The sequence below is a fragment of the Sturnira hondurensis genome, unplaced genomic scaffold, assembly GCF_014824575.4.
Source record: "Sturnira hondurensis isolate 20B ecotype Veracruz unplaced genomic scaffold, ASM1482457v3 Scaffold0006496, whole genome shotgun sequence".
NCBI lineage: Eukaryota > Metazoa > Chordata > Mammalia > Chiroptera > Phyllostomidae > Sturnira > Sturnira hondurensis.
In genome coordinates this window covers 20,008,572-20,111,651 of record NW_028079127.1, presented here as the reverse complement: position 1 = coordinate 20,111,651, position 103,080 = coordinate 20,008,572, and the positions used below count along the sequence as shown (strand labels likewise).

The window sequence follows — 103,080 nt, the reverse complement described above, 5'->3', positions numbered from 1 at the left end:
CTGCTGGGAGTTGGCCTGCAGGGAACAGGCCTGCAACCTAGGCATGTGCCCTGACTGGGAATCGAACCGCGATCCTCTGGTTCGCAGGCCCGCGCTCAATCCACTGAGCTATGCCAGCCAGGGCCCTCCCAGTCTTAGCCAATATTCTTGAATGCTCAGAAGATGGGTCAGGGTCTGGGTCTGAGGTAGGTAGTCCTTTGTCACACCAACTTGCTCTTGGTTGACCCCAGGGGTGGCTGGAGGTAGGGCCAAGACCCTGAAGATGAGCAGTCACAAAATGATTTGGGTCTCAGAATAGCCCAGGTCTGAGGCCCTACAGAATAAGGCCAGAGTGGCCTGCCTAGAAGGTCCCTTGGCTTCTGACTCTTCAAGCTTATACCCTGCTCAGAGCTACACTGACCCTCACAACCCAAATGTTCTCCCCCACTCAGGCCTGTGGGCAGGCCTGCTGGTACTGAGGACAGCACTGTCTGCTGCCCCAACCCCTGCTAGCCTCTGTCTCTACTATATCACCTATTCTGTGCCCTGCTCTGTGCCTGAGGCTGGGCGATTCCAATGCCAACCCACCAGAGGCCTAGGCCACGCCCCAAGTGGCCTCCAGGGGGCGCCGCCTCGAATCTGTGCTTGGGCTCCTCCAAGTTCAGTGGCAGTGGGTGGGCACCGGCGCTCAAAGCCCGGGGATCTGTTGGTTCAACCCACCCGGCCCCGTCCTCGGATGCTCCCAAGCTGGGTCTGGCTCAGAACGGCCCCCCACCATACACGTGTGTGCTGCTCACTGCTGTTTCATTTCTCCCCCCTCCGGCACAGGGTCGGACCCTCAGTTCTGGGAAGGCCCAGTGTCCACGTGTCCATCTCTCTGTTCAGCCGTTGGTATGTGACCATGGGTAGGCGCACGGTGCTCCAGCCATGGCAGGTGCAGAGTTAAAGCGAGTGTTAGGGGGGAGGTTTTCCCAAGTCGGGAGGGGGAAAGAGGGGCGGACCCCGTCCAGCCCCGCCCCGCTCCAGAGCCAAGCCGGAGCCCCGCCAGCGCCTGGCCTCAGCCCCAACCGGACGGAGCCCGCACCAGCGGAGCCGTAACGGCAGCCCACGCGGCCCGGCGGCCCCGGAGCCCCAGCCGGTGAGTCCCGCGGGAACCGCGCTCAGGGGAAGTTTGGGGCGCCGGGAGTAGAACCAAGCTCACTTGTCTGGACCCGCCCCCTACCCCGGCCCTCCTGCGAGCTGGGTGGAAGTTCGAGGCTGGAAAGTCCTCACGCCAGGGGTCCCAGGAGTGTGGCCCCCACGGGAAAGAATGGGAAGAATGGGCTAGGGAACTTGGGGATTTGCATCGAGGGACGAGGACCAGCTGCCCATTCCTGCTGGAAAATCCCTGGACTCTGGGACCCTATAGTGCGGGGCTCATGGGATCCCCAAATAATCCTCCTCACTCATTAAAGACACCAAAGAGGCTGGCCTGTGTGGACCTGGCATGGACAAACCTCTCTGGGGGTAGACCTAAAGGAAAAATGTGGGACGCTGCCACCCAGCACCCCCCCCCCCCCCAGTCCCGAAGGCCCTGATCTTGGCCTTTTGCTGGTGGGATTAGATCAACCAGTGGCTCCCAAGGGAGTTGTAAATGTGCACTGGAGTCTGGTCCCTGGTAATTGGGTGGGAGACACTGGTGGCACAATGGAAGCCAGTCCCAGGAGGGAACAGTATGACTCCACTCGTGCAGAGCACCAGGGTGACAACAGCTGAGGGGAAGGAAAGCTGGGAGGGAGGTGGAAAGCCCTGTCCTAGTCACCTTACCTCCTATCTGGACCTAGATAGGACCAGGCAGCCCCTAAGTGAGGGCAGGACGTGGGAACGGGGAGTTGTCTGGGAGTCGGGGGGTCTCCCTCCTTCCCACTCAAGGAGGGCCTCCACAGAGGTGTGCTGGCCCCCCAGGGTGAGTCTTCCTCCTGCCTCTCCCACCAGTGACCTGGAGCCAGCCCTGCCCTCAGCTTCAGGCTGCTTATCTACCTGAGAGCCCAGGGGTCCTGAGCTCAGAGGTCCTGAGTCGGGGTCCTGACCCTCTGTTTTCCCTCTTTCCTTCAGGCAAAGGCAAGTTCCCTGGACTGACTGGTCAGATTCACTCTGTACCCCTGGTAGAGTCAGGATGAGGATTTCATCAGGGAGGCCTGCAGCCTGAGCAGATTGCATGGCCTGCCCCCGGAGGTGAACACCATGGCCACGGGAGGTAGCCGGGCCTTTGCTTGGCAGGTGCTCCCACCCATGCCCACCTGCCGGGTGTATGGCACAGTGGCATACCAGGATGGACACCTGCTAGTGTTGGGGGGCTGTGGCCAGGCTGGACTGCCCCTGGACACTGCCGAGACACTGGACATGTCCTCACATACCTGGTTGACACTGGCACCCCTGCCCACTGCCCGGGCCGGCGCCGCTGCTGTGGTGCTGGGCAAGCAGGTGCTAGTGGTGGGGGGTGTGGATGAGGGCCAGAGCCCTGTTGCTGCCGTGGAGGCCTTCCTGGCTGATGAGGGCCGCTGGGAGCGTCGTGCCACCCTCCCTCAGGCAGCCATGGGCGTTGCGACTATGGAGAGAGGTGAGTGGCCTCCGGTGGAAGGGCCTGCAGGTGTCCCAACACCCTTCATTCTTCTCTCACTTGGTCCCTTACCCTCAGAGATTGAACAAAAGCTGTAAATTTTGCCTGGATGCTTTGGACATGGCTTTGCCTCCTGTACCCTCCCCTCCCTAGCTCTGAGCTGGGCTAGCAGAAGCCTTCACTGCCTTGTCCAGCTGCAAGGTGGGAGGCAGAGCCTAGGCTGGCCCCTAGCACGAAGGGAGGATCCACCACTTCCCTGGCCTATCCATTCCTCTCGTCTCAGAGACAAGGAGGGGCAGCTCAGGAACTCTCTTGGTTGTTATAGTTTGGGGGAAGGGAGGGGAGGAGGACCTTGGCTTAGAGCCCAATAGGTAGGTGCTTAGATTGTTCCCCCCCGACACACATCAGAGAGCCTGAAGTGGACAAAGGCCAACATGGCTTGGGGACAGTTGCCATGGAAAGTCCCCAATGGGAAGCTCCCAGCTGACTGGCCTGTCTCTTAAGGTTTCCTGACATGCCCCCAGCTGACCCTGAAGGTATAATGGGGCAAGAACCTACTCTATGCAAAGGTGGGTTGCAGAGGTGCTGGCAGGGCTCAGGGACAGAAGGCTTGTGGCCAATGCCCATATCTTGCAGGCCCAAGCCCCTCTCACAGCCATGGCTGATCCCTAGAGCCCCTCCCCAGTCGGAGCTCCATGCTGAGTAGGTCCCGACATGCCCTTTACCCCTGGCTTAAACCATCCTTCAACCCCCTTCCTCCAGGGGAGCCCCCATCTAATAGCCTCCAGGTCTGACCAGGTCTGGTTCTGCTTGGATGCCAGACTTGGTTGCTATAGCGTCTCCAGGGAGACGGAGACAGATTATAATTAGATCTGCTGCCGCCTGCTCTTCACTTGGAGGGGTCCTGGCCAGAGGAGGAATCCTAGTTCTCCCTGCCCCCACTCCAGGCAGGCAGGAGGGTTTTTGTTACTTGTAGGGAGGGTACCAAAAACAGGTCGGTCCCCCACTACCCCCACACCTGGCAAGGGCAGCTATCCGGGTGCAGTGCCTGGAGAGGCCACGGTACTGTCTGAACCACTCCTTTCTATGCAGATGGTATGGTGTATGCTCTGGGGGGAATGGGCTCTGACACAGCCCCCCAGGCCCAGGTTCGAGTGTACGAGCCCCGACGGGACTGCTGGCTCTCGCTACCTTCTATGCCCACACCTTGCTACGGGGCCTCCACTTTCCTGCACGGGAACAAGATCTATGTCCTGGGTAAGGGCCTAGGGGATGTGGGAAAGGGACTCGAAGTCCAGAAGCACCTATCCCTGTGATAGGATCAGTCTTAGTTTGGGAGGGTGGGGCAAGAGGAGCTTTGTTGCAGGTGAGCCAGGCTTGGTCTGAGGCTCAGACCTTTGGTGTCACTGCGGGAACTGGAAAACAAAACCCCAGCGCCTGAGAATCTGAGGGGTGGGTGATCCAAGTTCTGGTGTTGTGCACACAGCTAGGTATGGGTGGCTGGAGTAGGCGGCAGTAGGCTGGTGCAGACTCAGCAACCTGGTGGAGGAGGAGGCTGCCAGGTGCCCCGGGCTTCCTCCCAGGTACCTCAATTCCATTGGCAGGGGGCCGCCAAGGCAAGCTCCCAGTGACCGCTTTTGAGGCCTTTGATCTGGAGGCTCATACTTGGACCCGGCACCCAAGCCTCCCCAGCCGCCGGGCATTTGCTGGCTGCGCCATGGCCGAAGGCAGCTTCTTTAGCTTGGGTGGTTTGCAGCAGCCTGGGCCTCACAATTTCTACTCCCGCCCACACTTTGTCAACACTGTGGAGATGTTCGACCTGGAGCATGGTGAGCAGTGGCTGTCCTGGGCTGTTCTTCAGCTCTCCATGGGATGGAGAGGCTCAATGTCAAGAGCCAGACCTGACCTTCCCTCTCCTGCAGGGTCCTGGACCAAGCTGCCCCGTGGCCTGCGCATGAGGGATAAGAGGGCTGACTTTGTGGTTGGCTCCCTTGGGGGCCACATCGTGGCTGTTGGGGGCCTTGGTGAGTCTTTAGGGCTAGGGGCGGGAGGGGAGCCCAAGACAGGAAGGACTGGCCTCCAGCATGAGCAGCACCTCCTACCCTGCTCTAGGTGCTCTGGGGCTTTGTGAACTTCCCTTTCCCATTCTGTGAAGCAAGCAGGGCGTGATCTACACAGGCCACATCTGGGGGTGTCCTTACCACCTGACTCAGGGATTTGTGCCAGCAGGGCCCTGGGAGACAGAAACAGGACAGATGATCACCGAATGAATGGACAAACAGAACTAGGAATGGATACATGAACAAATGAATGATGAATGGGGCAATGAGTAGCAAGGCCCTGATGGTCCATCCTGGCATGACGCCTGCTGGGCTACACTCTGGGCTCAGGAAGCAAAAGAGCTGGTGCCCCCGAAGCCTGTGTGCCACAACCTCTGTCTCCTTCCTGCAGGAAACCAGCCATGTCCTCTGGGCTCTGTGGAGGGCTTCAGCCTGGCCCGGCGGCGCTGGGAGGCACTCCCTGCCATGCCCACAGCCCGTTGCTCCTGTTCTAGTCTGCAGGCTGGGCCCCGGCTGTTTGTCATCGGGGGTGTGGCACAGGGTCCCAGCCAAGCTGTGGAGGCCCTGTGTCTGCGTGATGGAGTCTGAATGCCTGATGGGACCTTGTCCACTGAAGCAGCTCGGTACAGAGGCAGATGTCTGGCTTCTTGTGCTCCTGAGGAAGCGCACTGGGCCCTGTGGGGGAAGGGATGCACAGGCGTGGGCACTTGAGACACTGCCTCTGAGACTTGGTAACATGGAGAGATTTCACCTTTAGTGTAGGACACACACACATGTGTATACCAGCTTACTCTCATTCATTCATGGACCATGCCTAGCTCCACCCTGGCTCTGGAACCTCCTGAGCCCTCTGTCCAATGAGGAGATGGGTTGGGGGTAAGAGCTGGCCTCATGCCCTGCAGGATCAGTGCCTACCTGGAGTTGACCACGCACACCCCAATGACTGTTCTTGAAACATCCTAGCTGCCAGCGTGCTTTAAAGGCCCCTGTACACCCAGGAGAGTTCAGAGAGGGCAGGTGATGCAGAGGGAATGGAAAAGTGGATGTGGGAACCGCCAGAGGGCCAAAGGAGTGTTGGCTTTAGGCCCTTTACACTGCCGGCTGTGACCTTAGGCCAGTCATTTCACCTTTCTGTGCCTCAGCATCCTCAGCTGTAAATGGGGATCTCTGAAACCTTCCTGCCCTACCTACCTCACAGGGCTGTTGTGAGGACCCAGGCAGTTCAGACATGGAAGTAAAAATGCTGCTCAAATCTGGGGTATGTGTGGAATCCTGTGTCACCCCTGCTGCCCCTGGCCTTTCTTTGGGGGTCTCAGTTCTCCAAGGATAAGGATCCAGAAGAGCCTTTTAGATCTGGCCTCTGCCCCCAAAGTATCTGGTGTCTCAGACCCTCTTAAGCCTCAGATTCTTTTTTGGTGACATAGGATGACTGCTGCCCCCCACTGTCCTCATTAGAGGGCACTCACAGGACGACCAGAGAAATCAGAAAACTACAACAAATGCCACAGGATCAGGATGTCCTCTAGGTGTGTCACTCAGCATCTCTGTAAAGCCTCTGCTCGCCTCCATGTGGGGGGGTCTTGTGGGAGCCGTGGCTCAGGCAGTCTCCCTCTGTCCCAACTGTAGGGAAGGTGTCTCTTATACAGGACTGTGTGGCCATGCACTGGATGCCTAGAGGTGGCAGCCTCCCAGAGAAAGCAAAGCTGCAAGCCCCTGCCTCCTCTTCCAGACTTCGCTGCCCACTGTTAGGGGCCGCTGACTGCTCTCCCTGCAGTCACACTGAGTGCAAGGGGCTCACAGCTGGGTTTGTTGCAAGAATGGATTTGGGGTCCCAGAACCCATCTGCTGTGGCCATGGTAACCCATCTGGACCCTTAGACTCCTGCAGGCTGTACCCCTTTTCACCCGGTGGCAGGGCTCCCAGGGCTACACCTTGCCTGCCCAGCACACAGGTATCATGGGCACAGGCACGTGGGAGCCAGGCATCGGGCCTGGCAGTGCCTTACTGCTCTCAGCCTCCAGGCCATCTGGGGCTGCAAGCACATACAGGCCCTGGTGTCAGCCATTCTCATTTAATGCTCTGGACCAGTTCAGGCACTCGGAGACCCCAGCATGGAGGTAATGCTGCAGCAGTGTGGGTCTTGGGATCTCTGGGAGTTTAGGCAGTGTGTTGGTGATGGGGGCCTGGGGTCCCACATTGCTGCTGCCACAGGAGTCACCAGGGGATGGCTGGCAGAAGTTCTGCTGGTAGGTGGTGCTGGTATGAGGAGGCTTGAGCTGCACAAAGTGCACAAGGCGCTGGGGGAGGTCACCGAGTCCTGGGTCGGACCGGAAGTTGGCCTGGTAGGAGGATTCAAGGGGACGCTGCTGGCAGAACTCCAGCTCACAGGGTGCCCAGCGCAGGAAGGTGTGTTGCTGCCACAGGCGATTCAGGTCTTTCCGCCTTCCAATTCCCTGCAGCAGGCAGAAGGGGCCCTTTTCAACGGTATGGGCTCTTGGCCCACAGTCCAGGCTGCAGGCATTGCTTGAGTGCCCCCTAAACCCAAGCCTGCCTGATGATGCCTGGCCTGTGCCTGGCCTCCCTGGCCTGTACCCCAGCCTTTTTGGCCTGGCTCCATTTCAAAGTGGGGCCTTCAGAAAACCAGGGGCCCCTGGGATATTTGCATATTGTTAGGCAAGCTGGCAGAGGAAACCAAAGCAGAGGTACTTCTTTTGGGGAATGGGCTGTTTCCCAGAGGGGAGAGGTTGTCAGGGAGACAGACACTTATCTGTCTGTATAAGGAGCCCTCCCTCCCTGCACTGTCTCATCCCCACTCCCCACCCCTGCAACTTCAGCCTCGGCTGGGGGCCTGCCCACGGTCCTTCCTCTCTGCATACTTACTCTGTCAAAGGAAGTGCGGTTGTCATGCTTGGAGAAGAAGTGTTGCTGCGCTGGCTCCTTGAAAAGAGTGAGAGAGACTGTCATGGGAGAAAGTGATGCTCACCTCAGGGCCCATATGGATGAAAGATGCCAGGAGCCACCACCCCTAAATTGCTAAACTCCCAACACCCTGCAGGGGCAGATACTGACTAAAGCAACATCTCATTTCTGGGACACCTCATCCTGGCACTTACTCCCAAAGCAGAAGCCTCTGGGGCCACCGATTGAGGAAGGGGCGGAGGCATCTTTCAAAGGTGCCTGAAGGCATCTTCCAGGCATCTGGTGCCTGGCCATTGCCCTGGCCAGGTGGCTCATCTGGTTGGAGCATCATCCTGTTCACCAAAAGACTACAGGTATGATCCCTGGTGGTTAGGGCACACACCTAGGTTGCAGGTTCAATCCTTGCTCAGGGCACATATGGGAGCAACTGATAGTTTCTCTGTCTCTCCCCCCCTTCCTCTCTAAAAATCAATAAACATATATCCTCGGGCAATGATTAAAAAGTTAAAAAAAGAAAATATATCCTGACATCAGGAGGGGAGTGGTTCAAGATTTGCACCTTTCTCTCTACATCCCCCCAGGCAGGACTTCAATTCTCTCCTCCCCTCTGTCCACATCCACTCTCTCATCAGCAACCCAAGCTCTTGACCCTAAATACCACCTGGAAACTGGAAGTTTTCCCTCTAGCTCAAGTTCTCTCCTGAACTCCAGACTCAGTAGCCAAATGAAAATGTGTAACGGGCACTTCAAACACATGACTGAGCTCTGGATGGTTCTCCAAACCCACTCCACCTGCAACCTCCCCCAACTCAGGTCATGGCAGCTATTTCTGGCCCAACACCTCAGAGACCCCTTGATTTTTCCTCCTTTCACTCCTTACATCCAATGTGCCAGGAAATCCTGTTAGTACTTCCTTCGATATGAACCCAGGGCTGGACTGCTCCTGCTCCAAGCCACCAGCCTTCCTCTCTTGACTGAATTATTGCAAGAGCTTCCCACCTGATGTCCCTGCTTCTAAGCTTGCTCCTCCAAGTCTATTATTTTCTTAGCAGGCAGAATGATTATTTTAATATGTGAGTCAGTTCACATCCCTTTGTTTGCCAAAGATCCACAGCAGTTCCTCGTGTTTATAAAAGCCAAGGTCATCATTGTGGTCCATGAGACCCACATAGTGTGGACCTCTTCATCACCTCCAGCCTCACCAATACCTTGCTGCTTCTCAAGCAAACCTTACTTTCATCTCTGGCCTTTGCAGCTGTTCTTTCTGCAGAGATTTTTCTCCCACCTGGCTGTATGACTCCTCCTCACTTTCCTCTTGGGAGGCCTTCCCTCATCACTGCACCAATGGTCTCATCACCCCAACCCTGCATTTTCGCCTTCCAACAGCCTCTATGACTACATATGATGATGTTGCATGCTGTCTGATATTATCGTCTGTCTTGCTCACATCTGTCACTCCGTCTCTGAGAACAGTGCTTGGCTGAATGAAGTGCCTGATCTGGTGAGTTCAGTCTTGGCTGGGTCAGGGTATGTGCAATGGCTGACAGCAGGTTCCTAAGTAAAAGGCAGGGGCTAGCTTCACCCCAAATGCTGAACCAGAATCTTCAGGGTGGAGCCATTGGGCAAAACGGAGCAAAGTATAGGAGGAATCTCTATCATTTCTAACAACTGTTTATGAATCTTCAATCATCTCAGTATAAATTAAAAAAAAAACACAACACAAGCCTGAGGTATGTGTCTTTAACATGCTCCCCTATCGGGACCTCCTGCCTTAGACAGCCAGCGAAGGTCTTCAAATGGAAAGAAAGATCCATGAAGGAGCTTTACCTTTCATTCCTCATAAAGCGAGCTGCCACCACAGAGATTAGAAATAAAAACCCAGGGAGTCCTGGCTGGGTGGCTTGGTTGGTGGGAGCATTGTCCTGTACACCAAAAAGATTGTGGGTTTGACCCTCAGTCAGGACGCACACCTAGGTTGTGGACTCCATCTCCATTTGGGGAGCATGTGGGAAGCAGCTGATAGATGTTTCTCTCTCACATTGATGTTTCTCTCTCTCTTTCTCAAGTTAATAAATATGTTCTCAGGTGAGAATTAAAAAACAAAACAAAACAACCCAGGGCCCTTTTAGGGGAAAAAACTGGAAAATCTTCATAATCTAAAGCTAGGCAGAGTTCTTAGACTTGATACATAAAAAAGAGACCCATTTAAAAATTGATAGATTGGGCCTCATCAAAATTAAAAAGAAAAAAGAAACTTTTGCTTTGTGAAAGTCCATGTGAAGAAGTTGAAAAGACAAGTTACAAACTGAAAGAAAATATTTGCAAACCACATACTCAATGGAGACTAGTATCAAGAATGCATAAAGAGGTCTCACAACTTAACAGTAAAGTAACAAACTATCAGATTAGAAAACTGGCTAATGACATAGACATTTCACCAAAGAGGATGTGCAAATGGCAAATAACATAAAAAATGTTCACCATCATTAAACATTAGAGAAATGTTTAATCACTACAATATCACAACACGATGGCTAAAACAAAAAGTAGAGACAACAATAAATGTTGGTGAGGATGCAGAGGAACTGGATCCCTCAAACACTGCTGGTGGGAATGTGAAAGGCACAGCTACTCTGGAAAACAGTTTGGCAATTTGTTTTAAAAACTAAACATGCAACTACTCTATGACCCAGCGATAGCATTCCTGGGCACTTATTCCAAAGAAATGAAAACTTACATTCACCCCAAAGCCCTACAAAGGGTCATAGCAGGTTTATTTGGGAGACCCAAAAACTGGAATCAGCCCAGAGAGTTTTTAACAGGTGAATGGTTAAACAAACGGGAATATACCTACCATAGACTACTACTCAGTAATGAAAAGGAATGAAACACTGATACACACAATGATTTGGATACATCTCTAAGAAAATATACTGAGCAAGAAAAGCCAATCCCTGAAGGCTGCATGTCCTGTCACTCCATTTATACAACATTTTGAAGTGACAGCATTTTAGAAACAGAGGGAGTGATGGTTGCCAGGGGTTAGGTACAGGGCAGGGTCGAGGAGAGGAAGGCAGGTGGATGTGGTCATGAAAGAGCAGCACCAGGGATTCTTGGGAGATTGTAACTTGACTGCAGTGGCAGACACACAAGGCTACACCAGTGGTAAAAATTTATAGATCTTAATATACACACACAAATAAGTACAAGTCAAACTGGGACATTCGAGTGAAATAGGTGAATTGCATTAATGTCAATGTCTTGGTTGTGATATTATACTACAGCTTTGCACAGTATTACCATTGGGAAAAACGGAGCAAAGTATAGAAGGAATCTCTATCATTTATAACAACGGTTTATGAATCTTCAATCATCTCAGTATAAATTTAAAAAAAAAAACAAAAAACCCTGGGGACCTGGCTGGGTGGCTCAGTTGGTTGGAGATCATCCCATACACCAAAATGTTATGGGTTCGATTCCTGGTCAGGCACATATGTAGGTTGTGGTTTGATCCCTAGTGAGGCATGTACAGCAGGCAATCAGTTCAATGCTTCTCTCTCACATTGATGTTTCCTTCTCTCTCTCTCTGTGTCTCTCTCTCCCCATCCCGTCTTCTCTCTCTAAAATTAATAAACATGTCCTTGGGTGAGAATTAAAAATATATGTATAATAGAAAGAACCTGGGGGTCTGGGCCAAGTTCCAGTGGACTCCAAATTCTCCCCCAATCTCTATGCTCAGCTGCAGAATTACACACAACCCTAGGATGTGGACGTCTTCGTTGTGGGAGGCACCTTTGACTCTGGAACTCTCTGCCCTCACCGTGGCAGCATGCCCCACTGACTCCCACTCACTGGAGCTGTGTCCTCCCAGCTGCAGGGGCCTGGTAAGAAGTGCAGTCATTTCCTTTCCACCCAGGCAGCTCTGAGTGTTCTGAGTGTACTGAAATTCTCAGGAGAATTTCACCTACATCTTTGTTTCTAAGCTACCCAGGGCTCCTTTTCCTCTCCATGGTCTCTGAGCAGGCAGGGTTCAGGCGGGGGTTCCAGCTGAAGAGGCATTGGAGGAGGGGGAGGTTTTCTGAGAGGGGCCATGTTTGCATATAGGGGGCTAAAGGCCCCTGTGGAGTCATAGGGTACCAAGAGAGCAACCTCTGTGGCTGGCTGAGGCATGGTGGTGGCAGGGGCAGGGACACAGCCATCATGGCACCACCAATGAAGGACCTGCCTACAATCATGGTCCTCTTGTGTGACCTTAATAGGACTAGGACTAGGATTTCACTTCCTAAGAGTCACGCAGGTGAAGGCTAGAAATAAATCTGGTTTAGAAGAAAAACAGAATTTTTTTTTACACCTGAATGACAGATAAAATCTTTATGTGCCAAGTTGAAAAGAAAGAAGAGTGGATGCCACGACTTGGAAAGGTTTTTAAGCACTACGGCTGCAGTCAGCCTGTGGAACCCTGGTACATTTCAGCTAATTAGAAAATAAAATGTGCACCCCCCCCCCCGAGCAGTCCCACTAATTAAAACAGCTTCAGACCTAGGAGGAGCTAGGAGACTTGGCATTTACACCACCTGAGCCCAGTGCACACAGACCATGCCATTTGGGACTGCCGATAATGCTAGTAAAGGCTGTAGGTGGCAGGTCTTCACTTCAACCAAAACATGTCCCCTACTCTGTCCCTGGGGGACAGGTGGAGAGGACATTCTGGTTTGAGGAGAGAACAGCCCAAACTGAGGGCTACTACCAAAACCCAGTAGGAAGTCCCCGGGTTTCCTCTGTCCCTGCACTAGTAAAGCCCATCACTCTCACAGGGGAGGTGGCCCCCGCTCAGGACGCAGTGCTAGGCAGCCCTTTCAACTGGGAGCACTGAGGAAGTGCGGGCTCCACAGGATGGCAGCCTCCGGGGCCCTGCTCTTGGCCTGGGAAAGCAGTTGCTAGAGAATCAGATGGCGGATCAAATAGAACCCAGCTAAAAGCTGGGAAGCAACAAGCTGCAGTGGGCAGAGCACGTTCTGGGCTCCACTCTGCTTTTGCCTAGAAGGCCACACTTCTCCCAGGCTGCCTTCCTTCTGGCCACTGGCAAGTCCTGGGAGGAGAAGGAGGTAAGAGGAGTTTCTTTTCCTGGCTCGCTCCCAGGTCAGTTCCCCCCTGGCTGTGTCTCTCCACCCAAGATCACCACTGCTATCAGGGTGGCCCTCTCCACACCACTTTGTCCTTCTGGTTTCTAGAGGCCACACCTTCCCCTTGTCCCTTTGGGCCCAGTTGCATTGGCTACTTGGGGCTACCTTCCCCTGCAGCCCCCACACCTACCCTTTGCATGTCCACCCTCCTGAGTTCTCCTTTTTCGAGTGGGCTTTTCCTGTTGGGCCCCTGACTGATGCACAGTGCCTCCTTCTAGTCTCCAGGCCTGGAGGCAGTCAAGGGCCTGGGACGTGTATCCTCCCCTGTTCTGGGGAAGTCTTTTCCAGCACTCTAGGCCATTTCTGCCATCACCCTTCCCATTCCTCTTGGCTAGGCATGTGGGTGGGCACCCAGACACTTTCCATACTGCTTCCTCGACCAGAGGGGCCTCCTCCCCACTCACTCTAGTGCCCCTGGACTACAAGACTGACTGAGGGCTAGACCATGGGTTTTCACTGCATCAAGGAGTCTGAGCTTAAGGCCAGTTGTTGGCAACACTCAAGGCTTATTTCCTGGGTTCTGGAGGCTGTCTCCCCATGGCTGCTCACCCCACCTGCACCCTGACCCTTCCTCCATCTAGAAGGATGATTGTGCAAGACTGTCCAGCCTGGCATTGGTTCCTCTTCACCCGTCTGTAAGAGAAAGACCTGACATTGCAGGGGAAGAAGGGCCAGGCCTCCTGCCATCCTGGGGACAGGCTGGCTTCACGTGTCAGTCCAGCTGTGTGTGGTAGGGCGGAGGATGATGCTCTTGGGGCTGAGAGAAGCAGAGACTGGTCCAGCCACCCAGCTGCTCCCAGGGCTGCCTTGTACCTGACACCGCTTCAGGAACACTGCCGGAGGCTGGGGTTTGGCTGCAAGGCGGTATTCTTGAGCACTTTCATTCTTGAACTGGCCTCTGTAGTGCCCATAGAAGCCACTGTTGTGCTATAATAAGGCAGGCATGAGCATGAATCCTACCAAAACCCCATCCCCAAGTCATAGACCTCAGTGGCTAGACATCAGAGGCTAGAAGCCTCTCCTGGTAGTTTCTGATAAAATAGAAAGAATCTGACTTGGGGGGAGTCCCCTGGGGAGGGGACTGCAAAGAGGTGTCTCTCATTCATCATTAGAACAGTTGGCCATCTGTGCTGGCTCACCTGAGAGGGCTGTGTGTATATAGGCCCTTCCTTTCCTTTCCCCCTCGATCCCTCCTTCCCTCCCTTCCTTCCTTCCCTTTTTTCCTCCTCTTTCTTAAAATTCCAATATGGGGTGAGAAGACAACAGTGAAAGGGCAGAAGGGTCTTGGCCCCTGTGAACCTTCCTTCTGTGGGGGAGTCAAACACAGTGATTAGGGTCAGGAAAGAAATAGCCTGATGAACAGATCAAGAGTGACAAGGAACAGGAACAGCTCCTCATGACAATGGGGGTGGGAGCCTGAACATGAAAAGGAGTCATCTATGTGAGTAGTAGCGGAAGGACCTTCAATATGCTGGGAACTTCAAGTGCAAAATTTCAAAGGAGGGAGAAGGAAGGGAGGGAGGGAGGGAGGGAGGGAGGGGGAGGGGGGAAGGAAGGAAGGAAGGAAGGAAGGACAGATGAGCTTGGAAGAACAAAAGAAGGGACTTTGTTACTAAAGGGTTGTGAACAAGCTGAAGGGAAGTGGGGTGAGGTCAGGGAGGGACAGGGCCTAGATTCCCTGGGTTAGGGCTATGGATTCTCTTCTGAGGAAGGGAAGGGGCCAGACAGCTTCTGAGCAGGGGTGACCCCTAGAACTGAGCAGTTTTGAGAATAGGGCCGCTGTCTAGTGGCACAGTCCTTCCCTGGGAGATCTGAGAGAAAGTTCCCTTCATTGTCTACCCCCCTCCAAACATTAATAGATCAAAGGTCCCTAGAGAGCAAGGACTAAATGGATCCATCTTCTGCATTCATTGCCAAGTCAGGAATGAACACCTGTTTGACACACACTCTGCTATCCTGGGCCAAGAAGGGCATGAACTTTCTGAAAGAAGTACTTCAACAATGGGTAGCTTCTGGGGAGAATTTCAGAGATTGGGACTGGCAGACAACAGAAACTGGAGGGTCTAAGAAGGAGCTCTCCTGTACCGATGTCATTAGGCAGACACCCTGTGGATGACAATGTCTGGCCAAGGAACTACTATGGCTCATTTTCTTCAACCTGAGTGCTCCCTGGAGAGGATGGTCCTCCATGATCCCATCCCTGAGCAGCAAGAACCTGTCCCCAGCCAGCCTCTGGCTGTCACGGTGGGATCTTAAACACGACTGGGAAGCCCAACATGTTTTCATCCCACTGACCATCCTTCTACTGTCTGCTGAACACCCCTTACTTTCTATTCAGTTTAATTCAACAGTATTTAGGTGTTAGGAAGACTAATTAGGCTCCAGGGGTAACCCCAGGGTGGCAGATGGGAAGTGGGTAGTTCAGTGTCCTCCACTAGCCCGGATGCTGGATGAAACCCTCCTCAGTTCACTTTCATGATGCATTCAAATTTCAGGTACTACCCCAGGGCCAGGGACCAGGATTAACTATCAAATACGCTCTTACCCAGGAGCCTACTAAAGCACTCTTCATCTTTCCGGGGAAAGGAACCGAAGAGGTAAACTTTCCTCTTGTCTCTCTGAGGCTGTCTGAAAATTGCAGGAGGCCAACTTCTTGTTGCTTAGAGACAAAGGGATGTTGTGACTGCACAATGCCGCTAAGTGAAGAGGCAGCACCTGTTTTACTTCCCCCCAGAGAGAAATCTGCCCCTCCACATTAACAGCCCGAGAGCATCCTTATATATAGAAACACAGAAGGCTCCACTGTGGAGCTTTCACATAGTCAGTGAAATATTAAAGAACATTTAGAGGTGAATCCTGCATTTTTAAAACTGCCCAACCAAAATGCCAGAGATATAAATTTAGAAAGCACTCCATGGAGCCAGAAGAAACGTTAAAGGGGTTGGTGGCTCTTAGGATAAAATTAGTGCTTCAGAATAAGGCTCTGTCTGTCCACTTCTCAGGAGGTTGTGGTAACTGGGAACATCACTAATCATGGCAGGTGAATGTGACAAGGACCTGCAGGGAGGAGAGCATAACAGAAGAGAGAAGAAGGAACATGGAAATATTTATTTACATTGTGGTTCCATTCCAAGCTATCCTTGGACAAATGATTCTCATTCCCTCTCTCTCTCTCTCCCCCTCTCTCTCATTGGTAACACTGGGATGTGACCTGTTCATCCCTTTCACTAACCAAAAGAAGCCATCCCTCAGCAACTAAAGAAGAGCCAACAGCCAACAGCCCTGGCTGGTGTGGCTCAATGAACTGAGCAACGGCCTGCGAACCAGACGGTCGCTGGTTCGATTCCCAGTTGGGGCCCATGCCTGGGTTGTGGGCCAGGTCCCCAGTAGGGGGCGTGTGAGAGACACCCACACATTGATGTTTCTCTCCCTCTCTTTCTCCCTCCCTGCCCGGCTCTGTAAAAATAAAAAAAAATATTTTTTAAAAGTGCCAATGAAAAATTCAACCGCAGGAAACACGCAGACCCTGCTGGTGTCACTCGCACGAGCCCTGCTAGCCAGAAAGTGTGCCCCCCCCCTACAATATCATCACCCTGGAGGTCCCCTCACACGCCCAGGTACGAGAACGTTCCCTGCAGCAGCGGTATGGGGGGCAAACTGCGAGCAGCCTGGGTGTTTAGCGACAGGGCCGTGGGGACAAAAGTCGACAGTGACAGCGAAATACCGGAGACACTATGAATGGGCTACAGATAATTGAATCCACACAGATCAATCCTTAAAATGGTGGGTCAAAAAGTCAAGCTGTAGAAAGACGCACAGAGTATACCGGTTCCGCAACGATACAGACCCGCCGGCCCAGGCCCTGCGCGGTTTAGGGACGCAGAGAGAGGACCGAGACGGTTCCCGTCAGAACCGCGGGTGACTCTCACTCCTCCTTCCCCGCGTTCCTCCAGCAGCGCCCAAGGGGTCGTACCCTCCTCCTCCTCGCCCGCGCAGGCGGCTTTCGTGGCACCGCACTCGCGGGCTGTGTGCGCGCCCCGACCACACCGCCTCTGGCCCCTCTGCGGCTTTTCCCTCATCTAGGCCTCCAGCGCAGGATGTCCGGGGCCTCAGCACGATGTCCCTACTCGCGGAACCGTCGCTGCCGTTCCATCCCGTTTCGGGGCGTTGAAGGCCACCGCCCAGGCCCCAGCCACGCCCTGACCCCGGCGCCCTGTACACCCCACATTCAGCAAGGCGTGTGTCTGATGTCCCCAAAGGGGTGTGCGTGGGCAGCAGCGTGTGAGGGGACATCTCACGAGGTGTATGTGCACTGGGCGTGAGTGAGCGCGTGCGCCACGCTGGCCAGCACACCCGGCCAACACTCTGGGGCAAATCCGTTAGAACCGTTAAACCGGTTAGTCACGTGTCGCGGCGGGGGCGGGCCCAGGGGCGGGGCGTAATATCCATTGGTTAGAGCAGGCCCTGGGGGCGGGGCCGCGCATGCTCAGTAGGCTTTCTGAGCCAACTAACTTTTGAAGCCGAATCAGGGCTACCTCAGGTCCAGACCCGTGTGCGGCCCTCAGAGGTGGTGGCAGGAGAGTTTGGGCAGGCGCGCTGGGACGGGTGGGGGGCGCCCAGGGGTCTTTGCAAATAGATTCGGGATTCCAGGGGACCTTGAATTGTTTCCCAGGGCCACGCCTTGCAGCGCCTAGCGCCCTTTCTTTCCATGTGACGGTCGACGGCGCTGGTTCCCCGAGGAGCCGAGACTGGCGAGCTCACCCTCCAGGGCGGCTTCTGTCAGTTTCCAGGGGCCACGCCTCCCACTCGAGTCCGGAATCCGTGCGAGAGGAAAGGAAGAGAGCCAGCCAGCGAGTCCGGGTGCACAGGAAGCCGGGGAAACCGGCTGGGTTTTGTCGTTGGTTTCCTTTCCGGAAAATCTCTTGGAGGCCTCTGCAGAGGCCGGCAGGACGACTTGGTCTGGGGGCCCAGGGGGCTTCCCGCCTGGAGAGCCCAGAGACGAGAGAGGAGGCCGCGTGAGGGCGAGCGAGGCCCGGGGCGCCCCCAGATCTGAGGGGGAGACTTGCGACCCGGTGAGGGAGCGGAGCGGCACTTGGAGGGCACTCACCCCTTGACTTCAGGGGGTGCGGGCGAGGGAGAGGGAGCCCTGCCCCCGGAAACTGGTAATGTGTGCGCGCAGGTTCCCTGACCGCAGTGGGACTGGTGCTCCAGCTAAGTCCACTGCCTCGTCATTGCTCGTGCTGCGGAGGGGCCTTTCCAGGTGGGCCTTCTGCCGTCTGAGCACTTAAAACCTGCACGCGTCGCATGAAGACAGGGAAAGCGCAGAGGACAGATGCACACGGGGCCGAGCACATGAAGCTCTGTGGGGTCCTTGGACCCGGTCAAGGGTGGAACCGTGGGGGCGGGGGGGCAGTATTCCAAACCCCAAGCCACGCGCTGCAGGTGAACCACTGTTTTCCCGTCAGCGTGAACAGAGGTGGAAGACAACAGGGCTTGCCATCTAGATAGAGTAATAATGGCCTTAAATAATGGTCTTGCGGTGATGTGTATAAAACTGCCTGTATCTTAAATCTAGCCTCCAGAAGGATTTCTGCTAGTGGGTGGAAGAAGAAGGAAAAAAAATCTCGGGCTATCAAAGAAATAAGTAAACACGAGCCACTAATCATATATTCAATTCAGTTCACCTTTGTTAAAATGCGTACTAAGTCTTTAGGTACCTGAAAGGTAATAATTGAAAACAAATCATGTATTTTTGAATTCGTGGCTACCTGGAAAGTTTTTCTTCATTGTCTACATTGAATTCCCAAGTATTTTTTTCTCATTTAACAGTAAATATTTTCTGAGCACATACTATGTGCCAGACACAATTTCTAGATTCTGGGGATATAGCAGTGAACACAACATACAAAAATTCCTATTTTCGAAGAGTTCAACATTACATTCTAGGAGGCCTGGGTGTGCATGCTGAGACAGATAAGATAAATTATATATATAAATATGTAGTGTATTAGACTACACTGTGCAGAAAATAATGTACTGTGCAGAAAATGTGAGAGAGAGAGAAATTGTTGAGGTATGATGATTCTGAATAAATCGTTGAGAGAACACCGAAGGAGGGGGGTGGCTTACTATGCTGATACAGTATCTGAGGGGAGAAGAAGGGTTGTCAGATTTTGCAAATAAAAATATAGGACACCCAGTTAAATATGAATTTCAGGTAAACATTTTTGTACATGTGTCCCATGAAATATGTGGGAAATTCAGTTTAATTGGGCATACTGTATTTTATCTGGCAACCCTGCAATGGAAGGAATGAGTAGTGGCCAGATTCTGGACATGTTTTAAAGGAGTTGACATAATATTTACTGACAGATTGCATTTGAGAAAAGGAAGTCCAGGAGGACTCCTGCTTTTGGCCTGAGCAACTGTAAAGATGAAATTGCCATTAACTGGGACAGGAAGGCTATAGGTGGAGAATGTTTGGGGGGGAAGATGATTTTCTCGGACTTCATCATGTTAAGTTTGAGGTGCATGTTAGTCTTCCAAGAAGTAGCAGTGTCAGGTCAGCAGTAGAATATAGATAGGAGTGTGCAGTTCAGGAGAGGGGTCGGGCTGTAGGTAAGAACTTTGGGAGTTGTCAGATAACACAAAGTACTTATTTATTAAATTTTTATTGTGGGAAATTTCAAACATGTAAAAGAGATCATGGATAAATGAATTCCGATGTCCCTGTCACCTAGCTTCAACAATTATCAACCTAGGGCCAATCTGTACTCCTGCTCAGCAATCGCAGCTCATCTTATGTTGTTTTAAAGCAAAGCATGGATTATTTTATCCACTTAAAACTTATGTATGTATAAAAGATAAGACTATTTTTATTATAACTACAATATCATTAACACACTTAGCATTTTTTAAAATGCCATTATGTAGTGAGTCAGTGTTTAATTTCCCTGATTGTTTTCTTAAAATTCAGGGTTCAGACACATTCATTACATTTGGTTGATGTGCCTCATAAATCTCTTTTTTTCTATTTATTTTTAATTTATCGGGGTGACAAGAGTTAATAGAGGTTAACCCTTTATTAACCCTAGATAACCAAGGGTTATCTAGGTTTCAGGGGTACAATTCTTCATCATCATCATACATCTTTTAGTCTATAGCCTCCCACCCCTTTTTTTCTTGCCTTTAAAGCTTTTAAAGAATAGGTTTCAAAGGGGTTTATTGGTGTTTTCCTAAAAGATTATTGCTAGAGTGGCAAGAGAAAAGGACAGGAGAATAGAGGATGGGAGGCAGATATACCATTTCTCAGGTGACTGAGCTCTCCCTGGTGGTATTAAGGAGGAGAGAAATTTTTATGCAATTCAACAACAGAAAATAGCTGTTGCTGGCATTAGGTAATCGGAATTTTCACTGATTGGATGAAAATATAACTACTAAAATGTCCTCACATATAAAATAGTCACCAATAGTAAAGCAATCTTGGGGGAGGGAATTATATTAACCTTTTAAATTAATGTTCCTCTTTCTTTAAATAGAGATAATCATAAGAAATGAATTTTAATGTCTGGAACATCAAAGATATGCTCAGTATTCCCTCAGGCTCTGGGTAAGTTTTCTAGTTACATACTCTGGTACTTAAGAAGATTTATTAGTTATATTGATTTCATAGAAACAAGCTCCCCTTCTTATTGGTTTATAGTGATGGAGTTACCCCATGTGGTTTCTTCCCCTAGAGTGTTGCTGCTGCACCCTCCCATACTTGTCTTTTTCAAAAAATCAAAACAATGTTCAGATATACATTTATTTGTGTAGTATCATTTGTAGGTGCTGTGGAGTTAAGAGCCCCTCTAACTATTGAAAAAGTTCATTGAGATTTTGCCCCTCTATGACTACTCCACTGAGGTACTGCATTGGTGTCCACCAGCCATGCAGAAGGCCTGCCATTGCTAACTTGGTGGCTGTGTCCCAGAAGTAGTATAATCCCAGAGAGATTCCTAATTGCTTTTGGTACACTTTTGTCATTGGATAGTTTATTTTCTTCCTAACATCTTCATAAATACAGTTATTAATTCAGCAAAAATCTAAAGCATTTTTTCAGTTTCTCAAAAAGAAAAAACGTGCTTAAAGTTGGCACAGACTATGGAAAATCTTTGTTTAATCCAGATAATGACTTTAAAATGTAAATCCTACATGATTTCTGTAAGCTCAAAGGGCTGTGTTTTTAATGTAATGATTATGCAACCTTTATTAGATGTGTGCAGCTAATCACCTTAGTTAATCTTAGAAAACGATTCTCCAAGTCAAAATAATTACTCTTTGCTGTGGTGAACTATTAGTGTTTCTTTATGCCTTGTAATGGTTCCTTTAACTTAGAATATATATTTATTTGCTATTTTATCACTTTAAATTTAATGTTTGGAAAATGAATGGTTTGTGTGTATGTATTTTAACTAAAAACATGTTTTTGGGGTTACATAACAGCATTAAGTAACACAAATTGAGGTGTCTTTCAAGTAAAAACTTCAAGAACATTTTATTTGTCCTACTTATATATGCTCTTTCTGTAGTAGGCTTAGTACACTGTGTGCAATACGATTGTATTATTATCACTATCACTGCCTCCTTTGTATGTAAGGTTCAGAGACTGGCATAGATATCCATGAAAAGCAAGCTGGAAGTTTACAGATGCAAGTATTTAAAGCAAGCAAAGACAAGACACTAAAAGTGGGAAAAGGAACACTACCTGGCTTCAAAAACAACTGTTAATGGCTTCTCCTGTGCCCAGACCTGAGTTGATCATATTCTTCAGTCTGAAGGAGGCCTATGTTTTGGTAGCTTGAGCTACCAAAACAAAGTACCATAATCTGGATGGCTTAAACAACAGAAACTTATTTTCTCACAGTTCCAGACATTGAAAATCCTAGACCTTTATGCCAGTATAATTGGTCTCTGGTGAGAGGTCCCTTCCTGGCTTGCAGACAACCACGTTCTTGCTGTGTCCATGGTGGGTGGGGGGTTGGGGGGGTGAGCTCTCTGGTGTCTCTTCTTATAAGGACACTAATCCCATCATGAGGCCCCCACCCTCATGGTATATATGATGTAGGTCTAAGAGTTTACATAAATCATATGTATTGATGTTCATTCAGTTCTTTTTTTCTGCACTCAAAATTACATTTTTGAAACTTATTCATGTGGTTATATGTAAATCTAGCTTATTGCTTCTGACTACTGCATCAATTATGTGCATATACCATATTTTATTTTTTATAACCCCTTAGTGATGAAAAATTCAACTTTTTAAAAGATTTTATGAACTTTGATCTCCAAAATGGTGTTAAAGCCTACAGTGTTATTATACAAGAAATAGTGGTACTATTGTTTGAATTCCCATCTGATTGTTCCCAGGTTGTTGTAATCAAAATGTCTGGCATTCAGAATTTTCTTGTTCTTTGTAGGTAGTTCTGGCAGTGTTCAGGGGACTACAAGGACAGAGCAAGCTAGCACTCTGCCCAGAATATTCTGAAACGAATAGTTTTAAATTATAATTTTATTTGTTCAGGATGTTTTCCATTTGCTATAATTTTTTGTTGTTGCTTAATTTCAGGACCACCAAGTCATCGAATTGGACCAATAATCAGGCTGATTACTCTAGTCTCAGTGATTCTCAATTTCTCTTTGGGTCCCAGTTCTGTCCAGAAAGTTCAGAGACCCTGTCAGCACCGTTGGACTTTGGTGTCCATTTGAGAGATCCGAAACAGTTACAGAAGAATTCTCTGGACGTGAGTCTGATTGCCAGCATTTCTTCTGTACACATTTCACTGTCATGGAGATAAGCTATAAAAAAGACATTCTGTTGAATTATATTTTTTAGAAGTGTACATTTCTAAGGATTATCCTCCTAAATGGATCTCAGTTTATTGGTGATTTGTTTGACTTGGTAACTTGAAATGGAGAAAACATTCATATTTACATTTTCTTCTATATCACCACAGCAATGTAGGATACTGCCAATACCTCAACCACTTCTACGGAGATACAAATATTGAATGATACCTTCTAAGACTAGTCCTACTATTATTCATAAAAATTTCATAAGAAAAAAGAACTTTAGAAAAATTGGAATAAAGTAACAAATTTTATTTTAGATGGACAGTTTTTTTTTCCCAAGAAACTTCAGGTGCTTTGTGGATTTTAGTCTACTCTATGCTACATTATCTCTTTGAAGAGGGAGATGAGGATTCTGAGGCCCAAGTTAATGAATAAGGGCCAGAATAAGGAACCAAATCCTGAGTCCTTAATTTTCTTTGAGACTAGCACGTCTTCTTTTGTGAGTCAGAAATATTTTTATATATTTATTTATTTTGGTGTAGAACTAAATTTGACTTTATATCCAGGCTTAACTGCATCAAATAGAAACCTAATGAATAAGATTAGGTCAGTGCTTTAAATTAGTAGGGTAAGCTCTGAGATAAGTATTTCAGTACAAAAATTGGTACCCAGTGATATGAAGGAGTAAATGTACTCCCTGAATATTTCAGAGTAAATTTTGCACACATTTCTTCCAACCACCACCAGCTGTCTGAAATCTTTTCCTTTCAAACATGATTTTTGTTTTGGGAGAAGCCAAAAGTCACAGGGCACCAAATCTGGGCTGTAGTGGGGCTAAGTCACCTGGGTGATTTGATGTTTCCCAAAAAAAACTCTGTACAAGACATGGTGCATGAGCTGGTGCGTTTTTGTGATGAAGCTGCCAATCACCAGTTGCCCATAGCCACAACTTTCTGAATCATCCAAATTGTTTCTGCAGAGGAATGTTCAAGCTTAACACAAAATTTGATGCAGATTTGTTGCTCTACTCAATCATTTTGAATGTGATGGCCACATGGTACACACGTGCACTCAACAGGAGTCTACTGCCCCCACTGACTGGTACAGTAAAGTCATCCTTGTTCATGGATGTGCATTCCAGTCCACTCTCCTTGGCTGCCAGGTTACATGGATGCCACACTAACCATTCTCGTTATATTAACAGTGGCTGGAATTTTTCCAGACAGTGCTCATAAATAAAATAGTTGATTTCTGCTGTTGCCTTTAAATTTATGAAATTGATTTTAAGCCATTTTAGCTGACATTTTATATATCTCTAGGCTGGTAAAGCAGAAATTATATTAATAAAAACAGTTGCTTTATTTTAATATAATTTCCTTGCATATATTAAATAGAAAGGACATACTACATGCTATGCTGTATTTAGTATTATGGTTTGCATTTAAATGTGACTCTACATTGTATAGAAAATAGTGAATGTTATAGGCATTTTTATATGTAAAATGCTATAATGATTTCTTTTAATTTAACAGAGTGAACCTAGTATTTTCACAAAATACCAAACAAAACCCCAGCTGTTTGGAGAAGATACAAAGGATGGAGGCTTATTTCCTCTTCCTTTGTCTGTTGGAAAATCAAAAGGCCTTTTGGAACAGTTTGAGGAGAAAAAAAAAAGAGCAAAAGACAAATGTGACAGGTAGGCAAACATTTCAAGTAGACAAGACAGGTGCTCTTCATGAAGGAAACATAAAACGGAATGCCAGTAGTGAAATAATTTGATTTCAGCATGATAGCAATCTTGCCTTTATGGTTCGTCTAGTAATTAATCTTTATTTGCTTTCTTGTCAATATAACTCATGGCAGATTTGAATATGGCTGCCACAGTTTTGGTGCCTCTAAAAAGGGAGCTAAAAGACTTCTTACAGAAATGCAATATTCAAATAGTATTATGTTTAGTCTACCCAAAATTCTTCCCTTTAATTTGTTTTCTTTTCAGATCATCGGAATTAGGACATTAGATCAAGAACATAGAACATGAACTAAATCAGAGTCCAGGTTGATTTCTCACTTTGAAATGTTGCTGGGTTTTTTTTCTAATATTCCTTAAATTTTGTACACATTTTTGTTAGTGATATATTGAATTTTAAAACAAATATGTGAGATAAATTAGAGCTGCAGTATTTTGTGACAGTGAAGATGTATTGCTTAGCATCACCATTAGTGCTTTGATGTCGAAAGAGCCCAGAATTCCTAGATTAGATTTCTGCTACTATATGACTATTTTCCTTTAGTTAGAAAAGCAAAATGCTCTATTTAAAGAACTTGGTTCTGTTGATAAAAATGCATTTTCCAGTCTTTGACAGACTTATTTCCCCCTGGGAATCCAGGCTCTTGCACCCTAGGGTTTCTCAGAGGCCCCTCAAGGCTATGGTAGGGTACTGCAGGTGGGCAGGCTGCTCACCCTCTTAGTGCTTCAGATAGATCAGTCTCAATTTTTTTGTTCTTTGGGCCTTTGGATTCTATTTTGTTTGATCAGTATTTCTCAGCTGAAAAAAGTTTTCTTAAAACACTGAGTCCTACTTGACATTTCTTTCCTTCTTGTCTTTCTACCTGCCTTCTCTTTTCTTCCTTTCTGTTTCGTTTCCTTCTCGTTTTTGTAGTGAAATGAATTTCTGTTAGCAATTACTTTAAAAATAGCAAAAAAATAAATGTATTTATATAGAGAAAACAAATGATGAGAACTCTGAAGAATTTCTCTCCTTTAAAAAGAATTCAAGCCCTGGCTGGTGTAGCTCAGTGGATTGAGCGCGGGCCTATGAACCACAGGATCTGATTCCTGGTCAGGGCACATGCCTGGGTTGCAGACCAGTTCCCGGCAGGGGACTCACGAGAGGCAACCACGCATTGATGTTTCTCTCCTTCCCTTCCCCTCTAAAGATAAATAAATAAAATCTTAAAAAAAAAAAGAATTCAAGTTTGGACTTCCAGGCAAGATGGAGGCATAGGTGGAAACACTGCATCCTCACACAACCAAGTTTAAAGACAACAACGTTTTAGTAACAAAAACACAACCAAAACAAAAAATTGAACTGTACAGAAGTCTGACAACAATGACCATTCAGCCAGTCCAGTAAGAGGGGTGGAGTCAATGGCTAACCAAGCTGGATCGCAGCAGGAAAAAGCGGCGGGACAGACCCAGGAATGCAGGCGGCAGTTGGCAGATCCCAGGTGTGGGGTGGCAACGGGCGGACCCAGCGAGGGCCCAAGGCGGTTGGCTGACTGTGGTCACACATTCATGTGCAGATAAACCAGGCCAAGGAACGACCAGTGAGGTAGACTGCTCAGGTTAGGGCCCCAGCCATAGGAATTAAAACCTAAAAGCACCAATTGGAAAGACTTTTGGGGTCGAGGTGCCGGGAGAGGCTCCCAGGCTCACAGAGAGTTTGTTGGAGAGACCCACAGGGTCCTGGAGGGTGCACAGGCCCACACACCCAAGAGCTGGCACCAGGGGGCCCAGGTTTGCTAACCCTCCGTGTGATCTCCATTTCTATGGTTCTGCTCCTGAGTCCGCTCCTCTGCTGCGGAAAGCAGCAGAGGGGACCGAAATCCTAGTGAACATGGAACAAACACCATTGCCCCTCTCTGACCCCACCCTCACATACAGCATCACAACCCAACAACTGGGTTGCCCCACCCTGGTGAACATCTAAGGTTCCACCCCTCATACGTAACAGGCACAAACAGACCAAAACATTATGGCTCAAGAACAGCTCAAAGCCCCAGAGCCAAAAATTCTAAGCCAATACTTCTAAACTAATTGAAATGAAGGGAAATGCACAGGAAACCAATAGTGATGGAAAGGAAACTGGGACTCAAATCAAGGGAGTGGACCAGAAGGAAGAAAAAAATGACCAAACAGAAAAGAATAAAGAAACAAGAATTCAAAAAAATGAGGAGTGGCTTAGGAACCTCCAGGACATCTTTAAACATTCCAACATCCGGATTATAGGGGTACCAGAAGGGGAAGAAGAAGAGCAAGTGGAAAACTTATTTGAACAAATAATAAAGGAGAACTTCCCCAATCTGGCAGAGGCAATAGACTTCCAGGAAATCCAGGAAACTCAGAGAGTCCCCAAGAAGCTTGACCCAAGAAGGAACACACCAAGGCACATCATGATTACGTTAGCCAAGATCAAAATGAAGGAGAGAATCCTAGAAGCAGCAAGAGATAAGGAGACAGTAACCTACAAAGGAGTACCCATCAGACTGTCAGCGGATTTCTCAAAAGAGACCTTACAGGCAAGAAGGGGCTGGAAAGAAGTATTCCAAGTCATGAAATCCAAAGACCTACATCCAAGATTGCTCTATCCAGGAAAGCTTTCATTTAGAATGGAAGGGCAGATAAAGTACTTCTCAGATAAGGTCAAGTTTAAGGAGTTCATCACCAAGCACTTATTATGTGAAGTCTTAAAGGGACTTATCTAAAAAAAAGAAGATAAAAAATATGAACAGTGAAAGGACAGCAAACTCACAGTTATTAACAACCACCCCTAAAACAAAAGCAAACTAAGTGAACAGCTAGATCAGGAGCGGAACCATAGAAATGGAGATCTCATGGAGGGTTAGCAACAGGGGAGTGGGAGGAGAAGGTACAGAGAATAAGTAGCATAGACGGTAGGTAGAAAATAGACAGGGGGGAGGGCAAGAATAGTATGGGAAATATAGAATCTAAAGAACTTGTGACACATGGACATAAACTAAAGGGGGGATTGTGGGGAAGGGGTGTGCAGGGCGGAGGGGAATGAAGGGAGGGAAATAGGACAACTGTAATAGCATAATCAATAAAATATGTTTGAAAAAATAAAAAGAATTCAAGACAGAGCCCTCAGTAGTCCCCTGGATCTGTCTCTTGCTTCAACAGTGTTTGTGTGGAACAGACCCAGGGATACCCCTTCTTCCAGTCTCCAACCACCCTCCAACCTCTTTTTGAGTCACCACCTTTGGAACCACCTCAGCCATCTTCAGCCTCCAAGATCAGGCAACTTTTTTTTTCTCCTTAACTCCTTGTTCCTGAAAAAAAAAACATGATCTCCCAAATTCATCAGAATTATTACACCAAGGTGGAGGCTGCAGTCAACCACCTGGTCAACGTGCATCTGATGGCCTCCTATACCTACCTCTCTCTGGGCTTCTATTTCCCCTGCAACGATGGCTTTGGAGGGCATAGGCCTGTTCCCCGAGTTGGCCCAGGGAGAAGCTCAAGGGAGCCCAGTGTCTCTTGAAGATACAAAACCAGTGCAGTGGCCCTGTTCTCTTCCAGGATGTGCAGGAGTTGTCCCACGATGAGTGGGGTACAACTCAGGATGCCATGGAAGCTGCCATGGTCAGGGAGAACCTGAACTAGACCTTTTTGGATCTGCATGTCCTGGGTTCTGTCCACACAGACATTCGGCTCTATGATTTCCTGGAGAACCACTTCCTGGATGAGGAGGTAAGACTCATCAAGAAGATGAGCAGACCATCTGACTAACTTCAGCAGGCTGCCTGGCCCCAGGCTAGGCCGAGTGAGTATCTCTTGAAAGTCCCACCCTCAAGCACAAGTAGGAGCTTTGGAGCCCAGAGACTTCTGAGGGGCCCCACTGCATTTCCCTGCTTTTTGGCTTTTGCCTGAAATCACTAGGCATCCTTTTAAACCCTGGAGCCCTCTCCCATGCATTGGACCAAATGGAAACAGTAAAGCTTTTTGCAGGAAGAAAAATAAAAGAATTCAAGCTTGAGATATTGATTTACATGATAGGCAGAAAAGTTATAATTTCAATAAATTCTGGCAAAAATAAAACCCAGAATGTTAGTTTCCTTGCTTCCTGTCAATAAATGCTTTGTCAGAAATGTGCTGAGATTGTCTACAGCCATACTGCCCTGAATTCACCCTATCTCATCTGATCTTGGAAGCTAAACAGGGCCAGGCTTGGTTAGTACTTGGAAGGGAGAAATGTGCTGAGGAGGAGTGAGAAATTTCAGAATAAGAGAGAAAAAGCATACCATTGTAAATTTGAAATTGGGAAAGCGATAAACCATGGTACAGAGTTCAAACATGAGATGCTACAAACCAATAAGTAATGGATTCACATACTGTGTTTTGAGATTACATGTTATAGAAAGAGGTGAAGACATCTCAAAAGAAGCGTTAATCATTCAGGTTGCATTTGTTTGACTCCGGTAGCAAATAGAAAGCCACCTCAAACTAGCTTCAACAAAAAGGAGGATATACTATCTCTCTTAACTAGTCTGGGAAAAACAGAGAATGAAATGGAATCAGAATCCATCTCTTTTCTGTGCTTCTCTCTCCATATGTACTTTACTCTCCTACTACAGACAAGCTTCCTCCTAACACAGAGAAAGAAAGTCTCTTCTCTTAGTTCCAGTTTGAAAAAATCCCAGTGAAGGCTTCTGATTGGCTTGCTTAGGTCATGGGGGTGAGCAAAGGGGCATGACTGGAAGTCCTTACCAGAACCACTTTTTGGATGCAGAAAGAAGTAGTTTCCCATTAGAGGAGTATGCTGGGCACACCAGACAATGGATGGCCATTACTCAGATTATTGTTTTTTATCTATAATATTTGAGAAAACGGATTAGACTCATAACTAATACATAAGCTAAGGACGACAAATAGATTAGAAAAATCACCATGTTCTTTCAATGATTGTTAGTCACCATAGTGAAGTTTGATCATTCATTCACTTTATAAGCACTGTGCTAGGCCCAGTACTAGAGCCTGGGGATCCCAAGGGAAAGAATAATGGTGACTGCTCTTTAAAGTTCTCTGTCTGGTTAGGGGAACACACACATGATAAATAAATTAAACAACTGTGCCAGAGTTATTGTTTGTGTGCAATAGAAGTAAGTTCATTTAAATGGAAAAATAATTTTAAAAAATTATATTGGAAGGCAATCTGGTATGGGGTAAGATGGAGTAAGTGTACTCTCTGTTTCTCGTACTGAAAGTAACAAAAAGCCGTGAACAGAGAGCATGGTGGTAGCAGGTGGATCGGAGAAACAAACCTGGACCCAAAGTATGAAAGTTCAAACTTGACTTTCCTGGGATTTTTGTTTATTTTTAAACAAAATTTAAAATGTTTGCTCTGACAGACATTGAGAAGGAAAAGATAAGCTACAGGCTGGGAAAAAATTCTTGTAAACAACATTGTCAAGAAAGGACTTGTATCTAAATATATATAGAGAACTCTTAAAACTCAACAATAAGAAACATCAACTCAATTAAAAAGTGGGAAAGGGTTTGAACAGACACTTTATTAAAGAAATCATATGGATTGCAAGTAAGTACATGAAAAGTTGCTCAACATAATTAGCCATTTTGGAACTACAAGTTAAAATCACAATGAGATATTGCTGCACATCTATTAGAATGGCTAAAATTAAACAAAACAAACAAAAACTATAATCCCAAGTGCTGAGTAAGAATACAGAGCAACTAGAATTCTTGCTAGTGGAAATACAAAAGGATATAGCCACTCTGGAAAAATTGGACAATCTCTTATAAAGTTAAACAGTTTACTAGATGTCTGTGCAATTCTACTCCTAGGCATTTACCATAGGTAAATAAAAATGTGTATTAGTCAAAGGGTACAAGGTTTCAGTTTCTACAAGATGAATAAGTCCTAAAGATCTACTGTACAGCATAGTGTGAGTGGCAGGGAACATGTGGAGGTGATGGATGCTTATGGCACAGATTGTGGTGATGGTTTCATGGCTGTATACCTATCTCCAAACTTGTATACATTAAATATGCACAGCTTTTCATACCTCAACAAAGTGTTAATCATACCTCAATAAAGTGATTTTTTTAAAAACATACAGCTTGACAAAATATATCCAATGACACTCACATATGGAGCAGGCTGACAGGGTCCAGAGAGGAGAGGGGAGAGAATCATAGGGGAAAAGGGAAGGGACTCACATGAATAAGTATAAAGGACACATGGACAATAATTAAGGTGGGGAGAGGAAATGGGAGGGAGGTGGGGAGCACTGGGGGGGGCAGGGCAGGGAATATAAAACAGAAAACTGTACTTGAATAAGAATTAAATTTTAAAAAATTAAAAAAATAAAACCATCTTAACATCTCAAAAAAAAATAAAGAACTTGAGAAAAAAAACATACAGCTTGAGTACTTATCACTCAAACAGAACGGAAGCTGACTACAAGCAATTGACAGTTGTGTCTATGTGCAGTGTTGCTGTCAGCTGTGCATGCACTGTAATTTACACAAACACGTTATTATTGGGCATGTCAATAGCAGGAGATCAGATTCAATAAGCTTTGGTTTTGATATAATTTTTAAATAAAGAGGATCATTTAATTTGAGTAGATTTTGAAACAGCATTCAAAAATACCAACAAGAATATACTCATAAGTTCCCTGAGGGTAAGAACTTGAAATTTTTCCCCTCCATATCACCAAGGTTATTCCTAAGGACTTGTCACAAAAGAGAGCTCAGCCCTGGCTGGTGTAGCTCAGTGGATTGAGTGCGGGCCTGCGAACCACACGATCGCGGTTCGATTCCCAGTCAGGGCACATGCTTGGGTTGCAGGCCAGTTTCCGGCAGGGTCCAGTCCCCTGCAGGGGATGCATCAGAAGCAACCATACATTGATGTTTCCTTCCTCTCTCCTTCCCTTCCCCTCTAAAGATAAATAAATAAAATATTTAAAAAAAAAAGAGAGAGCTCAATAAGTAGTAGTTGAATAAATGAGTGGATTTTTGAAGTAAAATAATTCACCAGCACAGGGTAGTACAGAATTTTCTTCTATTCTTAAAAGTAGTGTTTGTGTTTTTCTTTTAATACCAATGAACAGAATTTCCTAGTTGACTTTTTCTAGAGCAGAGATTAGGTCTTAGTTAACTTTCTATGATCTTGTACGTAATATCTGGGTGGATGAGAAATCTCTATTTTTTAAGCATCTTATTTTGATAAAGAGTAACAAAATGGCTTCCAAATTAATGGTAGCTTTTTATGAAATGTTTATTTATCAAGCTTTTAATGTTTTTACTTTGTCTATTAAATAGCATCTTTTAAGGGTTTTGGGTAAATCAGAATTTGACATTTCAATTTAGACAAGATGAAACTGAGTAATAAATAGTTAAGAGGGGAACTATCAGTTACATGTAAAACATTTTATTTTTTTATTATTTTTTTAATTTTTTTTTAAAGATTTTATTTATCTTTAGAGGGGAAGGAGAGAGGGAGAGAAACATCAATGTATGGTTGCCTTTTGTGCACCCCCTGCTGGTAGTTAGCCTGCAGGGAACCGGCCTGCAACCCAGGCATGTGCCCTGACTGGGAATCGAACCGCAATCGTCTGGTTCGCAGGCCTGCGCTCAATCCACTGAGCTACGCCAGCCAGGGCAGTTACATGTAAAACATTTTAATGTAAAATAGTATGCTAAAGTTATTTATTTTGTATAATATAGTTGAGAATATTGTCACTAAATACACTAATAAGGGAGTGTGTTTATGAGAATAAAGAATCACTCCTAACTGGTGATGTGATAGAGTAGAGGCTTTCCCAAGCAGTGATATGTAGCATTGTTACACTTCTTTTTTTTTAAAGATTTTATTTATTTATATTTTTTAGAGAGGGGAAGGGAGGGAGGAGGAGAGGGAGAGGAAATAGCAATGTGTGGTTGCTTCTCTCGGGTCCCCTACTGGGGAACCTGGCCTGCAACCCAGGCATGTGCCCTGACTGGGAATCAAACCTGTAAACCTTTGGTTCACACGCTTGTGCTCAATCCACTAAGCCACAACAGCCAGGGCTGTTAGACTTCTTTAAGATCCTCTTTTTCAGTCTCGTGCATTTTTTAATCAAGTTATTACATGTACATGATTTTTAGAAAATACATTAGGATTATGGTGCATAATAGGAGGTCTGTCCTTCCTCGCTTCTGATTCCCTTTTTCTTTTTGCAGCCAACTTGCAACCCTTTTAGCTATGCTAGGACTTACTTCCATGTATCTCATGGCATGTTAGATGGCTCATATTGTCATTTCTTGATTGGTTTTTCAGCTTAAAAGAATGACTTTTTACCCTAGAATAAGAATTTATTTCTTTGCCTCCTCCCTACCCCAAACACCATAAACTCTCATCGTCCATCATTTCAATATATGAACTTTTTAGTTAAATCAGTTTTCAATCTTTATATCCTTATTACTGTGTAACCACTATAGATAGCCCAGAAAAATTATATATACTCTGATTACATTTTCCTAATGTTTAAAATTGCCTTGTTTTCTATTTTGCTTAGTTTTCTGTGTAGGAATCATAAGTCTATTCCCAAATTCTGCAGCCAAACTGGAAAAGCCTGTTGTTATATGTTTAAGCACATCAGAAATTCTTTCAGTGTACTTCTTTTCTTCTTGGAAGCACCCTTCTGAGTTCCAGTTCGAATTTCTTAGTTCATGGTGCAGCTGTCCCCCTGAGCTGGACTCTCTGTTACTTGGATACTATGTCCTCTTCTTCCTTGGTTTACTCCTTGGATTTGGTGAAATATATATTCCAGAAACTTCCTGACAACAGGTACATGGCACCTAAACAATTTTTTGAGAACTTGTGTATCTGAAATTCCTTATTTTTCTCTTATACTTGATCACAAATTAGACAGGATATAGAAATCTAGATTAGAAATCATTTCCTCAGCATTTCTAAAGCGTCACTATTGCATTACTGCTTTATATGTTGCTTTTAAAGAGTCTGATGCCATCCTGACTGGTATGGCTCAGTGGGTTGGGCAACATCCCTGGACCAAAAAGTCGTTGGTTTAATTCCCTGTCACCACACAGGCCTGGCTTGTGGATTAGGCCCCTGGTAGAGGCAACCAATCAACGTTTCTCTCACACATAGATGCTTCTCTCCCTCCCTTCCCCTCTCTTTAGAAACAAATAAATTGAAATCTTAAAAAAAGTCTGATGCCTTTCTAATCCTTGATTCTTCTCATTATCCATAGGGTTTTGAAATTTGACAGGGCTGTGCTTTGATGTGGCAAGTCACAGCCCCTGGTCCTTGGGTTGTTCCTTTGGACCTATCAGCCTCTGTCTCTCCGTTCTGGGAATTTTTCTTGTACCTCTGAAAACCTCCTCTCTATTTTCACTCTTTTTCTTTCTGTATCTTAAATTTCATGTATGTGTTGTATTTCCTGCACTGATCTTCTGATTTTTAGAAACTATTTTCCATCTCTTTTTCTTGTTCTAATTTCTGTCATATTTCCTTAGCTATTTCTACCATATTTCCATCTCTAGTTGTATTTCTATCACACTTCTGACTATTCTACATGTTTAATTTCTGCTGCTTTGGATTTCTAGATACCCTTATTCTCTGCTTTTCTACTTTTCTAATTTCTACCACTCTGTTCTTAACATCCTTATTTAACTTTTTAAAATTTTAATATTTTTATTGTTTTCAGGTGATGTCCCAATCTCTTTCATTTAAAAACTGTACAGTTTGTCAATTTCCAAATGGTTCTATTTAATTCTCCCTTCAAAGTCAGTCTGGTGGGTGGAGCACGCAGAAGATTTCTTGTAAAGAATTGTCCTGTTGGGTTCTGAAAATTGACATTTGCGTTTGTATTACATAGATTAAAGAAACAAAATCTGTAAAATGTTTAAATGATAATCCATAGCTGAATCTTTTCAAAAGTAGGATATTTATTTGAGGGACAATTGTGATAGTTTCTTTCATTAGAAATTAATATTGTGAGTGCGGGCCTGCGAACCAGAAGATCACAGTTCGATTCCCAGTCAGGGCACATGCCTGGGGTGCAGGCCAGTTCCCTGCAGGGGCCAGTTCCCAGCAGGGGCCAGTTCCCAGCAGGGGATGCATGAGAAGCAACCACACATTGATGTTTCTCTTCCTCTCTCCTTCCCTTCCCCTCTAAAAATAAATAAATAAATAAATATTTAAAAAAGAAATTAATATTGTTCCCAGAATTGTCTCTCTACTGCCTCATTCTTACAGTCAAAATAATAGGCAATTAGATTAATACGTGTCCTGGAGTTAGGAGTCACTAGGTGATAAGAATTGTTCAGCGCCATCAGAATCTTATGGGACCAGAGTTGTATATGTTGTCCATCACTGGCTAAAATGCAGTTATGTGGCACATAACTATAAAAGCCTGTCTTTTCTACTGTAGTAACCAGTTACATTGCTAAAATTTTACTTCATTTAAGATACACATAGAATGACTCTTTTAAAACATTTTATTTATCTTTAGAGAGAGGGGAAAGGAGGGGAAAAAGGAAGGAGAGAAACATCAATGTGTGACTGTGGGGAGGGGGGGGCCTTGCCAGCAACCCAGGCACGTGCCCTGACTGGAAACTGAACTAGCAACCCTTTGGTTCACAGGCCAGCACTCAATCCACTAAGCCACACCAGCCAGGACCATATAGAGTGAATTTAAAAAAGAAGTGGTTTGCCTTGGAAATGGTCATGAAAAGTCTATGTTTTCCTTATTCCAGGTGCTTTGATGCTATACTAGCTGGATGCCTGCCATGTGCATGGAATCAATTCTGTTACATATTGTTCAGTATTCACAAGGATTTATTCTTTCTTCTCTCCTACTTTAGTGAGAATCTCTACAATTTCATTTCCCATGTCCGAGAAAGCATTCACAAGGTAAGTATAGTTGCATTTCAAAGACTTAGAACAATTTGCATTTTAAGAAGTTTAATAATTATATTGACTTTAGTTCATGTAGAATGGCAATATATTAACAACTTTTAAAAAAGATTTTATTAGCCCTGGCTGGTGTAGCTCAGTGGATTGAGCGCGGGCCTGCGACTCAGACGATCGCGGTTCGATTCCCAGTCAGGGCACATGCCTGGGTTGCAGGCCAGTTCCCTGCAGGCCAGTTCCCAGCAGGGGACGCACAAAAGGCAACCACACATTGTTGTTTCTCTCCCTCTCTCCTTCCCTTCCCCTCTAAAGATAAATAAATAAAATCTTTAAAAAAAAAGATTTTATTTATTTATTTTTAGAGAGAGGGGAAGAGACAGAAAGAGACAGAGGAAAACATCAATGTGTGGTTGCCTCTCATGCACCCCCTACAGGGGGCCTGGCTGCAACCCAGGCATGTGCCCTGACTGGGAATCGAACCAGAGACCCTTTGGTTTGCAAGCCAGCACTCAGTCAACTGAACCACACCAGCCAGGGCTATTAACAACTTTTTAAAAATCATTAAATGACAATGCTCCAAGTTAGTAAAATAAGGCAACAGTCTGTGAATTTTTTCTTAATTTTGGGTTTCTTAGTTGCAGACATCTGTGGAAAAGTCTGAGGAACATCTCAGTTCAAGAAGCCAATCTATTTTGGATTCTTTAGAGACTGTGGCCAGGACATGTGAGTGTCTCCATTTGAGGTTATCAGCAGAGGGCATTGGCAAGCAGTAGATGTGAACTTTCTAACTCCAGCCAGGTTTCTGCCAGTAGAGAGTTTCCATAGTGCATTTCAGATGAGAGGCTGGGGCCAGAAGGTTAGTCCTGAAGAGAGGTGACGCACACTAAAGTGGGTAGTGAGACCCGCCTCTGCATGGGAGTGCTCTGTCCCTAGATGCCTTTCGTGAAGCATTAACTCTCCACGCAGGAAAGCCAGTGGCAGCTCTGCCAGGTTCCTCGTATCAGCGCCTGCAGTAAATCAGCATCCTTGGGTTCCCAATGAATTGCTGGCTGTGCTCTCTGTAAAGACATTGCTCCCTTAGGACTTAGCAATAAAGAAACTGCTCCCTTAGGAGTTAGAAATACTCCAGTCACCTACTGTTCTACTTGCTGCTTTGGTTTCTATGAGAGCTTTTTATAGTGCATCACAGCATCTTTCTCAGCTTCAGTTAGTCTGTGGCTTGTACAGTCCTCTGCTCTGCCAACTAGTGATCTACGTTCAGCTGAAACTATGGTCCTGGCCCTTAACAAATACAAGAGGGCTGTTACGCAGCTCTCCTTAGGCAGATATCTCTCTGGAACCAACAGCCAACAGCAAGATGGTAGCTGCATCTGTACTTGTTTGCATTTGTCTGCGTGTTTATCTTCTATTTTAAACAAACTGAAGCCAACTTATTCAAATGCCATGAGATGGATTGCTCATGATTTACAAAAATTAATGCCTTTGTGTGGCTTAGAAATTAATTCCCATATGTCTGCAAAGAAGCACTGTACTGTCTGCTGGCTTCCAACCTGGATATCCCACACACAAGGCAACTGTGCTTTTGTTTGGAAACCAGTTCTGGAAGCCTGGAATTGTTATCCTCACAAGAAGAAGTGAGTTAGGGAGCAGAAGCTAATCAGGAAGGCTTCCTTGATATAACATAACGTGATAGGAGAACTCATTTCTAAATGCCCAAGAACAGCACTCCTTTTGCTTTCTACATTTAAAAATGTGTGGAGTACAAGAACGAGGAGTACAGCAAAACTGTGATATTTAAGGTCCAGAAAAGCAAATGGAAGTTCCCAAGGCCCCAAGGCCAGGTCAAGGCAGAGAGAGGACTGGGACTGCGTCTGGCTTATGGTAGGAACTGGGGCCTGCTCTTTCACCCCTGATGGCTCCTTAATTGTTGGAGGGTAGGATTCAGGAGTGGGAGCCACATGTTGGGACAAGCAGTAACAAACATGGTGGCATCACACTAATTAGAAAGCCAGGTCATTCTTGAAAATAGGCACAAGTAGCCGGTCCTCAGTCATTCCCTTTCTTGGTGTAGGTAGTCATCTGGAGCAGGAAGTTAGTCACTGAGAGAGACAAATCCCCTGTCACACAGCCAGGCCCAGTCCAGCTAGCCTGGGGCTCTGAACTTCCCAGGTGTGCATTCTGCAGGCTTTTAGGATGCACTCGTTGTGCTCGCAGGAAGGGGGGAACGTACTATGTGGAAATGCTGTCTCTGTTACTATGTGATCGGTGCCGTCACAGAATGAGGTCATGAGAGCTTTCCCTAGTCACCATCTGCCTGTTCAACCAGAAGGATCACTCAAAGCCATGCAGTCTAACTCCTCCTGTTCTTTTGCTAAGGGCACCAAGGACCAGAGGAATGAAATGAATTCCCAAGGTCATCCACCAGCCCACTTTACCTTGGGTTTCGCCGAGATAATTAGTAGAGAGCACTACTTTCACCTAGTAGGTATCAGTTCTATTGAAAAATATGATTAGGAAATTGAAAAGGAGGGCACTATCAAAAATTACAAAATATCTCTTTTGGAAAATAGATAACTATTACATCAAAACTAATTCCATATGAATTGATATATCAATATAATCATAAAAACTGTAAGAAAACATAGGCCACAGTTTTATAATTTTTTAATGAGAAAGGCTATTCTAAGCAAGGCACATATAATTCTTAAGAATCTTGAGGCCCATCTACATAAACCAAGTCGGAGTGGAAATGCCCATTCATTTTTAAATAAAAACAGCTCATGTGCACATAGTTCGCTCCAGGACACATCTTGAGGAGGAGAGTGACTAGTCAGTGAAAATTGGGAAGGGTGTCCTGAGAAAAAGGAGGGGACTGAGGAACATCCTTTATACCCAGGGCCCCCAGGCCTTTGCTCAGGCCCTCGGCACAGCAGGGAGATGAAGCCACACAGTCGGAGGAGAGGCCCTGGCCGTCCATGGAAAATTGTTGCGGTCGAGCTCATCGCAACGGAGCCTTTATCAACTCACTACTACAGAAACAAATTTTTTAGAAGATTTTATTTATTTATTTTTAAAGAGAGTGGAAGGGAAGGAGAAAGAGAGGGAGAGAAACATCAGTATGTGGTTGGCTGTGATGTGTCCCCTGGTAGGACCTGGCCTGCAACCCAGACACATGCCCCAGACTGGGAATCGAACCAGCGACCCCCTTGTTCACAGGCTGACACTCAATCCACTGAGCCACACCAGCCGGGACAGAAACAAATTTTTATAAATCATCCTCACAAGGAGGCAGAGACGTGTCCAGAATCATGGAAATTAATTTAGAATGACATTTTTACCAAAAAAAGGCTAAGAATATCTGATGTTTATAGCTAAAGCAGAAATGAAATGAGTCCCCTCCTAGAGAACACACACACACACAGGATCTGTATGTGTGGGTATGCACATGTATTAATGCAAAATTCTAGAAACTGCTCATAATGTTCAATCCAGGAAGTAGAACCATGGTCTGCATGGGAGAGAGTCGATCATTTTTCATTGTATTATTCTGTTATGGTTTTGGATTGTTTTCAGAAATAAACTTTTTGGAAGAAATAAAAAAGGATAGACGTTGGAAGCAATGAGCTTATACAAAGGCTCCTGTAAAGAAAGTGTGTCTCCCAGGGACGAGGGAAGACTATGTGGGGCCACAGACAGGCGTTTTCTGGCCCTGGATCTGGGATTGAACACTTTGCTTGCCTTCCTCATTCTCTGCCTTTGTGGTTAGTAATGCTCACCGTTGCTAAGAAACACCGCTATTTAGGAACTCGTCTAGGATAGGATAATTATGTTTGCTTTTTACCACAAAAACCTACATAGATGCCTGGAAAAATATTTGACTAATTGAGTTTAGGGACAGGGATCCAGTACTTGAGATATACGCAAACATCCTTTCTTCTAACTGACTGACCCATGGAATTTAACTTGTATTGAACAACAGGAGCAAATTTGCTCTAAAAATGTCTCGTTTTTATTGTGGTAAAGTACACAAAACATGAGTTTTTGCAAGACCACACTGGCGTGTCTGTTCCCAGTCACAACAGGCCCTTCTTTCTGCCTCAGAGCTTTGGCACTTGCTGTTTCCTCTGCTTGAATAACCTTCCCTAATCTTTGCAGGGCCAGCTCCTTTCTTACCCCTCTGGTTTCGTTCTAAATGTCTTCATCTCTGATAACCTTATTTATCTAAACCAGGTGCCCCACCTTACTGTTATCGTAGTCCCTGTTGAAGCTTTCAGTACACTGTTCATTTGTTCAAGTGCCTGCTGTTTACTTGTTCATTGTCATCTGGAGCTCAGTCTGGTGGTTCCAGATCGGGCTGATCATTCTTTAGATTCTAGTTTTAGGGCTTCTTTTCATCATCATTCTGAGAATCCATTTTTAAATTTTTTTCCGAATAAATGTAAGAGCACCTTCACATGACTGGCAGTTTATCAAGAGAATGGCAGTAAGTAATTGCAACAATGTGTTATTAAATAAATGTGTGTGTAAAATTTCCACATGCAAAACAGGGGGTCCATATCAGTCCTTAGTGGCAAGCACTCAGTTCCCCCAGCCTATCAGAGCCCACGCGTAAGTGGGGGATGAGTAAGTGGAGGGGGAGAAGTGGTGGAAGAGCACACACAAGGTGCCACTGGCAGAGAGAAGGAGCAACCAAGCCAGACAGGAAACTGTTTTCCCAGCAGGTGAGAGCAGAGGGAGGAATAGGAATTGGAAGGCAGAACAGTTGAACTGGGGTGGTGGTTGGAGGGGGGATAGAGCCACGGGGATGGAAGCAGAAGTGCTCCAGGCTGAGGGGAGAGTGGGCACAGGGCCTGTGGGGAGAGATTGCTTAGGAAGCACAGGTCAGAGATGCGGGGAGGCTGAGGGCAGGGTTGGCAGAGTTGCGGGGAGAAATGAGCCAGTTTAAAGAGTGGGACTTCATCCCATGGCCAGTGGGGTGCCACTGAAAGTGTCAGTGAAGATTTCAGAGGGACTTGATAACATATCTGCTTTCTAAGAAGATCACTCTGATGACAGGGCTGAGAAGGTGGGCCAAGAAGGAGATGGGTACTGTCAGCGGCGCGCAGGTTTCAGGGTCCCCAGCAGGTTCTGAGACTGAGTTTGCCCTGGCTAGGATGTCCTCATCCTCCCTCCCTAGGGAGGGAGGGAGGGGGACAGTGCAGGAAGCCTACTGCTGTGACTTCCTCTCCTCACCAGGGCCCTTCTGGGTGGATAGAGTCCTGGGCACCGGCTGGGCAGGCTCAGGTGGCCATGCCAGGTTCGCTGCTCCCTCTCCGCTACTGTGGCCTGGACATAGTCTTCACGAAGTGAATTGTCGTTATTCTGTATTTAGTGCAAGAGACTGCGCAGGCCCAGAGCAGTCTGGTGTTGGAAGCAGTGCAGGACAAAGGCAACATGGAGCAGGCTATCCTTGAGATGCAGAAGAGATTTGACACTGTAAGTACTGACCCCAACCCCTTTCCTCAAGTGCATTTTTGGCTTTGTCACTAAGGCCCAGAAAGACACCTTTGATGTTGCAAATTTTCAGCCAAGAACAGAGGCCAATGCAACACAGGCCCCTTGGTAATGGGCCAGGGTAGAGTCCAGCTTCAGCCACGGTTCTCCGGCACCACATGGGCCCTCAGGGCTGTGCTCCAGAGGCAGCCATGCTTGTCCTTCATCTTTTGGTTTGTTTGCACATTTTATTGTGCATTCTGCATTAACCTGTTTGTAACTCTCTTCTTTCTCACTGCCTTTCTCTAGAGGCAAGCAGAGTTTATAGAAATGAAGTCCAACCTGAAGCACCTTGAAGTTGTAGTTGCCCAGCAGAGTAAGGACTTCCAGCAGCTATGTGAGCAGCTAGGCCAGCTGAATGTGCCCAACATCCTAGCAGAGCTGAAGAGTTTGATCTCAGTGCCTCGGGGACCCATGCATGTGACAGACAGCACTTCTCAGACCTCATCACTGCTGCCTCAGAGCCTCAATTTCACCAGGCAGGACAAATATGCCTGTGAGGAACCTGCCATTGGGCAAACCCAGGCACTCCCTGCTGCAGGGAGTCTCAGGATGGGCTCCCTGCAGCCTCAAGGGGAGTTTGGGATCTGGAGCGAAGGAGCAAAGAGGGCTGCTCTCCAAGAGGAAGCTGTGCTGTTGGCTGTTGGAGGCAGCAAGAGAAACAGGCGAGTCAGGGACAAGGCCGTGCAGGCTAACTGCAAGAATCAGCTTATTACTAAAAGAAGCTTGGAGAACCGAGATCCTGGTGTCAGGAACCTGGTTTCCCTAGGAGCCTCGCAGCTGATCTCCCGGGACTTAAACAACTTTGTAACTGGCATTGAGAACGCCCGCCAGAAACGTCAAACCAAAGACATGTTTCCACATGACCCCTGTGAGCAGAGGTTCGTGACAGAACAGAAAGGCAGGACAGTAGAACTCGGGAGGAAAGGCCAGCAGGAGCAGCAGCAGCCCAGGAAAGCCCGCAGAGGCAGGCCCCTAGCCAGGAAGCAAGAGCATACTCGAGGCAAAACCTGTGCTTTCAGTTCCGCAGGTCCCCAGTCTCCAGTTTCTGGCTCACAAAGTTCCGCCCCAGAGCAGCAGGAACCCCTTGCTCAGCCCCTGCATCTGTGTGGCCCCAGGAGCCCCACAAAGCCCGTCTGCCCTGTTCTGGAAGGAGCACTCACGCCCAAAAGGACAGCTGGGCCAGCCCCAGGGGCCCCCCTGCAGCTCAGTGGGCACTCTTCCCAAGACAACAGCCAGCTTTCTGACAGCTCCAAGGGGGACCACCAAATAAGCTGGTTCAGCGACCTCAACCTCGAAAGTTCCACATCCCCTCCGAGCAAGGAGCCAGGGAAGAATGTACTCTATGACCTGGGTTTTGACAGCAGTGATGATGGCTTCTGACCAGCTTGCAGGGCCTTCAGCCAGTTTGTTGTTCTCAGCTGGAGAGACAAGTCACAGAACACCTAGGCTGCTGAGGGCAGAAAGCCCTCAAGCCTGCATGGGACCCTCAGGATGGGAGGCCCTGCTGGGGAGGGGGCGAGTCTGGCGTTCTGAGTATCAGTCAGGTGCTGCCCACAACAGAGCACAAGGGACAAGTGCATCTTCTTTATGGAAATGAGGACAGTGGTGGTGAGCGCTGGGCTGCAGCCTGGGCCTGGGTGTTGCTCTGGTGAAGGGCGGACGGGCCTCCGCAGGGAGCACTTCGGCGTTCCTTCAGAACTGGCGCCGCAGAAGCTGGGCTCTCGAACACGTTTTTTTGTTTTTGAAATATTCCCTACGTACGACCAATATCCTTCCAGGCCTCAGGACTTTTTTTCTTATTTTTGTCTAGTTTTGCTGCCAGAGCATATGCAATTTTGGTCTGTGGACATGCTAAGCCAGTCTTCTTGTGAACAGATAGAGTGTTCAGGCACCAGGCACCAAACAAATGCCCAGAGCATCACTGTTTACAAGCCACGAGATTCCGTGTTCCTTCCACGCCATTCCCACCCTCCTCCTGTTTTCCACCACTCGGTTCACGTTGGTGAGGGCCAAGGCGTGCCCTGCTGTTGCTCGGGAGAGCAGCGCCCTTGGATGAGTCTTGGGCTTTCCCTTTATATCTTGCTGGAGTTTTTTATTTCTTTTTTTGCAATTCATGTGTATTTCTTTTTTAGTAAAAAATTTAAAAAATAAAGGTGAAACTTTTAAAAGCATACATTTTTCTTTCATTAAGTTACTGAACTGATCTCCCGTCAGTAAATCAAGCAGGTCGTAGGGTGTGTTCCAGCTTTTTATTCCCCATGCTTCTCTCAAGACGATTTTGAGTAAACATCCTTTTCAACTTGGTTTTTCTTTTTGTTTTCCTTTATTGTATGAAAGTAAAAATTCTCATGGATGGATGGCTTCCAGAAATTGCACATTTTCAAGCCAATGCAGTAAGTGACATCAGATCCTCTGAGTGGACCATCCTGTATTCTTTATTTTCAGGGGTGTGTATCCCACAAAGGTCAGAGACTTGATTTGTCCGCTTTGCCTCTGGAAGGGGTACGAGGCACCAGCCTAAGCTGTTCTTGCTCTCATGTTCAGTCTGAGGGCGCCCTGTGGCCTGTAGCCAGGAGCCCGGAGCAGGGGCAGCAGCCCTCTCTGAGGCCAAGGAGTGCAGACGTGCGCTCTGCCCCAGGTTGCCCTGGCCTCCTCTCTCCCTCTGGGCCTCACTGGGTGTCTGTTCACCCGGCCCCTGCCAGCTGCCTCTGCCTTCCCTGCTGGTTTTCTCAGCTCGTGCTAGGAAGGCCTGGGAAGAAGGGGCCCAGCCACACAACTGGTTCCATCTCCTCCCTAACTGACTCCAGGTGGCTGTGAAGCAGTTAGGATGAGGCTTGCAGACCAGTGGGGTCTGTATCTGGAGATCTTTTATTACTCTCATTGAAAATTTAATTATTTTAAGTCAAAGTCAAGGCACTGTTGACAGAACTCCATCAGTATTTATGACTGCGGTCTTCTTGTTGAAGAGTCTGTCCAACTTTTAATGCCGAGGCAGGACCTTCTGTCCTTTGATTGTGCAGTGAGTTATGAAACCCTATATTCCTCCAGACATGCTTCCCTTTGTGTCAGGTAATCAAAGATCAGAGCGACTCCGTGTTCCATGAACTGAGTGTCTTTGTAGGCTGAGCAGTAAATTATCGTTTAACAAGTTGGGCTAATTAAAATTATACTGCCTGGCAATCATAGGGAAAGAATAGTCTGTTTCTTATTTTATTCCAAAGGCCGCCCCCTTTTTTTTAACTGCTGTGCTCCTGCCAGGTCCAGTGAACCTGACACAGCCCAGACACGTCCCTGGAGCATTCGATGTTTTTGGCTCTTTGGACACTGATAGAGATTTGGCTACACGGGCGGATGTGGTGGGAGGTCCAGGGCCTGAGCCTGGAGCCACTCCAGGGTCAGTCTGAGGATGAGAATGAAGCCATTGATAGTACCTAATTTTCTTAACAATCAAGTATCAAAGGTCACCTACAGGGAGGCCTTTTTCTGACCTCACCTCGCCTGAAGCTCACCCTGCTCACTGCCCATTCCCTTCCCCTCTTCCGTTCATACAGCTCCTCCCAAAAGGAGTGGGGAGTGGACTGCAAACCCCAGATCAGTGGCTGTCCCCACATCTTCCATATCCAGTGGACTGTCTGACATTCGTGGGCACTTGGTACTGGGGCTGGGATTGCTTGCTCACTACCCAAACAGCTCCTTGCAGCCCTGGCCTAAAAGTCGGTCTCTCTAGCAGCCCTGGAAACTTCTCTTTTTTGTTTCTTGAATCTGAAGCTCCAAAGGGCTCCCAGTCAGAGGTCTCCTGCAAGATGTCCAAGCCAGCTCCCCTTCAGTCTCTCTCTCCCCAAAGTGCCCAGAAAACAGCATACTTTCCAACCTTAAAAAAGATAGTTCCTTGCTACAAGGTTGAGCAGTTTTGAAAATTTTTCCATGCTGGGCCTTTAGCCAAAACTCTGCATCAAATCAGGCATTTTCCAGCTGGCCTATCACAGAGAATCCTTCCCCACCAGGGCTGGGACCCATTGTTGTCAAGCAGACTTCCTGAGGGAAACACAGTGCACTCTACATTCAGCTGGCACCTAAAATATGAACGTTCTCCACATATTCCAGGCAGAAAGCAAACTGCCAGAGCAGCGCCTTGGGGTGTCTACTGACAATAGCCTTGATCTACGGTCAGGCTCAGGGGCCTCCCTCATCCGTCCTCCTCCTCTGCTGGCCTTCACTGCTGCAGTAAACGTCCTGTGCTTCAGTTATAGGACGTTCCACTCCAGAGCCAGGCGAGCCCCTGGTCTGGCCATTTAGGAGGGGGAGACTGGCTTGAATTAGGCCCCTTTTGCCAAGCCTTTTCAACAGCTTCTCTGACCATTGACTACTCACTGCTCCTCCAGGGTGGGATGGGGTTGCTGCCCAGTTGGCACATTCCTGGGTGCAAAGGTGAGGGGCACAGGCCCCCAGGTTGTCTGTCACCTTTCTCCTGGTCTCCTGAGCTCCTTGAGATTGGAAGTGGAGAGTCCAGGAGAGTGCCAAGGAGCTGGAGCAGGTGGGCCAGGCGGTGGCTCCCTTATCCCCCAGTGAGAGAGCAGGAGATGTCAGGAGAGGAACCCTGAGGCCTCCGAGCTAGTCACACACAGCCACACAGAAGTGCCCCCAGAGCTCACCTGGCAAGAATTTAGACTCTGGTCTAGACCCACGTGGGAAACGCAATAGGGACTGCGCTAAGGGCAGAGTCTTTGTTTCCAGCCCACAGCCATTGTTGAATTGTCCTTTCAAAGAATCCTTGCTCTGCTCTCAGGCCTCTGCTGTGGCTCTCCACTCCTTGCTGGACCTTCGCTTGGCCATTCACTCATCTCTCTCCTTTTTGCTGTCCCTTCTTCCTCAACTGTCCCATCAGCCATCCCCTCCAGCCTCCAGGCCCTCCCATAAGCTTCTACAGAGCAGCACCTGCTTTAAGTTGTTACAAAGTCTACCAGTCTGCACATCCAGCTGGTTTCTAGTGGCTTTGGCATTGACAGGGTGGCAGGCACCAGGGGACTAGAACCCTCTCCTTATTGGGCTGGACAGGCCCAGCTTCTCACATGTGGCCTGTAGTTTGTGACTAGCAGGTTCCAAAGCTGCCGTGTTTCTATTTTGATTCTGCTGATCCACACCACAGTTTTGTGTTTCCAGAGAAACAACTCAGTGGTTGTTTGGCTTGCCAAGATGAATTGTGGGGGAGAGAACCGAGTGCCGTGAAACCCTTTTCGTTCTTCAGTTATGACTATTAATGTCCTCCTAAGAAGTCTTTGGTCCCAGCTACCTGCACACCTGAGGTTTTAGGAAAATAAATGTTCTAGCCCTGGTCAGTGTGGTTCAGGTGGTTGGGTGTTGTGCCTTGAACTGAAAGGCCATGGATTCGATTCCAGTCGGGGCATTTGCCCAGGTTGTGGGTTTGATCCCCGATTGGGGCATGTGAGAGGGGCAACCGATGGACGTTTCTCTCCCTCTCTTTCTCCCTCCCTTCCCCTCTCTAAAATCAAGAAGCATGTCCTCCAGCGAGGATTAAAAAATAATAAATAAACAAATAAATAAATAAAGTTCTAGTTTATGCAAGTGACCAAGGCAGGAAGTTCTTCTTGGGGTACATCAAGGAGCCTGAGGTGCAGAGAGGGGGGTTGAGGTCACCAGGGAAACGAGCACCCTTACCTACCTCAGACCGGCATGCTGCTGGCGCAGGGCTCACCTGCTTTCTGGAACAGCTGTTTCTGCAGAGAGGAAGCGCTCCTGTACAGGATTCCAGAGCAAATTGCCCCTGTAGTAAGCCCAAATTTTCACATAAACAGAGGCACACCTGTCTGCCCTACCAGGGACCCCCACAACCCGACCCAGGGCTCCGCCCTTGTTCCCAAGGGCAAGCATCTCCACCCTGGAGAAAAACAACCTCCTTTTCAGTCTTCTGGGGTTAGAACTAGTTGCCATTCCCAGCAGCAACCCCCTCTGCCAAGCTCTTCAGGGAACATGAACTGAGTTGTGAGACACAGTTCGGTGAGACCTAGAGCTCCATCCAGCATGGCCTCTGGGAGGGGTCTCCCTAGTCAGTTCCTGCTGAGCCTCCCTGGCTGGCCCCGGACTATGCCCCGGTTGCTGGATACTGCAAAGGTCAGCTTCAGCTCTGAGCAGGTGCCTGGTGAGGGAGGTCCATGGCTGGCAGGCAGAGAGGAAGGTTTAAAAAACAACTTTAGCCCTGGCTGGTATGGCTCAATGTATTGAGTGCTGGACTCTTTGCCTTTGTGAAGCAAACAGTCATTGGTTCAATCCCCAGCCAGGGCACATGCCTGGGTTGTGGGCTAGGTCCCCAGTTGGGGGCACGTGAGAGGCAACCACACACTGATGTTTCTCTCCCTCTCTTACTCCCTATTGTCCCCACTCTCTAAAAATAGGGGACTTTCGCCAAGATGGAGGCATAGGTGGAAACACTGTGCCTTCTCCCACAATCAAGTTTGAATACAACAAAGGTTTGGAGAACAAAGACACACCCAAAGAACAGAAAATTGAATTATACGGAAGTCCGACTACAACTAACCGTGCAACTGGGACGGTAAGAGGGGAGAAGCCAGCAGCGGAACAGGGTCAGACAGGGCAGATCCCCTGACCCAAGCGCACAAGTGGCCCGGACCCAGTCAGGGTGCAGGGCAGACTAACTGCGGTCGCACATTCACGCATAGTGAGACGGACCATGCAGGCCCCAGGGGGCAAGGGCTGACGGCTGTGGCACACTCGCGTGCAGTGGGACGAAATGCACGGGCCCCAGTGACGGTGGCAGCTGCCGCACCTGTGGGGGCCATGGCGGGAGGTTGCAGACAGGACGCCATTGCTCCTCTTTGACCCCGCCCCCACATACAACGTCACAACCCAGCGACTGAGTTGCCCTGCTCTAGTGAACACCTAGGGCTCCGATCCTGCTACGGAACAGGCACGAACAGCCCAAAAGATGGTGCAAGAAGAACTCAAAGTCCCAGAGCCAATAACTCTAAGCGACCGAGAGATTGCCAGCCTCTCAGAAGCACAGTTCAAGACACTGTTTATCAGGATGCTCACAGAACTGGTTGACTATAGTCACAAATTAGAGGAACATATGAAGGCTAAACTAATTGAAATGAAGGGAGATGTCCAGGAAACCAATAGTGATGGAAAGGAAACTGGGACTCAAATCAATGGAATGGACCAGAAGGAAGAACAAAACATCCCACCAGAAAGGAATGAAGAAATGAGAATTCAAAAAAATGAGGAGAGGCTTAGGAACCTCCAGGACATCTTTAAATGTTCCAACATCCAGATTATAGGGGTACCAGAAGGGGGAAAGAAACAGCCACGAGTGGAAAACTTATTTGAACAAATAATAAAGGAGAACTCCCCCAGTCTGGCAAAGGAAATAGACTTCCAGGAAATCCAAGAAGCACAGAGAGTCCCAAAGAAGTTGGACCCAAGAAGGAACACACCAAGGCACATCATAATTACATTAGCCAAGACTAAAATGAAGGAGAGAATCCTAGAAGCAGCAAGGGATAAGGGGACAGTCACCTACAAAGGAGTTCCCATCAGACTGTCAGCGGATTTCTCAAAAGAGACCTTACAGGCAAGAAGGGACTGGAAAGAAGTATTCCAAGTCATGAAATCCAAAGACCTACAGCCAAGATTGCTTTATCCAGCAAAACTTTCATTTAGAATGGAAGGACAGATAAAGTGCTTCTCAGATAAGGTCAAGTTCAAGGAGTTCATCATGACCCAGCCCTTATTATATGAAATGCTAAAGGAACTTATATAAGAAAAAGAAGATGAAAAATATTATCAGTGAAAGGTCAGCAAACTCACAGTTATTAACAACCATGCGTAAAACAAAAGCAAACCAAGAGGACAGCTAGATCAGGAGTGGAACCATAGAAATGAAGAACACATGGAGGGTTAGCAACAGGGGAGTGGGAGGAGGAGAAGGGGGGAGAAGGCACAGAAAATAGCATAGACGGTAGGTAGAAAATAGATAGAGGGGAGGGCGAGAATAGTGGGGGAAATATAGAATCTAAAGAACTTGAAACATGTGGTTATAAACTAAGGAGGGGAGAATGGTGGGGGAGGGAGTGTGTGGGTGGAGGGGAATGAAGGGGGGGAATAGAACAACTGTAATGGTATAATCAATAAAGCATATTTTTTAAAAAAGCCAAAAAAATAAAATAAATAAAAGAAAATAAATAAAATCTTAAAAAATAAATTAAATATAAATCAACTTTATAATTTCTTCTTTCTACAGAAATGATATATGTCCACTGCAGATAAATTAGAAAATACAGGGCAAACCTGTCCTGTCCCCTCCATGACAAATTTTCTGCATGTGCGCTCATACACATTTTCACAGACTCAGGATCAACTGCATTTAAAAAAATACATTTTCCATTTCGGGATGATTTTGATGAGCAGGGAAGTTGCCCGGATGGTGAGTCTGTGCACTCACCATACACATTTTTTTGTGCACTCCCTCCCCCCCGCCCCCCCCTTCCCTGATGCTAACACATTCCATGGCCATGGAAGGTTTGTCAAAACTAAGAAACGAACGTACATTCACAGGAACTAAACTCCAACTTTTATTTAGATTTCATGTTTTTCCAGTCGTGTCCACTTTCTGCTCCAGGAGGCAATCCATTGCTTTTAGTCACTGTGTCTCCTCAGTCCCCACTGGTCTGTGACAGTTTGAGTCTTTCCTTGTTTTTCATGACCCTGACAGTCCCGGGTGCTGGCCAGGTGTCCTGCAGAGTGTCCTCCAACCTGGGTTGCCCTGACATTCGATAAGAACACCTGCAGAGGCAGAGCACCCGACAGGGTGTCGCACCCTGTAAGGGCTGGGAGACACCCACAGAACACCACGATGGTGTTCGCCTTCGGTGCTTAGGCTTCTTCATGTACGGCTCTCGTTTGCCCCTTCCCTACTCTATTTCGGGGGAGCAAGTCACCAAGTCTAGCTCACATTGTGGAGGGGTGGGGACGGGCAGGGATGGGGAGGATGGGGATTAAGCTCCACCTCCTCTGGGGAGGGTTTCCACAGCAACACACTGTGCTTGGAATGCGCTGGTGTGAGGCCTGGTGTTCTGCATGTTGAGTGGCCTGACATCTCCCTCCAGTCAAGAGGGCCCCCTCTCCTCGGAGCGGGCAGCCAAGGGTGCTCTGAGCAGTTTACGTGCTCTTGTTCGTCCTGCTCAGGAGAGGAAACTGGACCCCAACTCCACAGGCTGTGTTTATTGAGGGCCGTCTGCGGTGGCCGCTGCGCCACCGGGAAAGCCCACCCCCCAGCAACCAGGGCTGGTTTCCAGGGTGTGGGCAGGTGCCAGCATCTGTCCCTAAGGAGCAAGCGTGCAGTTTCCACCTACAAGCCCAGGGGGATCACCAGACCCCAGATGAAGCGTGTGTCACTGGCCCTGCAGCCTGCCCTTTGTGAGGTCATGAGCTTCAAAACTGTCCTAGGGGGTGGTGCCTGGGCCACCGGGCCTTCCTCCTCAGCTCTTCAGTCCTCAGCTCTTCGGTTTGCCGGGCCAGGCCTCTTCCCCACCCACCATGAGCCATGAGCAAGACGGAGGCACTGCCCAGAGCCTGTTTCTGAGAGGCATCACACTTGTCCGGCAGCTTGTTAGGTTTCCGAGGGAATGCCATGGTTTTGAGAGTATTGTCCAAATAACTTGAGAATGTCTTCTTTCCAGGGAGGGGGCTGAGCCAGCCCTGCTAAGCTTTTGGGACTATGCTGACCTCAGAAGAGCAGGGACTGGCCCCTCCTTCGCTCCCTGCCTGTCTGGCCCCGATAGGTGGTTGCCTCCGGAACCTTCAAGTCCCCGGCCTGCAGCAGGAGGGATGAGGCTCAGGAATAACGGTGGACGCGCAGGCCCTGGGCATGCCTTTCCCTGTCCACCCCCTCATCGGGGCCCGGGTGTCAGGTGCGCAATGTGTGGCAGGGAGGCCTCTGAGAATGTCCTGTCAGGAGGGGCCCAGGGGTGCTACCAGCCACTTTGACACAACAAAGAGGCCTTTGAGCTGGGCAGGGGCAGGGGCGGGGATGGGGGCGGAGATGGAGGGAAGTTGGCCTGGAGATGAGGCGGGCAAGGGCCCAGGCAGGGAACAGGCAGCCCTGTGTGCAGAGCGGTGTGTAAGGAGTGCGCAGAGGGAGGGCAGCACGGAGGGTGGCAGAGGGCCTAGGGCCAGGCTCCTTCTAGAGCCCAGGTCCGCCATGTGGGTGAGCTGGTGGGATGGGCTGGTCCACAAAGCCCACCTGGCTGTGGCCGCGGCATGTTTTCGGAGGCTCCCTGGAAAGAACACTGAGAGACCTGCAGAGGCGCACAGCCCACACCTGCCTTGAGTACTGAGTATATCGAACCTCAACCCCCAAAATAGATGTTAAGTGAAAAAAATGAACAGGAAGAAACATTTCAAAGCAAGAGCATCAAAAACAAAAACAAAAAAACACAACTAGGCTTTCAGCTCAGAAAGGAACACAGGAAGTCAGGAAGGGTGTGATGGCCCTGGCCTGGTAGCTCAGTTGGTTAGAGAGTCATCCCTACCTACCAAGGTTGTGGGTTCGATCCCCAGCTGGGGCACATATAAGAATCAACCAGTCAATGCATAAATGGGTGGAACAATAAGTCAATGTTTCTCTCTCTCAAAATCAATAAATAAAAAAATTTAAAAAGAAGGGTGTGGTGATTCAGATTCTACCAGCCCTTTGAAAAACGTGACTGGCTGCCTCTGCAGCCACCGAACATCAGCCTCCCGCAGTGAGGAACCAAAGCCCAAGTCAGCTGTCCTCACTCAGCGTGGTATTTAAACGGGGCCATCAAGCTGTAGTCCTCTTCCAAGTCCAGAATTGTCTCCACAATACTGTGATCGTCGAAAGCCTGCCTGAGGCCGCCGGGGTCAGCCTCTGAGAGCTTCTGTGGGCTCTCGTCCATGAGCAGGGCCCAGGCTTCCTCCGTGAAGGGCAAATCTTTGCAGGGATCACACACACGGTTCAACTCGTTTTCAAATTCTAGTTTTCCAGCCAGTTCTTCAATAGTCCGGATGCTTGTACTGTCTTAAAAATAAGAACACTCAGCATCACTAGCCCAGTGGGAGGTTTTCAGAGATGCGACAGGCACAAGTGCAAACCCCCAGATGGGCAGCCTCTCTGCTGGGGTCGCACAGAGCGGGGCAGGCCCGTCCCAAGGCGACAGGCTGCCAGAGCCAGCGTTGTCCTTGCTGGCCCCAGCAGTCACTGAACCCCAGCACTCTGCTGGCCCCCAGGGAAGGTATGTGGGGGGAGAGTACAGGGTGTGCATGCTTGTCCTGGCTCTCAGGGAACTCCCGGGCCAACAGGCATGCCCAGGCTTGGTGTGGAAAAGAAATGGGATTTCAGAGTAATCAAAATGCTGCCTGGTGCTGGCCAGGGCCTTGTAAGGTGGTGAGCAGAAGTAGTAACGACTTCAGTTCACCTCCTGGGGCTGGTGGAGGACACTCAGTCCGCTAGAGGAGTGGGCTGGCGGGGCTCCTGCTTTGTGGTCTGGGGTGAGTACTGCCACCACCGGGCCTCTCCTTCACTGCCCACAACCTGGAGGCTATGTGGAGCCAACAGCTTCGGGCAGCCCTTGGGGCTACGCACCCCTTAACCAGGAGCTGCGTCCACTGTGTAGTGGGAGCCACTGAGAACAGAGCACGCATAGTTCACCACGGATACACAGGTGAGAGTGTAGGAAAGCTGTCTGACCACAGGTACAACACTACACCAATGGGCTCCGGGTGGTGAAGTTACAGTGGAACTTTGGGCGCCTGAGCTTTAGTCTGAGCCTGTGGCACGCACGCAGCTGGGCTGCTACGTCCCCTGCCCATGTCCCATGTCCTTAGATCTCAGCTCAGCCACCAAGTTCTGGGGCCACCGCCCGGCCTCCATGGATGTGCTGTGACTAGACATTTCTGAAGTGACTCCACCAGGCGATCGGCTCCACGAGGCCTCTGCACAGAGCCAGCTGTGAGTAAGACCGACCAAGAACACGGAGGAGAAGCGGGAGGGCGGCTTGTGACACCTGCTAACCCAGGGGCCTTCGGAGGGCCCTCTTCCCGGGGACAGGGCGGCCCGACCGGCCGGGGCACTCACCGATGATATCAAGCAGATCCTTGGTGACCTCTTGGCTAGAGCTGCTGAGTGGCACGTTGGGGTCAACCTTCGAATCTTTCTCCGTTTCTTTCCTGCAGCACCCCCGGGGTTAGAAGAAAAGGGTGGGGAATTAGATCCGCTTTGAAGAAAATATGGGAGGGGATCTCGGTTAGGTGATCTTTAGGACAAAAGTGTACTGGTGGCTTTTAAATGGTCATTTCTTTTGCGATTAGAGGACAATGCATCGCAGACAACACATCATGTCTCTAAAAACCAGGATAATTATTTGCAGTTCAATGGATGAAAAAATGTAGAAAACCAGCGAAACGGTTCTCCATTCTCTGTCACTCGGCAGCGAAGAGGGCAGAACCTGTATTTCGTGTCTGGGCCAAGCAGTTTCAAGCTGCCAGGTGAAAAGGTCCAGGGGAGCCCTGGGAGGCAAGAAAGCCTGGGGTGGGGGCGGGGAGTAGAGGCACGAAGAGGCTGGCCATCCGCCCTGCCCCCAGTGTGGGCAGAGGTCAGCAGAATTTAGATTTTTGTTTCTGTGTGGCTGCTGCAAAGTAGCTTCAGTGACTGGCTTGATAGCCAGGACACACACACACACACACACACACACACACACACACACTCACACTCACTCTCTCTCTCTCTCTCTCTCTCTCCCTCTCTCTCCCCCCGCCCCTCCCTCTCTCGGTTTCTGGGCCAGACTGCAGTTCTGAAGGAAGGTCCCCAACGTCCCACACACAGTCGTGGAGCTGCCAAAGGCAGACGAGAGCGGTGTGAATGACTCAATGAGGATCTTCAGCAGTTTTTTCAGAAACGAGGTCTCCCTAAGTGTAGCTGTCAAACCATCAAACTGGAATCACCTCAGGCTGTCCTTCCTCCAGCTCTCCCCGTCTCCCGCTGCTCTCCAAAACTGTCTTTCCGGCGCCAAGATGGAGGAATGCATTAATACGTTTTCCTTGCTGGTCAGAGGTTTTCTTTGGGGGCACAAGGCGTGCGGCTTTGCATTTACTGGGGCAAGGTTTGGGGCGGAGGCAGGGCTCTCGGTCTCCGGAGCGCAGGGGACGGGAGCGAAAGCTGCAGCAGAGCAGGCGGCGGCCAGCGGATGCCGCGGGCAGCGCGGCCCGCGCCCCGCGGCGGGGAAGGAGCGCGGCGCGGCGTCCGCCCCCAGCCTCTGCCGGCCCGCGCTCTGCTGGGCCCGACTGACTCCCTCAAAGGCCCGGTCAATGGCTGCAGTCAGCTCCTTCCTGCATCTTCTCAGTTTTTCTGACATTTCCCCTAAAAATGACCACGTCTTCATTATGTAACACTTGGAAACGTAGAGCAACCTGAGAATGACGTTTCAGTGAGGCTGTAAACCACCCCAAATGGGACATTCGCCACGATTTCCTTGGGCTTAATCCACGCCACAGGCCAGTGTCCCCACAGGCTGGTGTCGGGGATCCCATTCTCTGCTCCCCGCAGTGGATCCGCCTCCCGCCCCGCCCTCCCACCGGCCACGGGCCTGAGCACCGCCCTACCCTGCACGCCTGGCCTCCCTAAGGAAGGTACACCAGCTGCCGGTCCTCACCCAGCAGTGCGGTCACACCGCCACCCCCAGCCAACGGTCACAGTGGGACTGATCGCACGTGCCCGAGACCCGCCCAACCGCCACGGGTCAGGGTAAAGGTCAGACACACGGCAAACAAGGGATCCCACCCCTCCCACCCCCACTCGGAGAGAAAAGGCAGGGACTTGGCTCTGGCCTCACCAGGAGAGGGAAGGGGATGGGGTGCTTCGGGGTGGGGAGTATGTGGGACGGACCTCGGCAGTGCTGGGGGGTGGGGCCCCGAACCCAGGCTGGAGGTGGATGTCATTTCTCAGCAAGGCTGGAAGCTCTTTCCAAGCCTCACAAACTCCCAGGAAAGTTCCAGTTGTCAAGCCAACACAAAGCAGTGTAGTGGATGGATCATGGTCACCAGCAGTTTTGTGTATTCTCTTTTAAGTGACAGCTAATAAAACTTACAGTGTATCCAGCTCTAAGGGTGATGGGGGGACATACCAAAACTGTTAGGTACCACTCCAGATGGAGGGGCAGGGGACCCCCACAATAAATAAGTTCGTTAGGGAAAGCTGGAAATTAGAAATGAGGTCAGTGGCTAACTTTTAGGGAATTATCAACCCATCACAGCAAGGGAGATGGGGACACACAAGTATATACTTGAGGCCCTGTTTACTGTGGGCAGACACCTGCACCAGGACTGGGAATGCGGGGACTCAGGGCAGCCTGCCGCAGGCTCCTGGCTGCACCCTACTCGGTCACAGCATGGGTGGGTGGGCCTTTCCCTCCTCTGGAATCCCTGCACATGTGCCCGTGTGCCCCCGCCCCCACCCCCACGGCTCCAGGGGTTTTATAGAGATGTCTCACCACCTATTTAAAAAGAAAAAAATTCAGCCTCTTCACATAACTCTTCTGAACAAACAAGGGTCTTTTTTTTTTTCTTCTGCTCATAAAAGAAGGGAATTTCCTGATCTGGTTTTTAGACCAAACACTAGTAGTCTTCAGAGGGTCAAAGAGGTTCTCCTGGGGACCACACTGGTGCTAGGGGCGGCAGGTCATGGAGGTGGCCTCAGTTGGTGTCCATGCTGTAAGCCTCCTCGTCCCCCAGGCCCTGCTGGGAGCTGCTTGGTCTTGTCCCTCCATCAGAGGACCCAGGAAAACCGGTGAGTGAAGGTGGCTTATAAAACTCATCATCTCGACGCTGGTAAAATAGCACATAAGCTGCTTTTGTCTGAAACAGAAGAGGGGAAAGTTCATTCACTGGCTGGAATACCACCCATCCTTCCCAGTTTTCTCTCGCACTATTCAAATCACACCCTCTCAGGGACCTGCCATCTGGCCACATGCACCCACACACAGGCAACCAGGAAGGCCCTTCTACCCGAGGCTACTTGTGCTGACCCTGCCCAGGGGGTGGGGACAGGAAGGTGCCCTGTGGCAGGTTCTTGAAGAGAGTCAAGCTTCTCATTTAGGAAGGGTCCCAGAATGAGTGGCAGCCAGCTGGCTCTACCACACCTCGCTCCCCATCACATCGGGAAGACTGAACATCCAGCCGGCCCGAGACCCTCCCAGCTTTCATCCACAAAGGACAGGAGAAAGCAGGTACCAGGGCCCACTCACCACTATTTGATCCTCAGAGGCCAGGGACACGTTGCTGTCGTCAAAGTAATACCACTTCCGGTTCAGTTTGTTCTTCGCATACGCGGTGTCTGCCAAGTCAAAAGGAAATGCTCTAGCGACCACCAGAGAACCCATCTGGCCAGCTTAACAGGCTTGCACTAAACAACAGAACTCCAAAAAAAAAAATGAAACAAAACAAAGACCCTGACATTAAAAATAATGTACAACTTGTGTCTTTAACAACCAAAAGATAACTCATCCCTTTTTAAAGTCTGTTTCTTCTCAAAAAGGCTTGACAAGGGTGAAAATTCAGCTGTCGGGGACCAAAGCTTCAAACTGTAATTTTGCGGAAAACAAAAAACCAGAGAAATCCTGTGTCAACTTTCAGGGTGGTTGTGAGCAATGACCCAGAGCCAAGGAATCTATAACAGGAGCTAAGACTTTAGGATTTAAGCAAAACGACAGTTCTCACAAGAACCACCAAGGCTACCGCCTTTCACTGCTTGGCGCCCGTAGGGTGCACCGAGTGAGGGGCGCCCTGGGCATGTGGGTTGGCAGGATTGGGAGGCAGACGGGGCAAGTCCATCCCTCTCTCAAACTGTGAGTGAGTCAAGGGCTGCGTCTGGGTAACAGCTCCTCACAATGACCCAGGCACCCCCCACGGCCAGCACTTCCCCTCCATTCTACACTATTGCTCGGCGGGGTGTGTTAACAGCAGCACTGCCTACAGTCCTGCCCCACCCCCGCTCCGCCCAGACTCAAAGAAATGGCAGAGCGTAGCAGGGATCCTTTCTGGTCTCAGCCTGCCGTGACTGCTCACTCCTCACTACAGTGCCTCCTACACGGAGTGGCGACGAAGAGCAAAGGAGAAGGTGACAGGCAAGTGAGGCGGGCTGTCACCCCTGTCTGTGCTGGGAGTGCCAACTGTGGGCCCAAGGCGCCCCTCCCACAACCACTCTAATCTCACGATGAGAAACCTGCCCAGTGCTACCTTCGCATGCTAAAGCAGCAGTTAAAAATGACTCCACTGGACTGGGACCACAAACGGGTATCAAAGTTAATCTGGCGAGGAAAAGGCCGTGAAGGTTAAGTGCTGCAGGATATGGTGTGATCAGAGACCCCCGACAGCCAGCCCACTCCAGCAGAGCCCCGATCTGAAACAGCCCCTCCCTGCAGCCAGGTGTAGCCAGGTGACCAGGGGATAGCCAAGGAGACGTAGGCAGGAGTTGAGGGGGCTTCTGGGAGGTCTGCTTAAAAGGGAAGGTCGTGGCCGTTTTTTCCTTTCTTCTGATGGCCTGGAACGTAGATACGATGTCCGGAGACTGAACAGGTATCTGGTGCCAGTAGGTGACACAGTAAGAATGGAGGGACAGGAGAGGAGACTGCTGGGCCAAAGGAAAAGCTCACGGGCGAGGGGAGAGGGCAAGGGCGGTTCTGCAACCCACACTGAGGGCCAGTGGAGCGGGCGCCTCCCTCGGCGGCATCTCCCGGGGTCCCGCACTGGCTATGGCAGCAGTCGGCACAGCGCAGACGCAGGAAGGAGGAAGAGGACAGACAGCTCCTGACTTAGACGTCCCTAGTACCTTTCCGTAAACAGGTAAGAAAGTGGACGAGGTCCTTTCACTATAGAAGTAAACCTACACACACGTTACAGAAATTTTGGGAAACAAAGTAGAGCAAGGAGAAAAAAAGTAAAATGAACATTTTGGTACCTCTCCCCCTAGGCTTCCCCAACCCCGACCGTAGTTTCTTTACTTGTGATTTTAACACAGTTGTGATCCAACTGTATACTACTGTCTGTAATGATGCAACTTTGTGTAGTTTTCACAACACATCACTGGCATTTCCCCACCGATTAACTGCGTTCTGCAGTGGCCATGAGGGACATCAAGTGGAGGGACAATGTACCAGCTCCTGATTACCCCGCTGTCTGTCACTCCTTTTCCATTGTTATAACTACATGGATATGTTTGTGCATAAAGCTTTCCCCAATGTCATTTCTTGGGATAGATTCCCAGAGGTGGCACTACTGGATAAAAGAATATGAAAACCAAACCCCCGCCCTCAAAAACACCCCCAAAACCTGTACAAGCGAAGGGGCAACAGTATAAAAAAGGCCTGAGGCCCGTGAGGCTGTGCGAGCCCAGGGCTTGGGGCCACGCCTGGCGGCAGGGAGAGGCTGGAGGGAGAGGACTGGCCAAGGGGCCACTTCAAGACCTTAGGAAGGAACAGACGCCGGTACTCACAGTGACCAACCCCCATGGCTCCATAATGATTGGACACGGCAATGAGGTCATACACGTAAGGCCTTGCTGAAGGGTCACAGACAAACTCGGACATGTTCAGACCTCTGAGCACAAAACACAAAACAGCCCTTAAATACATTACACTCCAGGCAAGCCGAGTGACCCAGCAACGCAGTCACGCCGTAGGCTAGTGCGGGGCGGGGCACTCGAACACCTGCTGTGGGAGGAACGAACAGGTAACAAACAGGGCAGGCCTGGGCAACCCCAACCCTGGAAAACCGGCGAGGAAGGGCTCCGGGCCCACACAGGAAGGCTGCGTAACTATGCACAAATGGTCGTTACTGTCAAAATGATACCTGGTGTCATGAAAATTTAAGTTAAACCAGAACAGGCCCGGAAAACTCTTATTCCCATATTTTATTTTGAAAATTTCAAACATACAGAAAAATTAAGAATTTTCCAATAAATACCTATCCACCACCTAGGTTCTTTCACTGACACATCTATACGTGGATAAATATTAAATACAGAGATCTATGAAATACCATCCCCCACTCAGCATTTTGAACACTGCATCTTGTGGAGTAAATCCTATCCTGTGGACTTGCCCATCCAGAGACAAGATGGGGGGGGGGCGCCTCCACCCATGGACCCCAATAACCCAATTTGCCAAGCAGACCCTTTTCTGGTCGCTTTATCCCCGACTCACGAGCAGCAATGCTGTGCCTGTACTATCCTGCTGAGGCCAGGCTCCCTGGGACGGATGGCAGATGGCCAAACCAGGTCAGTCGGGTGGCAGGAGGGACTCAAGAGGGACAGAAGTGGCAGAAACCATCAGCATCACCCTGGAGAGTTGTCCCACAGGCGGGGGGTGGGGGGGTGGGGAGAGGGGGTGAGCCCGCATCTAACCTCCTGGGGCAGTAGCACACACCCTAATGCAACCAAGTGCTTGGTGCCAAACCCTCTCCTGATCCATGCCCAGACTCCCCCATTTTTTATTTTATTTATTATTTATTTTTTAGATTTTATTTATTTATTTTACACAGAGAAAAGGGGAGAGAGAGAAACATCAATGTGCTGTTGCCTCTCATGTACCCCATACTAGGGACCTGGTCTACAACCCAGGCATGTGCCCTGACTGGGAATTGAACCGGTGACCCTTTGGATCACAAGATGGCACTCAATCCACTGAGATACACCAGCCAGGGGAGATCTCCCATTTTTTAAATATTCCCAATAATGCCCTGGCTGGTGTGGCTCACTGGATGGAGCATGGGCTGTGAACCAAAGGGTCGCCGGTTCAATTCCCAGTCAGGGCACATGCCTGGGTTGCAGGCCAGGTCCCCAGTGGGGGCCACATTACAGGCAACCGCACATAGATGTTTCTCTCTCTCCCTCCCTTCCCCTGTCTAAAAATACAATCTTTAAAAAAAATAAAAGAAAAAGATAAATATTCCCAATAATAATGCAGCCAAAATGGTGATGGAAGACTTCACTCAGGGAGGTAAGCACACAACACAGTGAACAGATGACGTGCTGTGGAACTATGCTCCTGAAACCTGTATGGTTTTTTAATGTTTTATTTTTTAATTATTGATTTTAGAAAGAGAGGAAGGGGGAGACAGGTGGGGGGAGAGATGAAAAGGAGGAGGGAGGAAGGGGAGGAGAGAGAGCGCGAAACATCGATTTGTTGTTCCACTTATTCATGCATTCTTTGGTTGATTCTTGTACACCCTGACCAGGAATCAAACCCGTAACCTTGGCATATCAGGAGAACACTCTAACCAACTGAGCTACGTGCCCAGGGCGGAAACCCATATTAATTTTGTTAACCAGTGTCACCCCAACAAACCAAAACAACAAACAGCAGCCCGGAGCGCAGGCACCCACCTGACGGGGAACTCCACCACGGTGTCGAGCTTATCCCTCCAGTACCGGCTGTAGGAGAAGCGTTTGAGATGGACCACCAGGACCTTGGGCAAGGCCCACAGGTCAAACTTCTTTGTGGCCTGCTGATGCTTCTTACAGTTGGGACAGTACCTGAAGGGAAAAGAGAAACCTCCACTGGGGGGAGGCGCCACCCCGCAGCCCTTCCTGCACTCGGCAGGGGTCTCTGTCATCTTCAGATACAGGGCGATGGCTTGCCGAGTCAGGAAAACATGACATGTGAGGAAAGACCCATGTTGTAGGGTCGGTGACATGAAAGAGCGACGCATCCAAAGACTAAAGGGTCTGGGGTACACCGCTGGCCCCAGTGGATGTCAGAGCCCCAGGGTGTGGGGTGCCCTGCCCAGAGAGCGGAGTGCCTACCAGGGGTCGTACTCCCCAAGCGTCTCCATGGTGGTGAAGAGCTCGATGCAGTCTCTCAGGGCCATGGCGGTCTTCTTCTTCTTCTGGGGCTGCAGCACGCTCACGTGCTTCTCGAAGGCCTGTGCGGAACACAATGCTGAGTTCTGCTGGCGAAATTAGCGCCACCCTGGCTGGGCCGCCAGCTGGCTAGCTCTCATGTCTGGAATATAATGCATTTTTTGGAGTCTCTGAACACAGACTGACAAAACCTTTAAGCGCCTGTCACTTGGGAAGTGGTGGCGGGGGGTGGGGGTGGGGGGCAGTGACCCTCACGCACTTCCGGCGCACTCCCTGACCAAGAACCCCAAGCGACCCACCTCAGATTCTTGTTCATCATAGTACAGACTCCGGGTCTCAGAGTCCCAGTTCATGGCCAGGGTGGAGCCAGCTGTGGAGAAAGGCCAAAGGGCCACCCATTACTGGAATGGTCAGCAATAGGAGAGGCTCTTCAGGTGATAGGAACGAGACAGGCCACTCAGGCTGTGCCACTGACACCAGCTCACACATAACCAGCCACTGCCAAGAGCAATGCTCTGCCTTCGGCCAGCCAACTCCTAACACCTGGACCTCAAATCCGCTGGCAAAGATTCCCTCAATGTTTTAGACAAGCTCCAAGGGTGCTGGCTATATAATTCTGAAAGGGCATAGGTCAAGATGGAGTAACAGTAGAGGCCCTGGCTGGGTGGCTCAGTTGGCTGGAATGTAGTTCCATACACCAAAAGGTTGCAGGTTCGATCCCCGGTCAGGGGCATGTACGAGAAGCAACCCATGTTTCTCTTTCATATGTTTCTCTCTCTCTTTCTCTCCCTTGCTCTCTGAAACCAATAAAAAAATATCTTTGGGTGAGGATTAAAAAAAAAAAAAGATGGAGTAACAGTGACCAAATTTATTTTTCTGCCTTAAACCACGAGAAAACCCAACAAAACAGATGAAAGACCACTGTTCTCAGAGGCAGGGCAAGAGCAAGCTCCCTGAGAGAGGACGGCAAACAGCGTGGGTGATGGAAGCGCCAGGGCCCCAGGTGACCGCCGCAGACAAGCTCCTGCTGGGCACAGAGGAGTGGGAAGGAGAGAAAGAGCTGAGTTGAGGAGTCAAAGCCTGGAGTTCCGGAAAAGAGCTAGAAACTGCTGGGCACTGGACCAAAGAGGAAGGGGGTGCACAGAGAAGAGAGAGGTGCAGATAGAGAGGTAGAGAGATAAAAAATAGCTCAGTAAAATTGTTATTGAAAAAGTGTTAGAGAATTATAACAAAAAAAGAGAAGAAAGCCAGCTGGCTAGTTCAAGGACACTGAGCTAACTCTCCAGAGAAAGGAGCTGCAGGGCAGAGGTGCTTTGGCAGCTGCCCTCTCAGCCAGTGCGGGCATCTTCACCGCCCACGTGCCTGTCACACAGGCCGCCAGCCCATGTGGATGCCCCCCTCCGCCTGGGGGACAGGCCCTACTCCAGGCCCCAGTGGGCAGAAAGCCCACAGAAGCCATGGCCATCCTCCAGGTGGGTCACATTTCCTGAGCACCCTTCAGGAACAAAAGAAAAACGCAGTCTTCTCATAAGTGAACCAAGTTTGGGAAAATGCCGCTGCCCAGGAGGGCCAGCCTGGAGCAAAGGTTGCGAAGGGCAGTGGGAGTGGAGGGCGGGCTTGTCCCTCCTGACGTCATCAAGGACCAAAGAGGAGATTGACAAGGAGGGATATGGAAGTGCAAGTGACAACACACGCCCAGTGCCTCTGAAAGGTTTTTTTAAACTTCCAATCTAATTTTGTCGTTGTAGAGAGAGAGAGAGAGGGAGAAAGAAAAGGCATCAGTTTGTTGATGCACTCATTTATGCATTCACTGGNTGGAGCAAAGGTTGCGAAGGGCAGTGGGAGTGGAGGGCGGGCTTGTCCCTCCTGACGTCATCAAGGACCAAAGAGGAGATTGACAAGGAGGGATATGGAAGTGCAAGTGACAACACACGCCCAGTGCCTCTGAAAGGTTTTTTTTAAACTTCCAATCTAATTTTGTCGTTGTAGAGAGAGAGAGAGAGGGAGAAAGAAAAGGCATCAGTTTGTTGATGCACTCATTTATGCATTCACTGGCTGATTCTCATATGTGTCCTGACCAGGGATCAAACCCACGGCCTGAGGGTATCGGGATGATGCTCTCACCACCTGTGCTGACCGGCCCGGGCTGAAACAGTCTTTAAGGAGCTTCAATCCAAGGGTAACACAACGTCTGTTCTCAGAGCTACATGAGACCATGAAAGCCCAAAGCAGTGAGTATTGAGAGCAAGGATTTTCAAATAGATCCTAGGTCCCAGCAGAGCCTGGTTTGAGAGGTGAGAGAAAGTGCTTACAGTTGAGTTTAAGTAACTCTTCATCTGTTTCGAGCGCGTTTATGTCGGCTGTTCCATAGGAGTTCACAGCATTAAGGCTGAAAAGCCGTTTGGGGCAGGACTGGCCTTTGACCTTCCGGGTGGTCTCCCTGGGGTCACTTCCCGGCTCCTCCTCCCAGCCGCCTTCAGTCTCCGAAAGCTGCTCCTTGCCTTCCTCCAGGTGTTCCATCTCCTCTTCGTCTTCTCCTGGGACACAAGTGAAACCACTATGTCAACGTTAAAAATTTTATTTAACACCGAACTCTGGTGTTTCCTTCCAGACTCTCTCCCGTGTATGTGGAACTACACCTGTCCCTTTGCATTTACTAGGCACTTTTAGGGGTGCCCCCACACAGCCCAGGAAGACAGGCAGAGTGGACACTGCTACTCCATGTCGAGGAAGCAGCGGCCCAGAGAGGTTCAGCGAGTCACCCAAAGGCACCGAGTCAGTCCGCGGTCCTGAGGGTTCTAGATACGGGGCCCTCACCACATGGTAGTTTATTGGGCTTCACCCTGAAGAGTCCCAGTCTCTCAGCTTCACCATTAGGCCCACAGAGAGAAAAGGACCAAAACTAAACACATATTTAACACTCAAGAAGACAGTTTAGTAAGTAACGCAATTAAAGAGCCAACTTTTAAATATCCCAATATACATGGCCCTGGCTGGGCAGTCAGGTCGGTTAGCGTATTGTCCCGACACACCAAGGTCGTGTGTTCTACCTCCGATCGGGGCATATGCGATGAACGCATACGTAATTGAACAGCAAAACCAGTGCTTCTTTCTCTAAAAACACAGTAAGAAATGTTTAACTATTATAGCAAACACCGTGTGTCCTGTCCCTCCCACTGGTATTTACCGAACATCTCTCAGGTACGGGTGCCGAGCTGGGTCCCAAGGTCACACACAGCAGACAAGGTCCATCCTGCCCTTTTTCTCTTTCTCTTTCTCCATTTGAGATTGCTGGGTTTTAAGAGTTTTAACAGGCATTTTAGACCCAAGTAGATGAGCAAATTTCCCAGGTGTTTCCAGAGAACTAGGATATGTGGCCACAATAAAAACAATCACCAGATTTTCTGTTGCTGGACAGTCGAAGGGGAAAGTTAAGCTACCAGTAAGTCATTTCGACAAAGATAGAGGACAACCCCAACAGGTGATGTGAAAGTCTCAGGAGATCGCTGACCAGTGTGGCTCAGTGGGTTGGGCCTCGTCACATTAAAGCAAAGGGTTGCTGGTTCGACTCCCAGTCAGGGCACATGCTTGGCTTGCAGGTTCAGTCCCCAGTCAGGACTCATAAGAAAAGACAATTGATGGATGTTTCTCTCTCACATCAATGTTCCTCTCCCTCTTTTTCTTTCTCCCTTCACCACCTCAAGAAAATTAAATCTTTTTAAAAAAGTCACAGGGGAAGAAAAGATTTGAACTATAAAGTTGGTATGTTTGGGGGAATGTCACTAGAAGTGGAAACTCTGAGGAAAGGCCAGGCTGCCCTGGGAGGGCTCACAGGAAGGAGGAGTGGAGCCTAGGACAATGCAGTGCCCTCTCAGGCCACGGAGCAGCACAGCCACGGAGGGAGAGCGCTGTGCGACAGCCCCATCAGCACTGCCCAAAACAGCCAGACTACAGGATGCAAGCCCCGGCTCTCAGGAACGTTCCTGTCCCAACCGGCTCCCCTGACTCCTGAGACAGCAGCAGCCCTCTCTACCACCCAGGGGAGCCTGCCCCACTCCAGACTGGCAAGGGAAACCTGGCCCTGCCTGCCTGCTTTGAGAGGGACGCAACCAAAACCTGCCTCAGTCCTACTCGGTGCCGATACTTCAAGAACTCTGTCCCTCCCCGTGTCACTGGCTGCCAGTTACTTGGACAATTGCGGGAAGGCTTCACTAATGCTGTCAGAATTAAATGGCATGGAGTGTCTATCACAGGATGAGAAAAGAAAGCACAGTCCACTGAAGGCAGCTACCAAGGTCACACAGAGCATCACAAAGGCCTAGCAGGGAGCCGTGGCAGTAAAGACATTAGAAGTACTTAAAAAAGAAAGATTTTATCTTTAAGAACGACAGGAAGGGAGGGAGAAAGAGGAGAGAAGCACTGGTGTGTGAGAGAAACATCGATCAGTTGCCTCTTGCTATGCTCCTAATTGGAGGCCTGGCCCAAAACCCAGGCATGTGCTCTGACCAGGAATCAAACCTGCAACCTTTCAGTCTGCAGGACGATGACCAAACCACTGAGCCAGACCAGTATGGGCTAGGTCTTTTTTTAAAAAACTGATTTTTAGAGAGGAAGGGGTGAAGGAAAGGGAGAGAGAGAAACAATAATTTTGTTGTTCCACTTACTTCTGCATTCATTGGTTGGTCCCTGACCAGGGACTGAGCCCTTGTCAGGGGCTCAGTAACAAGGGCTCGCTGAGCCCACGACCTTGGCGTGTCAGGACGAGGCTCTAACCAACTGAGCAACCTGACCACAGCAAGAGCACTTTAAATTTAATTTTAATTAAACAGGCTTCAAAGTCCATGAACCAAGACTTGCATACAGGATGCAAAAGGCAGCAGCCCTGCTCCGCAACAGGAGACTGAGGGATGGAGTGTCTAAGCAGCCAGGCTAATCGTGACAGCAGCGAATACTTACACGGTGTAACTATCTACTATGTGCCGGGTACTTTCAGCACATTACCTCCTTCCTTTGTAACCTCAAACTCTCTGAAGCAGATGCCACCATCCCATTTTCCTGACAGGTAGAGCAAGGCTCTGCCCGTGGGCCCTGCACACAGAATGTAGCCCACCCATCCCAGGGTGGGGAGAGCGGGGTATCTGGGGCAACAATCAGAATACGGCTGTAATCAACGTTCAAACTAAACCACCACCACCAACTGGGAACGCCTGTTGGAGCCAGAGCCTGCGGTCGCTACGCTGAACGTCAATTCCCACCTCCCAGGACCATGTGTGCCCTGGAGAAATCTGGGCATTCAGATTTGCACGAGTGTTCAGCACGAACCCGGGGGCCATCTACAGCTCTACAGGAATAAGGACAGACATGCCCCCAAATGAGGGACAGCAGCCACATGCAGGTCAGACGCAGCTCCTCAGTCAGAGATGGGCTACGGGCCCTGGCCAGGGCAGGGCGCCGAGGGCTCTGGGCTGCCAGACGAGCCCACCCCATTGCTGTTGGGGACTGTGGCTCTCCCCCTCCCGCAGCAGGAGCAGGCAGGTCAGCCCCTGCCTGTGGCTTTCAGATGAGAAAGAAATGCCCAGGAGAAACTCTGCCTCTTGTTGGCTGGCAAAGACACCCGTCCTCCTCAGGGGCAGGGACCGAGAAGACAGCCCTGTGGGCAGATCAGGCGGGACAGAGACCAGGTCCCGGAGGCAGGCAAGTGCCGGAGAAGGGCCCACTCTGCAGCCCCCAAGAGGTCAGAATCAAAGCCTGACTCCGCCTCAGGACCCTGCTAGGCTCAGTGCGCCCGAGGCAAAACCCGGCCTACAGGTCTGAGGAGACTCCTCGAGGTGCCAAAGTTGGGCAGTGGGCACCCCCGGGGGGGCTTCCAGGTCTGCTCCATGGACAGAGCCCACCCAGCCTCAGAGCCTCCCCCTCCCACATGTACAAAACCTTTGGGAGAGAGGGAGGTCAAGGGGATTCAGCCGGTCACAGCCCGAGTCACAGCCCCACTGAGTGGCGAGCACGCACCTTCACAGCCGTCTCTGGAGCCGCTGCAGGCCCCGAGCCCCGAGGGCGAGCTGCCACACTCAGCAGGCAACGGCTGTTTTATATAGCGGCTTGAAAAAGAAAGAGAAAACTGTTAGCTGCAACATTTATGCATTTTTCTCCACCACTCACCTAGAAATATTCCATAACTTACATATTCAGCTATTCACAAAACAATTTTTATAAATTAAAGGGCTTTGAAATCATGTGATGGCTCATCACTACAAAAAATTAACAAGAACCCAAGAGGTAAGATGTTTAGCTAGTAAGTCACTAAGAACTCTGAGAAAGTCTCTCTCAAGTCTTCCATGAATGCCATGTGGCACTGTCACTTTAAAAAGTATTTTCCAGTTGCCTAGGCTGGTGTAGCTCAGTGGATTGAGCATGGACTAAAAACCAAAGGGTCGCTGGTTCGATTCCCAGTTAGGACACATGCTTGGGTTGCAGGCCAGGTCCCCAGTGGGGGCCATGGGAGATGCAACCACACACTGATATTTCTCTCTCTCTCTCTCTCTCTCTCTCTCTCTCTCTCTCTCTCTTTCTCCCCCCCTTTCCCTGTCTAAAAATAAATAAATAAAATCTTTAAAAAATATTTCCCAGTAATATCAATTATCAGCCTCAGAATGACAGTGGAATACTTTAAAAATTTTATCCAAATACAAAATATAATCAAAGCACTAGACTCCTTAAAGCAAGTGACTGACAGGTGTGACAGACATGATTCCAGGGACAAGAGGAAGGAGGCTTAGGTGCCCGGCGTCATGGGGCTTACGATGTGCCACATGACCTGTCCTGGCGGCACCCACCCGGGCCCTTTGCGGGGCTGGCACAGAGGTGGGCACATGGGGTCGATACGGGTGCTGTGTGGGGGTCGTCACTGCTAGTACTGAGCCTAAACCGATTTCAGGTAACACGCAAATCACATCTCTACCACCCACCTGATACGTTCACAAACGGCCTGGTACAGAGACTCGCGGGTCAGCCCGTGCCTGGGGACAGACATCAGCAGTGGCTGCCCGTAGAGCACCGCCCCGGCGGAAGCGCTCGATGGCCGGGACCTCCTCTCCCTGAAGTAGATGGAAAGCAGGAGACACTCCGAGCCATCCGCAGAGGCACTGCAGACCTCGTACCTGTGTCGATCACAGGAGGGGACACGTTCAGAAGCACGTCCCCGTGAGCAGCACAGACCTGAGATGCAGCTACCTGATGGCCCGGACTACGGTTATTGGGACGGAGCATACTTCGGCACAAAAGGCAGAAAAACCACTTTTGAGACGCTTCTAGAGGCTGCCCCCAAGGAGGGTCACTATCAGTGCAGTGTAAGCCTGCACGGCCCGGGGCCCAGGGCCGCCGCCGCCGCGGTCCTCCTGCCCCCAACCGCGGCCTCAGACTCTGCGCGCCTCCAGCTGGGACTCAGCACAGAAGGTGGCTGTCATCCAGACCACCACCCCAGACACCAAGGCACACAGGGGGCCAGGCCACCAAGTTCATCCTTTGTCACCGAGGAGTTCTACTTTTAAACAGGCATTCTCAGTGCCCTGTCCTTTAATAAAACAAAATATTATACAAGGATGTACACCTAAAACACTAGCCGAACACTCTTATTTCAAATGAAGCAAATTTACAAAATGAATTGCTTGCCATCTTTGTTCAAAAACATTGAAGTAAAAGAATCATATCTAATTGTTTAAAGTCAGAGATAACCAAAGAAACTGCTAAATACAAATCAATGATTTTGAAAAATGTGTCTTACTTAGTGAATACATGGGACTGAGGAGACTTATAGATGTTTTATCCTGGAACAGATGTTACCAAAATTGCTGGCAACCGACTGTAGTCTTTCCCTCTTCCTATAGGGGGAGACACAAACTTACTGATTCAATTTTTGCAAACTATAAACACAAAAACACAAGCACATCCCTCCCCAGATGCCTGGCAGTCTTGACCAAAGTAAATGCAGGATGAGTTCTAAAAAAACCTCACAAAAACGTCCAAAGTGTGCTCTAGGGGAAGGACCCAGTGGTCTAACATCAAGGTCAAGAACCCAGCCTTGGAGTAAGGCTGGTCTAGGTTCCAGGTCTACGGCTGCCAGTTTCTGGCTGCTGCGACCAGGCTAATAAGCGCCCTCACCTCCAAGTCCGTTTACACAGTAGACAACACAATTATCCACTTTACAGCACCGTGGTGAAGAATAACTGCCCCACATGCTCAAAAGGGTTAGATGCTATTACGGTGTTTTCCTAAGACAATTACCAATTTATCTTGAAAACAATTTACTTTCCTGTTGGTTGGCCCTCAAGGCCTCTGGAAGTTCCCTCGTTGATGGCAGTTTGCCAGCCTCTCCATGGGGTGACACCCAGTTCTACTCAGCTCAGGTTACAAACATTAGTTTCAGAACAGAGGGCGCCTGTTGAGCACTTGGGGTCAGAGATGCACAGGCCTTCGCCCGGCAGCCCAGCATGAGCCTTGGCGCCCTCCATTTACGAAGTGAGGAGAGTATAAGTGGGGAGGCCTGTGTGCGAGTGAGAACAGAACTAGGATCGTGGGCGTGGTCAGGAACTATTTTTAAAATGACTGAGAAGTTACAAGACAAAAACGTCAAGGAGGAGAGGCCGCTTCTGTGTGGGGCATTCCTTACTCAAAAACAAAAACCAGCCCCGGCTGCTGTGGCTCAGTGGGTTGGAGCGTCGTCTGTAGCCGAAAGGCTGCAGGTTCAATTCCTGGTCAGGGAACATGTCTAGGTTGCAGGTTCTATCCCTGATCCCCCACCTGCGTGCACATGATCCCCAGTACAGGCACAGACGGGGGATAATCAGTCAATGCTTCCCTCTCACATCGATGTTTCTCTCTCCCCCTTCCTCTCTCCCTCTCTCTCTAAAAGCAGTAAGAAAAAAAATGTCCTTGGGTAAGGATAAAAAACAAAAAATCCTAAAAACCTTCTTCAGTAGAGGCAAGTTACTGAGTGGGAGGAAATAAGGGAGTCACAGCACAGGTGGGGGGCCCACAAACCCCCCCTGGGCAAGGGGCTGTCTGGGAGCGCAGGCAAGCTCACACTCCACCCCACCCTCCGGAAGAGGGACAGGCACAAAATCACAAGCAGCAGCCTTGAAGCAAGAGGACTTGGCAGGGGCCAAGAAGACCAGCTGGGGCTGGAGGTACTGTCCCAACAGGGGTAAGAAAACAGAGTCTCGGGGCTCACAGAACACCAGAGCTGAAAAAGATGCCGCAAGGCGACCCTCTCTGTCATTCCGAATGGCACGAGCCTAAGGAGCCATTGCCTGTGGCATGGAGAAAGGACAAGACCCTCCCTGCCGTCTCCTGTCTTCCCATGGCCCCTCATGCAGCTGTGGCCCTTTTTGACAAAGGCGTTCCTGAGGACCTGGTAACAGGCAGCAACTATTGACAAAATGCTGTGTTTATCCTGAGGGTTTTCTAGAAGGTCTAGCTCTGTAGGGCCAGGAGATGCCTGGCACAAATGGCTGCCCACAATTCCCCAACACCCACCTCTTGCACCCAGGGACCAGGGCAAACCCACACGGCCACCGACTGCCAGAACGTCTGCCCTGGAGACACCAAGAAGGCAAGACCTCTAGAGTGTCTCCTCCGCCCTCGCAGCAGAAACCGCTGAGTACTCACACAAAAATGTCATCCCGAGGCATGATGTGGTTTAAACCTTCATCCATTTGGAAAATTTTGTGGAACCGGTGATTATACACATCTGTGACCACCATCTACGTAAGAATCGACAGTAGCGAAACGATTACAGGATGGATTAGGAGTACTTCAAAGCTAGGAACAGAGAACAGAAAATGTGCCTCCAGAGAGACCACCATGTAACCAGCCCGAGCTCAGGGGCTGAGGCCCAAGGGGGAGCAGCATGGCTACCACCAGCAAGGACATGCTGGCAACATCTGACCGAGGTCCACAACGGGACCTGCCTCGAGCGGCAGGAATGGTGGGGAGTGAGCACTGACCAGACACTGGTAGCCACCGATAAGCCTCTGGGCTGCTCCCGGGGTCAGGGGTCTCCAAGCCATCCTCACACGTGGCGGAACAGACCGAGCCCCGAGCACCACAACTGCCTGAAACCAGCAGGGGTGCAGGGAGAGTGGGGAGGCCAAAGGACACTGACCGGGGCTGGGACAAAGGAGGGTGAAAGCATCTGGGAGGATGGGTCCTCATGAGAGGGGAGGGCTTCGCTCTGCCTATCCCACACAGGACTAGGTTCAGCAGGAAGCCCAGCACGGGCAGCTGTTGTTTAATAAAGATTTCTATCTAGAACATTACAACGTCACCCCACACACTCACAGTGTTTAGGCCAGGAAAGAACTCCCACCCTCTTCTATTACAGAGGAGGTTATAGGAAGGGGCGGCAGAGCTGAGGGCACAGCCCTACTCCTGGGCCTCTGACCACGGCTAATATGACCCAACGGAGCAAAGATGGTGCTCCCCAGCCCAGGCTGATGTGTCTCATGGAACTAAGCATCGGCCTGGGAACCAAAAGGTCGCCAGTTCGATCCCCAATCAGGGCGCATGCCTGGACTGTGGGCCAGGTCCCCAACTGGGGGCATGCGAGAGGCAACCGATTAATGTTTCTCTCCTGTCTCTCTCCCTCCCTTTTCCTCTCTCTAAAAATAAGTAAAATCTTTTTTTAAAAAAGAAAAATGGATGGTGTTCCCCAGACTGGGGCCAGAAGGGACGTCACCACAGCATGCACACTGAGCAATGGCCAGGAGCCCCAAAGCATCCGGACGTCACCTTTGTGCTGGCCAATGAGAAGTACCCCCAGAAACGGCCATAAGGTTAAAAATAAACTCCAAAGGACTGTGAGGTGCCCCAACCAGGCTGAGTGAAACAGACCACCCTGCCTTACGTTTTCCGCAGCAATGCCAGACAGCCTGGAGAGAGCCTCGCACAGGTCCGACACGGCCCCCATCAGCGGCACAGTCACACGGTACTGCGAAGGAGAGGAGGGCAGGGTGAGACAAGAGCATTCCACAAGGGGTGAGAGAGGAGCCGGGAAGAGAAAGCACCTCAGAGGGCAGGGGTGTCCGTCTGGAAACAGTCCAGTGAGGGCAGGGGTCTGCTGAGGGGTCGGCAAACAGGCAGGTCTTCTGCACCTCTCTACTCAGGCAGTAGCAGAGGCACTAGGCCAACTCTTTACCTTCTAAACATGCTTCAATTTGTTCTTAACTAAGTTCTTCAAAGGACTGTCAGAATTATACAATTGCCAACTGGTCCTACATCATCTTTCTTTAGACATAAAGAACCTAATGCCAGGAAACTGCAGTACGGTTATGCAGTGAGCGGGCAGACACTTAGACCTGCTGGTCACATCTCTCATCTGGCCTTCTGTTCTGGCCAAGCTCTCCCAGCTGACAGGGGAGAGCCTGACCCAGCAATGCCCTGCTTCTGATTCCCGAATATTCGGATTCCAGGGCCACTTAGCAGGTCACCCAGGCTACGTTAGTCAAATGAATGGAGCATGGGGAAAAGTGAGAGAGGCCTGGATGACTTTCTCAACAGGCCTTAACGATTCGGGATTACACAAAGGTCTGATGGAGGCCAAGGGCACACGGGCAGGTGCCAAGGGATTTCAGCAGCAGCTGACGGAGCTTCTGATGCAGGAGGGAAGCGGTCCTACTCCGCAGACCACTTAAAACGAGAGGTACTATGAGGATGCCAAGTCACTTACCTGAGTAGGCCTGCGGTGAGGGTCAGCAGGAACCAGGAAGACTTCCATAACTCGATCTCTCTTCAAAGGCAGTGGGAGAGTTAGATAGCAAAATGGGTCAAAGGTCACGGAAACTTTAGCACATTCTGGGCAAACCAAAGTAGATTTGAAGAGACCATGAAATGTATCCACAATCACAGAGTCATTCCTCAACCGATGATTCTCCCAGGCTTCTTTTGCGACCACCTGGAAGAAAGGAGAAGAGATGAGCCCTGCCTGATGTGGCTCAGTGGAGTGAGTGCCGGCCTGTAAACCGGAAAGTCACTGGTTCGATTCCCAGTCAGGGTGCATGCCTGGGTTGTGGGCCAGGTCTAGCTGGAGGTGTGTGAGAAGCAGCTGATCCATGTCTCTCTCACACATTGATGTTTCTCTCCCTCTCCTTCTCCCTCCATGCCCCTCTCTCTAAAAATAAATACAATCTTTCTAAAAAAATCCAGATGGATTTTAATGACAGCAGCCATAATCTCAAAAGCCCACACACCAAGCACTTTACAGTTTTCCGAGTGCCCCAGTTTCTGGGTCACCAGGGAGACTACACCAAATGACTCCAACGTAAAGAAGCTAAGAGGGAGCAGCAGGAGCGACCTGAGTTAGCCCTTCAGGCCTGGAATGCATTTCTCCACCAGAACCCAGGTCCATACCACCAACAGCAAGGGGCCACTAGGGCCCTGGCACCAGGACTCAGAAGAACAAAAGAGCGTCCCTGCCGTTCTCGCCAGGAGGCAGCTTCTTTGGAAAGTCTTCCCAACATACCACATCTGGCCGCCCGTTGGCATCCTTCAGCTCCAGGTAGGGCTTCTTCTTCACGCGGTTCAGATCTTCGTGCAGTCCGTCTAGAAGAAAGGCTAGCAGCTCCTGGGAGTCTTGCTGCTGGTAGCCAGAAAACTGGGGGGCAAACCGTCCCACTTGGGTCTACAACAGAAGCAGCCACATCAGAAGGCATGAGAGCCAGTGAAGGCAGAGGGGGAACGGTCACCCACACCGCTCCGCAGAACCAGCGGGGACAGGAAAGGAGAACTCCCTCTGGTCGAAGAGCCCACCTATTTCCTCGTGGGCCTGAAAGCGGGTGGCAGAGAGAGGGCGCAGACCAGAAACCCAGGATGACCGCAGGTCTGGGTCGTAGCCACTCCCTCGAAGAAGAGTGAAGGGTGGCATCGTGATCAGCCACGCCTCCTAAGTACTGGCACGAGTGCCTCTCCAGCTTCCTTCTTTGGTTCAGTCTCCTAAGAACTCTACAAATGGTACCTGCATGGGCCAGAGGAATCTTCCAGAACATACCAGCCCTCCTAGCCTTAACTAAACAACTGTCAGCCTTGCACTGATCTACACCAGTGACCAACCCAAGGGCATGCTCCCCAACCAGTGGTATGAGCCTCAATTGTGGAGCTCGTTAGAAAGGCCCAGCCCTGGCTGGTGTAGCTCAGTGGATTGAGCGCGGGCCTGCGAACCACATGATCGCAGTTCGATTCCCAGTCAGGGCATATGCTTGGGTTGCAGGCCAGGTCCCAGCAGGGGACTCACAAGAAGCAACCATACATTGATATTTCTCTTCTTCTCTCTTTCCCTTCCTCTCTAACGATAAATAAATAAAATCTTAAAAAAGAAAAAAAACAGAAAGGCCCATTTTCAGGCCCCCAGCTTACAGAATTGGAAACTCTGGAGGTAGCTTCAGCAGTCTGTGTTAACCTTCAGAGGGGCTGATGCACCTGAACTTGGAGAGCCATCGCCCTACCCCTGTGCTGTCTAATAGAGGAACCACTAACCACATGTGGCTATTGAAACTTGAATTAATCAAAATTAAATACAGTTAAAAAATAAATAAATACAACTAAAAATTCAGGTCCTATCCACCCTACATGTCAAGTGTCTAGGGGCTACCACACCAGCTGGTGCAGAAAAGGTGTCCGAAGCCCCACACTACCCCCAGCAAACCTGAAGGCTGCCTGTCAACTGTGTGTTCACATCAGCTTCAACCTGACACACTGTGTCCCAGTTCTAGTCTCTTTGTGACTTACGATGAGACTAGCAGCTGACATGTATTTCCCAGCATTAAAGTGACCATGGGGATGAAAAAAATTCGTTTTCAATCTGAATAAACTATGAGGTCTCAATTTTCTCACTGAGCCAGGGTGCTATACTCTTCTCCTCCCTGAATAAAAAACAGGCCCATCTTTACCTTCCGTTTGCTTCACAGAGGCTCCAGGAACCCCAACGGTGCAAGATAAGATTTCTCAAATTTCAAAATGCGGAGGCAAGGCACCCCCTCTTCAGCAGGAAAAACCATTTCGGTCAGTGAGAAGCCCACGCTGCTCCCAGTGCTGCCGTAGGTTGCCCATCTCCTCCCTGATCATCCTTCACTGCCCCTCACGACACCTTCCAACAAGGCTAACCCAAACCCTGACCGAAGGGCCCAATTCGAACCGCTGCGGGTACAGGAGAACCTGGGAGTAGCCCTCAGATGATACTGGGAATTAAATCGACTGTTCATGCTCTGGCTTGAGCAGCTGGCCCTTTAAAGACTGTACCAGAGAACACAGCACTCTGGGCAAACAGCTGACAACGGACTTCTTGAGTAGCCCAGAGGCCGGGGTGCAGTACCTTAAGGTAAGTGTGTGCTGAGCGGCTGACCCACAGAAAAGAAGATTCCGATCTGCAGTGTTCTCAGTCTCAGGGTCCCTCTTCATCCCCAAATGTGAGTAAAGGAACGCATCACTACAACACGCAACCCCCCGCCCCGGAAATGAGAAGAAAAGCACATATGTCAACTTACTTTGAACATGCGAGGTGCCACGTAAGCATCCCTTCCCGACCACATCTGCTTAATGAGCTCCGCGTAGGCCTCCGCGATTTCCCCCTTCATCCCCAGGGGGTTGTCTCTGTTGATTTCGGCCTCGTACTCGTCTCTGAGGAAGTAGTCCGTCAGCGGCGCTGTATTGCTCAAGCACTGAAAGAGAGCATTGTCGGAGCTCACACCCCTCCTGGGGGCACACAGGACACACAACAGACCAAGTTCGAAGGGCCCGCTGGGGTCAATGCCAGCAAAAGGAAGAAGTCAGCAGGTTCTGTGAAACGCTCACACAGTGGGGCACAGCCCCCCCACTCCCGGCCGAGTTGGTGGCCACCCTGCAGCGACCTCCCTGGGGCCTGGTGTTGGAGGAGCTCACACCCACGAAGAACCGTTGCTGAAACGAGCTACCTGAGGGCAGAAGCTGTGCACCCCCAGTGTTTGACACACAGCGACTTTCTATTCCAGGGGAGATAGCTTTTAAGAAAATAATTTTAGCCCTGGCTGGTGTAGCTCAGTGGATTGAGTGCGGGCCTGCGAACCACACGATCGCGGTTCGATGCCCAGTCAGGGCACATGCCTGGGTTGTGGACCAGGTCCTAGTCCCTGGCAGGGGACGCACAAGAGGCAACCATACATTGATATTTCTCTCTCTCTCTCCTTCCCTTCCCCTCTAAGATAAATAAATAAATCTTTAAAAAAAAAAAAGAAAAAGAAAATAATTTTAGGATAATTTTATTCTTGGGATTGGAACATTCCAATGTTTCGTGAGAAGACAAAATATAGAACCAAAGCATTATGGGAGGAAAAATCAGGATAAAGGCAGTAGAAAAACAATAGATAACATCACTGTTGACATGCGCACTACCTTTACCTCTCCAAATGACCAAATGAAGATGGATATTAAAATTAAACTTTATTGCATGATTTTCTACATCTGTCGAGCTGATCCTAGAGTCTTCTTCCTAATTCTATCCTCGTGTTAAATGACACTGACTAATTTTTTAGGACTCAAACCAACTCAGCTTTCTTGGCACCAGCCCCACCTGTGTTACCACTTTTAACTAGATGTAATTTAATTTGACTTACTAAAACTTAGTTTATGTATATAGTTATGGAACATAATAATGTAAAATTTTCCTTTTTAAAAATTTTTCATCAGCCCTGGCTGGTGTGGCTCAGTGGATTGAGCACGGGCCTGCGAACCACACGACCGCGGTTTGATTCCCAGTCAGGGCACATGACTGGGTTGCGGGCCGGTTCCCAGTGGGGGACACATGAGAGGCAACCATACATTGATACTTCTTTCCCTCTCTCCTTCCCTTCCCCTCTCTCTGAAAATAAATAAATAAAATATTTAAAAAAATTTTTTTCATCATATTTTGGTAGCTGCCTTGTAAAATCTGGAAAGTTGTCCCTCTTTTTCTACTTTGTGAAAGTCTTTGTATGATTGGTATTGTTTCTGCCTTAAATCTTTGAGTACATTCACCAATAAAGGCATCCAGAAGAATTTTCTTTCGCCCTGGCTGGTGTGGTTCAGTGGACTGAGCGCCAGCCTGCGAAACAGGGTCACCATTTGATTCCCAGTCAGGGCACATGCCTGGGTTGTGGGCCAGGTCCCCAGTAGGGGGTGTGCGAGAGGCAGCCACACACTGATGTTTCCCTCCCTCCCTCCCTCTCCCTCCCATCCACTGTCTAAAAATAAATAAAATCTTCAAAAAAAAAAATGTTTTAAATTTTTTTCTAGATTTTATTTATCTTTAGAGGGGAAAGGAAGGAGAGAGAGAGAGAAATATCAATGTATGGTTGCCTCTGGTGTGTCCCCTGCTGGGAACTGGCCCGCAACCCAGGCATGTGCCCTGCCTGGGAATGGAACTGCGATCGTGTGGTTCACAGGCCCGTGCTCAATCCACTGAGCTACGCCAGCCAGAGCAAAAAAATCTTTTTTTTAAAAGATATTTTCTTTGGTGTAAAGCTTTAGTTACCAAACCAATTTAACAAATACAGCACTATGTAGATTTTCTCTTTTTTTAAGATTTATTATTATTATTATTTTTTTTAGAGGGAAAGGGAGGGAGGGAGAGAGAGAAAAACATCAATGTGTAGTTGCCTCTTGAGTGCCCCCTACTGGGGCCTGGCCCACAACGCAGGCATGTGTCCTGACTGGCCATCAAACCGGTGACCTGTTGGTTCACAGGCTAGCACTCAATCCACTGAGCCACACCAGCCAGGGCTAGATTTTCTATTTCATCCTGTATAACTTTGTTAAGTTGTGCTTTTCAAAGCAACTTGTCTAAAACTTATCATCTAAATTGTTTAATTTAATGACATAAAATTCTCCTACTATCCTCTTTTTCATGTCTGTACTGATATTCCTTCTTCATTCCTGGTATCAAGTCGTTTACAGTCTCTCTCTTCCTGACCACTTTCCCTGGGAGCTTATCAATTTCCTTTGTTCTTTATTTTCAAGGAGCCAAATTTAGCTGTACTATAAATCTGCTTTGTACTTCATTAAATTTCTGTTCTTACCTCTATTATTTCCCTTTTACTTCTTTGGGTTTCACTTGTCTTTTTTCTACCATCATGAAATAGAAACACGATTCGTGGAATTTAAAACCTTTTTTGTCTAACATATACATCTAGAACTACAACCCCTCATCATTATTACCCTTATTCAACAGCCTGGTAACATTGAGGGTATAAAGAACTGAGAACCTCCCCCCCCCCACAAAAAGCCGGATCTTGTCTCCTTTCCTTAGTACTAGGCTTATTCCCACCTCATCACAGTGGGAAGAAAATTAATTTCCAAACCCCAAGGGCTACCGGATTTTTTAACAGATCTTTTTATCTTGTCCCTTATGTGACAAGAAATCTCAAGTTCAACTGCGATTCTGGTGAGGACAACACCCGTGGTTGATCTGCTCACCACTGAGTGCCCACATGCAGGAAAGAATCTGGCCTTGTGGAAAGGGCAGGTCTGGCTTTTGCCCTTGGCTTCTGGAAAGCACTCTGTTGATGCTCAGCAGGCCAGTCTTGCCCACGCCCCAAGTACTGTGAAGACACAGTGTTCGAGAGACGGCAGTCCTCTCACTTACCTGCAGAGCAGAGTTCATGAAGCAAGTGTTCCCCAGGTTTCCAAGGCCACAGACCCCAGGTTGTGCATGAGACGACGGAGGCTCCTGACAATTATATGAAGCAGAGAAGCCAGATCCACTGGAAAACACAACCCACATCACCAATAAAAGCAAATGCTGCACACACGCCCTGAGGAGGCCTTTGGGGTGGCTCCAGGGCCTCTAGGATTCTTGTCTGGTGATAGCTCCATGATACCAGTGCTCTCTGCTCCCTCTGCAGCCCTCCAGCCGCCCCCGCCCCGCCCTTGACTGGACAGGATGGTAGGTGGGCAGCACATCCGTAAGGGGAGAAGTGCTTTCGGAATGCTCCACTTTCAGGCAAATGCTAATTTTGTATTTTCCCAGAAGGCCAACTGCCAGGTGACATCGGGGAAGAACACTGAGGTTACCGAGGAGAGCCTAAAACTGCCACCACTTTCAGGCCACACGGAGTCTTGACTGTGCCTGAGTGTCCTCTTCCACCCTCTCTGTGCTGTGTGGCCAGTGCTCTGGAAATGCTGGAGCAAGGATCACAGCCATCCAGCGGGGAACAGGCAGGGCTCCCCCACAATGAATCACCTCCTCACAACGATGCTACCATAACGCCAACCCGTCCCTGCACGGTGACCCCTGCAACCACCAGCGACTTTGGCTATGGGGAACCACCAGCTGGTAGGACAAGTAATCTAAGCCAGTACAAGGAGGCACACTTCACTGTGGGCAGGAAATGGAGTGAGAAGCCACATGCAGCGCGTTCCCAGGGGGACCCTAATCCCACCTGCTCAGTGCAGGGCAGAGGCGCTCTCCAGGTACAGCCTGAGACGAGCTCAGAGGACAGGGAAGTGAAGTGGAAGGGCCTCTCTTACCCCCTGCTGACACCGGAGCTGTGCATCCCGGAGGTGCTGGTGCTGTCACCGTTTGCAATGGGAGAGGCGGACGTTGAGCAATAGGGACTTGCTGACGGTTTTGGAGAGGTAGTGAAATTTCTGCTAGGTACAGTGCTTGATCTGGGGGGAGCAGAAACAAGGCTGCTGACTTTTGGCCAAACACCACCCCATGCTTTAGGTCTCTTCTCAAGAAATAAATGCTCTCCATATTCAGTGACTCAAACTGCAAAAAGCCTATTTTTTGTGCTGCCTTCAGCATAAGTTTTATTTAAGCGAGAGTCAAAAAATTAATTGGATGGGCCTGTGAAGCAAAGGGTCGCTGGTTCCATTCCCAGTCAGGGCACATGCCTGGGTTGTGGACCAGGTCCCCAGTAGGGGACACATGAGAGGCAACCACACACTGATATTTCTCTCCCTCTCTTTCTCCTTCCCTTCTCCTCTCTCTAAAAATAAATAAATAAAAATATTAAAAAAAATTTAATTGGTCTTCCTGTCTCAGTCAACCTCACGGTCACATGCTGAGTCTTTCAGTAGCACAGACCATGAGACTGACCTTCAGGGCCCCTGGTCTGGTACATAAATCATGACCTTCCCTGAGTTTTAAGAATTACCAATGAAAAACACAGAAAAGTGGCAACAAAGATTAATTACTCTGAAAATACTTGTCCCAAATTAAACAGCTGGCTATAAGTACACCAGCGCAGGAGAACGGGAATCTGCTCCACCAGGCTACTCGAGGCGAATTTCCTCGTCTCCTCCAATCTACCAAGTACGAGGAGCCTCTCTATTCAAACTCAAGTTTCAACATCTCATTTTAGGCTTATTCCTACGTTCAGAGGAATTATCCAAGGAGCAATTGCCCCAATCTCCTACTGCTATCAATTTCGTACCACAGTCCATATACGAACGTGCAGGAGGACAGTGAATTGCTCTGCACTGTTTCGAATGCGCGTGACTGTGATTCTCCTTCTAGGTTGGGGGTTATTTTCAGACGCAGACATGGATGAGGACATGCTGTCACAGCACAATGCCCAGCCTCGGGGTCGGGTGTCAGCCAAGGTTCCTGTGAGGACACGACCTGCGGCGGCAGGCGAGGAGTGGTCCTGCCCGTGCCCACGCCAGCAGCGGGCAGAGGTTGGGGAGTGGGGCTGAGTGCTGCTCCCCGCTCCAAGGTCACCACCAAGGGGGGGGGCACCTGGCCTCCCCCGTTCCCATGGGGAAACTCCCCTTCTCTAACCCTAAAGACCACATGGCTCGCAGAGCCTCCCCCTCGTGCTGAGGAATGCCACCGAGAACTCCAGGAATCCGACCACTCTCAAGGGAGTCCATGAACTCAGACAGCTCAGTGAGATCCGTCAGAGCCAAGGACACCCTCTGCCACCACACAGGTGTCGCAAGCACACACAGTGCAGGTATCCCCAGTCTCTGATGCCAGCAGGAAAGTCACTCACTACCCAGGGCTGGTCTGACGTGGCAGCCTACTATCTCAGCTGTGGGAACAGGCACCACGGGACAGTGGAATTCAAACTCTGATGTACAGAGCATCCAGGTGCGTGGTCCTACACTCCCCTTTTTAGTAACTGTTCACTGGTAACTTATTCTATTCCACTGAATTTAAAAGGGCAAAGTTCCTTTTTTAAAAAAAGGTTTTATTTATTTATTTTTAGAGAGAGGGGAAGGGAAGGAGAAAGGGAGGGAAACATCAATGTGAGGTTGCCTCTCGCACACTCCCAACTGGGAACCCAGCCTGCAACCCAGGCATGTGCCCTGACTGGGAATCAAATCGGCAACCCTTTGGTTTGCAGGACAGCATTCAGTCCACTGAGTTACCCCAGCCAGGGCAAGGGCAAAATTCTTGTAAGCCATTATACACATCCAAGACCTGTCAATTTCTCTGGCAACATTTCTGGTGGAAATGAAAAACAAAAATTTAATCCGACATTTGTTTAACAAGTTGTAGAAAACACTGTCAGTAGTTTTCAGAGTAAACTCGGTCGAAAAGAAATCCAATGATGAGTACATAAGGACAGTTTTTATAGGCCTGCAAGTTTATACGATACGAAGTTTTTTTTTTAACTCCACCCTTGACAAACCAACAGAAAATAGAGGCTACACCTCCAAAAAAGGATCCTCTGCTCCTAAAAGACACTCTGGTCACCCAGCCCCTTTCTACTGAGGTGTGTCCTGCTCCTAGACACATCGAGCATGTCTCAGCTCCATTCCCAACATGCCCAGGGCTCCTCTGCGCTCCACTTGCTTCTCACGTGCTCTCTAGGCTGCACCCTGCTGTGAGGACAAGCCTGCCCTGAGGCCCAGCCACTAGGACCCCGAGGCCAGCATCTGGCATCATCACTGCCTTCACCACCACCTAAGCTGGGATGGGACCTCTGCACACCAATGCCACAACGCCCTCATCTGTGTGCTTGAATGTCCCCACTTTGGGGACACTGGCCTTTTCCACCTGAGTCGGCAGACTTTTGAAGGGACTGTGGTGCAAGCTAGGCAGGCCCGACAGACTTCACACAAGGACAGTAAGAGCACATCAGAACTGAGCCCAGTTTTAGACACCTAGCTGGTGGCACAGTTGGTCAGTGTGGGGGAAACCCCGAATCTTGGTGGCCAGAAGTTTTGGTAGAGGGGGGGTACTGGTTTTTTTCTTTCACCTCTTCCTTCTCACATTCTTCCTTTCTCACAAACCCCAATATTTAACCAGACACCTTGCCACCCTGCTAAAAGGCACTTCCCGACCTCTGGTGAAGCCAGGTATGGTCCTATAATGAAGAGAGGGTTCATGTGCGATTTCTCAAGGGAAGAGGTGTGTCCTGTCTCCACCTTCTTGAATGCAGGGATAATGGCTTCAGTACCAGCGGTCATCCTGGACCCTTACTAGAGCTAGACAACAGGGCAGCTGGGTCTCTGATGACCAGCACTGGACTGCCCACCTCATAAATTCTCTTTAGTAAGGCGTAAACATCTGTCTTGCTTTACTATGTTGATTTTCAGGTCTTTCTTTTTTTTTTTTACACATTTTAAAATTACTTATTTATTTATTTTTAGAGGGGAAGGAAAGGAGAGAGGGAGAGAAATATCAATGTATGGTTGCCTCTCGTGTGTCCCCCGCTGGGAACTGGCCTGCAACCCAGGTATGTGCCCTGACTGGGAATTGAACCGCGATCGTCTGCTTCACAGGCCCGCGCTCAATCCACTGAGCCACACCAGCCAGGGCTGATTTTCAGGTCTTTCTTAATTGCCACCACACCTTTCCTAAACAACACAGTGTGTTTCAAAGACATAAATGTTATTTTTATATTTCTGGTACTTACTCCATTAACTTATTAGATCTATCACTATTTTTATTTCCCCCACCAATTATTTAAGCTTGTAACTCTCTCCATTTCCCTCATGAAAAGTAGTTTAGAACATTCTCATCTGACCTCTGTCTCCTGGGTCTTCCACATCGTGATTAAATATCTTAATTGTTACTGAAATTGGTTATTTTCTCAAACCATTCTTCTTTCTGTTGCCGAACTTTTAATCGAAGTATTACACTAAGAAATACGTAAATCGTCAGAGCACAAAAATCAAGACACTATCACTGAGTAAAGACCTAAGTTCTGACACGAAGACACAGGGCGGCCCCAGCCCCAGGCGTCCTCCTCGCACTCCTCTCGGTCACAATTCCTCCCGGCACTACCACTGCCCTGACTGTGGGCCCCACACGAGTTTCGCCAGTTCTTCTGAAGCTTTACACCGAGGGGATCGCACAGCATGCCGTACTTTGTGTCTGGTTTGTCACTCAACACAGTTTGTGAGACCCCCCTGCGCGCTGCGGCCACGTGGAATGCCACGGGGCACACAGAGCACAGCCCGGCTGCCCGCTCTGCTCTGGGCAGACGTCTGGGTCGGCTCCACTCTGTGACTGTGACAAGCAGTTCACGCCGTGAACACTTCTGAACACATCTTTAAGTGAACACGGGATGCACTCGGTGGGCTGAACACCGAGAAACGGCTCACAGGGTTGCACAAGCGCGTACAACCCCCGTTTAGCCGCCGTCCGGCTTTCGTGCCCCACCTGCAGTGCCCGGCGGCTCCGGCTGCTCCACGCCTGCCCGGCACTGGTGCCGGCTTTCATCTAGCCGTCCTGGTGGGTGTGCAAGGCACCGCCTTTTCTGCTACCACCCCCCCTTCTCCCCCCACAATGTGTTCTTCAGCCTGGCCCTCCAACTGTCCGCTCAATGTCCAGCCACGCCTGGCCTGTCAGCCTGCTCCCTGAATTCCGTTCCCAAGTATGCCTCCTTGTGCCCATGTTGTGCACCCATCTCCTTTCTGTGATGATATTCTCTATGCTTATTCCATCCTCTTATATGGCTAGGAATACGAACTCTACTCCAACCAGCACAGGCTGTCATTTGTCACTTTCCTTCAATTCCGACTGTACTTGTCAGTGTTTCGTTACCATGGAGCCACTGACGGGGCAAGGTCGTGTCACACCTGAACCCCCCGCACCCACTTCCACAAGCTCCCTACCTCACCCAGACGCAACGCTGCCGTCCACATTCTCACTCGGACACCGCATCCCACCTCCTTACCTCTCAGCCCTGGTCACCCTCCCCTCCTGTCACCCCTCCTTGCTCCAGTCACGACCAAGTCCTGCTGGTCTTCAACCAGGCCTGCTTCTGCCTTGAAACTGCTGTGGCTGCTGTCCCCTCTGCCTTGATGTTACCCCCATTAAGCACCACACTCACTGCTGACACCCTCACCTCTTTCACACCCACGTTCACATGGCACGCCCGTGGGGCCTCCCCATCCTCCTTGAATCTGCCCCTTCCCAAAGCCTAGCACCTGCCAATTTTCTTCCCTGACTTGTTCCCCCCTCGGTACTTGTAAACCACGAAACTTGTTTTTCTTATTTTATCTATTTTTTGCTCCTTGAGAACAGAGACTCTGTCTTGTTTATTGCTATTCCCCCAGCTTCCAGAACAGTGTCTGGCACTTTAGGGGGAGTGGGGAGGGGAATGGGCCTTAGGAATTCTACTCTGCTTCATTCAACACTGGACATACTTCACCAGGAGGCGTTAACCTTTAGGGATCTCAATGAGGCTGGCTCCCTTACCGGGACCTGTGAGGCCCCAGGGTGTGGCCGGGAAGGAGAGAAGCAACGGTGGAGAGAGAGAGGGGCAGCACAGCCAGCCTCTTCCACCCCAAGCTGTCAGTGCTCCCTCAGACTAGACCCCGACACCTTCGGTCTCTCCAGGGGCTCTCACAGTTCCTCTAACATTTCCTTTCGGTTCCAAGAAGAGTCAGCAGCCTGGGCTAGTGTGTTTGTTTCCCATTGCCAATGTCACAAATCTCCAAAAGCTCAGCGGCTTGAAACGACAAAAATTTGTCATCCTATAGTTTTGGAGGTCAGAAGTCTGAAATCATTCCCGCTGAGCTAAAATCAAGGTGTGGGCAGGGCTGTGTTCCTCTGTGGAGGTTCTAGGAACTTCTAGAAGCTTCCCACATCCCCTGGCCCACGGCCAATGGAGTCTCTCTCACATTTCATCACCATCACTCTGCTTCCAGCTCCCCATCTCCTTTTCTGTCGTAACTCCATTTTGAAATTTCTATTTTCCCATTACTGCTGACATCCAATATGATGTCCCATTCCTCTTTCATTTATATGGACCCTTGTGATTACAATAGGCCCATCCAGATAATCCAGGACAGTCTCCCCATCTCAACGTCCTTAATCGTATCTACAAAGTCCCTTTGCCATGTAACCTAACATTTCCATAGCTTCTGGGGCTTAGGATGTGGACACTGAGGGCAGGGAGCGTTATAAAGTCCACCAAGCCTTTCTGTCATCTTTTCAGTATCTAGTTTCTTAAACCGGAGTCCATGGCTTCGGGGTGCCTGTAAAACCCTCAAGTGTGTTGGCAAAATGTGTCTTCTTGCATGTTTAAGAGACAGCTTGTAGTTTTTGTGACTCTCAAAGGAGCCACAAGCCCATCCCTAAGAAAGAGCCACTGTCCAAGGCCTGACTGAGGGAGAGGGCAAAGCCCAGCCCTGTCTCCGTAATGATCAGCGCACAGACACTATTTCCCCACCTCACACCACCAGGAAAGCCATCAATTCTTTCTGGCCCCTTCTCAGGACACACGCAATTGCACACCACACACAACCATCTCTTGAGACAGAGGTACCTGGAGCCCCCTGGACAGAAACGAAGCCACCTGTTGGCAGAGCAGCATCGCCAGACCCTGGCCCTTCCCTCCCCTTCTCTCCTTCTCAACTGACAAGGCTCCCACCTGGGTCACACGCCCCAACAGCCTTCCCACCGACGGCTGCCCAGGTGTTGCTAACCAAAGACTGGGCCTTCCGCCGGAATTACTAACCCTGGGTACAAAATCAGATATATTTTTCCACCCGATTAAGAGCATTTTTTTCTTAGCATAAGTAACTGCCTTAGGAAAGTATCTGTCTGACACCCTTGTGCCCAGCCACGGGGAGAAACAGCTCACTTACTTTGACTGCAGGGTCTGCCTCGGCCACGTGCCATCTTCATTTTGGGGCTCAATTACTAGCACCTGAGTGGAAAGGAACATCACATGAGGGACGTGTGAATCACCTCACTGCTGACGCGCCACACGCCCCGGGCAGCGCTGCCTGCCGAGGCATGCCTGGGCCCTCCTACCTGACCCTGGTACAGCCCGGCATCCTGGACAGTGTTGTCTAGCTTGCTCAACTGCTCGTAGGAATTGTTCATGTACTTGTTCCACAGCCGCGTTTCACGCTCCGCAGGGATGTTGAAGAGCTTCCGCATCTTCTTCTCGATGGTCGCTGGGGACAGGCAGAAAGGTCACTCAGGGCCTCTTCAGAGGGAAGGCTATAGGCAGCTCTGGCAAGCGAATGCCCCCCTCCTGCCTTTTCGGATGGTCACAGGATGCCCTGGATCAAAGTTCTGACCAACCTCAGGCCAAGCATCTTCCATGGACGTCCTCTGGCACTAACGCACCGGGAAACTGCCCTATGCTTCTCCTTCTCTGATGACATGGGTCCCGTTGTCACAGTGCAAGGTGGACAAGTGAGAAAACTAATCTTTCCAGTTAAGACAGACCTGGTTTCAAATACTGCCTGTGCCACTTTCTTACTGAGATTTTTTGGCCAGTTACTTTAATCTCCGAACAGCATTTCTACCCTGTGGCAGGTGGGCAGTGACCGTGCCTGGTGCACTTTAGAGCCCCAGTCACGGGCTTAGCTCACTATCAGAATGCCCCGGGGCACAGGCTGCCAGGTCAGGAGACCGTCTGGTAACAGGTCTGCAAAGGGCGTCCCAGCTTCCCTCCCATCAGCCACGATGCGTTGCGCCCTCTCAACCGGATACCTGGAGGCCCAGCCCAGCTACTCACCGATGGTATCCGCCTTACTGAAATGGCAACTCAGCACATTGGTGGGATCGCTGTTCTCGCAGAGCTTCAGTTCCAGTAAATACACCTCCACCTTGCAGTGCTTGACAAACAGGCCGTGCTCCACGACCTACGAAAGAGGCATGGGACGGGGAGCGGCAGGTCCACAGCTGCGCCATCTTGGAAGCAACATGGTTCGGCAAAAGGCAGAATCCACGGGTAATCACCTTTCTTAAGTGAGTAAGGGATCAAAAGTAGTTTTTAAAGCCACTGGCATCTGTCTGAGGATTTTAAACACCTCATTTCCACTCATTAGGGCCAACCAAGAGCACCGAGGTGGCACCAGAGCTGACGGCACTGCCACACAACAGAGGATTCCTTGTCCGTCTCCCAGTGGGTCACGGGGCTTCCCACGCAACACGGGAGTCCATCGAACTGGAGGACTAGAGACTATGAGTGAGCCCTTGGTGGGACACTCACCACGTAGCAGCATTGTGGGCACTAGGGGACATCTGCAGGAAGCTGGTGTGCCACTAAACTCTTGATCCCTAACCCTTTTCAGGTCCCAGGTTCAAGGTGAAGAAAAATAAGGTGGTTCTAGCCCTGAATAGTGACTCTCAGAAGCACGGCTTCAGGACTACAGCTCTCTCCTACTCTGCTAAGACAGGGAACAACAGATCCGGCGGAGAAAGGCACCCGATGCCCACCTACGGGCAGGCACGCAGGCCCCTGTGATTTCCCCTCTGGGGCGGCGAGCTTACTGTGGGGGTCAGGGCAGTGGTCTTCTCCTGAGTCCTGTCTACGAGGAATTAACAATCTGGCTTTCTAACCCAGGACCTGCCTGCCTTCAAAAGAGGTTGTTCCCCTCTGGGTTATAAACCTGCTTTTTGAGAAACTCTACAGTATGGCCAGACTCGTAGATATAGGGGGAAAGCAGCATCAGCAAGGCTGTGAGACAGACGAGAAGCGGTGCACTACTGTATGTCCGTAGGACCCCACGCAAACTCTCTCCACGCAGAGTGTTCTCATGGCACCGCCCAACACATCCCCAGCCACTGGGCGGTGCTGATGTTTGGGCGCCACTCGCTGTAACATCCTCGGAGAGCAGGCTCACTCACCACCCTCACAACCACAGTCCCAATGGAGAACCAGAAAAAAGGCCTCAAATACCTCCATTCAACCATGTAGGTATGTCCAGCCTCCAGAACCCAAGAGCAGCCCGTGTGGCCTGAAAGCAGCCACAGACACCGACTGGCAGGTGTGACGGCGCGTGCTCACCTTCCTGACGATGGGCTGCTGGCCTTCCACGCAGCCATACCAGTTCAGCAGCTTGTTCCAGGCCTCGGCTGGGACCAGTACGTAGTCCAACTCATCAATTAAGTGTTCTTTCAAGGTCTGACTCTCAGGATCTAAAAAAGGGAACAGCTTATAACTCACTGCTCTTCTCCCTGGAAATGTTTGTTTTACATGTTTCTTATGTCTTCTTCAGAAAACTATTTATAAGAATGGCACAAAATTACAGAATCTGTCATTGGCCGTCACAGAGTAGGCCTGACCGCCCTTGGTCTCTAGCCACACTTTCTGAACATTTTCTGAGAAACTTGGAGGGTAAGAGAGAAAAGCTCCAATTAACATTTTCAAAGTACTTCCAGATTCCACACTTAAAATGGCTCATTACTATAAATATTTAACATAATGTTCTGCATAGTGAAACTACATTAAGGTCAGACGCTGGCTTCCTCTGAAAAATTTACTAAGAAAGCAAACAAGCAAGTCACTGAGGTTAAGTTTATTTCACCAAGAGTCACTCAGCATACATACTCTTCAACGTGCCAAGTCAAAACTCGGCTAGACACGGGCCCCCATCCCAGGAGGGAGGACGTCTTTAGTGTGCCAAGCCTGCACCTCACACCCACCGGAGAAGCTACAGGGACGGGGAGTTGGAAGTGGACATCCATGGTCCGAAACACACTCCCTCCACGGGGGACGCAGGGCCTGGGTAGAGCGAAGACCGCCGCCGCCCCCGCCCGCAGGGAGCTCCCCCACTAGGCCCACGCTGTCTAACCCACTCCTGCAGTGGTGCCAACCACTGCTCTGCGGCCAGCACGTGAAGCCAGGAAACTGGGAAACAAAAAGGACCCACAATAAGGCTCCTCATCTGTAACTTAAGGCAGACGATGTTAAAGACGAAAACCTTAAGCAGCATTCACAAGTTGACCAGGGAACCCCATCGGCCAGTCCCAACAGATCTTCTGCCCTGCGTCAGGGCAAATTTCAGATCCGATCTACCTCTGCTGTTTCATTTTCAGGGAAAAAGGAAAGGGATTAAAGAGCCTTGGAGAACAGGAACACCAAGGCTGAGTGAGATGGGTGAATGGAAAGGTGGGATATGCACACTGTGAAGGATTCTTCAGCCTTTAAAGTGCAGGTGGCAAACGCAAAGCCCATGGGCCGCCCCTCCACCTCGTTCTATACAGCCCAGCACCTTGTTCCTACCCAGCAGTAGCACCAAGCTCTCGCTTACCAGTTAAGGAGTAGTTAACATTTACACAGTCCTAAGTTACATTCGGCCCTTTGAAGGCAACCACGAGGCTGATGTGGTTCCTGGTGAAAATGAGTTTGACACCCCTGCTTTAAAGGAAGGAAATTCCGACACACACTACAACACGGACGAACCCGGAGGACATTATGCTAACTGAAATAGGCCAGTCACAGAAAGACAAATACAGTCCGATCCCACTTTCACAAGTTAACTAGAGAAGTCAGATTCAGAGACAGAAAGTGCAGTGGTGGTGGCCAGGGGTGGAGGGAGTGCAGACAGGGCCTTACTGGTTAACGGTTGCAGTTTCAGTGTTACATGATGAAACAGTCTGGAGACTGCTTGCAGGACAACGAGAATACTACTAAACTGTACACTTAAAAATGATTAAGATGGCCCTGGCTGGCATGGCTCAGTTGGTTGAGCACCTTCCTGCAAAAGCAAAGGGTTGCCAGTTTGATTCCTGATACGCCAAGGTTGTGGGTTCAATCCCAGTCGAGGCACATACATACACCAATGAATGCATAAACAAGTGGAACAAAAAATCGATCTCTCTTTTTCCCAAGGAAAAAAAATTACACTGGATCAGCATCATGCTAAAAATCACACAGGGGTCTGAAATGAAGATTTAGCCTCTGCAAATGTCTTCGACACAGAGGTAAATAAAGAAGGTGAGAGCACAGGCTGGTCTAAGCAGGTGCCCGTCTGATGAACAGCGGGGGCACAGGTGGAAATGAGAGAGGGGTGCTGTGCAGACAACACCAGCAAAAATATGTTTAGCCCCAGCTTCCCACGCTTTCATGAGTCCCTTCCAGGCCACACCCATGGCCTTAGGTGGAAGGCAGCCACGCTGGGACTGGCAAGTGACTGGGAAGAGAGTCTGGGAATGAAGGAAGTGATCCTCATTCGCCAGAGAGAGGTCATTCCTGCACTACCGATGTTCCAGAGTTTGAATGGAATGTACTTCTCCGAAGCAAATGTTTCAGGCCAAAGCTAGGTGACATCAAACTGGGAGACCACGGAAGGAATGCTTGCCCTTAGCTGAAGGTCATGAGCATGACGTCCCAGAGCCCCTCCAGCCCTAGAATGCTCATCATTGTTACTATTTTTAAAAGCCTTAAGAATTCTCCTTTGAAAAAGAAAGAAAAGGACAAAGTGCAAACATTTCTGTGACAATCCCTCAAAGCAACTCCATGGTATAAGCAAAGCAAATGACATTGTTTGTTATGTAACTCAGTTGCCCTAAACAAGGTCTGAGCTGAGGCAATGCTCCTTTTTAAAGGCACCGGGTTAGCGTCAGGCACTTGGATCGAGCCTCATGCGTCGTCTGCCTTCCTACTGCCCTGATTTTGGGCACAGGAGACAGATGACCTCTGTCCTGCTTGTAAAGGAGTCTAAAGCCAGGCAGAATAAAGCCAAGGAAAGGCTGAATGTCCTCTGTGAGGACAGAGGTGCAAGCTAAGCTCCAGCATGTCAACCATCACTTTTTCAATCACTTTTTCACTCCTTCCACTGGGAGCTGACTATGAGCTTAACTCTGCTGATGCTCCACCCTCCTCATGCAACCTCTGTGACAAACACAGCCATCAGAGAAATACTGGATGAATGCTGATGAGTCAACAATGTGTCCACTGTAAGGTCTGGTCCCCAAATTTTAGATTCCAGGTACAATTTTAAAATGACATCCTATTTCTTTCCATTCCATACAGTAAGCTAAAACCCCTAGCAAAACTGGTCTGCAAGGAACGAGAGAAATTTTAAATACTAGATGCATGCTCTTGTAAGAAGCAGTTAACTTAGGGCCTGCAATGACCTCCCCCATAGGCACAAACAGAGGACCCTTGTTTCTTCCCCCTCACATGAGGAAAGTCAGGTTTACACTGTTTGAGTCACATACAAACACAACCTCAGGCCTCTGCCCAGGTGGGCATTCAGATGGAGAAGTGACGGGATACTGCACCTGAGAAGAGTCCGGAGTTATCTATCGGGCCGGGAAACAGGTTGTGCTCCCCGACATTGTACATATCCCAGCTGTCGAAGCCCACATACTTCTTCCACTGTTTGAACCACCGGCTGTCAATAAGATACCTAGAGACAGACATGAAGTTACTGTAGCAGACGAACTGAGGTTATGAAGTTTCTGCAGCTACTCCCTTGATTTTTTTTTATAGTCTTTCAACTTGGGGAGCAAGCAATCCCCACTGGAAAAACACTCTGAAATAGGAGCAGGGCCAGGCCCCACATGGCACAGAGGGTCACGGATACTTCCTAAAGTATCCAGTTAGTGAAATGATTGCTGAAGAATAAATGAATGAAAAGAAGGAAATGACCGGCTTCAAAACGTTTAATTTAAAGGAACTATTTTGCCCTGGCTGGTGTGGCTCAGTGGATTGAGTGCTGGCTTGTGAACCAAGGGGTTCCCGGTTTGATTCCCAGTCAGGACACATGCCTGGGTTGTGGGCCAGGTCCCCAGTAGGAAGCATGCAAGAAGCAACCACACATTGCTGTTTCTCTCCCTTTCTTCTCCCCTTCCCCTCTCTCTCAAAATAAATAAATAAAATCGTTTTTAAAAAAGAAAATATTTCTATGGCTAAAATCTTGTTTGCTAATAACCAAATCACTAATTTCATCCTTGCCCAGGTAGGCAATTTGGTTACACTGCTTTGCTTGACACGAATAGCATTAAACCAATTTTTTTCTGAAAGTGGAATAATAACACACTTCAGAAGTCCTTTAGAGACCAAACAAGACATATATATATTTTAAAAAAGTGGTCCTAGGCAAGTAGCTGCATTGGTTACAGTGTCATAACCATACACCAAGGTTGAGGGTTCAATCCCCAGTCAGGGCACATATAAGAATATAAGAATCAACCAATGAAGGCATAAATAAGTGGAAAAAGAGAGCAATTATATCTCTCTCACTCTCTTAAATCAATAAATAAAAATGTTTTTAAAATGTGTGTGTATATGAATACACACACACACACACACACACACCGGGTCTGTCTGGAAAAGATCCAGCCATTATTAATATAATCAGAACAGTTTGCACATCAACATAACCTGGCAGCCAAAGAAAGTGGACTGGAATGCACACACTGTGGTTGTGAACAACAACCACTTCACTGTACTAGTCAGTATGGGAGTAGACGCCATTGTGTAAACAAGTGTACTATGTGGCCATCGCATTCAAAATGACTGAATGAGTAGAGAGCAACGAATCTGAGTCAAATTTTGTGTTAAGCTTGAACATCCCTCTGTGAAATCTATTTGGATGATTCAGAAGGCCGCAGCTCTGGGCAACTAGTGATTGGCAGCTTCATCATGACAACGTGCCTGCTCATGCATCATGTCTCATGCAGAGTTTTTGGCAAAACATCCAATCACCTAGGTGACTCAGCCCCCCTACGGCCCAGATTAGGCACCCTGTGACTCCTGGCTTTTCCCAGAACTAAAATCACCTATGAAAGGGGAGAGATTTCAGACCATCAATGAGATTCAGGAAAATAAGACAGGGCAGCTGACTGCGACTGGAAGAACTGTGTGAGGGCCCAGGGGGCCTACCTTGAAGGGGGCTGATGTATCATTGTCCTGGGTACAATGTTTCTTGTATCTTGTATCTTCTTCAGTAAATGTCTCTAGTTTCCATATTACAACACTGGATACCTTCTGGACAGACCTCATATATAATAGTGTCTACATATATTTTTCTTGCCAAAAACCAAGTCAATCTGGTTATATTTTAAAACTATTACAAAAACAACAAAACCATAGCCCTAGCTGGTATAACTCAGTAGACTGAGAGAGCCAGCCTGTGAACTGGGAGGTCGCTAGTTAGGTTCCTGGTCAGGGCACATGCCTAGGTTGCAGGCTAGGTCCCCAGATGGGGACATGGGAAAGGCAGCTGAATGACGTTTCTCTTGCACAGTGATGTTTTCCTCTCTTTTTCCCTCCATTCCCCTCTCTCTAAAAAAGAAAATCTTTAAAAAACCATAAAAGTATCTTTATGCTGTTTTACAATTAAGACAGAAAGAGGAGGAAATCTCTGTGGGGATACAAAGTATTAACAATTATATGGTGAGCCCTTCAAATTTTGTAACCAACAAACCTCAGAGATCAGGCAGCTTCCCAAAGGCCACAAGGATCTGTAAAAATACATTCAAATCTTTAAAGATTTTTTAAAATTTATCTTTAGAGGGGAAGGGAAGGAGAGAAGGAGAGAAATATCAACGTATGGCTGCCTCTAGTGAGTCCCCTGCTAGGAATTGGGCTGCAACTCAGGCATGTGCCCTGACTGGGAATCGAACCGCGATTGTGTGGTTCACAGGCCCGAGCTCAATCCACTGAGCTACACCAGCCAGGGCTTACATTCAACTCTTTAAAACGCTCTTTTCCCTCCAAACACTTGTAGTATGTGACTTCAGGCTCTCTCAAACTTCCTATGCTTCTGTTGGGCATTCTTCATGTATCCCCCTATGCAGAATAACTTCTAGAAGCGCCTCCACTTGTTCTGCCATCCACGGGTGGCTGGCTGCAGTACATACACTAAAGCAGTGTGTCAATTCCTCCTAACCCCAGAGTCTCTCTTCCCTATTCAATTCCCTCCTCACTGTAAGAGGCATTACCAACCCCACCATGGTTTTGAAAGAGGGGTGCTCAATCACATTCAAGGCAAAGCCAAGCCCCACTCTTCTACTCCCACACGATAATACCACCCAGGAATCTCTTTTAATGGAACTACTGTCCCTTCTACTAAACAATTTATTAAGAAAACTCTTGCCTCACATTTGCTCTTCAAAAAGCCAGGCTTATCTTTTTATCTAGGCTCCGCAATGCTGCTGCCGCCACAATTATTTTTGACATTTGCTACTAAAATGACCTGGGGCTCGCAGACATGTATTTGTTCAGCTTGACCTTGACATCTGTTCTGCAGTTTACAAGTTACAAAATACCTACTTCTGAGCTTCGCCTCTACCCACTGAGGCAGGGGTGACGGGGTGCTTTTAATAGGAAGGACCCCGGTCTGTGAGGTGTGGACACCTTCGCCCAAGGTCACTCAGCGAGTCCTCGAAGTAAAGGACTCTTCCCATCCTCAAAGTCCGCGTGAGGACTCCCCCTGTACTCCATCCAGCAGTCCTTTCCTCCGCTGAGTTCTCACCCTGGGGCTCGGAAAGAGCCGAGACGACCCTCAACTCCGCCCACACTGCCCCCAAAATAACCTCAGGGTCCCGCTCCTGAGGGGCCGGGGTCAAGCCACTCTTCTCAGGGTCACTAACATCGCCTCCGCCGGGCCCCAACTCAAGCCGAGAAGAAGGGTCCTAGCCTGAGCGCCAGAGCCCCGGCCCCTGACCCTGCGCGACGGCAAAGAGGATCCGGCGCTCACCACTGCGCCCCTCGTTGGAGCGTGGTCCTCATCAAGGCCCTAAGTTCGGACTTCTGCGTCTCCGCATCGGGTCGCTCACCGCAGCCTCCGCCTTCCGCCATCTCGTCCGCGGCCCCGGCCCTGCCGACCCGGACATCCGCCTCGCGCACAGCGTGCTGGGGACCGCGCCCACCTACGCACGCACGTGCGCGCGCGCGCCCAAGCCCCACCTGGCGCCGCGGTCTCGAGCGCCGGCCCGCCTCCGCCCTCTCTCTCCGCCCCACGCACCGCCCTCGCCCGCGAGTGCGCGGTGGAGGGGGAGGGGGCCGGAAGAGGAGGCGGGCCCCGGGAAGGTGCGGCCGCTTCCTTCCACCCAGTAGTCTGCTCCGGAGAGGGTGTAGGTCGCTCCGTTTTCTCTCCAGCTCCACTATCTCCAGAAAACACACTGCAGGTCCTACGACTCCTCAGTTGGAGGAGTTCATTGAGAGGACCCGATGGCCAGTTGCCCCGCGAGTTGGACCCGGGCATCCGGAACCCCAACACACCTTCCCCTGATCCGCGGAGCTTGTGTCCCCCTTGCCGTCGTGTGCTATATATAAGTGCCCAAGAACACGGTTTTGAGATAGTAATACCGTGTTGAAACCTTGTGGACGGTATTCGTGACTTAGTTAAACCCTCTGTGTAAACTTTAAGATTCTGGTGGGCAGGTAGGAGATCAGCTTTTTCGGCTCCGCTGTAAAGACAGGCTCTCTGTGAATCCTCTGCCACCTACTGATCTGGAGTGGCCAGCTGCAAACACCTCTCAGGGTCCTCCACACTAGGGGCGGCTTCAGATTGCACCGCGAGCTCCACAAGCCCTCCACACTAAGCTACTTGCCTGTGTCAGAGAGTCAGCAGCCACAGAGGGGTGACAGCAACGGGGGAAGATTAAGGAGGTCCAGGTGTGTTTTCCACCTTCACTACCCACGCTTCTTCATTTGCTGCAACAAGTACAGTGTCCTGAACACTTTGTTTTCTGCTCGACCCTGCACACAAAAACAGCCCTTCTCTTGGCCAACATGAGTCCTCCATTCACTTGTCTAGCAGTTCCTGTCCTCAGAGAAAAATGAGATAAATAAGACCCAGCACCTGCCCTTATACAATCTAATAGCAGAGGAGAGATCTACAAATACTTCCAGCCGGCAAGCAGTGTGTGGTAAGTGCCTTTAAAAGGGGTGAACCAAAGACGGTAGACCCAGAGCTATGAAAGGGAGCTTTTGACTTGAGTAGCATTTCAGTGTGGTCTTGAAGAAAGCCTAGAAAGCATGGTGCTCATTACAGGAGGGAATCAGAATTTTGGGAATAAACTGTGGGATTCAAGAATGAGGAATAAGCCCATTGAGCTGGACACAAACTATTGAAAGAGTCTGAGATCTACAACTTTCTAAATCTACAACTTCCTAGATCTACGTGTCCTGCCTGAAATGGCCACAGGTACTGGGGGAGGTTTTGGAGTCGAAAAGAAATGGCCAAGGGCACTTTACACCCAGTGTGGTGCAGCCCAGAGGCTCACGAGGAACCATTCCCTGCAGAGATGGGTACAAAGGAAGAAAGGGAAGGATGAGCTGTGTTCAGAGGTAGAGAAGGGAGAGCTGGCCTGGGGAAGGTGTGTTGGTCATTTAAACAGACTTACTATTTCTATGTTGGGTATGGCTACTTGCAATTAATTTCTACTCCCTGGGACATTCATTATGCACCATCTGGTAACAGGCCACTTCGCACTTGGGTAGGTAACAGGGGGAAGTAAATTTTGGAATTAAAACTGCCTTTAATAACCACATAACAATTGGTATCCTGCAGATAAGAGTTACCACTGATGAAAGTCCTACATCTGAGGAGCCAACCCTGACAACATGAGTACACGTTTGTGAAAGTTCTTTGAAACTGTTAAAAATGTTATCAAACAAGGAACACTACCTTCAGCCCTGATATTTATGGAAAAAGAAAGTTGGGTAACCGAAATTGCTTCAGAACCTACATTAGAGAATGTCTGCTTCCATCTGCTTTTTTTAGCAGCTTCTCCCATGCCATTTATGGCATGGGTCAGAGTCTTAAGGAAGTAGGACAAGTCCTCAACACCCGGAGAAAGGAGGACAAAGCCTAATTATGAAAATGAAAACTAGGGAAAATCTTTTTAAACCTGGATCTCTTCAGTGCTATTAAATTGCTGTATAAAAATAGTGCTGTGATACTCTGGTTGTTGTGGCTTAGTGAACTGAGTGCTCGTCTGAGAACCAAAGGGTCACCAGTTCGATTCCTGGTCAGGGCACATGCCTGGGTTGCAGGCCAGGCCCCCAGTAGGGGGAGCACGAGAGGCAACCATACATTGATATTTTTCTCCCTCTCTTCCAAATTTCTTTTTTAAAAAATAGTACAGTGATTATGGGTATTTCCTAAAACTTCAAGTTACAAAGTGCTAGTAGTTAAAATGAAAATTTCAGAGTCAGAAGATAGATTCATCATTATTTCCAACGTTTTAAAACTTTTTAAGTGAGTTTGATTAAAATGTTACAAACTGAGAACTAGTAACAATGAGCATCTGCCCCTGTGTTCCTGCCATTGTGGGAGTGACCCCATAAATTTCAGAGGACAAGATCTGAGTGAGTCATCTCAGGAGACACCCTGGCCCCAGGGCGGTGTTCTCCTTTGGGCCATTTGCAAGGGAGAGATGTAGGCCCAGTAGCACTCACTTGGCCACATGACCAGACTCCAGAACAGAACAGCCCACTTGTTGCCATGGAAACTTGGGCCACAAGAACTGGAAGGAAAGCAGGAAGGAGCTGTAGGGAAGAAGCCTGGCTGATGGGTCAGGTACTGCTTGATCTTGATCTGTGAAGATCTATTATTGATATTTGAGAGTTTGTAGTGTCTGGTTGTGTGAACTCTAAGCTTTATTTGGCTCCAGGTCATAAAGTTCTTGACTTGTCTCGGCAGGCGCCATGCCTTGCTCTACACTTAACTGGCACTGGCCCTCCAATCAGCAATGGGGTGGCGCCGAGCACGTGCGGTGGTATTCACAAATACTGGGCACCTTTTGATTAGAGGCGACATCAGGAGAGAACTATTTTCCTTGCCTGTGCTTCCTTAACATGTCCAGGGGACTGCAAAAAAGTTAAAAAGCTCTGGAAGTACATTTTAAACTAATTGAAAGTCCTATCAGTGACCTTTTAGCTTCTGCTATGTAAGGGTTAGGTTATTGGGGAAGGTGACAGAGGCAGAAACCTGAAAGAATCTCAAAGAAGGAGAACTACCTTTCCTTCGTTGGAGACTTATGCTGTTGGACACCTCCCATCCCGGTTATGCCACTTGTCAGTGGCCAGCCCTGACTGGGAGGGAAAAGTGTGGCGCCCTGGGCCCAGGCATCTTCTCTTTCTCCTCTCGTTCTATGACTAGCAATATCCTAACCATACACAAGTGTTTAGATGTTAAGTGTGTGTGTTGTTCACCCTTTGCACAGCAGTTCTTAGTAAACATTTCTTGGATGAATGAATGAAAGAATTGTGCAGAGACTGGTAATTTTTTCATCTGACTAATCATCTGATATGCGCTCACAGTCCCTACCCTCCATGGGGTCACAGCCAGTGTGGTTGGGGAAGACGTTTGCAATGATGATGTCCGATGTTGTGTGATGAAAGTGCTGTGGGAACATGGAGGGTGAGGCTGCAGACACTTCCCTGGGGAGGAGACGGGAGCAAAGGCATGCTTAACGTCCCCCAGCCTTTGGGGATGAATGATGCACCTGCAAAGGAATTCTTGGGGGACCAGGGCTTCTTTAGATTCATATTCATACACAGGTATAGTCACGTGGCTGATGTGACCACATGCCAGGGCCAGAGGAAGCTGGGGTAACAGGTGCGTCCTTGGCAGGGAGGCTCCTATGAAGCTGGGAGGCCTGCAGCACTGGAGGACACCACTCCCCAAGGTGAGCTGCCCCTGGGCACTACTCGGACTCCAGATATTTGGACTAAGTAAGCCTGTGCTGTGGCCTCCTACCCTGGCCTGCTGGCTGCAGCTGTGCTGGACCTGGGAAGGGTGCAGAGGGTGGGTTTCTGTCTGCACGATGAGTGATGGACAGGCTGCTGTGCCCATGCCCACCACCTCACTATCATGTCATGTCAATTTCGTGCTTTTGATTGCAACTAACAAATACCAACCACCAAGTGGACTACCTAGCTGATTTATTTTAATACTCACCTGAAGATATATTTTATTATTGATTTTAGAGAGAGGAAGGGGGAGAGAGTGAGAGGGAGAGAGAGAAATATTGATCTGTTGCCCCCTGCAAATGCCACGACCCAAGGATCAGATGCACAACATTTGTGGTGTAAGGGATGACGCTGCAACCAACTGAGCCACTCGGCAAGGGCCTAGCTGGTGATTTTTGTTTTTCTTTTGTCGCATGACAAGTCTGGAGTTATTCTTAGGGAGGTCAAAGCTCAGTTTGCTCCTCTGTTACTTCCAGAGCCAGGATGCACTCGTGACCCCTCACTAATGGAGCCAGAACTTGCATCTGTGCCCCAAGCCACCCACCTGGCAGTGCCTTGCCTGGTGGGAGGAGGCCCGTGTCCAGTAACCTGCTGACCGTTGACCGCTGGAGCAGGGCTTTTTCAGTGCTGTCCCGGGTATGCTGTCCCTCAGTGAAAGCACTTGCGGACAGCCTCTTCGGTGATTGTAATGACAAAAGAACCCTTCCAAATTCAAAGTACTCTGACAGGAATCCCTGCCCATTCTTTAAAAATCCATGGTGTGTTTTCCTAGGGGACTTTTTAGGCATTTTTTTCCAGTATTGTCCAAAAGTTAAAACTTATGTTAGGCTGATTTATTAGGCTGATCAGGCTGGGAATGCTTCTCTGACAAGAATCTTGCTTTAGCCCTGGCTGGTATGGCTCATTGGATTGAGTGCTGGCCTGTGGACCAAAAGGTCTAGTTAAACAAAAAATATTCTTTAACCCTGGTTGGTGTAGCTCAGTGGATTGAGCACAGGCCTGTGAAACAAAGGGTTGCCAGTTCGATTCCCAGTCAGGGCACATGCCTGGGTTGCGGGCCAGGTCCCCAGTAGGAGACACATGAGAGGCAACCACACACTGATATTTCTCTCCCACTCTTTTTCCTTCCCTTCCCCTCTCTCTAAAAATAAATAAATAAACCATTAAAATATTTTTTAAAGTAAAATTTTAAAAGATTTTATTTACTTATTTTTAGAGATGAGAAGGGAGGGAGAAAGGGAGAGAAACATCCATTGGTTGCTTCTGGCACGCCCTCAACTGGGGACCTGGCCTGCAACCCAGGCATGTGCCCTTTCAGTTCACAGGCCAACACTCAGTCCACTGAGCCACATCAGCCAGGGCTAAAAATAAAAAAAAAATTCTGCTTTAAGTGTTGTTTTTGAAGCTCCATTGCGACAGAATAAGCGAGTCATCTATAAAGGGCTAATTGTGCAAGAAGTGCCTGGCCAAATTTTATCAGATTTTCTAAAAATTGAGGTATAATCAACAAATAAAATTATACAATATTAAACTATTGTATATCATAGTGATTTAATATACATAATTGTATCAGAGTTAATGTTAACAGAAAAGGAAAAATCAAAGGCAAAACAAAAAAACATAGCATTTCTGGAAGAAGTGCTAAAATGCAAGTTTCTGACCCAGGCCAACAACAGCAGCGCCCGCCCCTGGTGTAACACCTGTGGCCTGAGGGCCGCTGTGTCCTCCAGATCAGCAGTGTCCTGCTGCAGCTTCTCCCAAAGGCAGAGCCGTGCTCCCCACCCCCTAAACTCAAGGGGATTCCTTGAGGTTAGTTGTTTGTTTGAGCTGCTGAATCACAATGGGCTGGGGTGGGTGCAGGAGCCCGAATGATAAAGAATGTGTATGTGTAGGAGTGTGTGTGCTTGTGTGTTGGAGGGGCACGGCCAGCTTCTTGGGGAGGAAGCTGAAGTGTTCCCTGGCTTTGTTTATCTGAGTCTTCCTGAAGAGGAGGGAGTTGGACTTTCAATTATGGGAGGCCGGCAGCTTGGAGTCAGCAGGATACGCACCAGCCAGGGTCAGCCACACAGGAAACCGAGAAGTTCCCTTCCCTGGTAGCCCAAGGCTTACAGCAAGAGGGAAAACAGTGGGTGAGAAGGGGTGAATCACCAGGCAGCCTGGGGGGAAGAGGTGGGGTCAGTTTGGAAAGCCCTGGTTGCCGTTTTGGGGCCTCAGCAGACTGACTGTACTGCTGGGGCCACTGCACAGGGACGGGAGGGTTTCAGCAGCAAGTCTCTCCCGGAGCCTTTCACTGAATATCTTGATCAGCATCTCTGGAGGAGTGCAGGTTTGACAAGAACCTAGGTGACCAAAAGAGGGCAAGGGAGGACGAGTGTACAAAACATTGATCTGTTGTCTCTTGCACAACCCAGGCACATGCCCTGACCGGGAATCCAACTGGTGACCTTTGAGTCCCCAGGCTGGGGCTCAGTCCCCTGAGCGACACCAGCCAGGGTGCACCCAGGCGATTCTTGAGTGTTGCATGTTTAGCTCTTGGGGCAGGACCTGGCACTTCATGGCACTCGGCTCTCTGGCTTCACTCCAGCTGGCCGCCTGAAACTACACTTGCGCGATCCGTAGCGCTTGACCCAGCTGGATGTTCTTTACAGAATATCCCTTCCCTCCGGTCCTTGACACCACCCTTGCTCCTCCCAGCAATGCCTCTCTGCCCCCTGACCTGGAAGGATTGTGAATCCATAGGCCTCGGGCCCACACCCCCGATCTTTTCCTTGCCGTTCTCCCCGAGTAATCTCATCCTCTCCAATGGCTACTTAACTGTTCCCTAGGCTACACCTTGGTCTCTAGTCCGTGCTCCTTTCGGAGCCTCTTGTAACTGTACCCACCTGCCCCAAAGAGTGCCATCTGGATGTCTCATGCACCACATCTGAATCTGAAGACACCCCCCCTCCCCAGTCTGCTCCCGAGGCCACCTTCAGGCCCTTACACACTGCTTGCTGCCAGTCTGACCTCCATCAGCTTGTTCCTCAGCCAGCTGCTTCCTCCAGAAGGCGAACATGACCCTCCCTACCGGTCCAGGCTGTCGATGTTCCCCGTACTGCCTCATAGAACTGAACATGCTTTTACGAACTATAGTCTTTCTGCTTGCCTGAGGACTGTGTCCCTGGCACCCAGCAGAGCCCTTGGCACAAGACTGGAGAATTGATGGTGCAATCAGGAGGCAAAGGGCTTTTAGGGGAGATGTGGGGTGTAGGAGGTCACAGGTGGCCTGGGTATGCCCAGACACACCAGACAGGTGGTTGTTCTCCATTTCAGGAATCAGATTTGAAAGCCACAAATGATCAAAAAGCCCTGGCTCTGTTTGAGTGGAAATTCCTTCCCTTTATATTGACGAATGCTTGCTGATTCATGTCACATGCCAGCCCCAGTCCACCTTCCGGGCTGTCGCCCAGTGGGGACGCTGACGGGTCATAGATGCAGTCCTGAGTTCTGAGAGGAGTGCAGGTAGGGTGGGATCCGAAGGGAGGACAGACAGCACTGCCTTGCTCACCTCAAAGGGGACTCAAAAGCTGAGCTGGAGCTCTAGCTCGAGCACTGGCTGGGTTGAGCACTGGCCCGTGAACCAAAAGGTCACTGGTTTGATTCCCATTCAGGGCAAATGCCTGGGTTGTGGCCAGGTCCCCACTGCGGGGGGTGTGCACAGGAGACAATCCAGCAATGTTTCTCTTCTTCACTTCTCCTCTCTGTGAAAATAAATTCTTTGTTAGAGCTGGGGTGGAGAGGCCTTGCAGTCAGAGAGAGGTGGGCCTGTGCAGGAGTTCAGACAGAAGAGAGCCAGAACTGAGGCCCCTTCACCCCCTGACCTAAGGGCAGACCGGACGGGCCAGGCAGCAGCGAAGATCCCCAATGCAGGCTGAAGGAAAAGTCCCGAGAGCTGGCTCAGTCACAGAAGGGACTTAAACCACCGATTTGAGCACGAGTGCCAGGGACCCCGGAGTTTCTGGCCCACATTCTGGACTGGGCCCTTGTCTGCCCAAGCAGATGCTGCATCTGAGCCCTGCAGGACCTCTCACACCATGATAGGACATGGTTCCAAGTCTGCACGGGAAGATTACCGGCAGCAGGACCAGTGGATGGAGAGGTCGGACCTGAGCCACGCCTCGGAAACAGCAGCTGGCTCCCAGCTACATTCCCACCCCGAGCCTGACTATGCATTTGCCACTGCCACATGCAGGGCAGGGTCAGAGGGCCAACTGTATGTTCTGCTCACTCTGAGTACACGAGAAGCAGCAACCAGTAAGGACCGCATTGGAGCAGGAGTGAGTGCTAGGTAGCAGTATGCAAAGATGTAGCAAAATAATGGGCAAAGGGTTTGTAATGCTGCATGAGCTCCCAACCGTGTTCAAGAGGCTTGTGTGGGCCTAACACTGGGGGAAGCCAGACTCTGTGAGTGGGAGCCCATGATGTTATTTCCTGTGAAGTCTTTCCACACCCAGCAAATAGAAAGGAGAGGCCTACTACTGGGG

At 49.2% G+C, this 103,080-nt stretch overlaps 5 protein-coding genes across 10 annotated transcripts; 2 read left to right on the top strand and 3 right to left on the bottom strand.

The window, feature by feature from the left end:
• Positions 1–634: 634 nt before the first annotated feature.
• On the top strand, positions 635–5,894 carry KLHDC8B (kelch domain containing 8B). Its single transcript, XM_037049733.1, has 6 exons — positions 635–1,117; positions 2,074–2,578; positions 3,671–3,835; positions 4,183–4,407; positions 4,501–4,602; positions 5,030–5,894. Exons 2-6 carry the CDS (start codon positions 2,203–2,205, stop codon positions 5,224–5,226), a joined length of 1,065 nt encoding a protein of 354 aa, XP_036905628.1. The 5' UTR covers positions 635–1,117; positions 2,074–2,202; the 3' UTR covers positions 5,227–5,894.
• An 801-nt stretch (positions 5,895–6,695) lies between these two features.
• CIMIP7 (ciliary microtubule inner protein 7) lies at positions 6,696–15,312 on the bottom strand. Its single transcript, XM_037049933.1, has 4 exons — positions 15,286–15,312; positions 13,554–13,667; positions 7,519–7,575; positions 6,696–7,112 (listed from the first exon to the last, which is right to left on the bottom strand). Exons 1-4 carry the CDS (start codon positions 15,310–15,312, stop codon positions 6,696–6,698), a joined length of 615 nt encoding a protein of 204 aa, XP_036905828.1.
• A 2,074-nt stretch (positions 15,313–17,386) lies between these two features.
• IHO1 (interactor of HORMAD1 1) lies at positions 17,387–42,673 on the top strand. The gene is made up of 8 exons (XM_037049732.1): positions 17,387–17,812; positions 20,279–20,349; positions 22,348–22,522; positions 24,104–24,267; positions 35,206–35,254; positions 35,890–35,977; positions 40,626–40,729; positions 41,036–42,673. Exons 2-8 carry the CDS (start codon positions 20,294–20,296, stop codon positions 42,167–42,169), a joined length of 1,770 nt encoding a protein of 589 aa, XP_036905627.1. The 5' UTR covers positions 17,387–17,812; positions 20,279–20,293; the 3' UTR covers positions 42,170–42,673.
• An 8,756-nt stretch (positions 42,674–51,429) lies between these two features.
• Positions 51,430–54,377, bottom strand: CUNH3orf62 (chromosome unknown C3orf62 homolog). Its single transcript, XM_037049731.1, has 3 exons — positions 53,786–54,377; positions 52,920–53,011; positions 51,430–51,863 (listed from the first exon to the last, which is right to left on the bottom strand). Exons 1-3 carry the CDS (start codon positions 54,220–54,222, stop codon positions 51,598–51,600), a joined length of 795 nt encoding a protein of 264 aa, XP_036905626.1. The 5' UTR covers positions 54,223–54,377; the 3' UTR covers positions 51,430–51,597.
• Positions 54,378–55,372: 995 nt separating this feature from the next.
• On the bottom strand, positions 55,373–94,707 carry USP4 (ubiquitin specific peptidase 4). 6 transcript variants are annotated; one of them, XM_037049726.1, is made up of 22 exons: positions 94,633–94,707; positions 91,129–91,256; positions 87,908–88,038; positions 86,633–86,759; positions 85,918–86,063; positions 85,749–85,810; positions 79,221–79,361; positions 78,337–78,454; positions 75,227–75,400; positions 73,210–73,368; positions 72,418–72,642; positions 71,596–71,679; positions 70,359–70,453; positions 67,661–67,852; positions 66,705–66,793; positions 63,008–63,232; positions 60,995–61,065; positions 60,639–60,757; positions 60,219–60,368; positions 58,329–58,432; positions 56,083–56,171; positions 55,373–55,693 (listed from the first exon to the last, which is right to left on the bottom strand). In XM_037049726.1, the coding sequence occupies exons 2-22, from the start codon at positions 91,190–91,192 to the stop codon at positions 55,532–55,534; spliced, it is 2,727 nt and encodes a 908-aa protein (XP_036905621.1). In that variant the 5' UTR covers positions 91,193–91,256; positions 94,633–94,707; the 3' UTR covers positions 55,373–55,531. The 6 variants fall into 6 exon arrangements, with proteins under 6 accessions (XP_036905621.1, XP_036905619.1, XP_036905620.1 ...); XM_037049724.1 differs by having other exon boundaries at positions 94,554–94,700; XM_037049725.1 differs by lacking the exon at positions 79,221–79,361 and having other exon boundaries at positions 94,554–94,700.
• Between the last annotated feature and the right edge of the window lie 8,373 nt (positions 94,708–103,080).

Bases quoted from the DNA above. Each gene is read 5' to 3' on its own strand.
- CUNH3orf62 (XM_037049731.1), bottom strand. From the start codon at position 54,222: ATGAAGACGTGGTCATTTTTAGGGGAAATGTCAGAAAAACTGAGAAGA. The intron at 53,012-53,785 runs GTGATTCCAGTT...GGGGTGCTGCAG, and splicing joins TGGAGGAAGGACAGCCTGAG to GAAAGAAACGGAGAAAGATT. The intron at 51,864-52,919 runs GTGAGTGCCCCG...CTTATTTTTAAG, and splicing joins GGATCTGCTTGATATCATCG to ACAGTACAAGCATCCGGACT.
- IHO1 (XM_037049732.1), top strand. From the start codon at position 20,294: ATGAATTTTAATGTCTGGAACATCAAAGATATGCTCAGTATTCCCTCA. The intron at 35,978-40,625 runs GTGAGTGTCTCC...TTCTGTATTTAG, and splicing joins AGAGACTGTGGCCAGGACAT to TGCAAGAGACTGCGCAGGCC. The intron at 40,730-41,035 runs GTAAGTACTGAC...GCCTTTCTCTAG, and splicing joins TGCAGAAGAGATTTGACACT to AGGCAAGCAGAGTTTATAGA.
- CIMIP7 (XM_037049933.1), bottom strand. From the start codon at position 15,312: ATGAAGAGTGCTTTAGTAGGCTCCTGG. The intron at 7,576-13,553 runs GTACAAGGCAGC...ACTCTTTTCAAG, and splicing joins TGTTCCTGAAGCGGTGTCAG to GAGCCAGCGCAGCAACACTT. The intron at 7,113-7,518 runs GTAAGTATGCAG...ACCGTTGAAAAG, and splicing joins ACCGCACTTCCTTTGACAGA to GGCCCCTTCTGCCTGCTGCA.
- KLHDC8B (XM_037049733.1), top strand. From the start codon at position 2,203: ATGGCCACGGGAGGTAGCCGGGCCTTTGCTTGGCAGGTGCTCCCACCC. The intron at 3,836-4,182 runs GTAAGGGCCTAG...TTCCATTGGCAG, and splicing joins GAACAAGATCTATGTCCTGG to GGGGCCGCCAAGGCAAGCTC. The intron at 4,408-4,500 runs GTGAGCAGTGGC...CCTCTCCTGCAG, and splicing joins GATGTTCGACCTGGAGCATG to GGTCCTGGACCAAGCTGCCC.
- USP4 (XM_037049724.1), bottom strand. From the start codon at position 94,654: ATGGCGGAAGGCGGAGGCTGCGGTGAGCGACCCGATGCGGAGACGCAG. The intron at 58,433-60,218 runs GTGGGTGCCTGC...TTTTGTGCTCAG, and splicing joins GTGGTGGAGTTCCCCGTCAG to AGGTCTGAACATGTCCGAGT. The intron at 56,172-58,328 runs GTGAGTACCGGC...TTGACTTGGCAG, and splicing joins AGCCATGGGGGTTGGTCACT to ACACCGCGTATGCGAAGAAC.